This window comes from Carcharhinus amblyrhynchos, chromosome 1, assembly GCF_965287045.1.
Source record: "Carcharhinus amblyrhynchos chromosome 1, sCarAmb.v2.hapA, whole genome shotgun sequence".
NCBI lineage: Eukaryota > Metazoa > Chordata > Chondrichthyes > Carcharhiniformes > Carcharhinidae > Carcharhinus > Carcharhinus amblyrhynchos.
In genome coordinates this window covers 151901232-152045410 of record NC_137324.1, presented here as the reverse complement: position 1 = coordinate 152045410, position 144179 = coordinate 151901232, and positions in this window count along the sequence as shown.

Genomic DNA, 144179 nt, shown 5'->3' with positions numbered 1-144179 from the left:
CACCTGTGCAGCTTAACACATGAGCAGCTGGCAACAGTTGTGAGAAGGCACAGACATGCAGGGTCCAAAATAGCAGATCAAGCCCTGATCAGAGACTTAAGGAGGGAACCTCCAGGCTTGGGGCTTTGGCAAGTGGGCATAGCCACTAACGTGATGAACATCAGAGATAAGAAAGAGGCCAAAATAGGATGAGTGCAGCTATATCAGAGAGTTGCGGGGCTGGAGGAAATTACTGTGGGTGAGGGCCTGGAGGGAGGTGAAAACAAGAATAAGAATTTTAAAATTGCGACTTCACTTGTAGCAGGAAGTCAATGTAGGTCAGCAAGTGAAAGGAAAATGACACTTGATTCAACTTAGGTTTCGCGCAACAGATTTTTAGATGATGTTAAGTTTCTGTAGGATGGAATATGGAATGCTTGCCAGCAATGCTTTAGAATAGTCAAGACGAGAGGTAACAAAGACATAGATCACGCTTTCATCATCTATTGGCCGAAGGCAAGGGAAGAGTAAACATCTGTATGATGATCTTTAAACATCTGTTGAATAATCTTGTTACCGATAGTTTTCTGGCTAAAAGATTGAAGGATTCAAAAGTTCTATTCAGGTAATGAATGAAATGATCATTTTATGCTTCATGAAATACTGTTAAAGCTCAAAAATGAATACCCAGGGAAACAGGCATGGAAGTAGGTCATATTTCTTACTACTGCTAGGTGTACCGAACAGTTTGGTATAGGATTTTTGCAGCATACTTTGTCAATAGTATGTTTCCTGGGATTGGATAACTCGAGGTCAGCTCATGGTTTGTTCCAAAGTTCTGGCGCTCATTAAAATCAACATGGCCGCTTTGGGATGCATTAGATTATTTGCTTTCAGTAACTGCAACAGGGTGGTCTACAGGGGAGAAGGTTTGCTGGAGGAGGAAATTTAACAGTTAGAAAAAGCAACGTGGAAACATTTCCCGGATATTTTTTCGTTAACATTATACGCTCTGCTATTACAGTATGTAAATGTACTTTTCTTTTTGCCCTTTTAAGCGGGAAACCTCCCAGACTACTGTAAAAATATGTTGTGCACTGTGTCAACACTCAACAGTCGACAAAATGAACTGCACTCATTGTGAACTTCAGGAAAGGATAAAGGAATAACACATTGATCTCTTGAGTTGAGCAACTGGAGATAGGCCAGGTGAATGTTAACTCAGAGGGGAAGAGTACCAGGCTTAGTGTTACATACCACTGTAAGCTGAAAAACATCCAAAGCTTTTATTCTAAAGTCAAATAGTGATGATATTTAAAGGTTTTTTTGAAGGTCTGGGCTTCATCTAATGCTGGATCGTTTTTCTCCATGTAGTGGGATAAACATAAGTCAGTGGGTAAGCCATTGCTAAAACTGCACAGCTATCTCTAGTGTTGGCATGCTTTTAAGGAAATGTTTATCTCCTGGAAGAAACCCAGCTATCTAAGTCTGCAAGATAGGAAAAGAAGAGATTTTCTTCCTGACGCTTTGAGTGTACATGAAATAGTCTTTTCTAAATTAAAACAAATGTAATCTTGGAATGAAAGGCAGAAGAGGAAAATTGGGTCGTTCAAGAGATGCCAAAATAGGCAGCAGATTTGATGAAGCATTATACTGTTTGCCTTACTGACCATTGCTGACAGATAAATGCATAAAACCATTAAACTAATAGATGGGATGATCAATTGAACCACAGCTGCCACAGGTATTAGGATACTGCATTAGTATTAGTATACTGCACAGGCTTCACTCACAAGTAGCGTAGAATACTTAAATGTTCATTCGCTGTATGTGATACGTCCATGGCAGTATTGGAGTAAAGGCTGGGCCAACAGTAGAACAAATTTTGGCAGAAACTCAAAAGCTGTGGGGTATATTTTTAATTTGTTGCCTGGATGTGTAATTGCCATGTTCTATCATGTCGGTTGAAATCAGCAAAAATGAGTGAAGGGGCACTCAGTGGAGCACACAACTCCACCACACCGTGTTAACTCAACACTAAAGTGCATTATGATGGTTATGCACTTCTAGCTGATTTTTGTGTCCCATAAAATGTGCCAATGAAACATATAGGAGGTGATTTTTCCAAACATTTCGAAGTGCCAAACGACCGTGACAAAGGGAGAAATCTATGCCCGTTTTTTGGGTGATGTTAAAGTCTAATCTTACCACCCTCTGGCAAAAGAATCTTGACAAACTTGAAATTCACCAGCAGGGGGATTGGGCAGGGACTAAATTGCCTGTAAGCAGGCTGATAGCTCAAAGGGCCAAATGGCCGACTCCTGTTTCTATTTTCCATGTTTTATGTTTCTATGTAAATTACAGCTTGTCATCCTGAAAATGCGCCTCCTACTTCAAGTCTCTGCCTTCTATAGGTAGCCAATTCTCTATCCATGCACGTATAGTACTCCCAATACCATGGAACCTTATCTTATGAAGTAGCCTTTTGTAGGGTACTTTATTGAACTCCAATATTTACTTTGTTATCTGCGGCATGTTTATTAGCCTGAAGCAGTGCTGTGTGTATAACGTGTGGTATGTTTATTAGCCTGAAGCAATATTGTGTGTATAACGTGTGGTATGTTTATTAGCCTGAAGCAGTGCTATGTCTATAACGTGTGGCATGTTTACTAGCCTGAAGCAATATTGTGTGTATAACGTGTGGTATGTTTATTAGCCTGAAGCAGTGCTATGTGTATAACGTGTGGCATGTTTACTAGCCCGAAGCAGTATTGTGTGTATAACGTGTGGTATGTTTATTAGCCCGAAGCAGTATTGTGTGTATAACGTGTGGTATGTTTATTAGCCTGAAGCAGTGTTGTGTGTATACCAAGTGTAATGTTTACTAGCCTGAAGCAGTGCTATGTGTGTAACGTGTGGCATGTTTGCTGACCTGAAGCAGTATTACGTGTATAATGTGTGACATGTTTACTAGGCTGAAGCAATGTTGTGTGTAAAACCTGTTCAGGAGAAAAAAATTCTGTCTCAACATCCAAATTGTAAAATTTGGAAGCATTTCAGTTTGGACAACAGGGGCAGCATTCTTACGTTAACATGTGGATTGGAACAAGGTTTATTCTCCAACTTCTGTAAAATCAGAACCACAAAGCTACCAAAAGATAGGAAGCAGCTGCACAGCAACTGCCCACTGTCCACTGTTTGTCTAACTGTCCACTAACTAACTGTCTGTCTAACTGTCCACCATCTAACTGTCTGTCTAACTGTCACTGTCAACTGTCTAACTGTCTAAATGTCCACTGTCTAAGTAACCATTGTGCACTGTCAACTGGCCAACTGACCATTGTGCACTGCCTAATTGTCCACTGTCCACTGTCTAACTGCCTAAATGTCCACTGTCTAACTAACCATTGTGCACTGTCCACTGTCTAACTGTGCACTGTGCACTATCCACTGTCTAACTGTCCACTGTCTAACTGTCTAAATGTCCACTATCTAATAACCATTGTGCACTGTCCACTGTCTAACTGTCCGCTAACTGTCTAAATGTCCACTGTCTAACTGACCATTGTGCAATGTCCACTGTCTAACTGTGCTCTGTGCACTATCCACTGTCTAACTGTCAGCTGTCTAACTGTGCACTGTCCACTGACTAACTGTCCATTGTGCACTGTCCACTGTCTAACTGTCCATTGTGCACTGTCCACTATCTAACTGTCCATTGTGCACTGTCCACTATCTAACTGTCCATTGTGCACTGTCCACTGTCTAACTGTCCATTGTGCACTGTCCACTGTCTAACTGTGCACTGTCCACTTTCCACTAACTATGCACTGTCCACTGTCCATTGTTGAACTGTGCACTGTCCACTGTCTAACTATCTGTCTAACTGCCCACTGTCTAACTGTCCACTGTCTAACTGTCCACTGTCTAACCATGCACTGTACACTATCTAACTGTGCACTGTTCTCTGTCTAACTGCTCTGTCTGGACAAGGACAAGAACTCCATTTATGATACCAAACCCGACTCACCCTATGCTACAGGCCCGAGCGTTCTGCCTCTCCTGGGCTATCCTGAGCGAGCATCTGCTCACTGCCAGTCAATTTGTGTTTTGCCACGGCCAATTAGCTACTAACCTCATTACAGTCTCGGTCCAAACATGAGGTGCAGTGAGAGTGACTGCTCTTAATATCAAGGCCACATTTGACTGAGTGTGGCATCAAGGAGCCCTAGCAAAACCAGAGTCAACGGGAATCAGGAGGAAAATCCTCCACTGGTTAGAGTCATACTCAGCACAAAGGAAAATGGCTGCAGTTATTGGAGGTCAATCAACTCAATCCAGGAATCAACACAGGAGTTCCTCAGGGTAGTGTCTGAGGCCCAGCCAGCTTCAACTGCTTCATCAGTGACCTACCCTCTAAGATAAGGTCAGAGTGGAGATGTTCGCTAATGAGAGCACAATGTTCAACACCATTTACCACACCTCAGACACTGAAGCAGTCCATGTCCATATATAGCAAGACCTGGGCAATATCCAGGCTTGACCTGAAACCTAGCAAGTAACATTCATTCTGCACAAGTACCAGGCAATGACCATCTACAACAAGAGAATCTAACCATTTCCACTTGACAGTACCAATGCATTAGATGAGGAGTCAGCCATTTGGCCTTTTGCATCTACTCTGCCATTCATTTTGAACATGGCTGATCATCAAATTCAATATTCTGATTCCATACCTTCCCCCCGTATCCCTTGATCCCTATAGCCCCAAGACCTACATCTAATTTCTTCTTGAAATTACAATGTTTTGATCTCAGATACTTTCTGTGATAGTGAATTCCACGGATTCACCACTCTCTGGATGAAGACATTTCTCCTTATCACTTACAGGGTTCAAGTCAGGAGTGTGATGGAATATTCTCCACTCGCCTGGAGGAATACAGCTCTAACAACATTCAAGAAATTTAACATCATCCAGGACAAAGAAGCCCACTTGATTGACACCCCATCCACTACCGTCAATATTCACTCTATCACTCATGCACTGCAGTGGCAGCAGTAGGTACCACCTGCAAATGTGCACTGCAGCAATTCACCAAGATTCTTTCAACAGCACCGTCTAAACCTGTGACTTCTCCTAGGAGGACAAAGGGCAGCAGATGCATGGGAACACATCTACTAGAACCCCCTCCAAGCCACTCACCATTCTGACTTGGAGCTAAATCGCCATTCCCTCTCTGGGCCAAAATCGCGGAACTCTCTTCCATGTACCTACACCACAGGGACTGCAGCGGTTCAAGAAGGCAGCTCACCACCACCTTCTCGAGGGCATTTAGGGATGGGCAATAAATGCTGGCCTAGCCGGCGGCACCATATTCCATGAATGAATACTTTTTTAAAAAAACTCAGATTTCAGCTAACTGAAAATTCATGCTGGGGTTGTGGGTGAGTGGGGTTTCCAACTAACTCAAACACGATCCTTTAAGTGAGGGGGTGGCAGCCTGACAACAATACGTTCTTGCAGCTGAACTCACCTTAAAGCAGCCAACTTGAATAACACACCATCCACTACCTTAAACATTGGAGTAATGGGATAACCATGGGATTGTTTCAGGTGATGGAAGTTAATCCTAACTACAATCTGGGCCTGGCCCATGAGTAATATTATTTCTCCATGAAGGAAGACAATTTAATTCAATTAAAATAATTCCCTTTGTTCGTACTGACAGTTGCTAATTGAATGTTTTGTCAGGACAGTTTCCTTCGTCGTATTTGACTGAATACGTTAACTCTGTTTCTAACTCCACAGATGCTGCCAGACCTGCTGTGTGTTTCCAGCACTGTGGATAAGACTTGATTCCTGCCCTGACTCCTGAAGTGTTGGCGGGAAATAGATCTCTACCAATCCCAGTAGCCCACGGCCATTTAATGTTCCGATGAACGCTGATTGGCTGGGGACGAGAATTCTGTCCCTCACTTGGACAGGGCCTCAGAGAGCTGCTGTTCAATCTCATTGACCGGACTGTTCCAGAATATCCAAGCGTCAAAAGTGTTCAGAACAGGGATTGTAAATAGATCCTGTAGTCTGTTCTGGAATCCAGGATCCGTGGATGCGGCAAGAAGGGGGAGGGAATTCTCACTGTGGGAGGGAAGGTAAGGCCTGACTGGGGTGAGGCCTTGGTGAAGAGACTGGGCAGTGGGGTGAGCACCTGTGGGGAGAGAGAGGGCAGATCTATGGGGTGAGGGGAGGAGGACAATGGAGGTAACCCAGTGCCAGTTTGAAAAATGGGCCCATCTCCTTCATCCAAAGACTATGTAGAGTGTCCTCCCAGGCCTTGCCCTTGCCATGTACCCATCCAACCTGCCTCAAAATTAAGGCTAGGTGGAAAATATCAATTAAGCAGCCAGCAAGTGACCATTTATGGACATCACTAAGATGAGGGCCGCCAGCTTAAGCCTTGCCCAGCCCATGTAAAGCTGCAGACAGGCAGGAGAGAGGATGGCAGGAAGGCCTGCCTTGCCTGCAAATCATTCCAGCAGGGCACTGTAAAATTCAAACCTTTCTGTTTTTATTTCAGACTTCCAGCATCTGCAGTAGAATCATAGAGTATCTACAGTACAGAAAGAGGCCATTTGGCCCATTGAGCCTGCATCGACAACAATCCCACCCAGGCCCTATCCCCATTAATCCCCCTGACAATAAGGAGCAATTGACCATGGCCAATCAACCTAAACAGCACATCTTTGGACTGTGAGAGGAAACCGGAGCACCCGAAGGAAACTGAGGCAGACACAAGGAGAACGTGTAACCTCCACACAGTCACCTCAGGCCGGAACTGAACCCAGGTCATTGGCACTGTGAGGCAGCAGTGCTAACCACCGTGGCACTGTGCCGCCCCAAAGTATTTCACTTTAATGCAGCTTTTCCTCTCCCTCCCCCCGGCTTGGCATCTGAGATGCACCCATGGTGGCGCTGTGGCATGGTAACTTTGTCAATACAATAGTTTTTAAACTCAAGTTTTAGTCAATGGAAATATAAAGAATACTCCCCTAAAAATTGCACAGTGGAAGAAGAGAGAAAGAGTTTTTGTTAGTTAAATAAGACATGTGTAAGAACAAATATTAAATACTCTAATTTTTGATGAAAATTGTATGTGCTCGTTATTAGATGATGCTGATATTGCAGCCATAAATTTTTTTCTTGATATTTGAATACATTTATTAGTGGAACAGTTGTTATTTCAGTGTCTCAGGTGGATGAGCTGAAAACAAATGAAACTTCCTGGCCAGGGCAATAGGAATTCTGCAAGACCTGCTGACAATCGAAGGATTAAAAAGTTATCAAGAACCTCCTTGTAAATGGAACCACCAGTGCATTGTTCCATTGTTCATTATATTGCCTCTCTTTATACAACATGTGCAAAGGTAATTAAGACGAGTAATTTCAATTTCATCATATTAAAAAAGGGCCCTTACGAGAAATCTGGGTGAATTAAAGATGATGCACAAAAGCATCCGATGTAATTTATTTCATTTGGGCACTTGATCCCAGAGACTTGCTTAAACCTGTGTTATTAATGCCAATCTCCCATGAGGAGTCAAGGCCAAGGGCAGTGTTTTTGTCAGCAGGCGTAGAGAACAGGAGGATAATTGAGTCAAGATGGGCGAGGGGACCTGGGATGTGGAAAGACGAGGGGTAGGTGAACGAGAGAGAGAGAGAGAGAGGAGAAAGAGTTTTAGGCCCAGGACACAGGAAGATGGAGCCCAGAGGTGGAGAAGAAGGGACAGCAGTGGGAGGGGGAGGAGAAGAGAGAGGGGACAGTGCACAAAATGGATGCTGGAAAATACTCTGAGTGGGATGGGAGATGACAACGTTCAACAGCCGGAGAAGAGGAGGCGAGACCAGGATCTTCAGCCAGTGATAACAATGTGAATGAAAACTTTAAGCTGCAGGCAGGAAGAATAGATTTTAAAACATGAATCTCTAGAGTATCAATGCCCCACCAGGTGATGGAACAAGGACTGAGTTGTGACTTTCACTCAATATGTGTTAGGAGAAGGAATGGAAGATTGAGGGAATGGAGAATGGAGGATTGAAGAAATTAAGGAACAGAGGATTGGAGAATGGAGGAATGAATGAATAAAGGAATGAAGGAATGAAGAAATAGAGAAATGAAGGAACAGAGAAGTGGAAGAATGAAGGAATGGAAAAATGGAGGAACGGATGAATGTGTAAAAATTAAGAAATGAAAGTATAGAGAAAATGTTATCTTCTACATGGCCCTCTTTCTCTATTGATAGACTCTCAAAGACATTGCCATAACTTGCTGGAATCCTCATTCTCCATGTTAGTAATAGCAGAATGGATGCATGTTAGTAATAGCAGAATCTGGCATCATGAACATGATTTGTATGAATTTGGGACAAGCAGCAGATGATGATGGTCTCATCACATGCAAGGAGAAGGAAATCTCACTTGGGTGGTGAGGCTCCATTGTCCACATTCTCCATCATTCTCTGACACTATGCCATCCAGAAGAACTCCCCCGTTTGTTCCTAAGAAATAGAAAAGGAAATGGAAAGCAGAGATTATAACCCCTTTCAGAAATGTTCTCATCACCATTTCCAAATGGAAGGTCAGTACAGGGCTAATACAAGAAACAATGCACTGTTAGGAAGGCTGAGTGACTCCAGAGGTAGATGTCTGCACCACCATATTTACTGAGGTCAGGGCTGGCAAGGAACAATGTTGTAAATGAAGATGAAGTATTGTTCAAGTATAGAACCAACTAATCTTGACTACTGCTCAATAGTGCGCACGATATAGAATCATAGAATCCTTACAGTGCAGAAGGAGGCCATTCGGTCATCAGGGCTGCACCAACTCTCCGAAAGAGCATGTTACCCAGCTCCTACGCCTGTAACACCACACATTTACCTTGCTAATATCACCACCAGCCTATAGATCTAAGGGAACCTGTCCTGAATGGACGTGGAGTTTATTGGAGTTACGGTTTCCTCACTTTTTCTGAAATACGATCACCCCAAAAAGGAGAAATAAAATGTTTGGCCTTCAACTTTTACAGCAGAGGTACCTGATAGCTCTGCTGATAGGTGAGGTGTGTAACATATAATATTTCGGTACCATAAGTGTTTTAGTAACTGTGGTCCACTGAGATTAAATGACTTGATGGTTTTGACCTTTGCTTAGTTAGTTTCTATGCCTCGCACATTTGAAGGAACTGAGACTAAAGCTGGCTGGCAAGTTGTGAAAAACTACTGTAAGACTTAAACCTTTTATGCAACTTTATGTATTATAAATAACTAAACTTCGGTGTGTCAGTTGTTTCCTGGGAGGACTAATGTATTCATGGGCCAGAATGTTATGCGTCACAGGGAGACACATGCCCAACCCAAAAGCGCAAAAAAATCAGCTGAGAAGATGTTGACGATGCATCCCAAGGTCACCACGCAATCGTGCAATATTTTGGCTGGTAGGCGTGACTGTGAGTCAGATGCATGCTTGACAACAATCAAAAGTCCAGCTAAGCTCGTTAACGGGACAATGAAGTGAAATTTTATAATGCCTTAGTGATTTTTAGTTTGCCACATGGGCAAGATGGGCAGGAGCCATATCTATTTTTGTTATCAAGGGCGGGATAAAAGTAGGCAGGGTGAGTAGGTAAGAGTTAGTCAGTGCTTGGCGTAGAGCTATTCTATAGATTATTGGCAGTTTTCTGGGATTTCTTGTGAGTTTTACACCAAATTTAACATATTCTTAGGATTCTACAGCTTTGTAAGATATTTCAGAGCATTTCAGTCCATTGGGACAGACAGTGCATGTCAGCTCCATCTGCAGTCCAGCAGATGGCTATTGTTTACTTAGCAGGGGGTCGCCTCCTCTGAGGAGGAAGAGAGGGGCCTGAGGGAAAGGAGGCCAGGTGTCTGTTGGCAACATCTCAGGGAGAGACCTTTGGGAGGAGAGACACAGACATGGGCTGTCCAGGGTCAAAAAGGATTGCAAGGTGGAGGGGCCCACAGCCCACAGGAGATGCCATTATCCAGCTGTCAGGGTATACAGGCAACAATCCAGCTACCTCAACATGATAGAGGACCAGTGCTGAAGGAGGGTCTACATCGCCAGGGAAACCATCACTTCCTTAGGCCATATGATTAGGCCAGAGATTGACTCCATCTGTGTGGGTGGACAACCAGTGACTGTGGCTCTGATGGTCATGGTTGCCCTGAACTTTTATGCATCTAGATCTTACCAGGGGGTCAGTGGGTGACCTTTGTGGAGTCTCCCAGTCAGCTGGTGACTGATTGTCTGTTCACGCAGGGAATGACCTTCATCCAATTCAGGATGAACAAAGGCAGCTGGGCTGAACAAGCCAGAGGTTTCACAATTATTGCAGCGTTCCCCAGTATCCCGGGTACATTGACTGCACCATGTGGCCACCAAGGTGGCAACAGACCAGCTGGGCACCTTTGTCTATAAGAAAAGGTATCACACCATGAAAATAAAGATAGTCTGTGACTACAGAACCCACATTCAAGAAATATATGTGAGGCTCCCTGGCAACTCCCATGATGCCCACATACTGTGCCACTCATAGGTGCCAAGGCTGTTCACAGCACCAGCTCACCTTAATAGAAGATTGCTGGGTGACGAAGAGTATCCATTGAAAAGTGGCAGCAGTGACGCACTTGAGGACAGGGGCAGAGGACAATCGCAGTCATGATTTGATTTGATTTATTATTGTCACATGTTAGTATACAGTGAAAAGTATTGTTTCTTGCGCGCTATACAGACAAAGCATGCCATACATAGGGAAGGAAAGGAGAGAGAACAGAATGTAGAGTTACAGTCATAGCTATGGTGTAGAGAAAGATCAACTTAATGTGAAGTAGGTGTATTCAAAAATCTGATTCAGTAAGTTGTGAGACTCAGTGGGCTGTGCTTCAAAGATTTGGATGTCCAAGAAACCTCATTACCATCCTGCAGCTGCATCATGCTGGTATGACAACAACTGTCTTGAGTGGGAGACCTGAAACAGCTACCTTTGATATCCAGACTGAAGTCAAGCAAGGCTATGCAACAGCCATTATAAAATTTATAACCTACCTCATACTGGCTACTTACCTCTGATGTCAGCATTAGTATCATCTAGATGGAAAACCTTTAGCCTGAGTCACCTCTATGCCAAAACTAAACTGGCTGTCATGAACATACATCAACGGGGATGAAGTGGAAATGCTCAGGAGCTTCAGGTTTTTAGATATCCATATTACCAACAATCTGTCCTATTCCCTCCATACCAACACTATCGTTAAGAAAGCCCTCCTTCTACTTTCTAAGGAGGCTGAGGAAATTTGGGATGTTTGCTATGATTTTCACCAATTTTTACAGATGCACCATAGAAAGCATCCTTTCGGGTTGTATCATGGCTTGATATGGCTGCTGCACTGCCCAAGACTGTAAGAAACTACACAGGATAATGTACAAAGCCCAGTCAAATGGGCAGACCAGCCTCCATCTATTGACTCTGTCTACACTTCCCGCTGCCTTGCAAGCAGGCAGCATGATCTAGGATGTCACACACCCCAGACGTTCTCTCTTCCACTTTCTTCCAAGGGGAAATAGATGCAAAAGCTTGTGGTCACATATCAACCAACTCAAGAACAGCTTCTTCCCTGCTGCCATCCGACTTTTGAATGAACATACCGTATATTAACTTGATCTTTCTCTACACTCTAACACTATATTCTGCACCCTCTCCTTTCCTTCTCTTTGAACAGTATGCTTTGTCTGTACAGCGTGCAGTATATTTATACATGTGACAATAATAAATCAAATCAAAAATCAAATTATACAGTTTGCAGATGACTGCAGTGCTGTTGCCAACTTTGCACCAGATTTGCAAGCTGCTCTTGATCGCTTCAATTTTGCATACAAGAAACTCAGCCTGTCATGCCAAGACAAAGCTCACCAGTCAACCTACCCCTGGCCTGCCAAATATTCCACCTCCCACATATTGAAGGAGGGATTCTGGAATATGTCGTGCACTTTCCATAACGCAACAGTCACCTCCCTGAAGACCACCATTGATGAGATGATCCAACACTGATTAACTGTGCTGGTTCAGTCTTCTACAAATAGCGAGTGTTTGATAACAAAGACCCCTGCAAGCCAACAAAAGTCATTGGACGCACTCTTACCGCCCGTTCACGCCACGCACCCACGACAGCAAAGGCAGAGATTTTGGGAACAAGCCAAATTTCCATTCGCTGCAACAGGATGGGAAAATTCTGCTGGTATGAATGGTCAGAAAATTCCAGTCTTTGTGTGTAGAGCAGTTGCTGTCACTATGCTCCTGTACAGAGTGATGCCTGGACTGTGTATCTGCAATACGTAAGAACACAAGAGAAATTCCACAAGCAATGTCTTCACCACACCCTCCAATCTAAATAGAGTTTTGAACTGGAATCCTACTTGAAATCAAATTCCTGCAACATCAACCTTAATGGAAGGGCCACTGTGTGGGTGACAATGGACTCTGCTGTCATATCCTGTTCTCTGAAAAGGCCAGATTTCTACAGGAGGACAAAGGAAACATTTCAAAGTCACTATGAAGCTTTCCTTGAAGTGCAGCAACAGTAATAACTGGGAGGAGTTTGCTACCAATCACTCAGAATGGTGGTAAGTTGGCCATTGATCTCCACTGTGCTTCACAACACAAAGCTTTAAGTGTGAGGCAGAGTGGCGGCAGAGAAGGTAAGAAAAGGAAGAAAATCCTCCACACAGAATCAGTGTGGTGGGATGACCTGCTCCATGTGCCCAAAGGCCTGCGTGTTGTATATCAGCCTGTTCAATCAGATGAAGACCCCGTGGCAAAAATTCGTGACCCTGAGTAAACTCCAACCTTGAATCAAGACATCTGACGAGAAGTGGGAGATCAAAGTATCTACACAGTTAAATCTGAGCCCTGACGTTCAGGTGGGAATAGCTGTGCACAAATGTCTCGGGTCCGGGTTTGATTCCTAGTTTGGGTCACTGTCTGTGCAAAATTTGCATATTCTCCCCATGTCTGCGTGTGTTTTCTTCGGATGTTCCAGTTTCCTCCCACAGTCCGAAAGATTTATTGGTTAGGCGTATTGGCCATGCTAAATTCTCCCTCAGTGTACAAGTGCCGGAGTGTGGTGACTAAGAGATTTTTACAGTAACTTCATTGCAGCATTAATGTAAGCCAACTTGTGACACAAATAAACTATAAAACAAATAACTTATATATATTTCTAAGAACAATTCATTTAGGAGGTTTGGGGAAAAAAAGTCAATGCTATTATTTTTAAATTATTTTTAAAGGATCAACTTAAATTTTTTTATTATTTTTCCCACCTGTGAAGTTCAGGACATTTACTTAAATATGTTGCTCTCCAATGATTGTCGTGTAGCTAATTGTTCAACTTTTATAATTGAAATTTGCTGTCCTGGTCCCTCCATGCTCTCACTACAGTTAAGAAAGCCCACTAACATCTTTACTTTCTCAGGAGGCTAATAAATTCGGCAGGTCCGATATAACTCTCATCAATTTTTACAAAGGCACCATAAAAAGCATCCTTTCTGGATGTATCACAACTTATTATGGTTTCTTGCTCTGACCAAGACCGCAAGTAACTACAAAGTGTTGTGAATGAAGCCCAGTTCATCACAAAAACCAGCCTCCCATCCATTGACTCTGTCTACACTTCCCACTGCCTCAGCAAAGTAGCCAATATAATTAAAGACCCCTCGCACCCCGGACATTCTCTCTTCCTTCTTCTTCTGTTGGGAAAAAGATATAAAAGTCTGAGATCATGTATCAATTAACTCAAGAACAGCTTCTTCCCTGCTGCAATCAGACTTTTGAATGGATCTACCATATATTAAGTTCATCTTTCTCCACACCCTAGCTATGACTGTTACATTACATTCTCCACACTCTCCTTTCCTTCCCCTGTATAAATGATATGTTTTGTCTATATAGAGCACAAGAAACAATACTTTTCACTGCATCTTGATACATGTGATGGTGTGACAATTTTTTTCAATTTGTCTAGCAACAAAGACCACCTTGGAGTTTTCTCCCGAAAGCCTGAAGCCACACAGTGCCTCTGGCAGGATTTCCTCACCACATGTGATTCAGGAGAACTTGTGTCAGGATGTTCCATATCACATGTGGCACAGTGGAGTGTCATTGTGGTTAGCACTGCTGCCTCACAGCGCCAGGGATCCGGGTTCAATTACTGGCTTGGGTCACTGCCTGTGTGGAGTTTGCACATTCTCCCTGTCTCTGCGTGGGTATCCTCTGAGTGCTCCGGTTTTCTCACACAATCCAAAGATGTGGAGGTTGGGTGGATTGGCCATGCTAAAATGCCCCTTAATGTCAGGGGGACTAGCTAGGGTAAACGCATAGGGTTATGGGGACAGGGCCTGGGTGGGGTTGTGGTCAGTGCAGACTCAATGGGCCAAGTGGCCTCTTTCTGCACTGTAGGATTCTACAACTCTATGATTCTACAAAATCAAATATCATAAACTTAAAATGAGGTGTCTAAGACTTACAGTGAGAATAGTTTGAGGTGAAGTGTAAGTTCAGTAGCTGTAAGTAATTAGCAGGCAGCAATTGATGAGCATTTCCTGGGCACATTACTGAAACCTGACCTCGTTCTCAAAGCAAGGATATTCCGGATGATATGAGGAGTTGGAGCTCACTGGTGATCTAAAATAAAAAAAATCTGGAATAAAAATACCACAAGCAGCTAAGGAACGTTGTTGGAAGACCTTTCTCAATTATGTGTTCATAGTCGTTTGGAAAGTATTCCAATGTAGCTCTCCTGACAGACATAATAATACGTAGTTTAATTTGTCACTGTGAAATATAATTGATCGTGTATTTCATAACTGCACTTCATTACACTCAGCTTCTGACCTACCTGGAGGCATTACGTTTACAAAACAAACTGCACCTTTTTGTGCGTAACTCGCTAGATATTCTTTGTGTAACATAATTGGAATTTACTGTTATTTTACTGGTGTATTAGGCTCATAAATGCTGAGCTGGTTTAATGAACAATTTTGACTAAAGTAATTCAATACATTTCAAAACACAAATTCTGATCACTCTAAATAGATATTTAAAGTACAGGGAATGCCTTTTCAAAATTCCTGAAGGAGAACTTCGAGCCAACATAATTTTTTTTTTACAAATGATCTAAGGTAACCTTCCCATCCCGGTCCAGCATTAATATCTACAGTAGTTAGAAAGGAAATTAAAGAGCACTGAATTAATTGTTGGTGCCAAGCTGGCTGGGATGAAAGAGTGCCGATTTCCAAAAATAACAAACTCGGAGAGAATGAAGGCTGTCAGGACTAAAGAAGCAATGCAGCCAAAAAAACGTGGAAAAACAAATGCAACAAAGACTGGAAAAATAGGGCAAGAGTTTCAACAGACCTCGCAAAACAGATTTCTATGGTAACAGCAGGTTTTTATAGGATCGGGTTATCCTGAAAGAGCTGTTATAAGGAAGTGCTGGGCGCTTGAAGCGTACAGAGAAAAGCAAGTGCAGTGAACTCCAGCAGCTTCTGCTTCTTTTGCACTTTGCTGGACGAGGGCAGCCATCGAAATCACTGGCACAAAGCCAACTTGCACACTGCCTCCTAATCTCCAACAACATGTGTATAAGCTGTCAGTACGAGCCCTGCCAGCTGATATAACATGGCTGTTCGAATCCTCTGTGCATCACCAGATCTCTGCAGGTTTCAAAGCAGCACATCTCCCTGTTCTATATAACGTCTGCAAAAACAATTTTCTGTAAAATCTACAGGATGAAGATAAATCAGTGAGGATAGATACTTTTTCTGTTCTCGTCTGGTTTAGTGTCACACTCAAAATGAAACAAATGAGGAGAGGAACCCATTTGAATAATTTTTTTTTTCAGGACTTGCAGGCATTGTGAACAGTGATAATTTAACTGTAATATTAACAGGAATCAAAGTGACCTTCACTCAGAGGTCCACCAGTGGTGTCAGACTACTTCTCTACATAGGAACCAGCCGAGGGAAGCAAGCCTTCCTGTAAGGTTAATATGGAGGAAACATTGTACCCGCAATATTTTCACCTGGCGCTGGGTTGTGTTTCTCACACTGAGTAGTTTACTTTGGACGTCTGTTCACAGCTTGAATCATCTCCAAGCATGAGGGATCAGTTGCCAGTTTCCTTATGCTGTCCCTTTGTGTATTTTTGTTTTAAACTGACTCCAAGCGTTACTGACTGAGGTCCTTCCTAGTCAGGGTCCCCAGGTTAAGTTGGAGCTAAAAATTCAGATGAACTTTACCAAGGAGCAGTGGGAGTGAGAGCTTGGGTTGAGTGTTGAGCGGGCAGTATGTTGATGTGGTCAGTGTTAGAACTGACTGCCAACTGGCTCTTCATACCATAATATCCAACGCAGCTACAGTGTTATTTTACTCTCTTTAACAAAGGAATTAATTTTCAGCGTAGTTGTGTAAGTCACAGGGTTGAGTCTGCTACTCATAAGTCAGGATGGAATAACCATGGGCACAGTCTTCCGACTGTACCAAGGTTCCTGCGATTGACCTGGAAGTAGAAGAATGCCTTATATTAATGTTGACCTTGTGAACAATGAATCTGTCGGTTTAACTATGCATGAACAGTGTTCCTCAGTTCCATACACACCACACACTTTTTTTTTGGCCAAGTCAGCAACTGCACAGTTCTATTTCTTTTTATTTTCTAAAACACAATTTCATAGTTGTTGGTGGAATTAGGTATGCATCTGCCTTGAATTCACAATGTGGTCAGGTTTGCTTACTGTAGTGGATTCCATAAATTAGCTGTCCCATTGCAGGGCTTCACATGACCAGGATGCTCATCAGCAATTCAGCCATAGACGTAAGTGAAGCCCATGCAAATTTTTCTCCATTCATTTCAATAAACCCCATCGATCATTCACCTTGGTGCATCACTTCTTTCTGTGCTACAGTCAATTTACATAGAATCATCATAGAATTATAGAAACCCTACAGTTCAGAAAGAGGCCATTTGGCCCATCCTGATACTAAGGAGCAATTTAGCATGTCTAATCAACTTAACCCACACATCTTTGGACTGTGTGAGGAAACTGGAGCACCTGGAGGAAACCCACGCAGATATTGGGAGATTGCGCAAATTCCACACAGACAGGGACCCAAGGCAGGAATCAAACTTGGGTCCCTGGTACTGTGACTTGCCACCATGCCGCTCATATAACTTGCACATTTAACACATCTTACAATGATTAAAGTTTATTTATTAGTGTCACAAGTAGGCTTACATTAACTCTGCCATGAAGTTACTATGTAAATCCCCTAGTCACCACACTCTGGTGCCTGTTCAGGTGCACTGAGGGAGAATTTAGCATGGCCAATGCACCTAACCAGCATGCCTTTTGGACTGTGGGAGGAAACCATCTAGAGGAAACTCACACAGACACGGGGAGACCATGCAGATTCTGCACAGACAGTCACCCAAGCTGGGAATCGAACCTGTGTCCCTGATGCAGTGAGGCAGCAGTGCTAACCGCTGTGCTATCATGCCACCCTATATCACACCTGGATATTGGCAGATACCTGCATGACACTTGCATTTGATTGGTGCAGATTTGATTCATGAAACAACAAATGAGACTGAATAGATAAACAATATACCAAACAAAAGCAAAGCAAGTAGATAGATTCCCATTGGGAAACTATGACAGATGGTGAAATAGGCGACAACAAATGCATGCAGTTTGAAAGGGAAAACAATCGAATTATTCTGAATATTTTTTGAATTTTTAAAGTTTAGTTTCTCCCTAGGCTAAGAAAGTAAGATCTGTAATATAGTAAAGACACAGCTGTATTATGTGAGTTTGAAAAGTCTCTAATAATTGTGAGCTTGTGCCTCTCTGAGGAACAGTCAGCCTTGAGATCACTCAGGTCCGAGGGCTATCACTTTCACTTTCAGAGAACATAAGATAGTAACTTCCAAGACCCAGAATGCAGTTGTACTTAATTGATAGCCAGACCTCGAACAAGGTGTTGTCAGGCCAGCCACTTCTCCTTCACTGGTTATTACTGAGGATCAACATGAGCTGCTCCTCAGGGAAACCATGGTTAGAAGTGGTGATAATGTTCTCAGTCTCCTCTCTGAATGTACAAACACCACACAGACAGCGACCCAAGGCAGGAATCAAACTCGGGTCCCTGGTACTGTGAGGCAGCAGTACTAACCGCTATGCCACCGTGCCACTTGTATATCTTGCACACTTAATACATCTTACAATGTTTAAAGTTTATTTATTAGTGTCACAAGTAGGCTTACATTAACACTGCAATGAAAGTACTGTGAAAATCCCCTAATTGCCACACTCTGGTGCCTGTCCAGGTACACTGAGGGAGAATTTAGCATGGCCATTGCACCTAACCAGCACGTCTTTTGGACTATGGGAGGAAACCAGAGCATCTGGAGCAAACTCACACAGACACGGGGAGAACATGCAGATTCTGCGCAGACAGAGGAGAAGAAGCCTTATCCATTGGCTGCACATATCCAAACTTCAGAAACCCACTGCCCAGGACATTCCAGTCATTGTTCAGAAAATTGTGGCAATTTTGTCTTCAAAATGCCAGGCTGCCCCTCTGTAGCGTGAAATAGCTCTAAGTTTGAAACTTATAACTTGATTTGAAGACATTAAATTCCTACATTCAAGGGGTAGTTTACTGAGTATATTCCTTGCCATATTTTGTAATTTTAGAGCCAATTTTGGAATGCATTTTAAATATGCACGCCAACTTTAATACTTTTACAAAATACATCATATTATGCAAATAAAGTCAAGATTGAAATTCTAGGTTTTTATTTCAATGCCCTTTGAATAATGGAACTATCCACCCTATGATAAAGTTTAAAGTTTAAAATGAAAGGTTTTTTTCAGTTTCTAAAACATAAAAAAAGTTAACTTTAAACTTAAAAAAAAGTTAACTTTAAACTTAAGAAAAACATTAAACTTTGAACTAATGATGCTCTCCATCATCAGAACCATTCCCTTCCACCTCAGGAAGATCACTCACCTCATCCCTATGTGCATCTGAAACCCCCATTAGGGCAGCATGGTGGCACAGCGGTTAGCACTGCTGCTCCACAGTGCCAAGAACCCAGGTTCAATTCCGATCTTGGGTAACTGTCTGTGTGGAGTTTACATGTTCTCCCCCTGTCTGCACCGGTTTCCTCCCACTGTCCAAAGATGTGCAGGTTAGGTAGGTTGGCCTCTTTGTGTCAGGGGGATTAGCAGGGTAATATGTGGTGTTATGGGAATAGGTCCTGAATGGGAATGTGGTCAGTGCAATCTCGATGGGCCGAATGGTTTCCTTCTGCGCTGTAGGAGTTCTATGATTCTACAATTTCTCTATCCTCAAGACTTAATGATCCCAATACTCCTGGATAGCCTTCACCATCCAACAGCTTGAGCGCGTCCACAATTCTGATGCTGCTTTCTGAACTCACACCAAGCTCTGTTCATCCATTATCCCTGAGCTCATTGCCTTATATTGGCTCCTGGAGCGGTAACACCTTCATTTTAAAATTCTCATCCTTGATTTCAAATCCTTCCATGCCTTCACTAACCCTCAGACCTTCCTCCCTAAACATCTCCAACATTCCCTAAGACAAAGGCAAAATAATGCCGGTGCTGGAATCCGAAACAAAAGCAGGAATTCTGGAAAATCTCAGCATGGTCTGACACCATTGATGGGGAGAGAATAGAGCCAATGTCAGAGCTCTGACATTACGAAGCATGAATCTCAGTCTGCAGGTGCAGCAGGTGACTAAGAAGGCGAATGAATGCTGGCCTTTATCGTGAGGGGGATGGAGTATAAAAGCAGAGAGGTCTTGCTGCAGTTGTACAAGGTATTGGTGAGGCCGCAACTCGAGTACTGTGTACAATTTTGGTTCTCTTATTTAAGAAAGGATATATTAGCTTTGGAGGGGGTACAGAGAAGGTTCACCAGGTTGATTCCGGAGATGAGGGGGTTAGCTTATGAGGAGAGATTGAGTAGACTGGGCCTGCACTCGTTGGAGTATAGAAGGTTGAGGGGAGATCTTATAGAGACATATAAGATAATGAAGGGGCTAGACAGGGTAGAAGCAGAGAGATTATTTCCACTTACAATGGAAACAAGAACTAGGGGGCACAGCCTCATAATAAGGGGGAGTCAATTTAGAACAGAGTTGAGGAGGAACTTCTTCTCCCAGAGGGTAGTGAATCTCTGGAATTCTCTGCCCATTGAAGCAATAGAGGCTAAGTCACAGATAGATAGATTTTTAACCAATAAGAGAATTAAGGGTTATGGGGAGCGGGCAGGTAAGTGGAACTGAACCACTATCAGATCAGCCATGATCTTATTGGATGGTGGAGCAGGCTTGAGGGGCTAGGTGGCCTACTTCTGCTCCTATTTCTTATGTTCTTAGGGGTCTTCCAGACTTGAAATGTTGGCTCTACTCTCTCTCCACAGATGCTGTCAGACCTGCTGAGATTTTCCAGCATTTTTTGTTTTTGTATCATAGCCTCATATCTCCGTAGAACTCTGCCTTACCCTCAGTTGTCAAGATTTCTGTAGCTCCTCCAATTCTGGTTTCCTGCACATCCCCAATATTCCTCATTCCACCATTGATGGCTATGCGTTCGGCTGCCTCAGTGCGTAGCTCTGGAATTCCCTCTATAGATACCTTTACTCCTTAAAACTTACCCCTTCAACCGTACTGTGCCTTAACATGCGGCTCATTGCCAAACCTTGTTGGCGAATACTCCAGTGAAATATCTTTGAACGTTTTTACTTAAAGCCACTAAGTTACTGCTGTTTCTATTAATCCTTTGAATTTACAGACCCAGGGTGGGATTTTCTGGCCGCATTTGCCTGAAAGTTGGAAAATCTCACATAAGATCAATGGACCTTTGTGTGATCCGTGTCCTGCCCACTGCGTTTCACGCGGCGGGGTGGTGGGAAAATTCTGCCCCCAGTTTATTGTTACCTTTCATGGTTTTTGGCCATTTGATCAGAGGAGGAGCCTGATAAGAATGAACTTAAAAATAATGATATTGAGTCAGGTTCAATCACAGGAATGAAAATTCCATTCCGGGCAAATCTTTGTAGGAGGCTTTGTACTGAATGTAAACAAAACCATTTTGTGGATTGTATATGCTAATTCAGCTTGAGACAACGGATCATGTTTCCTGTGAATAATCCAGAAAAAAAAATGACTTTGATATTCTGCAAGGATTCTTCCATTCACTCACTGCGACTGCGGTGGGAAACTGACAGATCCCGCAGCAAAATGGAGTAAATGACCGGTATTTTATGTAAATTTTATCGTAACATCTCGCCCTAGGCCGACGGAGAACTCCTTGCCCGCCTTGATTCCAAGGTGGGCACGGTGGTAAAATTCCAGCCAATATCCAAATACCAGATTTCTCAACGCTCCTTCCAGACTGCCACCAAAGTTACCAAGGAAGTTCAGGAGAAGCCTTGTGGCAATTCCATAATATCCATAGAATTCCTGCAGGGCAGAAGGAGGTCATTCAGCCTACCGAGACTGCACCAACTCTCCCAAAGAGCATTTCAGGACATTTATGGCATGCTCAATCTTTTAATTTGAGAACAACAATAGATTGTTATCTGCAACCTTCACCCAGAGCAGTATTAACTCAGTTAATCTGCATCTTGTGCCAAAGCAAAACGCTGGAAGCTGGAATCAGAGCAGAAGATGCTGGAAATATTCAGCAGATTGGGCAGTATTTACAGAGAGAGGGAAACAGAGCGATGTCAAGGACCTTTCATCAGAACGAGGAGAAGTTAGAGAGGTATGTTAATTCGATGTTATAGGTCATTGTCATCAGATCTGCTGACAAGGATAGCACTGTAAATCTAGTGAACCATCTACCTTGCAGAGGCCTAAAGCCAACTCTCCAACACGCCCTCTGACTTCACCGGTCCATGACCTTACAACTAAACATCAAATCAATTTCTACAAGACTGTCATGGACCTCATCTCTGAAGATCTTCCCTTTCTGAATCTAACAGCCCCCCAAAACTTCTTCTACCAGCAGATTGGCAATCCACTGGGAGACAGATTGAGCGACTTAAGTAGTCAAGTCAGGACCTCATCCTGTCTTCCAGGCATTATTGGGCCAATGAGCCCGACTGACTCTCAACGGTCTTCACTGGGGGGAGAAGGGCGTTTTATGGTGCTTAGTAGCCCACAGAAGGGCCCCCGTGATAATATTTGATTCTACAACAACAGCACCACCTGCCACCAGTGACTCCCATACTGATCACTGGGACCTGCGTGCCTAGTGGCCCCAGCATTCCCCAACCTCACTTCCCCCTCTTTAGGGTCACCCAGTTATTGAGGTAACCTCTTGATTAGTAGTGACTTTTAAGGGCCGTCTTGACAAGTACATGAATGAGATGGGAATAGAGGGATATGGTCGCCAGAAGTGTAGGGGATTTTAGTTAAGTCAGGCAGCATGGTTGGTGCAGGCTTGGAGGGCCAAAGGGCCTGTTCCTGTGCTGTAATTTTCTTTGATCTTTGTTCTTTCGATGATGCTGCTGCTGAGGTTGCTGAACTTCCAGCTCTCTGATCAGGCTATTCTTAATTGGATGTGACCCTGGCGGTCACCATTTAATTGGCCGACACCCAGCAAGTGCCTCCCAGGGACCCGCTGCTGGTCAAAGCTTGATCATCTCCCATTTTCAGACCCAGTAAAGGACTTCAGCTGATCCAGTAAAAATTAGTCCTCTATTTCTCTCTCCACAGATGCTGCTTTGCCTTCTGAGTAATTCTAGCATTTTATCTTTTGATTCACACCCCCACTAGTCAAACTCCGAAAAATGAATTTTGGTAAAGGATTGAAGGCTGTTTTGGTCACTCTAATCAGAAAGGAAATCAAGGCCAGAAGCACAAATTTGCAAAATTCTGTGAAGGACCTCGCCAGAGAGAATTCTTTCACTTTAAATTCATTTTTCCGAGATCCTGTTCTTTGGAAATACTGAGCAAAGTCATCAGGAATGTCTGAGTTTTGATTCCATGGTTTGGAAATTCCATGCTCTTCCTGAACTCCTGTCCACACTTCCGCCGTCATTTAAAACTGGCACACTGGTCTGAAGTCTGGAGACTGTGGCAGTTGCATGATTAGGGCTGGGATACCTTCCAAGGACGAGTGGAGTCCTCCAGAAACCAAAATGGGCCCAAGCATTTTTTTGTTAAATCCTTGGCTAATACTGGAGCCAGTCTGACAAGAGATGGTAACCAATCCCCAGGATTCAGAATCAATTACCTTACTCTAATAAAAAATTAAGGCCCTGTGTCTGGTCTGGCAGAGTTTCTGTCAAGATTTCTTTTTATTCTTTCATGGGATGTGGGCGTCAGTGGGAACATTTGTTGCCCATCCTTAATTGCCCTTGAGAAGATGGGGGTGGGTTGCTTTATTGAATTACTGCAGTCCATTGGGTTTTTGCAGTGATTTTGAATATCTGAACGGATCATTAGACCATTTTCAGAAGGCAGTTAAGAGCCAACCTCATCGATGTTGGTCTGGAATCACATGTAGGTCAAAGTAAACAAAGATAGCAAACTTTCTGAAAGGGCGTTAAGCGAATTAATTAATTGTATGGTCACTATTGCTAACAATCGATTCCAGATTTTTGTAATTAAGTTCATATTCCACAAGCTGCCCTGGATGGATTTGAACCTATGTCCTCTAAGCATGAGCCTAGCCCTCTGGACTACAAGCCCAGTGACATCCCCACTAGACTATCATCTCTGGCACTGATTGGGGTAAAAGCAAGCAAACGTTTGATCATGGCTACCCTGACTAGAATTTCAAGATGTAGAGATGCCGGCGTTGGACTGACAAAGGGACAAACCCCGAAAGCTTGCGAGTTTACGATCAAATAAATCGGTTGGACTTAAACCTGGTGTTGTCAGACTTCTTACTAGAATTTCAAGGGCCAGTGGCATCTCAGTGGAGCCAGGGCCAGGCCTTGCGCCAACTCCCTTGCACTGGCACACCTACTGTCAGTGCTCCTTCAACTGGAGGAAACTTCAAACTCTCTACAAAATGTCACAGAAGTGCCTTTGCATATTTAAGTATATACGTACGCAAAATATCTTTTATTCTTGGAGAAACAAAAGCATTTCCACAATATTAGCTGGGAAGTAGCTGTTATTTTTGGTCTCCATTAATGGTAATATCCAATTGATAAATTTGTGCCCAACTGTGAGAGAAAGGTAAGTGGACATTCCTACGTGCTAAATACTAGATCATAATTAAGCTGCAAAGTAATTCAGAGAGTCCATGCAGAGGAAGCTATTTAGCATGAAGTTGATAGAGCAGCAGGAATCTCACATTCATCCTGGGGAACCGTCAGCGCTCAATGTGGCCGATCACCACACTGGAGGAATCTGGAAACTCAATGGTCAACCCAAACAAGAACAATTAGCACATGGCCCATCAATGAACTCTGCGTCTTTTCTGCTAAGGGCAGGGTGAACGCAAACTTCCAGCAGCCCCTCTACTGACCATTGGTTAGGCTGCCTGACAACTGGAAAAAATGAGTGGAGAGTGCATGCTGGGAACAAGGGAATTAAGGGTTATGGGGAGCAGGCAGGTAAGTGGAACTGACAACGGGCAGAGAATTCCAGAGATTCACCACCCTTTGAGTGAAGAAGTTCCTCCTCAACTCCGTTCTAAACCGCCTCCCCTTTATCTTGAGGCTGTGCCCCCTAGTCCTACTGTCTTTTTTGAGCGGGAAGAGTCTTTCCACCTCTATCCTATCCATCCCATTCATCATCTTATATGTCTCAATGAGATCTCCCCTCATTCTTCTAAACTCTAACGAGTACAAGCCTAGTTTATTCAGCCTCTCCTCATAGCTCAATCCCCTCAACTCCGGTATCAGCCTAGTAAACTTCCTCTGCACTCCCTCCAGGGCCAAAATATCCTTGCGCAGGTGCGGCGCCCAAAACTGCACACAGTACTCCAGCTGCGGCCTCACCAATGCCCTATACAGCCGCAGCAAGACCTCCCTACTTTTATATTCAATCCCCCTCGCTATGAAGGCCAGCATCCCATTCGCCTTCCTGACCACCTGCTGCACCTGCAAGCTGGGTTTTTGCGACTCATGCACAAGGACCCCGAGGTCCCTCTGCACCATCGCCTGCTGCAGTTTTTTGCCACGTAAGTAATAGTCCTTCCTACCATTCTTCCTACCAAAGTGGACCACCTCACACTTGCCAACATTAAATTCCATTTGCCATTTCCTGGCCCATTCGCCCAGCCTATCTAGATCCTTCTGCAGACTCTCCACACCCTCCGCACTCGCTAAATATTTTTAAGAAGCGGGTTGATGGGTTCTTGATAAGAGAGGGGATTAAGGGTTATGGAGAGAGGGCGGGAATGTGGAACTGAGCCACGACAGATCAGCCATGATCTTATTGAATGGCGGGGCAGGCTCGAAGGGCTAGATGGCCTACTCCTGCTCCTATTTCTTATGTTCTTATGTTCTTATTTCAGCCATGATCTTATTGAATGGCGGGTCAGGCTCAAGGGGCTAGGTGGCCTACTCCTGCTCCTATTTCTTAGGTTCTCAAGTTTCACCTGTTTGAAACTGATATTTGGTCCTACAAAGAACTTAAGACTGCAATATTCAACTTCTCATTTCTTTTTAGTGGACATGCAGTATGTGTATTTTTATGCCCATCTAAAAATTGCATGAGGTGGGCCTTGGGGTAGCTAAGGTATTCACCCAATGCTGACGGGCCAGCATTGTGGCACAGTGGCTAACACTGCTGCTTCGCAGGTTTGATTCCCGGCTTAGGTGACTGTGTGGAGTCTGCACGCACTCTCCATATCTGCGTGTGTTTCTTCCAGGTGCTCCGATTTCCTCCCACAGTCTGAAAGATGTGCTGGTTAGGTGCATTGGCCGTGCTAAATTCTCCCTCAGTGTACTTGAACAGGCGCCGGAGTATGGCAACATGGGGATTTTCACAGTAACTTCATTGCAATGTTAATGTAAGCCTACTCGTGACACTAATAAATAAATAAAGGAATAAAATATTCAACTGCCAGCTATTGACTTTCAGGTGAATAACAGGCGGTCTTAAATGAAAATTGCCCCCCATTGCGTGTTAATATTTGCCAGTCACATGCAAAGTGTGCTTTAAGCTTGGGGGTTCACTTTAGAACCTTCTTCTGTCCTTATGTTTCAAATGGGAGCAGAAACCTTTCCGTGGTACTCATTGCCAACAATCAAAGGGGGTGGGGAATTCCACTGTTTTTCCTTCAGCTATTCCTCTCTTAGAGGTAATGCCTCCACTGATCCTCCTTTAGAGATATCTGGCAGAGATATTATTTACATGTGTGTCAGTCTGATCTGAATACCAAATGTGCCCAGGACTCCAATCCACTATAGCGTAACACGAAGCACCTTCCAGCCATAGTCACCCTTCAAGGTGGTGTAACAAAGAGTTTGACAGGTGCTTTATGCCTGCCTTCTAAACAATATTTCTATAAATATGTTCACAGTTAATGCAAGGTCATGTAAGGAAGAAGTGAACTTTTATTTCTGGGGGAAAAGTAAGTACATTTCATTGTTTGTGTCTCTTGAGGATTACTTATTCTCCTGAGTGAATTCCAGACTCATTCTCGGCCATTGCTCTTCACCAGGTTGCAAACTATATTCAATTGTGTATCCTTCTAAATGGTTCAAATTAAAAGTCAACTCTTCAGTGTTTCAACAGTTTTACTGCCACAGGCTTAATAGATATTTACAGCTCGACTCCCTTGTGTCAGGATGGCTGGAGGGGTGAATGCTTTTTAACTGCAACAAGGCTCTATTCTGAAGGGTTTGACGTTGAGGAGGTGATTTGGACAACATCAGGAAGTAACTGAATTTTATGAAGGCTCTTAGGATGTCCAGATATTAAACAGAGATTCAAACTCTCTGTCCTAGCTGCAACACCTGGGACTGATTGCTTGGTATCGCATCAGAATAAAGCAGCACCAGATGTAGGGGAACATTTTCTGCAGTAGTAGACAAGTTTATTAGAAACCTGAGAAACTGTTATTCTGCATTAAACCGTGAGTCCTTAATTGTGGGTTATGCAGAATACAAAGACATTAAAACTCAAAGGCTGGGAGACCGAAATATATATCCAGGTGAGACAGCAACGACAGGATTTGGCTAATAAAATTAAGATACAAATTTGCATATTTTTCTTTTTAATAGTATGCTCCTTAGTAATATGGGTAGCTTTCAATTTGCAGCAATCTTTATGTTTCATGTGAGTAGCTTGATTATATACAGGTTGAAAAATGCCCAGTTACTGAGCAGCATCAGCAAAATGATTTGTTCCAGAAGCGATAGAGGGCAGTAGGGTGGCACAGTGGTTATTGCTGCTGCCTCATAGCACCAGGAATCTGGGTTCAATTCCCGGCTCGGGTGATTCTCTGTGAGGAGTTTGCACATCCTCTTTGTGTCTGCGTGGGTTTCTTCCGGGTGCTCTGGTTTCCTCCCATGCTCCAAAGATGTATGAGTTACATTAATTGTCAATAACATAGACAATACACATCTCTTTAACCCATGCTTAATGCTATCTCCACTCACATTGTCTGCACCTTTAAGACTTGATTAGTTGTAAAGACTCGCATTCTAGTCAGTATTCTGTAAACTGAGTGTGTGTCTTTATATGCCCTGTTTGTGATCAGAACTCCCCACTCATCTGTCGAAGGAGCAAAGTCCCGAAAGCTAGTGGCGTTTGTTACCAGATAAACCTGTTGGGCTTTAACCTGGTGATGTGAGACTTCTTATTGTTTTTACGTTAATTGGCTATGGTAATTGCTCCTTAGCATCAAGGGGATTAGCAAGGTAAATAAGTGAGGTTATGGGGAGAGGGCCTGGGTGGGATTGCGATAGGTGCAGACTTGATGGGCCGAATGGCCTCTTTCTGCACTGTAGGGATTCTATGATTCTAATTGCCAATCATTCTTAATTGACTCTGTTATCTGTTAGATGACTAATATGATTAGGATCACTATATTTTAGGAAATATTGCATTGATCTTTGAAAGACAGTGCATTGACCATGCTAAATTCTCCCACCGTTTACCCGAACAAGCGTCATCGGAGTGTGGCAACCAGGGGATTTTCACAGTAACTTTATTGCAGTATTGACGTAAGCCTACTTTGACACTTAAAAAACTTTGTGGGAGAATATGAGCAGGATGTGTGTGTGTGTGTGTGTGTGTGTGTGTGTGTGTGTGTGTGTGTGTGTGTGTGTGTGTGTGTGTGTGTGTGTGTGTGTGTGTGTGTGTGTGTCCACCACCTTCATGGCACATTTTCTGGCAGCAGAGGTGGCCCACCATTGACTGCCAGCAGGATCTTCCAGTCCTGCCAATGCCTATGGTGTTTTGTGTAGCTTATACCTTCCGTCACCATGGAACCCACTGTGGAATGCTGGGGGGTGGGTGGGAGTCACCGTCAGCAGAAGCGAGAAGGACCTGCAAATGTTTATCCTCAAAAATATTTGAATCTCATCAAAATGAGATTAATGAGGCCAAAGACCGAGTTCATGAAATCAGGGATCAGACAATCACACAATTCAATGCGCACAACGCAAAAGTACTAATCAGAATTTCTTATGTTTCAACAGCAGTTAACTGTTTTAGATAATCTCCTGTGAAGTTCTCTCCTTGTCCCTGAAGACAATGAATAAATGGAGAATGTCCTTTTCACATCTGCTGTGCTGTCAGGCAGCCAGATGTATCATTTGGCCACTACAGCAAATTTGGACAATGAATCTTGCCGAGCTCCAACTGTTCAACGGGGCTGAATACAGCTGGAAGTGATTGTGAAGCACACAAATACCAGAGACGGTGGCCCTTTAAGCAGTTACTTAACCTGCAAGATGTGAATTTTGTCGAACAAGACAGCAAAACAAGAATAGCTGGATGATTAGCGTAATATCACAACATCGTGCTTCCCAAAAGACAAAATGGAACAAGAGTAATGGAGATTTCCTGAAAAGGCAAAGGCCTTCTCCACATTCTGAACATGACACAATAGACCTGCTGAAGACACAACTTACTGCGTTCAAATGTCACCGAGTGCTATACCCAACGAAGGCATGTCCTTTTCATCTCTTCTGATGGAGACTCCGCTTGTATGGAAGCTTTGGGAATTGTCTTTTATCTTTTAAACATGCACACTCACAAAGTAGTGACAAATTAGCTACCATAGCTGCCAAGGGTCAGGTGACCTTTGCAATTCCAAAACAGACAACTGAAGTTTCTGGAACATTCTGAATTGAATTATCCTGGGAGGGGGTCTCCCACTGGAATGGACACACTAAGACAAATGCTATTTGTGGAATTTACACTTGCTATTGTTTGGCGATTTACCCAAAATGAAAGATCAGCTTCCATGCATGGAATTTTCCATTTATGAGATAAAATGCAGTGGCGGGCCGTTTTGGGCAGTTTTGGCGGTGGGCACACAGCTGGCCTGATTGGCGGGAATTCACTTGGATATAATTATACCCCGCCAAGTATTGGACCAGGTTTCCTGGTAGATCAAGAGCAGATTCATTTGCCCACCATCAGCTGGTGGGGTCAAATGTCCTGACATTATATTAACTGCCAGTCTAACACAGACATCTCACTCTCTCCACTCCATCTATCTTTAGGAGACCATCGCAGAAATCTGATAACAGAAGAACAAGGCTGACAGCCTCCAGAAGAAGACAATACCCATTTCATCTACCAGGCACTTGAGACCTTGTTCGGAGGAGGTAACCCTAACCCTAATGCTAATGCAGCCATGTCCTGTAGCCAAGAGATGACTCTAGGAAGAACACCAATCTCTCACTTCTGACCTGGGAAGCCACAGCAGAGCTGGCCACTACACCCAAAACACTATCCAATGCAGGAAAAGAATGAATGATCACACCCACTCTGCCAGGGGAAACCATCCTTCAACTTCGTCCAATATCAAACACTCATTATGCATCATGTATTTTAACAGCTATTCTCTTCAGGGATCCCACACACCCATTAGTGGGGGACACATATCAACACTTGTTCTCTCAGAGACTTTCATATCATCACCATCCCTTCCATCATGTTGCTCACACTCTATCCTCTGGCCCTTCTGGGGAGGACTCACCACACACAAGTTACATGCACCTTATCCAACCTCTGCTCCATCCCTTCTCATCGCATGCCTTTCTTTCATTTTCATACATGCCCAGCTGGTGCACAGCAGGCATGAAAGATGGCAGACCCTGGGAGGGATGGCCGATATCATTGCCCTCATATTCAAGGAGGCTGCAGTTCAATGAGGTTGCAGCTGAGCTGGCTGGGGAGAACAGGGAACACTCCTGTGAGGAAGGGAAGATCAGCACCCCTTAACAACCTAGTACAATTCACAGCTCCATTACTTCAACAATTCCTGACAATTACAGTGAGTCACAGGAAGTCTCTTATTGCTCATGTTGTCTATTGTCTAGGCACCAGCAGATCATGATCCACAAAACAGAGCCAAGCAGCAGTCTGAACCCCTGCGTCTCAAAGCACCATCATAGCACACTCCCTCCACCAACACAGGCACACACACCGCGATGGGGCACAGCTCTAGATTAGACTACGGCTCACCTTCTGGGGAACAACTCACTCACTCATGCCTGTGGCAATCAGAGGCAGGGACAACCCAGGTCTCTAGCACTGGAACGCTGCTGGAGCCCAGCCACCTGCTCAGTTGCAGTGTTAATGTAAGTCTACATGTGACTAGTAAATTAACTTTAACAAAGCACCTACAAAAAGGAATAACTTTGCCTATACATGTTAATTAAAGTCTGGATATTTCAATTTTGTGGCTTGTAATGTTCCTGGTATTTAATGAGGGTTGTTATAGCAGGAAAAGAGTCCTAGGGGAGAACTAATCAAGTGAGAGTGGAGATCTTGGTTTCCAATTTGGGATTCAGAGTGAGGAATTCAGTTGACAGCATGTCAGTGACAAGATGACCATCTATTTACCATGAATTTGCATACCTTGAATACTTATTAAGTGGGAACTTTTTTTTGCAACTGAAGTCCTACTTTCAAGATTAAGTCAGCAGTGCAGGGGAAACACTGGACTCCTGTTTCCCGACTGTGCACCAGGCCGGATTGATCATTCTTTGATTCTGAGGTGAGGTTTTATCTTTGTCTAACTCAGCGACCCAGGGGAGTAGAATAGGAGGAACTGGACGTATCAACAAGGAAGCGACAGATAGAGGGTGGTCGGCCAGGAGAAGCGACTGAAAGAAGCCGGGGTTCCACCTTGTAGGGCAGGGTCTGTCGGTGCAGTGATGTGATCTTGTTATCTGTGTGTGTGTTCATCTGTGTGTGTGTCTCAGTTTGTGTCAGTGTGTGTGTGCCTGTGTATGTGTCTATGTGTATGTGTGTTTGTGTGAGTCTTTGTATGTGTGTGTGTGTTTGTCTGTATGTGTACATATGTGTGTGTATCATGTGTGTGTGTGTGCATGTGTGTATGTTTATATGTGTTATGTGTGTGTCTCTGTTAGTCTGTGTGTGTGCTTCAGTGTGTGTATCTATGTGTGTGTCTTTGTGTTTACCTTTGTCTCTGTGTATATGTGTGTCTCTCTGTTTGCCTGTCTGTGTGCGTGTATTATGTGTGTCTCTGTTTGCCTGTATGTGTGTGTGTGTGTGTGTCCATCAGCATAGCTGCTAAGAATGTTTGAGCTCGCAGGAGGTTGTTTTGAGTGGAGGGCATTGTGGGATGGGAAGTGCTCTGGGTGTGGCCCATGGAGGGTCATGCACTTCCATTAGTCAAGTGCAGCTGCTCTAGGCTGGTCATGTGAACAGAAGGACTTATATGATTGTCTACCTTCTTCACACACTCACTTTGTGGATTCACAAAGGGCCAATACACGGAATATTTTCACAGCCTTGGGCACAGGAGGACAGGTTTTATCAGAGGAAGGTTGTGGCTGGACAACAACATTGGCCACAATGTCACCAATCAGGACTAACAGAGGTAGGAGAGGATAAGAAGGAAGATAACAAGGGCCATCATTGTCACCAAAGAGCATTGGCACATCAAAGTGTGCACCAACTACCTCCAGATGTCTGAGACACAATGCTATGGGGGCTAAGGCTCTCCTAGGAGGTGGCCTGTGACTTGTGTGCCCTGCAGCCGCCATGGATTTGGAAGGAAGTACATACCAAGCACCCTCAAGGTGACTGCGACCCTAAACCTCTATGCCATTTGCTCATTCCAGGCCTCCACGGAGGGTGTGTGCGAGATTTCCCAGGCTGTAACACATAGCCGCATGTGGGAGGTGACTCATGACCTGTTCAGGAGGTCCAACGAGTTCATCAGGTTCTCACCAGATGCTGATTCATGCTGCAAGACTCTCTGCACTCCCACAAGTACAGAGTGTAATCGCGAACACTTACACGGCCCTGGGAGCTCTCTAAGAACAGTCTGTCACTCAGAAAGGGGTTCACCCCCTTAACATTCAAGTTGCCTGTGACCATTAGAAAAGAATGATGCAGGTCTGTGATTCTTTGCTAGAGGGCTTGAATGACTCATTCATTTTACAGAACTCCCAGCTGTCAAGGCTATTTGAGGTCACTGGTCAAGTGTAGGGCTGGATCCTGGGTGATTAGAGTTATTCCCTGAGGACATGGCTCTTGGCACCAGTTCATCATTCCCACACCCCCACAGAGCAATGTTATAATGAAGCACAGGCTTTGACCTTGGGTAATCTTAGAGCAAACCATAGGATTGCTAAAAATGAGCTTCCGCTGACTTGGGGCACTGCAGTATGCATCGCAGAGTATATCCAAGATTGTCATCATCTGCTCTGCATCGGACAATGTTGCAATGCAAAGGGGAGAGGAATTGCCATGCAATGTTAGGGAGGAGCTTCAGACCTCCTCGGATAACAGTGATGGAAAGAAAGGAGGCAGACAGAAGTATCACTTCAACTCTCCAAGATGCCAGTGCCATAGAGAGATGTGTCACAGCCAAACTCATTTTCAGTCATTTGGCCCAGGAAGGGGCACCTACATGATCATTGGTACCTCGCTTGCAAACCTTTGCCTGCTCTGATTGTTCACCCATCTCCATCCTGGATTACCTCACTACTTACATCCAATGTCACCTAGAAGGCCAAGGGGAGCAGACCTTTATCACGTGATACAAAGGGTACAGGCTCCCCACTGGCAAGTAAACCACAGAAGCTATTATAATCCATCTATTGTTCCCACTCGTATGTAACCTTGGCCAATCTCTTTGGCTCATCATTTATAGGAAAGCCATAGATGCCATATGTCAGTTGTATTACCTTGAAAATACAAATCACACCATAACGTATGATTGTCCAGTGACCTCTACCTTGCCACCTACACAAGTGAGGTACCCCTCAGTAATCTTCATTCAGCAATACCAGTCGTGAAGCATGTCAGTGCAATGTTTCCCCCTGAAGAAGGACATTCCAAATGTACATAATGCACACAATAGCAAGTGAGCAAACATAATGTGATATGTCTCAACACCAGAAGCAGCAGACACTAAACAGTGAAGGACAAGGTGTGTGTCTTTACCCTTATGGAGGAGATGGAGTCAGCTGAGGACTAGACAGTGACAGAGTTGAAACAACAGAATATGATGGTATGCTCATATCTAATCCTCCTCCTTTCATTCCACTTCCTCATCATCCTAAAATCTCTTCTGATGAAGGAGCTGCACATGATGGAAGCATGCTTTACCCTTCTTCTACCCTATACTCCACAGCGAGGGGTGGAGGAGTGAGAAGTCTTGATCACACATTAACAGCCACTGGCTCAGATACTGCATGGAATTTGTAGGGCAATGTGGTGAGATACTGGGCCAGGAAGTAGCAGCATAGGTGGAAGCTTGCTGGCAGGCAACATTGCACACAAGTTTGGCCATTTAGGATATTGATAGGGAGGGGTACAGAAGAAAGCTGCTAGTGCAATGGGATGCTTGGTGCATTGGAAGGCCTGTGAGAAAGCAACATCAAGGAACACAGAACCCAACATGGTATGGGGGTTTTGAGCAGAGTTCAGAGCCCATTCTTTCCAGCTGGGAATTGGTCATCACCCCGTTAGCAAACATGTGGGCACAACATTGACGCTGCATCTGATGGCCAATGTCACCACTTTGCATCCTAGGCAAAAGCCACCTAGCAGCTGGATGCAAAGGAGCTCAGACTGCTGTAGATATCGGTCTTCAAGGGCAGTCTGCTGCCACCTATACGGAGATGGAGATAGACCCAAAGCTGTAGAGATCATCCTCGAAGGTCACCTGCAGGCTCCCCTACTGAAAGTCAGCAGCCTTCTACCAGACATGCTGCTAGTACTGTGTAGAAAGGTAAAGGCATATATAAAGCAGATACTATGGGAATTTGCAAGAGTGATTAGTTGCTGTTTACATTCAGTATGGCATGATTTCATTTAGCTTGCAATGTTTATTTTTAATCTGTGACTAAGAGGAAGCTATGATGGTCAGGAACAAGGTCATTGCAACTGTTGATGAATGAAGAATTGGGAGTGCATTGACTGATATCGCAGACAGCTGAGCAGTGCACAGCAACCCTTGTGAGGAAGGAGCTGTCTAAATTCCCTTCTCCCTTCCGCTCCCTCTTACCCCTCGTCCTGTTGCACCTCCTCCATATCCCCTCAACTGATGGCTGTGTTAAAAGGGCTGTGTCCTCACAATGACCACCACAACTCATTCTGGTTATACCACAGCTTGGTATAGCTCCTGCTCTGCCCAAGACCGCAAGAAACTACAAAAGGTTGTGAATGTAGCCCAATTCATCATGCAAACCAGCCTCCCACCCACTCTGTCTACACTTCCTGCTCACTCGGCAAAGTAACCAGCATAATCAAGGACCCCATGCACCCTGGACATTCTCTCTTTCATCAAGAAAAAGATACAAATGTCTGAGGTCATGTACCAACCGACACAAGAACAGCTTCTTCCCTGCTGCCATCAGACTTTTGAATGGACCTACCTTGCATTAAGTTGATCTTTCTCTACACCCTAGATACGACTGTAACACTACGTTCTGCACTTTCTCATTTCCTTCTCTATGAACGGTATGCTTTGTCTGGAAAGTGCGGAAGAAATAATACTTTTCACTATACTAATACATGTGACAATAATAAATCAAAATAAATCAAATCAAACTCTTAACATCTGCTCTGCCCAGTACCGCGGAGCTCCTCTAGATCATTCCAGGCAGCCAACGTGTTGTTTCAGCACATTTGGTGTGGCAGCATGGCAATCATTGTAAGCATGGCACCGACACGTGGGAGTACCAGACATACCAGTCATGTGGTCATCAGATAGCCTTTGTTGCCTAGCAGTCACCATTTGCATTGGTCGTTCTTCAAATGAAAGCAGCACTGTGGACTGAGACAGTATGAAGATATCACGACTGGGTGTCATGGGAAGGGAAACTCCAACTTCTGAAATATCCTGGCCTTCTTCAGAATAGAGCAGTATTCAGAGCAAAACACAGCCCATTTCCCACAATTTATACCCTGTTATTGCATGCATTTTTATCAGTATAATTAAAACCCTTCCTCTGGGCTACCTTTCAACATGCACTCAACTTTAGAAACCACAGAATGCACACAATGCCATGGATTCAAACCAGTTCACCCTCTCTGCTGGTTACAGATGGTAAACCGATGAGCTCCATGCAGGGATTCCGGAATAACCCTGTCAATTGGAAACTGTTTCCTCTGAGTCATCCATCAAAGGGACTACAGAGAAGCATTGATTTCACTGTCATTCACAGAGCAAGCCCATGTTAGGCCCACAACTGCTAATCGAAAAGTCACCGTCCTGGTTCTTTATTCAGGAAGACAACTTGAAACTATTAGTGCAACAAAAAGCATGAACATACTCGTCACCTCTCATCAGCTTGAAATACCTGTGTCATTTTTAACTGGAACTTAATTATTCAATCATTCATCCAGCCTACAGGGTCTCCGCAATGCTTCTGCATTCAATCTCAGTAGCATATTAAAATAACCTTTTTGTTTCAAAAGGAACCAGTCACGTAAACATTGTCCTTTAGATACACCTTTGGGCAAACACAAAGATTTACAGCACCGAAGGGGGCCCTCAGCCCAACTTGGCTGCAATCAGATTGAAACTCAAATTGAATATGGAACCCATATGTAGAAGAAATAATAAAAATGAAAGAATATATGAGAAAATAAGAGAAAAAAAACATAGAGAAGGATAGGGAATACAAAGAGGGCCAGCAAGGAGTCAATTTTGAATCAATGTTAAAATGAACAGCAAAGTATGCTGCAAATGCATTGATAATAAGAGAATTATCAGATGTGAGGTGGAACCCCTGCACGGGGAGGACAGTACGATCAGGGGATCAAGGGAAGCTAGCAGAATTTTTTTACAAGGACAGAAGATTGAGACGTTTCTATAAAGAGCAATCTATTGCCATTTTGACACCTCAGCTGAAAAATACTTCTGCCTTTATCTCCGCATAAACTCAAGTAACATGACATTTATCAATCCCTCTCACTTAGTAAAGTTTATGTATTAGGCACAAGTAAGGCTTACATTAACACTGCAAGGAAGTTACTGTAAAATCCCCCTAGTTGCCACACTCCAGTGCTTGTTTGGGTCAATGCACCTAACAAACACGCCTTTCAGAATGTGAGAGGAAACAGGAGCACCTGGAGGAAACCCATGTAGATACGGGGAGAATGTGCCAACACCACACAGATAATGATTCATAATGCTCCAGCCATAACGTACCTCCCCTAGCAGACTAAGTTTAACTGGTGTAGCATCTCATGAGCTGGATTCTTCTGCTGTGATATGCATCCCCTCAAGTGCATCATTGCATGCTGCAGTTATATTAATTAACATGCAGCATAACGCTGACATGCTGCCTGCAAAGGAAGCAATTGGCTTGGGCTGACCCTACTTTGCATTCCTTGCAGCCTTTTCTAGAGCTGTCAGACTTAGTCCCACTGCCTTTACCCATTCACCCTTCATGATTTAAGTAATCACCACTAAGTCTCTACTAAGCCTGCTGGAGAAAGCCCAATATCTTAAGTCTCTCCTAGGTTCACTAGGCTGATACTGGAGATGAGGGGGTTGGACTATGAAGAGAGACTAAATAGACTGGGTCTATACTCGTTGGAGTTTAGAAGGATGAGGGGGGGATCTTATAGAGACGTATAAGATAATGAAGGGGATAGATAGGGTAGAGGTAGAGAAATTCTTCCCGCTTAGAAAGGACAGCAGGACTAGAGGACACAGCCTCAAGATAAGGCGGGGGGGGGGCTGCTGTTTAGACCGAAGTTGAGGAGAAACTTCTTCACTCAAAGGGTGGTGAGTCTCTGGAATTCTCTGCCCATTGAAGTGGTGGAGGCTACCTCGCTGAATATATTTAGGTCATGGGTAGATAGGTTTCTGATAGACAAGGGAATTAAGGATTATGGGGAGAAAGCGGGAAAGTGGAACTGATCCACCTCAGATCAGCCATGATCTTATTGAATGGCAGGGCAGGCTCGAGGGGCTAGATGGCCTACTCCTGCTCCTATTTCTTATGTTCTTATGTTCAAACAATAGTCTCTCATTGCTGGTACCTTCCGAGTGAATCTAGGCTGCACATCCCTATAGTTGTTATATGTTTCCTTTATGGAACTACCAAAAGCTGCACAAAATATTTGATTTGATTTGATTTAGTTTAATTTATTACTGTCACTTATTAGGATGCAGTGAAAAGTATTGTTTCATGCATGTTATACAGATCGAGCACACTGTTCACAGAGTATGTAGGGGAGAAGGACAGGAGAGGGTGCAGAATGTAATGTTACAGTCATATTAAGATCAACTTAATATAAAGTAGATCCATTCAAAAGTCTGATGGCAGCAGGGAAGAAGCTGTTCTTGACACATGATCTCAGACTTTTGTATCTTTTTCCCAACGGAAGAAGATGGAAGAGAATATGTCCGGGGTGCTGGGGGTCCTTGATTATGCTGGCTGCTTTTCCGAGGCAGTGGGAAATGTAGACGGAGTCAATGGATGGGAGGCTGGTTTGCATGATGGACCGGGCTTCATTCACAACCCTTTGCAGTTTCATGTGATCTTGGATAGAGCAGAAGCCATACCAAGCTGTGATACAATCAGAAAGAATGCTTTCTATGGTGCATCTATAAAAGCTGGTGAGATTCTAACTACGGTTTAACCATTGCTTTGTACAAATCTGTAATTACTCTGCTGTTGGGCAAAGTTGGGCTCATTTAACATGGAATATTCTCCTGCATTTATCAATCTGCACTTAGATTTTCAGAGAATGATGTATGTGAGCTTATGGGTCTCTTCATTCATCCATATCCTTCAGCATCTTTCCTAAGGATAGACCAGTGTAATGGTGTCTGAATTCATTAGTATTGGCTGAGGTTTTCTTGGGGCCAATACATCCAGCGTATTTTTCCCATTGCATCTTCATGAATTACTAGCTGATCTCCCATTGCATTGACATCAGCAGAGAAGAAATATTTCTTTCTGTTTTTCTACAATACACAGACCTTTTTTTGTTTAAAGTCACTTTATTTACATTAGAAACTGCTGTTTTCTGTGTTGTTTTATTCACACTGTACTAAAGGGAATCATCTTCCTTTTCCTAATCATAACTTATGTCTCTGAATCTGGAGTCAGGAATGTGGTTGAATGAACTCCTAATGCTCCATAGGTTTCCATGTGAATTTTAAGCTCCTTTGTTAGGCGGCATATCTTTCAAACAGGAGATTTTCAAGCCACGGGAACATTCATATTTATTGATATTTGCATCAAAATTCTTGAATATAGTGCGTATCTCCCATACAAAGTTGGCTTAAATACCCGTGTTTTGGTTTTGATTGAAACCAATCTCTAACACAACGTGTTTTCTTCTAATATTAATACTTTTAATGAAATAATTTAAATAAATTAATAATTTGACTCATTTGAATTAGTGTCTTTCTGGCCTGGTTCCATTATTTAATTTCCAGCAGTATTTGAGATTGAATCTTTCTACCCTGTTTGCTGTCCTAAGCACCGTTGTGGGATCATCTCTCAATGGCCGCCTTTCCGGGTTGAAATATCCATCTCTTCAGGATTTTATTTCACATTTGGTCTTGATCTCAGAGATCAGCTTCCTGCCTCTTCTTTGCATCGCTTCCACAGCTTGGGTGTTTTGACTTGTGTCTTGATAGTCTGAAGTCTGGGCCTGATGTTCAAAATGGTTTCTGGAACTTTAGCCTAGGGTTTGAGCACCACTTTTCCCAACTTGTTAATTATTCTTTGACTGTGTCAGAGATTTCCAATCTCTCATTTTTTTTTTGGTAGGGCATGGAGGGAATGGCAGCAAGGTCCTCTTTGGATATTCATGGCTTTATTTCAAAGAAGCAGTACTTCTGCGTGGAGCCTTGAAGGTGTGTAGCAGTCATCTGCCTAAGGACAGGCCCTCCCATTTCTCCACACCTCACCATAGAATTCTGACAGTGCAGAAGGAGGCCATTCCACCCATCAAGTCTGCGCTGACAACAATCCCATCCAGGCCCTATACCCGTAACCCCACGTATTTATCCTGGTAATGCTCAGACACAAAGGGGCAATTTATCGTGGCCTATCAGCCTAACCTGCACACCTTTGGAAGGTAGGAGGAAATCAGAACCTCTGTAGAAACCCACACAGACACGGAGAGAACATGTAAACTCAACACAGACAGTCATCCAAGGCCAGAATTGAACCTGGGTCCCTGGAGCTGTGAGGCAGCAGTGCTAACCACTGTGCCCACCTTGCTTCCCGCACCTTGTGCATCCTTCTGCAGCTGCTCAAAGGAGCTTCCCATTTTCAATTTCGACTTGCCTAATCTCACCATTCTTTTTTTTCCATCTTTGTCCACATCCCTCCAATCTTCCTTCCAATCACTTCCTTTGGAAGAATGGCAGCATGGTGGCACAGTGGTTAACACTGCTGCCTCACAGTGCCAGGGACCCAGGTTCAAATCTGGCCTGCACATTCTCCCCGTGCCTGCATAGGATATGGCCAGTCCAACACTTCTGCCTTGTTTGATGATATTCGCTTACAATCTTTTCTCCTCCACCATCTTGAGACCCTCTTCATTGCTTGTCTTCTCTCTAACTGACCCTTCCTGTTCTTCTCCGGAATCATATTTCACAACTTTACCCCCTTTGGATGTGAATTTTTTCAAGGTCCCAGGTCAAAGATGCCCCAACCTTTTTTTTGCGGAGTGGCTGTCGGAACATCCCAAATCAACGTTTGCGCTGAGTTAACAATATTTTTAAGCTGGGGGCTTCTGGCACAGATTCAAAAGACACGCAATCACAAGAACTCCCTGCGTCAACAGTCATCCTCCAACCGCACAGCTCCGGTAAAAGCCATAAAGCCCTTGTAATGCATTGAGAACTGCTGCTATATGTCTCAGACAAGAGAAGCAGTTCAGAGTGTAATCAATCATTAACTATTCACAACAGAGCCATTCAGGCTAGTTCCCTGTCTCTCCACGAGGACCAGGAAGTCAAAAACTGTAAGTTAAATCTGCCAAACTCTGTTTATGCAAATAGAAACATGAAGCAAGGCTTAGAGTTTCCATATCCCAGGGGGAATATGTGCCATCATCCAAAATGTTGGAAACCACGGCTCTGTGATTTAGATTGGGAATGTTCCCAGTTTCAGTGTATTACAGTTCAGTGATCTTTGACTCAAGCCAGTTACATCGGGCTTTTGATGACCAGGCATTCTTATCGTCAGAGGGTAGATATCTTCCTCTGCTGATCCCTTCCATTGTGATACTTTGGTGCTGGATGCCAGCTATTAGCCGGCAGAATTGATTCCTTGTCAGTTACATTACTGGAACAGCAACCAACAACTTCATAGCAGATTTATAAACCTACATTTAAAAAAAAATCAGCTCCCTGCAGTTTGTAGTGTTTACAGTTATATTTATTTATCTCACTTACATTAACACTGCAATGAAATTACTGTGAAAATCCCCCAGTTGCCACACTCCGGTGCCTGTTTGGGTACACTAAGGCAGAATCTAGAATGGTCGATGCAGCTAACCAGTACATTTTTCGGACTGCGATAGGGAACCAGAGCATTGAGAGGAAACCCACGTAGACACGAGAAGAATGTGATCCAAGCTGGGAATCAAACCGGGGTCCCTGGAGCTGTGAGGCAGCAGTGCTAACCACTGTGCCAGCCTGCCACCCCCATTTATGAATACAGTCGATAGTGAGTGGAAACCCACACCTGCACTCATTTCAAGTAAAGCCGTTTGTTTTCACCTTGCAATCTCATCAAATCGTGGAGACGAGAAAGGAGAAACCAGCACTGTGCAAAGAGTTTTCACTTGCTCTTCAAAAATGAACTTTTATTCCCAGAGTTTGCAGGTGACTCTGTTAGGTGCCATATGTACTTCAAGGAATTCGCAGGGGTTCGAACATGGTGTGCTGGACCCACCTCATAATGCACCTCTTCCATCTATACAAAACTCTGGGGGGGGCGATTCTCCCAAAAGTGCTGAATTGGCGGGAAAGCTGTTCTAGATAACGACAGTTCTGACAGTTCAGATTCTCATCTGAATCTCCGCACCCTGTGCACTGCAGAGGTCCCAGTCAGGAATCTCATTAAAAACCTTGGGGTGGGGAAGGCCTATTCATGCTGGAGTTTGAGGGTTCTGGAGCTCTGCGCATGCACTGTGGTCCCAAACTGTCAAACTCCCATTTGCTGGCCAGCCTGATCACCCTCCAGCCCGGGACTCCCACAATGCTGCCCCTCCAGCCCCTCCACGATCTGATCGTGGCCCCCACAACAATTCTCGGGCCAGCCCTAACTGCCCTCCCCCACCCTGGAGCACCCTGATACCCAAGCCCCACCCCACCAGCAGTGGCGATCTCCCCACCCCCCTCACCCCGGCTGACCCCTCACCCCGGAGGCAGCCCCCCCACCTGACGGACCAGTCTCCTCAACCCACCTCAGTCTCTGCCCTCCCTCCATCCTAGACCGATCCCAATACCGAGTGGCAGAGGGACGCCCCCCACCCCCACCAATCTCACCCAGGCCCTTCCCACAATAGATCCCACCCCCTTAGCACTGCCCGATGCCCAATGGGCAGTGCCAAGTGCTCCCTGGGCATGGGCACTTTGCCCCTTGGGCTGTACCAAGGGCAGGGCTCCCTCTGCCAGGGTGCCCATGCCCAGGGGGCACCACCACCCAACCCCCTGGGGGGCCCCGATTCCCTCCCTTCATTCCGGCGGGGTCTCCCTCTAGATCCCCGTACATGGGAACTAGTCTGAGCCCCGGCAGCATGAAGTACTGCTGGCAGGGTGGGAGATTCGATCAGGACCTGTAAGGTCCCGATTGTTAGCAAATATACAGATATAAAATAGATTAAAAACATATTTAAATTACTTCTCTGCCTTCCAGCCAATTTCCAGCGTGGTCCGGCCGGTGACCGTTCGCCAGCTCTGGGAGATGCGTGTGCTTTCCCCCCACGTGTGCAATCCCAATACAAAGTGGCGGGCGCGGATGGGAGAATCGCGGCCTCCATGCTGGCTCTCATATTTCACCAACCCATCCTCCAGTCCTGACAAACCCAACACTGTTCCAAGTGACCAGACCCCCTAGTTTTGTCACAGTAACTTTATTGCAATGTTAACGTAAGCCTACTTGTGATACTAATAAATAAACTTCAATAAAACCTAAACTTGTTTGAGAACCTCTTGACTATTTCATTTTATATTCTATTTGTTCCGTTTTGTTTGTGCAATAATTATTTTGTTTATTTTTATTTATTAGTGTCACAAGCAGGCTTCCATTAACACTGCAATGAAATTACTGTGAGAATCCCCTGGTTGGCACACTCTGGTGCCTGTTCAGGCACACTGAAGGAGAATTTAGCATGGTCAATGAACCTAACCAGCACGTCTTTCAGATAATTGACTGCGTTGAGTATTGAATTTACTGAAGTGACTAGATCTCTTTCAAATTCACCCTTAGCAATTTCCCTAGCCTGCAATCACTGTCACTGTCCATCACAATCACTGTCCATCTTCCTTCACAAATACAGTGCTTTGTATTTGTTTCTATTGATGATCATCTGCCCTTTTATTCTGTTTAACTCAGTTTGCAGTTCTCTCCACAGATTTAGCTTGCCCGTTTAGTTTGGTCTCATCTGCAAGTTTGCGATGTTTGTAAATTATTACCATTACAATCATAAGGCTAATTTCACTGACTCCGATCACCCCCTCCGCCACTCCCACTTCCACCCCCAACCCTGTCACAACTCCTGTGACAAGAATCATACACCTGTTACAGTTAATTTCAATTAATTTCTTGCCCATCTAGCAGCTCAAATCCCGAATCTTTAATAGCTTAAATCTCAGCCTTTCATATTGAATTTTCTCAAATGGTTTTTTTGGAAGTCTAAGGTGGTAGAGGAAAACAGTACAAGAATATTATTTCCTTCAATTTGTTTTAAGCGAAAGTGTAACAATTATAAAATCTGCAGCAGGAGATTTTGTTCAGAACTGAAGGCATTGCCGGGTTTCTTAACTTTTTTTTAGTCAGATATAACTTTGATGCTGTTGTTTTGCTGTGAGATATGATTTATTTTAAAAAGAGGGAAGGGATTGTGAACCTTTCCTTGTAGGCCTCAGAAGAACCTTAAGTTGATTTACCTTATGTTCCAGAAGGAAAAAAACAATAAAACGGGGAAATAAGAATACTGGCCCTAACTGATTTTGTAAACTTCAAAATGGGACACCATTAAAATGGGGAAGTAAGAGTTGGATTTTCTTTCTGAGGTGATATTCCGGATCTCTGGGCGCGATCTCACTGCCTGTTCACACCGCACTTCCATCTGCAGCGAGGTCAGAAAATTTGGCAGCCAGTCAAATCTCTGTTGACTGTAGTGGGATGGAAAAATGCCACCAGCATGAACAGTGGGCTGTGGGTTAATGTGAAGGGTGGGTTGAGATTAATGAAGGTGGGATTCAGTTGGATCATCAGTATAAGATTTTGACTTGAACTACTCACCTAACTTTGCTGAGAGATGAAGATTCAAATCATCCCTTTTTTATTATTTGTGTCTCTCCTGCACCATCAGAAAAGATAGGTCAGGTAATAATAAAATCCAATTCAAATCACAAACTCTCTCAGATAAGCATCAGGCAGTTCATACATACACACTGTTTTTAATTCTTTCGTGGGATAAGGGTGTCGCTGGCCTGGCCAGTGTTTGTTGCCCATCCCTAACTACCCTTGAACTGAGTTGCTGGCTAGGCCATTTCATGAGTCAACCACATTGCTGTGGATCTGGAGTCACATGTGGACCAGACTGAGTAAAGACGACAGATTTCCTTCCCTGAGAGATACTGGTGACCCAGGTGGGCTTTTATAACAGCGGCTGGTAGAATTTACACTCGATAAAACATCTGGAATTTGAAGCCTAATGATAACAACTGTTGTTAAAAACCCATCTGGTTCACTAATTCCCTTTAGGCAAGGAAATGTACACTCCTGCCCAGTCTGGCCTACATGTGAAGCTGGGATGTTTGCAGATGGCTGCACAATGTTCAACACCATTCGCTATTCTTTGGATACTGAAGCAGTCCATGTCCAAATGCAGCAAGACTTGAAAAATATCCAGGCTTGGGCTGACAAGTGGCAAGAAATATTCATACTATACAAGTGCCAGATGAAAAAAAAAGAACAAAAACAGCCCGGGAAACAGGCCCTTCGGCCCAACGAGCCTGTGCCGCCGTTCTAACATTTTAACATTTACCAGTCCCCCCTCCACCCATGACCCTTATCTATGATTATGGCATTCCACATTGAGGGAAACTAATTTAGGGACAATTTATTCTCCAATCAGCCTAATAGCACATCTTTGGGGATGATGACTATTTCCAAAAAGAGGATCTATCCATTGCCTCTTGAAATTCAATGGCTGAATCTCCCACTGTCAACATCCTGGGGGTTACCATTGACCAGAAACCGAACTGGATAGCCATATAAATACTATGGTTAGCAGAGTAGGTCAAAAGCTAGGAATCCGGTGGCGAGTGACTCACCTCTTGACTCCACTATCTGCGAGACAGGAGGGTAATGGAATACTGTCCACTAGCCTGGGTGAGTGCAGCTCCAACAACACTCAAGAAGCTTGACACCATCCAAGACAAAGCAGCCCACTTGATTGCTGCCCTTTTCATAATCATTGAACTCCTCCACCACTGATGAACAGTGGCAGCCATGTCTACCATCTACAACATGCACTGCAGGAACTCACCCAGCTTCCTTAAGCAGCAATTTCCAAACCCACAACCGTTACCATCTAGAATGACAAGAGCAGCAGAAAGCTGGGAACACCACCAGCTGGACGTTCTCCTCCACATCACTCACCATCCGGATTTGAAAGTATACTGCCATTCCTTCACTTTCATTAGGTTAAAATCCTAGAACTCTTTCTTTAACAGCACTGTGGGTCCACCTACACTTCAGGGACTGCAGTAGTTCAAAAAGGTAGCTCAGCACCACCTCCTGAAAGACAACTAGTGATGGGCGATAAATGTTGGCCTAGCCAGCAAGCCCATATCCCATAAATGAATAGAAATAACTCTACAAGTGACTTCAGTGTTGTTTGATTTGGGAGGGGAAAAGTCACACTATTCATCAAAGCCTGCTGGAAGTATTCATCTAGAGACATCAACTAGGTATGGCATGGTGCGCAACCAGAATATATCTGTCATTGAAAAGCAACCCATGCCTATTATTATTGAGCGTATTCATTGAATCATGAAATCTCTATAGTGCAGAAGCAGGCCATTCAGCCCATCAAACTTGCACCAACAACAATTCCATCCCAGGCCCTATCCCTCTAACCCCACATCTTTACCCTGTTAATCCCCCTGACACCAAGGGGCTATTTATCATGGCCAATCAACCTAACCGGTACGTCTTTGAAGTGTGGGAGGAAACCAGAGCACCCGGAGAAAACCGACACAGACACAGGGAGAATGTGCAAATTCCACACAGACAGTGACCCGAGGCCAGAATTGAACCTGGGCCCCTGGCACTGTGAGGCAGTGGTGCTAACCGCTGTGCCACTCTGCCACCCTGATCCTGATGGGTGAAGTCTCAGAAGGTGCTCAATGCCCAGCGAGCCACAAGCCAGAAAGAAGCCAACACTCTCAGGAGGGAAGGAAAGAAAATTGGCTTAAAAAGTATTTTGAAAAGCACTCATTCCAGGAAAAGGGTACAATGACCTTCTCAGAAAGGTATCTCGCAAGTACTCTGAGTGCCTGTGAGGGTCTCCGTGCTTTCCAAATTCACCAGCTCATACTTCATGTGAACAAACTAAATGGTTGTCCTGCTGTTAGTCACCGCAGTCACTCAATACCTGACTGAAGACTCTGTCACGGCATGCTTTACATAATGATGCTGATTGGCCATCGTGACATGGATGACATCTAACACTCTGTAAATAATGCATGAAACCTTGTACTGAATAAACTTTTAAGAGCTGCGTATGTATTCACATATTGTATTGCCATTAATCACATTTGATTGTTTAGGTAATAAATCTTTTTTTTTAAATTTAAAGTTTATTTACAAAGACTCGTGTCATTTATTTCCAGCATGGAACCTTTACAGCAATTTTTACTATATGTTATGACTTTAAACACAGCCTTGTTGATCGATTATACTCCTAACACTCCAACATTGTTCTAAGTAAGCTACTGTTGAAAAGAATCAGTATGCTTATGACTCACATGCTGAAGTTTAACTTTCGTTCATTGCAGGTCTACCAATATTTGAAATTCAGCAATAATTTTGCTATTGCTCACCATCCTTGACAAAGCAGAATGCCGCAGTTTTCTTTTAACAATGCCTTTCAATATTTTGAAGGTAATTTTTCTTCTTTAATAATAACACATTTGCAGCTACTGAAATTTATTCACTTTTACATCGCTCAGGCTTCATTATTTCTGTACTGAGATCCCAGTACCAGAGAAAAAAATTGGATGGAGAGTTATTTTAGAAATATCATTAATTATAGGGTAGAAATCCTTTCATTTCTTCATTCCTCCAAACTATTTGGTTCCACTCTCACTAACTGTAGTAATCTTCAATAAACTGGACTCATTTCATCCCGTCTCATCAGCCTTCTCTATAGATTTCATCTCCTGCTTCACTCCTTTAGAAGTGAAAGAAATTACTTAATGCTTCCGGTCTTTTTTCCCCTCTTTAATTCTTTTTTTTAAGTTTTTTTTGCTCTTTCTTTTCGTCTTTCTTATTTTAAATTCTGGTTTGGCCAGAAACTCTCAGTACCAGACTACATTCAGTTCTCAGTCCAATGATGGACACATAGAAACTTGTAGGCCATCACCAAATTCAATAAATATCCTGACCCCAACTTCCCCCCTCCCATCCCTTGATCCCTTTATCTCCAGAGCTATATCGAATTTATTCTTGAAATCACACAACGTTTTGGCCTCAACTGCATTCTGTGGTAGCGACTTCCACACATTCACCACCCTCTGGGTGAAGAGTTGAATGCCAGATGAGAAATGTCATTTGACTAAGAATAGCAGCGAGGAGTCTTAGCTCAACTCACACCAACATAAAGCAAAGGAAGTCCCTCAGCGGTTGATTGTTCTTGTCAGAGCTCGAACACTTGAGTCCCAGGGCATTGCCGAAGGAGGTCTTTTGCGGCTCAACTATGTTCAATTGCCTATGGATGACCTTTCCTCCAAACGAACTTAAGAATAGAGCTATTTTCTGAAGATTCCATGTTATTCAATTAAGAACATAAGAAATAGGAGCAGGAGTAGGCCATCCAGCCCTTCGAGCCTGCCCCGCCATTCAATAAGATCATGGCTGATCTGTCGCTGCTCAGTTCCACTTTCCCGCCCTCTCCCCATAACCCTTAATCCCCTCTCCTATCAAAAACCCATCAACCCGCGTCTTAAAAATATTTAGCGAGGCAGCCTCCACCACTTCAACGGGCAGAGAATTCCAGAGATTCACCACCCTTTGAGTGAAGAAGTTCCTCCTCAACTCCGTTCTAAACCGCCCCCCTTTTATCTTGAGGCTGTGCCCCCTAGTCCTATTGTCTTTTTTGAGCGGGAAGAGTCTTTCCACCTCTATCCTATCCATCCCATTCATCATCTTATACGTCTCAATGAGATCTCCTCTCATTCTTCTAAACTCTAACGAGTACAAGCCCAGTTTATTCAGCCTCTCCTCATAGCTCAACCCCCTCAACTCCGGTATCAGCCTAGTAAACCTCCTCTGCACTCCCTCCAAGGCCAAAATATCTTTGCGTAGGTGCGGCGCCCAAAAATGCACACAGTACTCCAGTTGCGGCCTCACCAATGCCCTATACAGCTGCAGCAAGACCTCCCTACTTTTATATTCAATCCCCTTCGCTATGAAGGCCAGCATCCCATTCGCCTTCCTGACCACCTGCTGCACCTGCAAGCTGGGTTTTTGTGACTCATGCACAAGGACCCCGAGGTCCCTCTGCACCGTCGCCTGCTGCAGTTTTTCACCCCGTAAGTAATAGTCCTTCCTACCATTCTTCCTACCAAAGTGGACCACCTCACACTTGCCAACATTAAATTCCATTTGCCATTTCCTGGCCCATTCGCCCAGCCTATCTAGATCCTTCTGCAGACTCTCCACACCCTCCGCACAATTTGCCGTTCCCCCAATCTTGGTGTCATCAGCAAATTTCGACACCCTACACTCGGTTCCCTCCTCCAGATCATCTATATAAATGGTAAAAAGCTGAGGCCCCAGCATTGACCCCTGGGGCACTCCACTAGTCACCATCCGCCAATCCGAATAGCATATTCCATATACAATTCACTCAATTTGGCCAGCCTATAGTCGAACCTAAGATAACATCCAAGTTTAGATTTACCAGTGACACGTGTGACCAGTAATGGCCATCTTAAGCAAGCAAATGCCCAGCCATCTCCTCCTGACCACGAACAGCACTGTCATAATTTATCCCCTCCATCATCAATATGTTGGGGATTGCCATTGACAAGAAGCTTAACTGAGCCAGTCATGCCAACAGTTTGGCCACAGATGAAGGGCAGAAGCTGAATGTGCTGCAATAAGAAGCTGACCTTCTGACCTTCTCAGCCACTGTAACATCCACAAAGTTTGAGTCAGGGGTGTCACAGCATGTTTATCAGTCACTGCATGATTGCAGTCACAGCAACACTTGAAACAGCGGCATGGTGGCTAACACTCCTCCAGGGACCTGGGTTCGATTCCCGGCTTGGGTCACTGTCTGAGTGGAGTCTGCATCTTCTCCGTGTCTGCATGGGTTTCTTACAGGCGCTCGGGTTTTCTCCCACCGTCCAAAGATGTGTGAGTTCGGGGTATTGGCCATGCTAAATTACCCGCTAGTGTCTCAGGATGTGTAGGTTAGAGGGATTAGCGGATTACCTTATTATATCTAATAGTTCACATTTCCTTTTAACTAGAATTATTAAATCATCCCTCCCCTTCATGAAGACAGAAACAAAATGTTCATTGAGAAGCCTGCCCACATCTGAATCAACCCACAAGGTACCATCTACACCTCTGATAGGCCCAACATTTTGTTGAGTTATTCTCTTGTTCTTAGTGTATTAGTAAAACAAATTAAGATTTTCTATGATTTTGCCTGCCAATATTTTTTAATATCCTCCCTTTGCTTTCCTAGTTTCCATTTTTAACTTCTGTACTTTCCATACTTGTCGAGGTTTTCTGCAATATTAAGTTTTTTGCGACTGTTATAAGCTTCCTTTTTTTGCTTTATGCTTCTGGATAACCAGGGGCTCTAGATTTGGCCGTGCCACCCTTTTTCTCTGTGGAGATAAGTTTACACTTTCCTTCTAAAAGCTGAATGCAGTCCACTCTCATCAGTTCCTCTCTCAGATTTATGAAATATGTTTTCCACCAATTTAGAACATTTGTTCCTGTTCTATCTTTGTCCTTTTCCACAATGATGCTGAATCTAATTATGTTACAGTCACTATCTCCAAAATGCTCCCCCACTGCTCAATCATCTACTTGCCCAGCTTCATTGTCTGAGACTAAACCTAGAAGTGTATCCCCTCTCGTCAGGCATGTTATTTGCTGACAAAAAAAGTCCTCCTTACTGCAGTTCAAGAATTTTGCGCCCTCTGTGCCCTTCACACTGCTTGTACCCTGATGGATATAAGAGTAGTTGATGTCCCCAGTAAGTACTCCTCTGTTGTTTTACACTCATATATTTGCTTTTCCATCTCCCTCTAACTATCTGAGGGCCTAGAGTACAATTCCAGCAGAGTGGCAGCCCCTTTTCTAAATTTCTGAGATCAACCTATTAGGCCTCACTCCATGCTTCATTTAGTATATCCGTCTCTCCTCACAGCTGTAATTGATTCTTAAATCAATAATGCTGTACCCCCACCTTTTTTTAGTACCCTCCCTAAACTGCCTGTAAACTCTGTGTCCAGGAATGTTAAGCTGCCATTTTTGTCTCTCATTAAGCCATATTCGGTTATAGCGATGCTATCATGCTGCCTCTGAACTCTTAGCCCATCAGTTTTATTGACGATACTCCTTGCATTTACCTCTAAACCTTTTCACATTCCTGTGCTGCACATGTTTTAACCTGTGCTACTTCTGTCTTTCAGTCACTCACTAATTCTCCAACTCATGTTCCCCGCTCTGAATTTTCCCTTACATGCCAACACCATGCCCACCAACTTAGTTCAAACCCCTTCCAGAATGCAGATAGAATGCATTGCAGAAACTCATAAGGCTATCTCCAATGCTTTCCTCTGGAATTTGTACAGTTGAGAACAAGAGCAGAATATTGTGGAAACATCATTATTCAGTTATCTTGACTCAATGTTATTGCAAACAGCTTAATAACCGACGTCACCTTCCTGGAATTCCCTATCTAATACCTTCAAAGACAATTACTACAAGAACTGCATGTTTCAGAATATTAAGCAACAGGAAAGAAAGATGGTCTTGCCAACTTCAAACTACATTCCAAGAATATGAAATATACAAAGAACAAAGAACAAAGAACAACCCAGCACGGGAAACAGGCCCTTCGGCCCAACGAGCCCGTGCCGCCGCATCACCCTACACCTATTCTACCCTGCATGTCTACGAATGGGACCCCTAACTTAGCCAGATTCAGGGGAGAATAGTGTCAATTTGGTAAAACCAATCAGCCTAAGAGCACATCTTTGGGGTGTGGGAGGAAACCGGAGCGCCTGGAGGAAACCCACGCATCCACAGGGAGAATGCACAAACTCCCACAGACACAGGCCCAAATCCATGTGTCTGCACAGCTGGCAGTGCTAGTCACTGAGCTGTTGCGGCGCCCGTCTACCGGTCCAGGATCAAGCACACACACCGACACGAAGTACTAGGCCACTCCCGGAACTTCCAAGAGTAGCCCACGCACGACCCACCGTGTGCATGCCCTTTGTTTGACACGAGGTGGACCTCCACCTGCGGAATAAAAAGACAAAAACGTTAATCTTACAAGCCTGCTTTTCCAGTGTCTCCCGAGGTTCTAACCTTATTTAATAGCCCCTACCATAACCCTCCATCCTCGTTTCACTCATGTGTCTATCTAACTGAACCTTAAATGAGTCCAACGTTCCTGCCTCCACCACCCTACTCGGTAGTGCGTTCCATACCCCCACAACTCTCTGCGTAAAGAATCTTCCTCTCATTTCCAAATTATACCTCTCCCCCCTCACCCTTAAATCATGACCTCTCGTGTTTGTACCCAGTCTAGGGAGCAGTCTCTCACTATTAACTCTATCTATTCCCTTCAGTATCTTATATACCTCTATCATGTCCCTCCTCAATCTCCGTCTTTCCAAGGAGAAAAGTCCCAGTTTCTCCAACCTTTCCTCGTAACCCAGCCCCTCCATGCCAGGCAACATCCTGGTAAACCTCCTCTGCACCCTTTCCAGAGACTCCGCGTCCTTCCGGTAGTAAGGTGACCAGAACTGGACGCAGTACTCCAAATGCGGTCTAACCAACGTTCTGTACAACTGAAGCATTAGACGGCAGCTTTTATACTCTATACCCCTTCCTATAAAGGCTAACATTCCATACGCCTTCCTAACAACCTTCTCCACTTGTGACGCAACCTTCATGGATTTGTGAACCTGCACTCCCAGGTCCCTCTGTATGTCCATACTCCTAATCTGTCTACCTTTTATCACATAGCTCCTCTCTGCATTATTCCTTCCAAAATGCATCACCTCGCATTTGTCAGGATTAAATTCCATCTGCCACCTATCTGCCCAATGCACCAACCTATCTATATCCTGTTGTATCACCTGACAATCCAGTTCAGTACCCGCCAACCCTGCCATCTTGGTGTCATCAGCAAACTTGCTGATCACACCACCTACACTCTCTTCCAAGTCATTTATGTATACTACAAAGAGGAGAGGTCCCAGTACTGAGCCCTGCGGCACACCACTGGTCACTGGCCTCCAGCCCGACAAGGTCCCCTCCACAACTACCCTCTGTCTCCTATTACCCAGCCAGTTCTCAATCCACCTAACTACCTGGCCTCGTATCCCATGCGCCTTAACCTTTTCTACCAGCCTACCATGAGGGACTTTGTCAAACACCTTACTGAAATCCATATAGATGACATCAACGGCTCTCCCATCCTCAACCGTTTTTGTCACCTCCTCAAAGAATTCCACCAGATTCGTAAGGCAAGGCCTCCCTCTAACAAAGCCATGTTGCGTATCCCTAATCAGATCGCAACGCTCCAAATGCTCATACATCCTACCCCTAAGTATTTTTTCCATTAATTTCCCTACCACCGATGTCAAACTCACCGGTCTATAATTTCCAGGGTTATCCCTACTACCTTTTTTGAACAGCGGTACCACATTTGCTACCCTCCAGTCCTCTGGGACCTCACCTGTGTCCAAAGAAGAGACAAAGATTTGCGCCAGAGGCCCAGCAATTTCATCTTTCACCTCCCTAAGCAGCCTGGGATAAATACCATCAGGCCCCGGAGCTTTATCCGTCCTTACGCTACCTAAAAGCCCTAGCACTTCCTCCCTCGTAATAGATATCTCTTGCAACTGATCCTCAGCTCCCTCCAAGAGACCATACGATTCCGAACCCCTCTCCTTCGTGAATACCGACGCAAAGTATTCATTCAGGAGCTCCCCCATTCCCTCCGACTCAATACATAACTCTCCACTCTTGTCCCTAAGAGGACCAATTTTCCCTCTAACTACTCTCTTGCCTCTAATATAGGAATAAAATGCCTTTGGATTTTCCTTAATCCTACCAGCCAAAGCCATTTCATGCCCTCTCTTCGCCCTTCTAATTCCCCTTTTTAGCTCCCTCCTACTCTCTCTATATTCCTCCAGCGCACTCTCCATACCCAGTCGTTTCGACCTAACATACGCCTCCCTCTTCTTTCTGACCAAGTCTTCGATACCCCCTGTAATCCACGGCTCTCTAATCCTATCTTTCCCATCCTTCCGCTTAACCGGAACATACCTCCCCTGCAACCATTTCATTTTGCCCTTAAAAGCCTCCCACTTGCCAACCGTGGACTTTCCAGCTAACAGTCCCTCCCAATCAGTGTCCTGCAGCTCCCTCCTAATCCTGCTATAGCTCGCCTTTCTCCAGTTCAGCACACTCCCGTTCGGCCGGCACTCGTCCCTTTCCATTTTTATCCTAAAGTAGATGGACTTGTGGTCACTGTTAGCCACATGTTCGCCTACCTCTATCTCACCCACCTGCCCTGGCTCATTACCCAACACTAAATCCAGTATAGCCCCTCCCCTAGTCGGGCTAGTTACATACTGCTCCAGCGACCCTTCCAAAACACATTTCACAAACTCCTCTCCCTCCGTACCCCCAGCTCTAGGCCCCCTCCAATTCACTCCTGGAAGATTGAAGTCACCCACTACAACCACTCTATTCTTCCTGCACCTGTCCAAAATGCCCCTGCAAATACCTTCCTCCACCGACCTCGGGCTGTTGGGTGGCCTATAGTACACCCCTAGCAATGTGATCTCTCCCTTTTTATTCCTCAACTCCACCCACAGTGACTCAATCCCTATCTCCTCCATATTGTCCTCCCTCTGCACTAGTGTGATGTTTTCCTTTACTAACAGTGCCACCCCTCCACCTCTCTTCAACCCTCCTCTGTCACACCTAAAACACCTGTACCCAGGAACATTCAGCTGCCAGTCCTGCCCTTCCCGTAACCACGTCTCCGTTACAGCCACCACATCTAACTGCCTCACGAACATCAAGGCCCTAAGCTCATCCGTTTTCCCTGCCACACTCCTAGCATTGAAACAGACACAGTTCAACCCACGAGTGTCCCTCGGAACCTCCTTCTCCCTGACAATTTTCCTTTCACCCGACTCTCTCCCAGCCACCTCCCCACCCCCCCTCCCTATTAGTTTAAACCATTCCTGAACACCCCAGCTAACCTCCCCGCTAAGACATTAGTTCCCCTCCCGTTCAAATTCTCCCCACCCCTCCTGTACAGTTGCCCTTCTCTCCTAAACACCTCCCAGTGATCCACAAAAGTAAAGCCCTCCACCCTACACCAATCCCTCAACCATGCATTCAACTGCATGATCTCGTCATTCTTTGCCCTGCTAATACTGGGCAGCAATCCAGAGAGTGCCACCCTGGAGGTCCTGCTCTTTAGTTTGGACCCCAACTCCCTAAATTGCCTACGGACCTCTACCCTACTCCTCCTTCCTATATCCCCCTCCCCTACGTGTACTATGACCTCTGCCTGGGTCCCCTCCCCTTTCAAAATTCCCTCTACCCTGTCTGTTACATCCTTTACCCCTGCTCCAGGGAGGCAGACCACCATCCTGGAGTCGCGCCTCTGTCCACAGAACCTCCTATCAATCCCTCGGACCCTCCCATCCCCTACCACTATCACTTTGCCAGCCCCCTTCTGTCCCTCTAAGTCAGTCTCCCCTTCCTGCCTATATTTCTGCGCCCCTGCCGACGAACCTTGGGGGGCCTCCGGGGAGGCCGGGGGACCCTGACTACTCTTCTTCTTCCTCTTTCTCCTCCTAACAGTCGTCCACCCTTCCTGCTCTTCAGCCCTTGGGACCTCTTCCTGCTCGTGGTTCCTAGCCATCAACTCCTCGTTTTCCCTGACTAGAAACGCATCCTCCAAATGCCCCTCGAGTTGCCTGACCCGGGCCCTCAAGCGCTGCAGTTCTAAACATTTACTGCAGATGTGGACCTTGGGGACATGTGACACCACCAAGAACTCCCACATGTGGCACCGGACGCAACTTACATTCCTCCCTATATTCCCTGCCATGTCCCAACCTCCTGTATGTGGCAAAAGGTAGAAATCTGTCACTCACCTTCTCTAAGCCTGCACTCGCCTAAGCCCAGCGATCCAAAGCCCTTCTCACTCAGTTCCCACTCACTCCGCTGCCCACTCCTGACGCTGCCCGCTGTACGCTGCTAACCCTTTTTTATACCCCCCCGCTCCCCCTTAACGACAATCCCCTGGCCTAACTTCCGGCACGGAAGTAAACTACACTCACAAGCCCCAAGAACCGGAAGTACAGGAAAAAAGTGGTTTTCAATTCAAATCAGTCACTCACCACAGCCACAGCCACCAGGTTCAATGCTCCAGAGAACAATAAAAGCTGACTCCTCCAACTCTCATGGGCCTCCAGTGACATTGGTTACGGACTGCCTGAAATCTGGATCACGGTTTGGATGTTTAGTTACTCAGATGAAGCTGTGCTTAACCTGGCCCTCATTGAAGGATGTGGGGAAGTATCTAAATGAACAGCCTCCTGAGGAAGGTGCTAGATGCTTGCAAGTTTCTGGTTCCAAGTCAGAAAAACATACTCTGTAATGGCTGTCCATATTCCTTGTTTTCGGTTAATTTTGTTGCATTTGAAAGGTGCTATTTTCTAGTTTAACTGAAGGAGTGAGACAAACGCAAGATGCAAAGTTTTCATACAGGTGAAGTATTTACCTCCTCATTTCTTTTTAATCATGTTTACTTTATTATTTCTTGTGTTTTGTTGTATTCTTTCAACCAGGCTTCTCCTCATGAGTGTTTGTTAGAGAGGAAGAGCACCTTTATCGGTGTTTCAGAACACTTCACAGTTAGTTCCAGATTCTCGAAGTACAGACACTATTATAGGGAACGAGAACAGTTAATTTGTACACACAGCACCATATAGGGCAATGAGATAAATGCCAAGATAATGATCTTTTTAGTGACAGCCAAAACAGCAGGTGATCACCTCTACTCTTTTTCAGATAGTGCCCTGGCTCTTTTCCACTTGCAAGAGCAGGTGGAAACTTGGTTTACTGCCTTATCCAAAACTCCGCTGATCTGATAGTGCAGCATTCACTCAGTTGTGCAGTGAAGCGCACAGACAATTTGCTCGATTCTTTAGATTAGTGCTTCTGAAATATACTTCCCTTTTGGTTAGTTACTGGAGTTACCAGAGAATGGTGCTGCAGGAATGGCAGAGCAACTGGCAAGCAGTGATCGGTGGGGTACCACAGGGATCTGTGCTGGGACCACAACTGTTCACATTAATGATTTGGAAGAGGAAATTGTATGTATTATCTCTAAATGTGCAGATTATACAAAGTTGGGTGGGAGGGTGAGCTGTGAGGATGATGCAGAGATGCTTCAGTGTAATTTGGCCAGGCTAAGTGAATTTGCATGCATGGCAGATGCAGTTTAATGTGGATAAATGTGAGGTTATCCAGTTTGGCAGCAAAAATAGGAAGGCAGATTATTATTTGAATGGGTGTAAATTGAGAGAGGTGGGCAGCGTGGTAGCACAGTGGTTAGTACTGCTGCCTCACAGCACCAGGGATCCCGGTTCGATTCCCAGCTTGTCACTGTGTGGAGTCTGCACGTTCTCCCTGTGTCTGCATGGGTTTCCTCTGGGTGCTTTGATTTCCTTCCACAATCCGAAAGACGTGCTGGTTAGGCTCATTGGCTACGGCAAATTCTCCTGCAGCGCTTCCAAACTTGCGCTGGAGTGTACTCACTAGGGGATTTTCACAATAACTTCATTGCAGTGTTAATGTAAGCCTACTTGCGACATTAATTAACAAATTGGATACTCAGTGAGACCTGAGACACTGAAAGTAAGCATGTAGGTACAGCAGTGCCTATATGCTTACCTACAGTAAAGAAGGCAAATGCAATGTCGGCCTTCATAATGAGAGGGTTTGATTATGGGAGCAGATATGGTTTACTGCAATTGTACAGGGTGTCGGTGAGGCCACACCTGGAGTATTGTGTGCAGTTTTGGTCTCCTTATCTGAAGAAGGATGTCTTTGCTATAGAGGAAGTGCAGTGATGGTTTAATTCCTGGGATAGCAGGTCTGTCACATGAGGAAAGATTAAGCTGGTTAGGATTAGATTTATTGAAATTTCAAAGAGTAAGAGGAGATCTCATAGAAACTTATAAAATACTAACAGAGTAGATTCAGAAAGAATGTTCCTGATGGTGGGGAAGTCCAAAACTAGGGATCATAGTGTGAGGATAAGGGGTAAACCTTTTAGAACTGAGGTGAGGAGAAATTTCTTCACTCAGAGAGTTATGAATCTGTGAAATTCATTACTACAGCAAATAGTTGAGGCTAAACATTCTGTGATTTCAAGAAGAAATTAGATACAGCTCTTGGGGCTAAAGGAGTCAAGGGATATGGGGGAAGGGGGGCAATCAGGATATTGAATTTGATGATCAGCCATGATCAATATGAATGATGGAGCAGGCTCGAAGGGCTGAATGGCCTTCTCATGCTTCTAGTTTCTATGTTTCTATGATCTGTTCATACAAAGGTTGATACAGCTACAAAGGGACATAGTGCCAGTGTCTCTGGGTGCCCAGGGAGATGGAACAGAGTGGGTGAGCTTCGTGCAATGCCCTCTGTTAAGTTGGGACCAGACTCCATAATTCTCCACGATCAGTAAGAGGAGTTTGTCCGGTAGGCCAGCCAGTGCACTCAATAGCTCGGTGTACATGCCCAATCAGCACTCTCCTGTTCACCACCCCATTCAGATTCTAACTAAGCTATCTAGGGTCCCTTGCTGCAACACAGGACACAAGGTTACATGCAAGGGAGGAAGAGGAAGAGGAAAAGGAATCTGGGTTGTATGCAACTTACTTGAGATGTCTCCAATAAATGAAGGATTGGCAGGTGCTCATTTCTATGGTCTAGCCCGACCATGCTGTCGCTAATGATCCGCATCCCCTCCTCTCCCACAAGCTGCAGTGCCCGCTCCTCAAAGGGGGTAAGGACCCAGATCTCAGGCACACCACCCCCTGTCTTCATCCTCTCCCAGCGATTATGGGTATTCTTTTCCTGTGGGGATAGAAGGAGCCATGTAAAATCTGATGGCATGAGTCCTGCAAGGTTTCAGGGACTGGCTCTCAGAGGGCCAGGGCTGTGATTCTCTTGGGGAGGGGGGTGTGAAGAAGGTGCTTGGGGGTCAGTGGCTGGAAGCTTGCAGGGTGCTGGGGTGGGGGGAATCTGGCGGTCATTAGGGAGAAGATGCGAGATGAGGTGAAAGGCTCACCCTTGCTGCCCGGATTAGGTCATTCGGTTTTTTGTGGCACTGGTTCTTGGTTCTCCTGGCCAGTGCCCTGGCACTAACACCTGCTGCCACCGCCTCCCGGGCTGCGTTTCCATCTTTTCCTTTGGGACGGCATCCTGCTGGGGGGAAAGAGGGTGTCCTGCCTTGTTTTCACCGACTCCAGCAACCTGGCCAGATCAGCATCAGAAAAACAAGGAGCTGTCTTCCTGGAGGCCGTTTCTTCCTGCCCTGCCTGCCTGACTGTCCATCCTTGGGGTTTTTATGGGGCTCTGCCCTGTTAGGGTGGATCAGCTGCAGGCAGTTTGGGTGATTCACATGCCCATTCGAGCCATCCAGTGAGTTTGAAGCAGTTTGCCTTGTTACCATAGTGGGGAAAGCAAGTCAGCACTTGTAGGTGTGCTGATGGTGGTGGGAGGTGGGGAGTAGGGTGAAATTTGTGCCTCTGTGATGATTGGGGGCACTAAAGAGAGAGGGGGGGGGGTCATGTCATTCAGCCATTGGGGCCAAGGGGGGGTGATGAGGGGGCCATGTGCAAGGGGATTCCAGGGTTGGGGGAGAGAAGGGGGTCAGTAGTGTTGGGGGGGAGGGGGGGAAGGCTGTATTTGGCCCATGGTGAGGTGGGGGGGGGGGAGAGGGTCTATCAGGAGAGCTGCTTTCTTGCCTGGTTTTCTTGCACACGCGCAGTTTGTGGCTCTGATCTGAGCTGCTGGCTGTCTGGTGAGTTAAACTCCAACCACTGCCTCTCGCGATTAGAACCAATCTAGCCCATATTTTCAAAGACTGTGCATAAGATTAGGAGCAAAAACTCGCCTAAAAAAACAGATCAAGAGCTCTGCCATTTTTACGCTTGTTGGACATTTAGAAAAAGAATCACTTACCTTTATGGCCTCACCAGGAGATGTCCTCTCCAGCAAGGAAAACACCTACTCCCCATGAACAGGGAATAGTGATATCTAGTAGAACTGGAGGCCCTTGAGATCCCCGGGGAGGCCGAGGGCAAGGGGTGCGCCAGCCTGGCACCTTGGCACTGCACACCGGGCAGTGGGGTGGGGCATATGGGGAGGGGCTGAAGGGGCATGGAATATGGGGGCAAGGTCAGAATGGTGTAGGGAATATGATGATGGGTCATCTGGGGTGAGGCCTGGAGGGGGCGGGTCCAGGCCCTGATGGCCCCATTGGAGAGTGAGAAGGGCCCGCTGCACACTCTGCTTGCGATTGGTAGGGGGAGTGAGGGGTGGGCCACTGTCACTTTGTCTATGATCAGTGGGAGGAAGTCTTGATCGATCTGGGGAGGTTGGCAGGGGCAACATTTTCCAGTAGTGTGGGGCTCGCTATTAACTGTGGGCCCCCATGGGTGCTGTCTTGAGGCTGCTCGCAACAGCTCTCTCTCTGTCTGTCAGGCCTCTGCTGTTGGAATTGTGCATGTGCAGACACAGAGGTCTTCACATGCATAATAGCTCCCTCTGCTGCCTGAACCAACTGGCAGGCTGAAATAACCCCAACCACTGTCTCTAGTAGCTAGAAATGGCATAGTCCATTTTTTAAAGCACTGTGCATTAGATTGAGTAAAAGCTCACTCAAAAACAGATCTGCCATTCTCCCATTTTCAGGCAAGCTGGACACTTAGAATTTTCCTCATAAAGTTCTGTCCGCAATCTTTTGGCCTCAATTGTTCTCTGTGGTTGTGAATTCCACCACTCTCTGGGTGAAGAAATTTCTCCTCATCTCAATTTGAATGGCTTACCCGCACCGCCCCCCCCCAACATCCTTCAACTATAACCCCTGGCTGTGGATACCCCCAACATCAGGAACATTCTTCCTACATCTACCCTCTCTAGTCCTGATAGACTTTTATGTTTTAATGACACCTTGCATCATTCTTCTGAACTCCAGCGAATACAATCTTAACCGACTCAATCATTCTTCATACGTCATTATTGCTACCCCAGGAATCAGTTCCCTGCACTCCCTCTATAGCAAGAACATCCTTCCTCAGATAAGGAGTCCAAAACTGCACACAATATTCCAGATGTGGCCTCAGCAAGGCCCTGTATAATTGCAGCGAGACATCCTTGCTCCTGTATTCAAATCCTCTCGATAGGAAGGCCAACATACCATTTGCCTTCATTACTACATACTGCACCTGCATGCTTACCTTCGGTGGCTAGTATATGAGGACACCCAGGCCTTGTGCAATGCCAATATGTGACAGATTGAGTGTTGTCTTCAGTGTTTTGCTGTAGTTCTCTTTCCTCTGCCTTGTGTGGCTATGGTTGGGCAGGATGCAGTTCTTAGTTGTCTGAAAACCGAAAACTGTGAAGGAGAAGATCATTGTGATGAAAGAGTGGGAAACACAAGATACGTGGTCATCCCATTAAGAATATGCACATCATGCCAGAAAGGGTGAATTGGAAGTTAGAAAGGATCATAAGGCAGTAACATGCTGTCATTTAAAAGACAAATTCACATTAGCCACATGTTGAGACCAGTTTTTCCACATTACATTCTATTAGCTTAATCCAACTGCTTTAAATAAATCCCCTATCATTTATCTAGCGTAGAAATCCAGACACTTCCAGTACAGAAGGAGAACATGTCGAGAAAAGAAAGGCAAGGAAGATTTCATATCTGTAAGTCCCATAACCAGAGTTAATGGATAATCAGCCAAGTACCATGGAATGTGTATGATACTCTGCATAAAATGTTGCTCTCTCTGGCCCACCCAGGTGGTAGTATACATCCAGACATAAATCAGGAAAAGCTCCTTCCTTATCTTCCTGAGTTTTCACTTCTCTCTGATCTACAAATTCTTAAAATGCTAAAGTAACATTAGCTAACCTTGCTTTATTCTGTTGTCCCTCCTACTATTTTTAAGCCGACATTGTTTTGTATATAAAAAGAATGAGAGGGGATCTGAAAGAAACATGTAAAATTCTGAAGGGAATAGATAAGATAGAAACAGAGAGGTTGTTTCCACTGATGGGTGAAACTAGAACCAGGGGACATAGCCTCAAAAGAAGGGGGAGCAAATTTAGGACTGAGTTGAAGAGGAACTTCTTCCCCCAAAGGGTTGTGAACCTGTGTAATTCCCTGCCCAATGAAACAGTTGAGGCTACCTTTTTGAATGTTTTTAAGGCAAATATAGATTTTTGAACAGTGAAGGAATTAAGTGTTATGGTGAGCGGGTGGGTAAGTGGAGATAGTCAACAAAAAGATCAGTCATGATCTTATTAAATGGTGGAGCAGGCTCGAAGGGTCAGATAGCCTGCTCCTGCTCCTAGTTCTTATATTCTTATATTAGATCTCTACTTATAGGTTTTTTAGTTTATATCAATCCAAAAGGAAAAAATTCAAATTGGATGTTTGTGTTTGCTGTACGTTATAAATTAAGATGCTAAAATATTTCCATCTGTACAGAAAAAGAAGGTGAGTTGTCTATAGTGCATTCAAAAAAAATGCCAGTAAGTGCCGGATATCAACTCCCATATTTCTTTAGCAGTGTCAAGTTGACTGTGCAAAGAAGAGAGACAAAAGAGTTTTGAATCCAGTAACAGTATTAAGCATTTCAATATGAGATTCAGTTTGTGGTCTTATTCAAAAGAGCTTGATACAATTTAATTTGGCCCTTGTTATGCGATCGAGGGAAGCCTTTCAATGACTCACCCAAATCTGAGGTGCCTTGGTAGAAGTAAAAAGCCACAGTCTGCAGTGTTCGCCTGTCTGAGATTCCACGATTAACTGCTGAATCTGGAGAAAGTCAGGAGGGAAAAGGCAAATGCCAAATTCTCATGATCAGCAGTAACTGTTGAAATTTATTTATCCTTTAGTGGTCCTAAATGAATTAAAATAGCCCAAAAACAATTGGGAATTTAGAACCAGAAGTGCTGTCTAGTTCTGTTGAGGATGTTATAAAATTCCAGATTACACGCACAATCTTTTGGTTCCTTTCATTGTTTCTTTCATTTTAGATTTTGTTCACTTTCTTAGTTCTCAATATTTAGTTTTTTTTTAATCTTTTACCTGGAAACAATTTCAAAATTTGATCTAGATATTCTAATTGTGTTATTTTATCACTGATGTTAACCAGTTTGTACCAAACAGATTAATGTTGACCTTAAAGTAATGCTGATTAAGAAATCTAGGCTGTAATGTGCTCAGATGTGATGTTGCAAATCATGTTGCAGCTTTATCAACCTTGGTTAGGCCGCATTTGCCATATTGCGTGCAATTCTGGTCACCGCATGACCAGAAGGACGTAGAAGCATTGGAGATAGTACAAAGAAGGTTCACCAGGATGTTGCCTGATCTTGAGGGTGTTGACTATAAGGAGAGGTTGAATAAACTAGGATTGCTTTCACTGGAAAGACAGAGGCTGAGGAGGGACCTCAAAGAGGTCTACAAAATTATGAGGGGCATAGACAGAGTGGATAGTCAGAGGCTTTTTTCCCAGGGTGGAAGTGTCAATTGCAAGGTGGCACAGGTTCAAGGTGAGAGGGGGAAAGTTGAAGGGGAATGTGCGGGGCAAGTTTTACATGCAGAGTTGTGGGTGCCAGGGGAGATGGTGGAAGCAAGCATATTAGCAATATTTAAGAGGTATCTGGATGGGTACGTAAATAGGGAGGGAATAGAGGGATACAGTCTGAGTAAGGGCAGAAGGATTTTTTTAGTTTTGTTAGGACATCGTGGTTGGAGGGTCAAAGGGTGTGCTCCTGTGCTGTACTGTTCTTTGTTCTTTAGATGCCATTCCACTGTCCGGTTGACCTTCTAAAATGAACAGCTCAACACCTTTGCTCAGAGATTGGGCAGTGATATATTTTGACCTTATTAGGATGGTGGAACTCATCCTCTTCATTCTGAGAAGCTTGCTGCCATTTTATGGATTGGTGGCAGGTGGAATTTCATCTTCCCTTGGACAGAAGTCCTGCATTGGAGAGCTGTCGACCAATTTAATTATCTGGTAATTCTCCAGGCCTTCCAGGCACAGCACTGCAGTGGCCAGAAGAGACATACCTGGGGGTAAGTATCAGGACATGGAGGCCAGGTAAGTGGCAGGGCTCCAAGGGAAGGGCAGGAAAGGCATTCTTGGGCAGGGATAGCACAGGGGAGGTCACCAGGGGTGATTGGGTTATTGAGGGATAGGCTGGAGAGGAGGAAGTTCTGGAGGTGACCATCCACTCATACTTGGTTCTACATGACACTGGCATTCAAACAAACCAGTCCAGAACGTGCCTGAAACAATGTGGTTTGCAGAAGTCGGGACTTATCGGAATACCTGGGAGTTTGGGATGGAGGCTGCCAGCAACCCTGGAACAACACAGCGATGGCTGTGAGGAGCATCTACAGGTGGATCTTCCAGATTCAGTGTCATCGAGGAGGTTCAGTTTCTAGTCTCGGAATGAAGCAGGAGATCTATCTGCTTTCTCAGTGGGCCCATCTTCTTGCATCAATGGTGGGTCAGTGATGTTAGGCACTTCTTCAATATGACAAATATGCATGGTAGTGGGACACATGCCACCATGCCTTCCTTGCCTCCACAGTGGGAGAGCATCTCTGTTCTCACCCCTGCCACAGGACTTAGTCATGATGTGGATGTGCCGGCGTTGGACTGGGGCAAACACAGTAAAAAGTCTGACAACACCAGGTTTTAGTCCAACCGATTTATTTGATAGTAAACGCACAAGCTTTCGAGGTTTCCCTCGAGGGAAACCTTGAAAGCTTGTGCGTTTACTATCAAATAAATCGATTGGACTAAAACCCTCGAGGGAAACCTCGAAAGCTTGTGCGTTTACTATCAAATAAATCGGTTGGACTAAAACCTGGTGTTGTCAGACTTTTTACAGGACTTAGTCCCAGATGGGAGAATTCTGCTGTATGTTTTGAGTTTGAACACCGGAAGAGACATGTTGTTTGACACGATTGCTAATCTTTGGGACTTACAGCCTACATACCCAGTGTCAAACTGGCAGTGAAATTCATTTCTCACATTATTCATTTGTGTGATAGCCAAAACATTGTTTTGGTTCAACGTCAGCATCCGATTGGTGGCAAATACCAGCCAGGTTGCTACTGCATGGTGACGGCGTGAAGCAGCCAGCTTTACTTGCTACTCAGCCTCTAATAATCAGAGTGAACTTGCCAACAAATCTGTATTCTCTTCTCACACTGCATAAAGTTGTTGTTCTTTTCCCTGACATTGGTATTCCTGCAATTGTCCTGATGAGTGCAAGACAAAGAGCTTCGAAACAATGGGGGTGATTCTCCCGGCCTGCTGTACTGCTTGAATAGTGCAGTAGACATCAGTGGGGCGGTCTGTAACGGGGCTTGCGATTGGCGTACGGGTGATTGTGAGTCTACCAGGCAATGTTTTTCAATGTATCCAGCCCCATGCAGGAAATCGGGCACTGGACAGTGCCAGAACTCTCCATTCACCTGACGAAGAGGCTGTTCCCTCGAAAGCTTGTGAGAATATTATCAAATAAATAGGTTGGACTAAAACCTGGTGTTGTCAGACTTTTTACAGTGCCAAAGAGGCAGGGCTAGAGGGGGCATGGCCTACTGGGGGTGAGGCGACCAGTGGTTGGGTTGGGTAGGCCAGCAATCAGGGAGGGGGGTGGTTGGGGAGGATGGCAAGAAATCGGGGGGGGTGAGGGGGGGGAGGATGGCAAGAAATCGGGGGGGGTGGCGGGGGAGCGGTGGACAGCATGCACCAATCTCCCCACTGACAAATTGGTGCATGCACAATGGCCCATTCAATGCACTGATGCCAGCCTCATTCAGTGGGATGAGGCTGTGTCCTGCACTTATTGGGGTCCATCCCCCTGAGGCACTCTGTGGAGTACAGAGTGCCCAAGATTCATGACACTAAGTACACCCAAAACAATTGGTGGGATAGTCTCCAAAGATGTGCAGGTTCAGTTTGTTGGCCATGCTAACTTGCCCCATAGTGTCCCAGGATGCATAAATTAGGGGATTAATGGGGCAAATAAGTGGCTAGTGGGAATAGGGCCTTGGTGGGATTGTCATCGGTGCAAACATGATGGGCCAAATGGCCTCCTTCTGGACAGTAGGGTCTCTATGATTCCATGAAAATCTCCCATTTTCCCACCTATTAGGCACTTAGTTATTTTTTGGGAGCGTTGCGCCCAATTTGTTTTTAGCAACACTAATCTGTACTACCGAACGGCTAAATATCCTTATCTTTTCTTTTTTTTAATCCTTATTGAACATCATCTCAGGTGTTTCCCTTCCACAGAGCCTGGATATAAATGGGATTAGTTAAAAATCTTCAGATATCTTCTTCATCCTACCAGATAAATGCTTAAGTAATCCGTGTTCAATGTTTGGAACTCCTGCAGAAGCAGTCATTGTTCTTCAGTTGAGACCTACTAGACACAAAATTGTAAAGAATATCATACTTAACCCAGCACTATATTTCTCTAACCTGTGGATTAGTTTAGTTGATTTGCAAGTTTTGTGCCACCAACCATTTAGTTATTTGTTCAGCAACTCAATCTATACAAAAGCATGTTTTACTTCGTACAAAACGGATTAGGCTTCTAAAATATTGTCTGTGGGACTGTATTCAGTGGAATTAATATGCTAAACATTTTAAAACAGAATAAATGGGGAACATTTAATACTTGGATCAGGATTTCAGATTTAATTATTATGCTTGGATCAGAAATTCTATACATTGACGTTGAATGAGAAGTGGTTTGTTACATTAGAATCCTAACGTTGGATCAGAATTATGCTTGGATGGCTTGTATGTTTATCTGGTATTGATTGTATTTGCCCAGGGATATGAACGAGTGCTGTGCTCTCTAGATTGCCCGACTTGTTTGATGATTTGGCCATGCTTTTTGAGAGAAAAAAAGTTTGAATGAAAGGTGGTAACCATGGCAATTGCACTGATTATACATTTAGAATCTTCCCCAAAATATTCAGCGGCATAAATGCAGCTGTGGGTCTTGAAACCATTATTGATAACAGCCTTGGAATGTCCATCAAAATATTGCTGCTTCAAGGGCTTCTTGCACTTTTGTTCAGTGCTTTGGACAAGTTTATTTAAAAATTCCAAAAAAAAAATTCCAAATCCGTTTTGTCCATTTCAGCTGGTCTTTGACCATCGTAAGCACAAATATAACATAATCTGAGGTGTTTTATTGGTTTTGTGAAGGAAGCCCATTAAAGTTGATGAAAAATACTGCCACACCAATTATGCCAAACATACATCCCAGACTTCTCACTTTACTCTGTGGTTTTATAAATCACCAGGACACAGAGTTGCCCCATGTGGTAGCGCTTTCCTCCAGATGTTTTGTTATGAAGTGTACTTACTAATTTCTTTATTAGATATTTTTATTTAGTGATGGAGTTTTTATGCTTTGCATTGTGATGGATGGCTTGTTCAAAAGTCAGTTCCAATTTCACAAGTCAGTGCCGATGTTGGTTGTAAGGGGAGTTCATTCTAAATTTTGGTGAGGGGCAAATACTGAAATCCCTGGAGCAAAATTGGGTGGATATTTAACAGGCAGTCAATCCACGACCACCAGCCTGTCATCCCTGCCAAAATTAAAACTTATCCTTCCCAGAATATCATAGAAGACATGATGCTACTTAGATCCTGAATATCAGTGGCACTGTCCCACACCTTCTCCCCATGTCTGCGTGGGTTTCCTCAGATGCTGTGGTTTCCTCCCACAGTCCAAAGATATGCAAGTTAGGTGGATTGGCCATGCTGAATTGCCCCTTGGAGTCCCAAAATGTGTAGGTTATTGGGGTAAATAGGTAGAGTTACGGGGCTAGCTTAAGATGCTCTATTGGAGAACTGGTGCAGACTCGATAGGCCAAAAGGTCTCCTTCTACACTGTAGGGATTCTATGATTCTACATGCTATTTAACGGTGCATTTTTACACTAATCTCACTGAGTATCCTTCCAATTGGAATCAAATGTCATCATCTTGCAAATTAGCCTTTACTTAATATCTCTGAATGCAATCAGCTGCTCACATTGTATGGGCAGTTTTGTGCATGCAATTGAAAACTGGAAAAATAATGGGCAGAATTTCCCTGGCTTATCGGCCCAAGGTTCGTATGATCCCCCCCCAGGCCAACGAAGAATGCTGCTCTCCAAGCCTTGCCCGCCCCCGAATCGGCGTGGCTGTGCCAGTAAAATTCTGGCCACTGAGTCTCACCTCATCAGGATTCTCCATTGGATTCAGTATCCAGGTCCTGGCGGAGAAAGAACAATGAGGTGGCAGGTAGTTTAGACTGTGGTACTGTGGCCCCTTTAAAGGGCATTTCCTGAGGGACAATGTGTTTGGGTTAGACCCTATGGAATGTTGAGGCAGTAAGATGAGCGATTCAAGTGCAAGGCCACATATTCTGGGTCGGCGAAGGATTCCCAGTTGTGACCACGGAGGAGTAGTGTACAGTTGCATAGTTATCCTGTCAGACTCTATTTGTAGGTATAATTATTCGTTTGTTGGTAACAAAGCCTTTCATTCTTAAGCCTCATCGAATCGCCTTTGATTTATTATAGGGACATCTCGAGGACTTTGTGGCATATAATAATTTGCATTAACCACTTCACTATTTGGCACTAAACTATTTTATGACGTATTGAACATATTAGTTAAACATTGATTGGAAATTCATTTAGAGCTGCTACTACTGCAATGCCATTATCAATTACATTGGAAATTTTGTTTTGAAACTCAGGTTTTGACCACATTTCCGGTGATGTTGCAGCAGAAGAATGAGAGCCCCTCAGAGGAAGTTAGCAATAGTATAATAATAAAAGCAAAATGAAAACATATATTTTATATTAGCAACAATCTGCTTGGTCATAGGAGTTACTAGTGTCCATTGAACCCTAGCAAGAATACAAAGCTTCAGAGAGAGAGGAAGGCAGAAGAGCTTATTTAAAGTTTATTTATTAGTGTTACACTGTAAAAAGTTACCGTGAAAATCCCCAAGTCGCCACACTCCAGCACCTGTTTGTGTACACAGAGGGAGAATTTAACATGGCCCATGCATCTAACAGCACATCTTTTGGATTTGTGGGAAGAAACCGGAGTACCCGGAGGAAATCCATGCAGACACAGGGAGAAGTGCAGACTCCACACAGACAGTGACCCAAGCCGGGAATTGAACCTGGATCACTGGCGCTGTGAGGCAGCAGAGCTAACCACTGTACCACTGTGCTGCCCTATGATTCCATTAATAATTACTTCATGTGCTTCAACGACACCAAGCACCCTTACAACTCATTGGTCTTCAAGTATGAGGACAGAATTCATCAGGCTGTCCTGAAGTCTACTAACATTTTATTACTATTAATATCTCTTCACATTGTATAATAACTTTTTGACTTTTCCTGTTAAACAAGGAAGTATAAAGCAATTTAAAGTAACAATGAACTATTCAGCTGAACTTTATTTTTATTCATTTGTGGGACATGAGCATTACTGGCTGGGCCAGCATTTATTGCCCATTCCCAGTTGCCTGAGAGCAGTTGAGAGTTAATCACATTGCTCTGGAGTTACGTATAGACCAGACCAGGTAAGGACAGCAGATTTCCTTCCCTAAAGGGCATTAGTGAAGCAGCAACAAATAACCTGAATTAAAGACATGTTGCTACAAACTGAATTTTTTGATAAGTGTGGCAAAATAGTTAGTTCTAGAAAGGAAAATGTCTGAGCGCACACCAGCTTTATTGGTGCAAGTGAAACTGAAGCTTGGCAGAATGGCAATTATGTGGAACGAAGGTGAAACAATCAATATCTCTGCTTGTTAGGTCAACAAGGAAAGAGTATATTGCCCGGGGCTAGTAAGTATATGCTTTCCCCGTGATGACGATAGGCAGGAAGAGCGAGCACTCATAATCACCTCTCTGGATTTCTACAGGTAAAGGATGCTATTGACTGCATACGCAGGGCAACCTGATACAGTGATATTCATACCAGCAATGCACAGCCAATGTGTAACCGCAAGAAGGGATTCAGGCAAGTATGAACTGTCATGATGCCTTCGGACTGCAATCCTCAAAAATCTGAAAATATTTTCTTCCACGAAGCAGATTTAAGGGTTCACTTGTTAGGACCAGGGATACCCATTTCAAACTTGGCTCAAGGAACCTGGGAGGAATGCCACCAATGAGACATTGAAATGCTACAGCAAGCATCACATGACCATCCATTGGTTCAAAAACCCCAAGCATTGGATCATTGAAGATTTGATTCAGATAGATTTGTCTAGATATGACTGGAGGAGCCCTCCTGTAAGCGTCAGTAAGTATCTCTAGAATAAGAGTGGTGTGTTACCTTTTGCACAATACTCTGCAGCAGAGAGGCTTGTAGGTGGAGGAGGGGAAAGGGACCATCGAATATCTCTGGTTGAGGAACAACTCATAGGAGGAAGAACAGGAGGAGGAACATGAAGATGAGACACTCTTTGTCAGAACAGCCAATTACAATGCCACCTAGGATGCCAGGAATGTCCTAATATTACAAAGTAACACCATAAATATGGAGGTTATGTGGCACAATGGGCAGCTTCCCTTGTCCCTCTTTCAGGTTTAACCTTCCCCCCGTTTTTGCACCACCCCAGTCTCTAAAGAAGCAGGAAGATTGTGACCAGCATCCCTGCAATTTAGGCCCTTACTTCCCTCAGCAACCTAGGAAGGATCCCATAAAGGCGATTTATATACTTTAAGTGCTGACTTCTTAGCAATATCTATTTTTTTTTTATCCAGTATCCTGGCAACCTGCTTATTTACCATAGCTTTGAAAAAGTCATTCGCGTTGTTAAACATCAAAGTACTTATCTGAACCACAAACATGCCTATTGACTCTGCCATTTGATTTAATTTTGGTTTCAAACTGACCCCCACTGTTCCTCTGGCAACACTTCCATGACAAATACAGCCATAGAAGACCAGATTCCTCTTTATGTTAGCCACAAATTTATTTATACACTGGCTCTTAGCTCTTCTTACTTATTTTTCCCATTCACTTTCTATACTTTTTCCATTCAAAGAACATGGAAAATATTTGGTTTTCCCTGTCAGATAGCTGAATTCCTTGGATCAGCAAAACCCCTAAAAATGCTATCATTAAAGACTAAATTCCATTTATATAGTGTATTTTATGACCACCAGACATCTCAAAGCGCTTTACAGCCAATGAACTCCTTCTGAAGTGTGAATACTGCTGTAAAATAGGAAATATTCTCATTTAAAATGCAGAATTTTCCCATATTTTGTCAGTTTCAGACCTTGACTGAACTGGCGTGTATCTCTCCAGATGCACCACCGAGTTTTCAGACCGAATCTTCAGCCACTACAACTAAACAAACAGGGATGTGGTTTAAGCCATCCATCTAGTGGGGTGGGCCTGGCAGAGACTTAAACCTTCTCCCAGCAGCACTGTTATCCTCCACCTCCACCAGCCCTCCCCCCACCCCACCGTGATGCAGGTTTCCTCACCCCCAGACTTTAGTTCACGGCCATTCTGAAAAGCTGGCCCAATTCCATGAAAATTGCGGAGAACTAGGGTATGCCTCCCCCTGCAATGGAACTGGCCAGGTCGGGATTACAGAGTGTGGGCTTATGACCCACACCAGTTCACATCCTTGACCCACACTAGTCAAAATTGGGGGCCTGAATGGGGACACGAATTTCAAAATCAGACCATCCAACAAGTTCTGCAGGGTCTTCCTGATTCTGTGAAAATCCGTCCCAAAATTCCCATTATGTTATTTCTTTCATTTCTATTGCCCTAATATTGTCAACCAAAGATCTTCCTGGTATAAAGGCAGATGTAATATGATAATATGTGTTTGTCTGCACTGCACTGCACTACATGAATTGCAAGCTCTTGCTAAAGAAAGCTTTGGAATAGTGAGCTTGGCCACGTGTTACTTATAGTGCTGGTGGCCTAAGAACTTTGTAATACCAGAAATTACCAGCTTTAAGTTCATGTGTTCCACCCACAGTAACTAAATTCATTTGTACATTTCAGTTTATGGCTATGTTAAACCTATAATTACAGCATGGAACCAAAGAAGAAGAGAATTTCCTCTGTGCACTAAATGTAGTGAAATTCTATACCCATTCTTCAAAACAGGTTTAAAATATCATTATACCTAATGTATAAGGAACATATCCTCCCATAGTGTTACAAGAAGATTTATGTAAATGTTATTTTTTTGCCTGGCATTGTCAACATACCAACATTCAGAAAGCAGGGCGCCATGATTCTTAAAGCTAATCATTTATATCTGTGAGGTTTTGTCTGGCAGTCTGAACCGAAAATATATTAAATGTGGTTTACTTCAGCCTTAATCATGTCTTAACACAATATTGTGAAGGGCACAGACCTATCCTTCACAGTCACAAGAAATAAGTTCCTCTGAGCTTACAGTACAGAAACAGGCCAGTCAGTCCATCTTGTCTGTGTCAACCGTAATGCTCCACACAAGCTGCCATGCACACTTTTCAACAAACTTTATCAACATATCCTTTTATTCCAATCTTCCTTTCACATTTATTTAGTCTTTTATTTTACTTTCTTTCGAAGTATATAAAATCATAGAAGCGTAGAATTCCTACAGTGCAGATGGAGGCCATTTGGCCCATCCAACCTGCATTGACTCCCTTACCCAGGCCCTATCCCTGGAACCCCATGGGTGGGATTTTCCAGCTGCACTCATCCCACCTGCTACGATTCCCGTGGTGAGCAGAATGGGAAAATTCTGCCCCACATACTTATCTTTCTAGTCCCCCTAACATCTTAGGACAATAGGGCGCAATTTAGCATGGCCAATTCACCTAACCCCCACATCTTTGGACTGTGAGGAGAAACCAGAGCACCCAGAGGAAACCCATGCAGACATAAGGAGAACATGCAGACTCCACACAGTCACCCAAGGCTGGAACCAAACCTGGGTCTCTGGTGCTGTGAGGCAGCAGTGCTAACCACTGTGCCAACATGCTGCCCCTTGCACAGCACTGGCAAGGCCAGCCTTTATTGCCCATGCCCAGTTGCCCTTGAGCCACCTTCTTGAACCATCTGCAGTTCACGTGGAAGATAGTTTTTGGTAGTAGCTTTGATACAATTGTGTGACTTACTTGGCCATTTTAGCGGGGGGGGGGCGTTGAGACATTGCTGGGGGTTTGGAATATTTTCTATATGCTGCTCTTGGTATAGACAGCAGCTTTTCTTCTCAAAAGGTTTTTGTGGGCCGATTTAGTTTATTGTAACAACCCAGTTATTTCATGTTACCATTTCCAACTTTTTTTCTTTTTCAATTCAGGATTTGTTTAATTGGCTGAAATTAAATTCCTCAACTGCCATAGAGGAGTTTGAACTCCAATTTCCAGATTATTAATCCAGGTTTCTAGTCCAGTAATGTAACACTGCTGCACCAATATAGACACACAAGTTTTTTGGAGTATTCTTACCTCTAAACCCAATCAGGTGTGTACAAATTCAGAGCAGAATGAGACCTGTATTTTACCCTTGATGTGTGCCTGAAGTCAGCAGGGACCCGCTCGGATATAAAACTCACTCACGTCTGAGACTGGGTTCATGTGATATGACGCAAGATGATCAATTATAACAACTGGCTATGCATCTACAGGTTGGGTTCGCACTGAGCGGGAGTGGAATGCATCAGGTCCTGGGTCCAATGGGGACTCAGTGGGGGGAGGGTTTAAAACCAGAGGGGCAGCTCTCTGAAGACTTCCAGGAGTTGTGAAGAGGGCTGAGGGAGCTATAGCCCTCCATTAGAAAATGTCCCTAATGCCAGGCAGTGTTATCATCTCCTGGTGGTTATAGAAGGTGGGTAGACAAGGCATCTCTCTATTCCACTGATGGATAGTTGATGTCCACATCCGGGGGTTAGTGTCAAATGGCACCTTCTTATGCCAAGGGATGGTAAGAGAAGGCTGCTTCTCCTGACCAAGAAGGCCTGGTCAGATGTTGCCACCCAGGTTGTTGGGCACATTGTAGTGTGCCCCACATGGCTTCACTGCCACAACATGTACAATGATCTTCTGTAGATGGCAAGGGTCAGTGCAGAGATGGCATGGACCTGTGAGCAGACCTGTAATCAGGTGTCCGTTTCCTATGCAACTTTGTACTCACACAGTGGTGGACTTCTTGCAGTGCAGAGGAAGGAGGACCTCCTCATGGGCCTGCTTCTAGGCCTGGCCAAACTGACTATTAAAGGTCTAAGCAGTGTGCAGTCAAGGGGGGTCACCCCCCTTGACTGTATCCCCCTCCTCCATGGCTATGTTTACCGCTGAGTGTTTCTGGATAGGGAGCATGGATTGTCCGCTGGGACAATTGAAGCTATCCATGCTCCAGGGGGACTGGGATGTTTTATCAAGCCTTTTAATCACATTTTGTTTTGATGTTTTAGGTTTTCTTTGATATTCTGTTTACTCTGAACCATTTATGGGATTGCCTTTTAATTTATCCCTCCATTTGTGGATTGATTCGGTTAACCAGAAAGGAGCACAGCGATGAACTCACAACAACAAAGTGCTACCGCCCTGAGGACCTTTTACTCAGCCCTTGGATGAGGAAATGCAAAAAATACATTTAGCGCCCACCCATTTTTGCCAAGCTGAAAATCACGAGGGAAGCAGAAAAACCGCTGCCTGTTGGCTTGTTAGTGGCCTTAATCAGCCCTTTAATTTGCACACACACCCACTGACTACAAAATTGCACATGTGAGCAATGTTGTCAGGAAACTCGACATTTGATGAAATTTTGCGTTCGACCTGTTCAATTGCACACCCAATCCCAAAAATAAAATTCTGGCCCACCTGTAGTATAAGGATGTTTGGGACTGAAAGGGTTAATGGGACTGATGAAACAGAAGCAGGCACATTATGATGGAGGGAGGTGCACAGGAACGGTTGAGTGTACTGGTGAAACTGGCAGAAGTCAGCGTGAAGGTTGCACCTACCCACGACTGTATCCTAAACATATGTATATAATTTAGGTGCAATTAATAAACAGTTATTACAAGCCTCTAGGCCTCTCCATGAGCCAACATACAATCTAACAACACCATCCACTCATATATGTGAGGAGATTGGCAATGCTGCTACGATGTGAATCCTCAGGCCCTATGCATTTAGCCAGATGTGAAGGTCAGTGCATTCAATCATCAGGTGAAAGAGGGGTTTATCACAGCATTACTGACCATTCATTATTTCCACAGTCAGTAATTATTCTTCTTGTGCTTGATAGCCTTTACAATGATCCACAGATAAATTTCAACTCTAGTGTTAATGTTTAAATCTTCCAGTCGGATTTGTAAATGGATGATTTGTAGTGACAGTTAAGGATAACAGCAGGAGGCAGAATTTATATGAGAGTGAGAAAGAAATCACTACAAGTTTCAGATAAACACCCACCAGGGATTGTCCAACACGTGAACTGCAGGATGATGTCGATAGTGCATTGATTCAGTTTCAATTTATTTCCAACTGGCATAGATTAAGTTTCTGATCATCTCAGCAGCTCGACTGTATGAGAGGATCCTCAGAATGCTGATGCCAAGGAGGTTACACACCGACTTCAGCACCTCTTGTAGGTTGAGATCAGTTATATGGTTACCCAGTTAATGATGGTCTGATTTCAAACGATTTGTACAGTTGCTCTCTTACCTCGCCAACTGTTGGGCCTGTCAAACGTTGTTAGACAACAAGCATGAAGGGAACTGAAATCTCAGCAGGGCTTGTGAATGATGTAACAGATGTGAGGGGTTGATCAAACCCTCAGAATTTCGTGATGTGGCAGGAAGCAGGAAGCATATATTGAGATCAGACGTTCACCCCTGTGTTTCAGTAACAAGTAATTAGTGAACTCAGTGCTGTGTGAATCTTTTATGGAAATGAATCAGATCAAACGTTTTGACACTGACACAATGTGACTTAATCCAGGATAATTAACGATTGAAGGAAACATAGGCATTGTTTTCAGCCACACTCGCGATACGTCTGGACAGAAGTTATATGATATGAAACCAGGTTTGCCTTTCACAATGATGGAATAATTTCTTCGAATTACCAATATGAAGTTAACTGGAATTGTTCAAACTAAACTTACTGTTTGTGAATGTGAGTTAAACTTTTAAAGATAGCAGTCATAGAACATAGAACATAGAACACTACAGCACAAACAGGCCCTTCGACCCACAAGTTGCGCTGACCACATCACCTACCAACCTACAGACCTATCTATAACCCTCAATCTCATTAAACCCCACATACTCATCCAGAAGTCTTTTAAAAGACCCCAGCGAGTTCGCCTCCACCACCACTGACGGCAGCCGATTCCATTCACTCACCACCCTCTGAGTGAAAAACTTACCCCTAACATCACTTCTGAACCTCCCTCCCCGCACCTTAAATCTGTGTCCTCTCGTAGCGACCATTTCAAACCGGGGAAATAGCCTCTGAGAGTCCACCCTATCTATTCCTCTCAACATTTTGTAAACTTCTATCAGGTCGCCTCTCAACCTTCGTCTCTCCAGGGAAAAGAGTCCCAGCTCCCTCAACCTAACTTCATAAGGCATGCCTCCCAGTCCAGGCAACATCCTTGTAAATCTCCTCTGCACCCTTTCAATAGCTTCTACATCTTTCCTATAGTGAGGCGACCAGAACTGCGCACAATACTGCAAATGAGGCCTGACAAGGGTCTTATAAAGTTCCAGCATTACCTCCCGACTCCTAAACTCAATCCCTCGATTAATGAAGGCCAGTACACCATACGCCTTCTTGACCACCTCCTCCACCTGCGAGGCCGATTTAAGAGTCCTGTGGACCCGGACCCCAAGATCCTTCTGCTCCTCAACACTACTCAGACTTCTGCCCTTAATAGTGTACTCGTTCATCCTGTTGGTTCTGCCAAAATGGACGACAACACATTTATCCGCGTTGAAGTCCATCTGCCACTTCTCCGCCCAGTCCTGCATCCTATCTATGTCCTGCTGCAACTTTTGCCATCCTTCCAGATCATCCACAACACCACCGACCTTCGTGTCATCAGCGAACTTACTTACCGATCCCTCCACTTCCTCATCCAGGTCATTTATGAAAATGACAAACAACAAGGGTCCCAGAACAGATCCTTGAGGCACTCCGCTGGTGACTGACCTCCATTCAGAAAAAGCCCCATCCACAACCACTCTCTGCCTTCTGCAGGCAAGCCAGTTCTGGATCCACAAGGCCAAAGGCCCTTGGATCCCATGCCCTCTCACCTTCTCAAGAAGTCTTGCATGGGGGACCTTATCAAACGCCTTGCTGAAGTCCATGTACACTACGTCCACGGCACTTCCTTCGTCAATGTGTTCAGTCACATTATCGAAGAACTCAACTAGGCTTGTAAGGCACGACCTGCCCTTGACAAATCCATGCTGACTATTCCTGATCATGTCAAACCTCTCCAAATGTTCGTAAATCTTGTCCCTCAGAAGCCTCTCCATCAGCTTACCAACCACTGAGGTCAGACTCACCGGTCGGTAATTTCCCGGGCTATCTCTGTTCCCTTTCTTAAAAATAGGAACTACATCCGCAATCCTCCAATCCTCTGGAACCTCTCCCGTCTCCATTGACGACGCAAAGATCATCGCCAGGGGCTTTGCAATCTCTTCCCTCGCCTCCCACAGTATCCTGGGGTACATCCCATCTGGTCCCGGCGACTTATCTACCTTGATAGAATTCAAAAGTTCCAACACATCCTCCTCCTTAATATTCACGTACTCAATCCTTTCCATCTGCTGCAAATCCATAACAAAATCTCCCAGATCGGCTTCCACCGTGAATACTGAGGCGAAGTACTCGTTAAGCACCTCCGCCATTTCTTCTGGTTCCACACAAACCTTTCCCCCCTCACCTTTTATCGGTCCTATCCCTTCTCTTCTTATCCTTTTACCTTTCACATATTTATAGAAGGCCTTGGGATTCTCCTTAATCTTACTCGCCAAGGTCTTCTCATGACCCCTTCTGGCTCTCCTAATTTCCCTTTTAAGTTCCCTCCTACAGTCCTTATACTCCTCAAGATCTTTAACATCTCCTAATTCCCTGAACCTCTTGTACACCTTCCTTTTCTTCCTGACTAGGTTCAACACATCCTTTGTGCACCACGGTTCCCTCGACCCACCAAAACCCCCTCGTCTCATCGGAACGTTGTCATTCAGAGCTCCAGACACACATTCCTTGAATATCTGCCACCTTCCTTCGGTACTTTTCCCTAAGAACGCCTCCTTCCAGTTTATTTGTCCAAGTAACTTCCTGACTTCTTCGTATCTCCCCTTACCCCAGACAAACACCTTCCTAGCCTGCCTGATCCTATCTCGTTCCAACGCAATTGTGAAGGAGATAGAATTATGGTCACCATATCCAAGATGCTCTCCTACCGAAAGATCCATCACCTGCCCTGGTTCATTCGCCAGTACCAGGTCAAGTACAGCCTCTCCCCTCGTAGGCTTGTCCACATACTGCGTCAGGAAACCCTCCTGAACACACCTAACAAACTCCTCCCCATCTATACCCCTTACCCTAGGGATATTCCAGTCGATGTTTGGGAAATTGAAGTCTCCCATCACGACAACTCTGTTATTAAAACATCTCTCCAGAATCTGTTTCCCTATTTGCACTTCAACTTCCCTGTCACTATTGGGCGGCCTATAGATTACACCCAGCAAAGTTTTTGACCCTTTGCTGTTCCTAACTTCCACCCACAGAGATTCTGTAGACAATCCCTCCACGACATCCTCTTTCTCTGTAGCCATGACACTATCCCTGATCAACAGTGCCACGCCACCACCCCTTCTGCCACCCTCCCTGTCCTTCCTGAAGCACCTGAAGCCTGGCACCTGAAGTACCCAGTCCTGTCCCTGAGACATCCAAGTCTCCGTAATGGCCACCACATCACAATCCCAAACAGCTATCCACGCCCTAAGCTCATCTACCTTATTCACTATACTCCTTGCATTAAAATATATACACTTCAGCCCCTCAGTCTGGGCATTTCCCATCTCCACCACCTGTCTAACCTCCCTCGCATACTGCCTGCGGTCCTCCCCTACCTGGGAGAGAACCTCCTCCGTCCCAGTTTCCCCAACACAGTTCCCTCCCCCCATCCTTTCTAGTTTAAAGTCCCCCCGGTAGCCTTAGCCAGTCTTCCCGCCAAGATACTAGTCCCCCTGGTATTTAAGTGCCACCCGTCCCTACTATAGAGGTCCCACCTACCCCTAAAGAGGTCCCAGTGATCTAGGAACCGAAATCCCTGCCCTCTACACCAGTCCCTCAGCCACGCATTCACCCTCCACCTCATTTCATTTCTTCCCTCATTCTCCCTTGGCACAGGCAGCAATCCTGAGATTACTACCTTCGCTTTTCTCTTCCTCAGCTGCCTACCCAGTTCCCTATAGTCCTTTTTCACAAGTGCCTCCCTCTTCTTACCTACATCAGTAGTACCTATATGTACTACTACCTCCGGTTCCTCACCCTCCCCTTTCAGGATGTCTGGGACCCGCCCAGAGACATCCTGGATCCCAGCCCCAGGGAGACAAACCACCATCCGCGACTCCCTTCTACGTCCACAAAAACGCCTGTCTGCGCCCCTCACTGTGGAGTCCCCTATTAATACTACCTTTCTGCTTCCCTTTTTGATTTTTTGGCTCACTGGCTCAGCTCCAGAGAGCTGGCCATCGCTTCCTCCCTCAGATGAGCTGTCCCCCCCAGTAGTACTCAGGCCGGAGTACTTATTTTGAAGGGGGACATCCACCGGAGTGCTCCCCATCACCCGTGTTTTCCCCTTCCTAATGGTAACCCAAGTGCCCTCATCCCGTTGCCCTGGTGTGACTACCTGCTGGTAGCTCCTTTCTATAACGTCCTCACTCTCCCTAACTAGCCGAAGGTCCTCGAGCTGCATTTGCAGCTCCTTAACCTGGTTTCGTAGGGCATGATCGATTCAGCTCATTAACTTTACCTTGTAAACTGTTGTTAAAAATAAATTGTCCAATGTTTTGTGACACTCAGTTTCACCTCAAAACAATGCTGCACTAGTGGCCCATAACTTCCTGGTTCCCCATTTGGAGGGGATGTGCTGGGAATCCTTCTAGGAAGTTCCCATGGAAGGGTTAAAGGTAGCAGCAGGAGCTGCTAACTTCGTCTGGACAATTGTGCTGGGCTAGAAACAATCCGACAGAATCAATTTAAATCACTAACTTCAGATGGTTTTGCCCGTTTTACCCTAATAGTTACTCTGAAAGAGTTAGAAAGGAAAAAAGAACAATTCTAACTCCAGATTAGCTATTTAAACACCACAGCAACCCCCAACACCCGACCCAATCTGGAAGGGCGCGAGGCTGACTTAAATACTCATTAAGTAATTTAAATATAATTAGTGACTGCTGGACACAATTGTTCAGGCTCACTTCCCCTTACCTGCTCGCCAGTGAAGATCACATATAGTCCACACCAACAGGGACCAGATATGATGGTCTCACTGGTGGGACTGGAGCCCATTGAGGCCCCTGAGGTGGTCAGGGACAGGTACAGGTAGTACCCTTTCAACAATGTCAGCCTGGACCCCTTGGCAGTGCCAAGGGGTGGTATCTGAAGGGGGAAGGGCCAGGACCATGGGCAGGGACTTGATGAGGAGACGGAGAGGGAGATTCATGAGGGATATTCTGCATTGGGAGGAAAGCTTAGGATCAACCGGGGTGACAAACAGGTGCAGGGGGGATATGGGGCAGCAATCAGCTGGGGGATTAGGGATGGCGATCAGCCGGTAGGAGCTGTCGGGGGGATCGGAGGCAGCGATCATCCTGGGCAGTGGTTAGGAGAGTTGGAGTTGGCCAGGGCAATGATCTAGAGGTTGGGAAGGCAATGTCCAGAGGGGTGATGGGAGGGGGGCCAATGTCTGGAGGGGTGGGGGAGTGCTAGATCTTCTAGGCACTGTGTATACTTGCACAGAGTTCACTGGGAACTCAGGGCACATGCTCAATTGTGCCTGTAAAGCTCAACAGCCAGCTTCCTAAACTAATTAGGCTCCACTCACTCCTCCTACTAGAGAGAATCACATTTAGACTCACTTTTTCTAGGTGCTGTACGATTGCATCTGGGAGCTCACCCAAACAATACATGTCTTTCACACTCGATAAGCACTTCGAATTTTTTTGATAAGTTTGCCCCCTCTATTTTGCTCAAACATTCTGGATTTTTCAATGTTAGGTCACGAACTGATATGACAGGAGTAGTTTCTGATATTAAGCTGCATCGTGTTGTCAGACTGATTTTTAGGCACTATGATTCGTGTGAGAACAAGACATGCTGGTAAATCTGAAATTGCTGGCCTTCAGTTTTCACAACGTAGAATACCTGTGACATTCTGAATTGTAATTGCACTCCAGGACTTACAATTAGTGAACCCATCATAGGCTGAATGCCTCACAGCAGTAGGTTCTTTCCATAGCCTTCCACATCTGTGAATTTTAGAATTGATGTGGATATGCCAGCGTTGGACTGGGGTAAACACAGTAAAAAGTCTGACAACACCAGGTTTAAGTCCAACCGATTTATTTGATAGTAAACTCACAAGCTTTCGAGGTTTCCCTCTTCTTCAGGTGAATGGAAAGTTCTGGCCTTAGACAGAGCATATAAAGCACAGTCAGTTTACAGGTTACTGATTAGAATGCAAATCTTTACACCTAACCTGCTGTTCAAGTCCTAAAGTGGCCGACAATGTGAGTGGAAGGAGCACTGATCACAAGTTAAAGAGATGTGTATTGTCTCCAGACAGTACAGTAAGTGAGGTTTTGCAAACCCAGACAAGTCATGGGGGTTACAGATAGTGCGACATGAACCCAAGATCCCTGTTGAGACCGTCCTCATGTGTGCGGAATTTGGCTAACAGTCTCTGCTTAGCGACTCTGCAGAGTCGCTGAGGCAGCCTTGGAGAATGCTTACCCGAAGGTCAGAGGCTGAATGCCCGTGACCACTGAAGTGTTCGCCAACAGGAAGGGAACAGTCTTGCCTGGTGATTGTCGAGCGATGTTCATTCATCCATTGTTGTAGCGTCTGCATGGTCTACCCAATGTACCATGCTTCGGGACATCCTTTCTTGCAATGTATCAGGTAGACAATGTTGGCCGAGTTGCAAGAGTATTTACCGTGTACCTGGTGGATGGTATTCTCACGTGTGATGATGGTATCCATGTCGATGATCCGGCATGTCTTGCAGAGGTTGCTGTGGCAGGGTTGTGTGGTATTGTGGTCACTGTTCTCCTGAAGACTGGGTAGTTTGCTGTGAACAATGGTCTGTTTGAGGTTGTGTGGTTGTCTGAAGGCAAGAAGTGGGGGTGTGGGGATAGCCCTGGCGAGATGTTCGTCTTCATCAATGATACGCTGAAGACTCTGGAGAAGATGTCATAGCTTCTCCGCTCCGGGGAAATACTGGACGACGAAGGGTACTCTGTCCACCGTGTCCCGTGTTTATCTTCTGAGGAGATCGGAGCAGTTTTTTGCTGTGGCGCATCGGAATTGTTGATCTATGAGTCGAGCGCCATATCCTGTTCTTATGAGGGCATCTTTCAGCGTCTGGAGGTGTCTGTCACGATCCTCCTCATCCGAGCAAATCCTGTGTATACGGAGGGCTTGTCCATAGGGGATGGCTTCTTTAACATGTTCAGGGTGGAAGCTGAAGAAGTGGAGCATTGTGAGATTGTCTGTGGGCTTGTGGTACAGTGAGGTGCTGAGGTGACCGTCCTTGATGGAGATGCGTGTGTCCAAGAATGCAACTGATTCTGGGGAATAGTCAAAGAACAACACAGCACGGGAAACAGGCCCTTCGGCCCAATGAGCCCGCGCTGCCATCTTAACAAAGCATTTTCCTACACCTACCTTGCCCCATGTGTATGTGAATGGTACCCCTATTGTAACCAGATTCAGGGGAGAATAATGTAGGGACAATTTGTTACACCAATCAGCCTAAGAGCACATCTTTGGGGTGTGGGAGTAAACCGGAGCACCTGGAGGAAACCCACACAACCACAGGGAGAATGCGCAAACTCCCACAGACACCGGCCCAAATCCATGTATCTGCACAGCTAGCAGTGATAGTCACTGAGCTGTTGTGGTGCCCATCTGCTGGTCCAGGTTTAAGCACACACAACGACGCGAAGTACTAGGCCACTCTCGAAACATCCAAGAGCAGCCTATGCACGATCCACCGTGTGCATGCCCCTCGTTAGACAACAAGGCGGACCGACACCTGCGGATTAAAAGAGACAAAACATTAACACCATGGTGAGTCGGATGGTGGGGTGGAATTTGTTGATATCATCACATAGTTGTTTCAGTCATTGTTCACCATGAGTCCAAAGGAAGAAAATGTCATCGATGTATCTAGTGTATAGCATCAGTTGAAGATTCTGTGCAGTGACATGGATACCATCATCACACGTGAGAATACCATCCACCAGGTACACAGTAAATACTCTTGCAACTCGGCCAATGTTGTCTACATGATACGTTGGACTTAAACCTGGTGTTGTCAGACTTTTTACTGAAATTTAGAATTCACAGAGGTTGTATTTTGACACTTGCTCCTGTGTTAATCTTGGCTGATAACAAATCTCCAACAACTTTCTTAGGACAGATAATTTGTATCTTGGCAAACACTTGGTGTGATAGCATCTATATTTTCAACGAGATTAATAGTGTGAATCATGTGTTCACCACTCTTTGTCTTATCATGCACATCATCATTCTCTGGTTTGTCAGTCACCTTATGTATGTTTCTAATGGGAAAGCAAATGATTATTCTTATTGCTCAAAGCAATAGCACAGTGGTTAGCGCTGCTGCCTCACTGCGCCAGGGACCCGGGTTCAATTCTGGCCTCAGGTCACTGCCCGTGTGGAGTTTATGCATTCTCCCCATGTCCATGTGGATTTTCTCTGGGTGCTCCAGTTTCCTCCCACACTCCAAAAATGTGCGGGTTAGGTGGATTGGCCATGCTAAACTGCTCCTTAGTGTCTAAAGATGTGTAGATGAGGGGCATTAGTGGGGTAAATATGTGGAATTACAGGGGTAGGGAGGGGAGTGCGCCTAGGTAGAATGCTCTGTCAGAGAGTCGGTGAAGACTCGATGAGCCTAATGGCCTCCTTCTGCAATGCAGGGATTCTAAAGGCAACCATCATGTGTAGCCTGCTTGGATCGGTGGACAGCTCCTTGCCACCTCAGCTTCTGCTCTACTGCACTGCCGCTGCCAATGGCCCTTTCTGCTACATGCCTTGCAGAATTGATGAAAAGCTGGGTATTTCTTGGTGCCTGCAGAAGGCTGCACCTTCCACATTTCTTTCAAAGTTTGGATGTTCTAGTGAATGCATCAGCCATTCAGGTTGTTCGTAAAGTCTGGTAATCTTTGTAGACCTGCAAGGATCGCTTCCTTTAGTAACTCTTCAATGCTATATCTTCTCTTTTTTTTTTCGCAGATCACCCGTCCAAGACAGTGTATGTGATCACCAGCTCAACAATTCTGTCTGCTAGTTCTGTATTTGAAAAGTCACAGCATGTAGCCCCTCCCCCACTTTCTCTGCAGCTCCAAATAAAGTGTTTATGGATTTTGGAGGCTGTTGCAAAAGTGACATGAACTCTAGTCTTTGAATCATAGAATCCCTACAGTACAGAAGGAGGCCATTCAGCCCATTGAGTCTGCACTGACCACAATCCCACCAAGGCCATATTCCCATCACCCCACATATTTATCCTGTTAATCCCCTTATACTAGGTTCAATTTAGCATGGCCAATCAACCTAACCTGCACATCTTTGGACTGTGGGAGGAAACCGGAGCACCCAGAGGAAACCCATGCAGACACGGGGAGATTGTGCAAACTCCACACAGTCACCCGAAGCTGGAATTGAACCCGGGTCCCTAGCGCAGTGAGGCAGCAGTGCTGCCCTGTTAGTTGATGAATACAAAAGCTTAAGCTTATTCTGAACCTGTTTTGTAATGTAGTCCATATTTGTTTGGAATCCTTTAGCTCTTCTGCTATTAATCCTGATATGTTCAGCCTGTGTAGACCTTCATTCCCAATTGCTAGCTGAATTTTTATGGTTTGCTTGTTTAGTTCTGACATAACCGAGTCAAGATTCCAGAGTTCTGTATGTTGTTTTGACATCTGGGATTTGGATGGTAGGTCAGCTGTATTCTAATTCAAAATGGGGAATTAGTTTTCCCGACATTCTGACAATATCCCTTTGACATTCCTGCTAGCTGAGATGGGTGTCACTGGAGGTGCACTATTCCAAAGCTCCAGCCATGAAGACAACTTGTGGTGGTTTCACACCAAGGACTTTACTGTCTATTCAACTCATTATTCAGCAACTCTGAAGCCACCCATTATAATTGTAACATGCATATGAACAAACATAGATACAAACGTATGAATTAGGAGCAAGAGTAGGCCACTCAGCCCCTCGAGCCTGCTCCATGATTCAATGTGACCATAGCTGATCTGATTGTAACTTCAACCCCACATTTCTGCCTATCCCCTGATAACCTTCCACCAACTTATTACTCAAGAATCTGTATCGCATTGCCTTAAAAATAAGTCTCTGCTCCCACTTCCTTTCGTGGAAGAGAATTCCAGACTCACAATCCCCTGAGAGAAAACTGTTTTCCTCACCTCTGTTTTAAATGAGCAAACCCTTATTTTTAAACAGCGAACCCTAGTTCTAGATTCTCTGAGAAGAGGAATACTCTCCACATCCACCCATCAGGATTTTAAAGGTTTCGATCAAGTCACCTCTTACTCTGCTAAACCTTAGTGGATACGGAGGGCCCGATTCTCCTGTCGCCACCTGCAAATCTTCCGGCGGGTCCGGTCAGGGGAATCATGGCATCGGCCTTTTTCCAGGATTTGCGCATGCACCGGGAATGCATGTGCACCTCCCAGAGCCGGAGAACAGTTGGAGTCCACACCACACTGGGAAGAGAGGTAAGTCATTTGAATCTTTTTTTAATATGTTTTCCATGTGATTATCAGGAACATGCCACACCTGATTGAATATAACCCCCCCCCACCGACCCAGGACCCTCACAGTGGTACCCCTCCGGCCCCACCCCCCCACCTCCCAATACAACCAAGAGCACTTCATTCTGGCGGCATTTAGAATAGCTCCCCACATTTGGGAAACTAGCAGGAGACCACGCCAGAATGAAGAGGGGGCAATCGGGGCCCCCGGGGGGTCAGGCAGCAGGGGGCTGGTGCACCCTGGACATGGGTATCCTGGCAATATCAGTCTGTACCCCCGGCACTGCCCAAGGGGCAAATTGCCCATGACCAGAGGGTACCTTGGCATTGCTGACCGGCATCAGGCAGTGCCAAGAGGGTGGGGCCTATTGTGGGTGAGGCCTATGGGCAATCAGTGGGGTGGGGGTTCACTGCCATTCTGCATTAGGATCAGTCTGGGCTGGAGGGACAGCAGCGATTGGGGCGGGCTGGGTGGGGAGGGGTGGTGGTCTGCCTAGGGTGGTCTGCTTCCTCTGGGGAGAGGCTGGAGGGGCAGCACTGTGAGTGTCCTGGGCTGGCCAGTGATTGAGCTGGCCAGCAAACGGACAGACTGACAGACTGGGACCACTGCACATATGCAAACTGCTGGAGCTTTCAGATTCCGGCATGAATAGGCTCGCGCCACCCTCCCCCCCCACCCCCCCCACCCTCCACCACCACCACCCCCCTCAGTTTTTAATGAGATTCACAATTAGGACCTCTACATTGCACAGAATGCAGAGATTCAGCTCTGAATCTGCACTGAGAAAACAGTTGTGATCTAGAAGTTTTCCTGTCATTTCAACACTTTTAGGAGAATCGCCCCCTTAATCTCTCCAACCTTTGCTCATAAGACAGTCAATACCATTTCAGGTATTCATCCAGTAAACCTTCTCTGAACGCTTCTAACTCATTTACAAATAAGGAGACAAATGCTGTACACAATACTCCAAATATAGTCTCACCAATGTCCTGTAGAAATGAACTATAACCTCTCTACTTTTGTGATCAATTCCCCTCACAATAAACATTAACTTTCTATTAGAAACATAGAAAAACAGGAGCAGGAGTAGGCCATTCTGTACCTCAAGCCTGCTCTGCCATTATGATCTTGGCTGATCATCCAATTCAGTAACCTGCTCCTACTTTCTCCACCATAGCCCTTCATCCCTTTACCCTTAGAGCTATTTTTAATTCCTTGTTGCCTCAACTACTTTCTGTGCTAATGAATTCCACAGGCTCACCACTCTCTGGGTGATGAAATTTCTCCTCATTTCAGTTGGAAAGAGTTTATCTCCTACCCTTCAATCCGTTTTGTCTGGACTCCGCCACCATTGGGAACAGCCTTCCTGCATTCACCCTGCCTAGTCCTGTTAGAATTTTATAAAGTTTCTATGAGATCCCCTCTCATTCTTCTAAACTCCAGTGAATATAAACTCAGCTGACTCAGTCTCTCTTCATGTGTCAACCCCACCATCCTAGGAATCAGTCTGTACTTCCTCCATATCAACACCCTTCCTTAGATAAGGAGACCAAAACTGCACACAGTTTCAGGTGTTGTGTCAACAAGGCCCTATATAATTGCAGCAAGACATGTCTGTTCCTGTACTCAAACCCTCTCACTTTGAAGGCCAACATACCATTTGCTACTTTACCACCTGCTGCACCTGCATGCTGATTTTCAGTGGTGTGTGTGCAAGGAACCCCAAGTCTCATTGCTTTCCTAATTACTTGCTTTACCTGCACACTGTTCTTTTGTGATTCATGCACTGAGAAATTTAGATCCCTCAAAGCCCTGCAATCTCTCAACATTTAGATGATAAACTTCATTTTTATTCTTCCTGCCAAAATGGAGATTTTCACATGTGCCCACGTTATACTCCATTTGCCAGAGTTTACCTTTCTCTGGCCTGGTTTTTATCAGAATTTTTTTGATTGATTCTCCCACACTTGCTATCCATCCGGCCCACACCCTGATCACTCATCTTTTCCTCTTGATATGCTATCCTATTCACAGAATTGACAGGCTTTGTACTGCAATCTCGCCACAAGGGTTCCATCTGTTAACCAGCTTTTTACTCAGAAAGTATCTCAGTGCTTTAACTCCAAAATTCTTCTTCACAATAACAATATTGTATTCTCAACCTTGTCTCATGCTACGCCTTCAGTTGCAGTTTGACCAAAACATTGAGGGTTGCCCATAAGGGATTTGGTAAACACACTATTGGTGCAGTATTAGGACTAGGCACGTGAAAACAGTTATACGTAGCTGTAAAGCTTGAAGGCATCAGAGTTGTATCTGTGTGCTCTGCTCGAAACGAAAAGTGAGACTGGAGTGAATGGCACAATCCTCTTCTAGGGGTGGCATAATGGTTAGCACTGCTGCCTCACAGCCCCAGGGTCCCAAGTTCAATTCCAGCCTTGGGTCACTGTCAGTGTGGAGTTTGCATGTTCTCTCCGTGTCTGTGTGGGTTTCCTTCAGGTGCTCCAGTTTCCTCCCACACTCCAAAGATGCCTGGGTTAGATTAATTGGCCATGCTAAATTGCCCCTTGGAGTCAGGGGAGTTAGCAAGGTAGATATGTGGGGTTACAGGGATGGAGCCTGGGTAGGATTGTTGTCTGTGCAAGCTCGATGAGCTGAATGGCCTCCTTCTGCATCGTAGGGATTCTATGATTCTAGTGATTTCAAGGCTCTTCAAGGCATATTACAACACAGGGCTTCAGCTGTCCCTGAAGTGCTAAGAAAACATTAGTAGGACTGCAAGCAGGCCCAAGACAAAGGTCACTGGATTTCAGATGCGTATTCCAGCAATTACTCAAGGAAGGATATGTTTGCGTTGGAAGTGGTTCAGAGAAGGTTCACTTGGCTGATACCTGGGGTGAAGGGATTTTCTTAAGAAGAAAAGTTTCATTTGATTTATTATTGTCACATGTTTTAGTATACAGTGAAAAGTGTTGTTTCTTGCATGCTGTACAGACAAAGCATACCGTTCATAGAGAAGGAAAAGAGAGAGTGCAGAATGTAGTGTTACAGTCATAGTTGGGGTGTAAAGAAAGATCAACTTAGCGTGAGGTAAGTCCATTCAAAAGTCTGATTGCAGCAGGGAAGAAGCTGTTCTTGAGTCTGTTCCTATGTCACCTCAAACTTTTGTATCTCTTTCCCAACGGAAGAAGGTAGAAGAGAGAACATCCAGGGTGTGTGGGGTACTTAATTATGCTGGCTGTTTTTCTGGAGCAGCGAGAAGCACAGACAGAGTCAATGGATGGAAGTTGGTTTGTGTGATAAATTGGGCTCTTTGTGGTTTCTTGCAGTCTTGTGCAGAGCAGGAGCCATACCAAGCTGTGGTACAACCAGAAAGAATGTTTTCTATGGTGCATCTGTAAAAGTTGGTAAGAGTTGTAGCTGATGTGCCAAATTTCCTTAGTCTTCTGAGAAAGTAGTGGCAATAGAGTTGGCATGAGGGTACCAGGACAAGTTATTGGTGATCCAGACACCTAGAAACTTGAATCGCTTGACCATTTCTACTTGAGCCAATTGGGTCTACACTCATTGGAATTTAAACACGTGATCTAATTGCAACAGATGCTGAGGTGATAATAGGATTGAAACTGTTTCTCTGTTTCTCCCCTTCTGTTTCCAGCCCCCTGTTTCTCCACCTCTGTTTCTTCCCCTCTGATTCACCCCCTCTGTTTCTCCATTTCTGTTTCTCCCCCTCCGTTTCTCCCCCTCTGTTTCTCCTTTTCTGTTTTTCCTCCTCTGATTCTCCCCCTCTGTTTCTCCCCCTCTGTTTCTCCCATCTCTGATTCTCTCATTGGGGAACCTAAAATTGAAGGGCATAATTTAAAAAAAGTGGTCTCCCATTTAAGGCTGCGATGAGAAGAACTTCCTTAGAGTTGTTAGTCTTTGGAATTATTTTTCACAGAAAGCAATAGAGGCCACGGTGGACAGACATTTCTTTAACATGGACACAAGAGGGTGCAGGCAAGAAAGTGGAGTTAAGGCCAGTGTCAGATCAGCCGTGATCATTTGAGTGGGAGAATGGGAGTGACCGAGTGGGCTACTTTTCCTCTTTCTTCCTCATATGTTCAGTTTTTCTCTTTTATCTCTCTCATTTAATCCCAAATGTATTTCTGTATCTATATTTTGCTTCCTATATATCATTTGAGTCGATTTGTATTTCCTGTATTATACTAACTGGCTTTAACGGCTTCTTTCAGAAAGGATTCTTTAATCTGTCTAGATGAAAAGTCACTGTCTTGCCCTGTTCACAAATGCCGCATGGAGGACACGACACTGGCTCAGACACCAGACTCAAGCAAGTCTGCCCTCGAAAGCCTACAAATATATCGTGGGTGGTTGTCAATGAGGTGAATGCCACGTGCTTTTCCTTCACCAGAATCACAGAGTTGCAATGTGCGGAAAGAGGCCATTTGGCCCATTGTGTTTGTACCAGTTCTGTAAACAAGCATCAGGACTTAGTGGAAGTCCCTTGCCTTTTCCCAATACCCCTGCAGATAGTACAAATAGTGGGGAAGATAGTAGCACACTCCAGAAGGCATTGATACAAAGACAGAAGCACGGTGAATAAACATGTTGTATTTAACACAGAAAAATGTAAAATGGTGGATTTTGGAAGGAAGAATGAGGGGAGGCATTATAAAGTAAATGTTACCATTTTAAAGTGAGTGCAAGAACAGAAAGACTATAGGTGGGATTTTCCACCACCTCCCCCTTCCTCTGTGTGTGGCGTATTATTTGAAGCCATGATGTGGAGATGCCAGCATTGGACTGGGTTGGGCACAGTAAGAAGTCTCACAACACCAGGTTAAAATCCAACAGGTTTATTTGGAATCAGGAGCTTTCGGAGCACTGCTTCTTCACCAGGTGAGTGGAGACGTAGGTTTCACAAACATGGCATATATGGACAGACACAATTGCAAGATAATGGTTGGAATCACATTCCTGCACATTGTTTCTTTTCAACTCATCATCTAATACCCTCTTGAATTGAATCTGCTACCACCACACTCCCTGGCAGTGCATTACAGATCCAAACTACTCAAGTGAAAAAAGATTTTTCTCACATCATATTTGCTGATTTTGCAAACCACTTTATAGCTGTGCCCTCCCATTCTTAATCCTTTTATGAGTGAGAACAGTTTCTCTCTTTCTGCTCTGTCCAGGCCCCCCATGACTTTGAACACTTCTATCAAATCTCTTCTCAGCCTTCTCCTCTCCAAGGAAAACAGTCACAACCTTTCCAATCTACCCCTGTAGCTGAAGTTTCTCATCTGTGAAGCCGTTCTTATAAACTTCTTCTGCACTCTTTCCAATGCATTCACATCCTTCCTACAGTGTGGTGTCCAGAAACTGTGCAGAGTATTCCAGTTGAGGTCTAACCAGCGTCTTGTATAAATTCAGCATAACCTCTTTGCTCTTTTACTCTATGCCGGGCAATGGCTTTATTACAGAGAAAAGGAAACATTAAAAATTATAAATCTATCAAGAAAAAAGTCAACTGAAGTCAGTGAGCCACTTAGAATATACTTTTTTCCATTCATTTTTAGCACTTCAGGGCTTAATCCCAGGCTGGGACACACAGCTGAGTTGGGTGTTGGAAGGTTGCCGACAAGACCAGACCAAAGTTCAGGACAGAAACACAGGAATTTGCATCCCACCAAATATCTGAAATTGGCCCCAAGACAATGGCCTTGTAGGGACAGATATAAAGCTCAGTTTTCACAAAGTAATCCTTTGTCTTTGGCTGGGAACCAATGCATCTGAGTCCTGGCAGGGTTCAGGGTCGCTCTGTTTCTGTAAGATTACAACATATATCCACCAACGCAGCTGAAGAACTTCATATCACAGGCTGAGATAATATGCAGATGATTCCAGTAGAACCTGATGCACTATTGACAAAATTATTTTGACACATGATGCAATTACCATAAGGAACTTGCCAGTGCAACTTTTGAAAAGTGATCTCTGTCACACAGAATCATAAAACCTTACAGCCTAGGAGGCCATTCAATTTACTGTGTATGTGTTAGCTCTTTGGAAGAGTGATCAAATTGACCCAACTGCCCCACTCTATCATCATAGCCCCACAATTTCCTCTCCTCAGATATCTGTCCAATTCCCTTTTTAAAGTTACTTGTGAATTTGCCTCTTCCACTCTGCCACGCTATTCATTCGTTGTGTGAAAGAAATATTTTCATCTCCTTTTTAGCTCTTTTATCAGTTATCTGAAATCTGTGTCTTTTGGTTACTGAGCCAACAGCCACTGGAAACAGTTTCTCTTTATTTATTCTATGAAAACCTTCCAGGGTTTTGAATGCTTCTATTAATACCACCTCCCCCACAATCTTCTCTGCCCTAAGGAGAACAAATAGGCCTTCATCTCAGGTTCCAGTCCAGTAAATTTTCTCTGCACCTTCTCCAAGGCTATGACATCCTTCTTAGATGATGGTGCTCTGAATATTACATAATGACGCTGCTAAGACCTAACCAGTGATTTTAAAACCACACCATTGTGTCCCTCAGGGGACAACTATGGGACCATGGCTTTTCTAATATATGAAATTGAGTATTCAGGGCATAATTTCCAAATTTGCAGATAGTACAAATAGTGGGGAAGATAGTAGCACACTTCAGAGGGCATTGATAAATGGACAAAAGCATGGTGAATAAAATTTAACACAGAAAAATGTAAAATGGTGGATTTTGGAAGGAAGAATGAGGGGAGGCATTATAAAGTAAATGTTACCATTTTAAAGTGAGTGCAAGAACAGAAAGCTCATAGATGGGATTTTCCACCACCTCCCCCTCCCTCCGTGTGTGCCATATTAGAACAAACAACAAAGAAAGAACAAAGAACAACCCAACACGGGAAACAGGCCCTTCGGCCCAACGAGCCCGCACCACCATTTCAACAAAGCATTTTCCTACACCTACCCTGCCCCGTGTGTATGTGAATGGTACCCCTAATGTAGCCAGATCCAGGGGAGAATAGTGTAGGGTCAATTTGGTACACCAATCAGCCTAAGAGCACATCTTTGGGTTGTGGAAGGAAACCTGAGCACCCGGAGGAAACCCACGCAACCACAGGGAGAATGCGCAAACTCCCACAGACACAGGCCCAAATCCATGTATCTACACAGCAAACAGTGATAGTCACTGAGCTGTTGTGGTGCCCATCTGCTGGTCCAAGATTAAGCACCCACAACGACACAAAGTACTAGGCCACTCTCGAAACCTTCAAGAGCAGCCCACGCACGACCCACCGTGTGCATGCCCCTCATTTGACAACAAGGCGGACCGACACCTGTGGATTAAAAGAGACAAAACATTAACATGTAATATTACATTTCCAGTGTCATTCCAAGGCTCTGACCCTTTTTAATACCGTCTTATATAACCCTCCATCCCTGTTTCACTCATGTGCCTATCTAAGTAAACCTTAAACAAGTCCAACATGCCTGCCTCCACCACCCTACTTGGTAGTGCATTTCATATCCCCACGACCCTCTGCGTGAAAAACCTTCCTCTAGTATCCAAATTATACTTCTCCCCCCTCACCCTTAGATCGTGACCTCTCGTAATAGTTGTCCCCAGTCTAGGGAAAAGCCTGCCACTGTTGACTCTATCTATTCCCTTCATTATTTTATACACTTCTATCAGATCCCCCCTTAATCTCTGTCTTTCTAAGGCGAAGAGCCCCAGTTTTTCAAATCTTTCCTCGTAACTCAGTCTTTCCATACCAGGCAGCATCCTGGTAAACCTCCTCTGCACTCTCTCCAGGGTCTCCACGTCCTTCCGGTAGTAAGGTGACCAGAACTGGACGCAGTACTCCAAATGCGGTCTAACCAATGTTCTGTACAACTGAATCATTAGACGACAGCTCTTATACTCTATACCCCTTCCTATAAAGGCTAGCATTCCATAAGCTTTCTTCACAACCTTCTCTACCTGTGTTGACACCTTCAGAGACTTGTGCACTTGCACTCCCAGGTCCCTCTGTATTTCTATACTCTTAATTGGTCTACCTTTTATCATGTAACTCCTCCCTGTATTATTCCTTCCAAAATGCATCATCTCGCATTTGTCAGGATTAAATTCCATCTGCCAACTATCTGCCCAGTATACCAACCTATCTATATCTTGCTGTGTCACCTGACATTCTGCCTCAGTATCCGCCAAACCTGCCATCTTGGTGTCATCTGCAAACTTGCTGATCACACCACGTACGCCCTCTTCCAAGTCGTTTATATATATTACAAAGAGAAGAGGTCCCAGTACTGAGCTCTGCGGCACACCGCTGGTGACTGACCTCCAGCCAGAAAAGGACCCTTCCACTACTACTCTCTGTCTCCTGTTGCCCAGCCAGTTTTCGATCCACCTAGCTACCTGTCCTTGTATCCCATGTGCCTTAACCTTTTCTACCAGCCTACCATGAGGGACTTTGTCAAACACCTTACTGAAATCCATATAGATTCATCCATCGTCAAGCCATGATGTGGAGATGCAGACATTAGACTGGGGTGGGCACAGTAAGAAGTCTCACAACATCAGGTTAAAATCCAACAGGTTTATTTGGAATCAAGAACTTTCGGAGCACTTCTCCTTCACCAGGTGAGTGGAGAGATAGATTTCACAAACATGGCATATATGGACAGACACAATTGCAAGATAATGGTTGGAATTGCTTTCCAACCACTATCTTGCTATTGTGCCTTTGTCTATATATGCCGTGTTTGTGAAACCTACCTCTCCATTCAGCTGATGAAGGAACACCAGTCCAAAAGCTCGTGATTCCAAATAAACCTTTTGGACTTTAACCTGGTGTTGCGATATTATTTGAATACGAACCCCGCACGGGGGAACTGGGAAGCAATGCCTGCTTTGCAGCCAGCACATCCCCTTAGTGCATGGGTCAATGCAAAAAGACAAGGCCTCATCCACCCCAAACATCTACTCTCCCCCACCCATCGATAGCAACAGTGACCCTGAGCCCCGGCCCCGAGTGGTACTTGTGTGCATCCCCAGTGTTTTCCTGGGCACCCCTTGCATGTTGGACTGCCCGAGAAGTAATGACCACTTGAACGCTGATCTCTGATATCCTCCTCAGAGGGTGACTGTGCCAGGTTCCTGTTTACATAGAGCTGTTGTAAATGGTGTAAGCGTGACATCATGCCGGCGACAGCTGAGTATTCGGTGCGGGCTCAATGTCCTGCATGAGTGCTCGCGAGTAATAAGCTGATATATTCACATCAGATTCTTGCCCTGCCCCATTCTGTTCCACATCACTCCGCTGGCGAGGTTAGCTCAAAATTGGAAAATGCGATCTCGCCAGCGAGAATCATGCTTTTCCAAACTCTCTGCAATTTGACCCACTCCTGCCATTCCTGCGGTTGGCGAATGAAGGCTCAAGATCACGCCCAATGTATCAAAAAAAGGTTGCAGCTATTTTCCCATGCTCAGGTGTACGTGTAACAATGTTTGTTATGGTAAAGCGAATGCTGAATTCTAGAGTCATGTTCGAATTATGAGACTGCAGTATTACAAAACCATGGTGCAGGGCTGTACGACCCAAATTGGACTTCATACTGTAGGTAGTATAAGTGTGAGTGCATTCTTAAACTGTGACACAACGCTATTCAGGTTGCTCTATAGAATGTCCGCGCGCATTATTAACTTAAAGCTAATGGCACCAAATCCCACAGTGCAATCCATCCCTAATCTATATGGATCTAGCAGATAGAAATTGTGTTCTTCTTGCCACCCCTCCACCAACTCTTTCCCCCCAAGGATTGCTTAAATTGGTGCCCAAGTAAGCAGGCTATTATAGGATAACTCTATATTTAACTCATTTTCCTGCTTACAGTGCAGGCCACTTCATTCCTTCCTCCCCTAATCACGAGAAGCCCTCCTTCACCATTTACTATGCTGCCAGGGTAACACCCCATCACTGATATCCCCAGACTGCCCTTGCAGCCTGAACTTGCAGGTTTCCCCTTCCTAGCTCTGTTGAACTTGCCTAACAGTGTTTTCTGCTGGATTCAGGCCTGAATATTAAAATGAGGCCCATGAATTAACATCTATCCAGGTTTCAACATGCAGTCTTATTGCTGGCAAGTATCCTTCACACTGACCAAGCCCAGCTATGTTAGAATCAAGGCCCTCTTTCTCTTTCTAGTCCTGGAAACCTGATAAATGTCTGAAACCTATATGGCTTTATAAAGAGTTAATTTTTTTTGCGGAGTGAAGAAGTTATTGGCAGAGAGAGAACCATAATTATTCACTATCGCTGAGTCAAAATCCTGGAATTCCCTCCCTAACAGCACTGTGAGTGTACCTGCACCACATGGACTGGTGTGGTTCAAGAAGTCAGCCAGCTCAACACCACCTTCTCAAGGGCAGCTAAGGATGGACAATAAATGCTGGCCTAGACAGTGATACCCACACACCATAAATGAATTTTTAAAAAGGCAATAAAGGATATGTTTCATCTGAATTCAATAAAAAATAATTGGAATTATGAGTCTACTGCTGACCATTAAATCATTGCCAATTGTCAGAAAAATCCATCTGGTTCACTAACGTCCCTTAGGGAAGGAGATCTGCTGTCCTTACTTGGTCTGGCCTTCATGTGACTCCAGAGCCACAGCGATGTGGTTGACTCTCAACTGCCCTCAGGCAACTAGGGATGGGCACGAAATGTTGGCCAGCTGGCAATGCCATATCTGACAAATGAATAAAGAAAAAAAAAATGGAAGTGATTAATTTGACCAAGAAGAGTGAAATGAAGGACTAAGTGTGCAGTGATGTTGGTTTCTACTGGTTGTTTTATGACCTCTAATGTTCTGAAGTAACTGTAAGCTCCTAGCTTAAGCTCTCATGAATGTTGATATCAACACAATTCAACATCTCACTGCATTCTTGATCCTGGGCTGAATGTGACAGAATAGTTAAAATCAAAATACTGCGGGTGCTCGAAATCTGAAATGAAGACAGAAAAACGCTGGATAATTGCCAGTTGTGACAGAATAATTGTTATGAACTGATAATCTCCATTGGCTGCTGAACAGTACATGATTCTGTTTGAAAAGTTCACATTCTTGCGCTGTACAATTAGCCAAGGTACCCGCAGTAGCAGCAGCGACAGTAACCCCCGCTTCGCAAAACCTGTGAGAAAACAGAATGAAAAGCCACTTACGATTAAAACGTAAACCTATCATGAAAAGTTGAAAGGGTTTAAAAGTATTTGGGAGTATTGTTTTTCTCCAATTCTACTAAAGGAAAGAAGTGAAGTGAAAACAATTGCCATGACGTGTTCATTCATGCTGAAAACAAGTGCCAGCATAGCATTCTGATAATTAGCACATAGCTGTCCGTTATTATAAGGAGCAAATATTCAAATAATTGGTCATGCTGGGCTGGCTTTGTTATAAAGCAAGCCTCGGTCGTAAATTGCAATAATGATTTGTACTCAGTGAGTGTAATAATTGGCTCTCATACACAAAAAACTCTTGGGTTGGGTTTTTATAGATGGCAAGGATACAAATTGATTACCTGTGTAAAAGACCCAATCCCGAACCTACAATGATTTGCTGAATGGTTTCAGAATTAACACTTTTATCCGTACGCACTAAAGACATTATCCTATGGAAGATTTAAGGAGAAAAACAGAGCTGTACAGAGGGGCTCATGTTGCTTCAACTTCTATCCTTGTATTTTCCGTTTATCCCAATGTTACTCTGAAAAAGTTCCAAGATGCATTTCTTAACTTTTTGCCTCAAGTTGGATATTACACAGAGGCAGTATAAATGTTAATGCTATTTCCTGTATCAGATAAATTGCAGCTATGTTTTTTTTTACAGGAAACAGCTTCAGTGCTGAAAATGAATGCTGGTTCCTTCATCACCCATGGCAGCTTGTCATTTTCTGAAATACCAGCCCCTCTTCACAACGGGCAAATCACTTACAGAATGCGGGAGTTGAGACTAAACCAGATACCACAATAAACATGATAGAATAATTGCAATGACATCCTAGAAGGGTTACAGCAAAGAAGGAGGCATTTGGCCCTTCTTGCCCAACGCTGACTCTCTTTAAGAGCAACTCAGCAAATCTCACCCCTCTGTCCTTCCTCATAGTTCTGACAGTTCCATCTTTTCAGGAATTTATCTCTTAAAAAAGCCTTGATTGAGTCTGCCTCCCTCACACTCTCAAGCAGTGAATTCAGATCTTGACCACTCACTGCTTAAAAACTGATTTCTCGTGTCATCATTCATTCTTTTTTCAAGTTTAAAGTGTATTTGTTAGTGTTTTAAGCAGGCTTACATTAACACTGCAATAAAGTTACTGTAAAATTCCCCTTATCGCCACACTCCAGCGCCTATTCAGGTACACTGAGGGAGAATTTGGCGTGGTTGATACATCTAACTAGCATGTCTTTCAGACTGTGGGAGGAGACTGGAGCACCCCGAGACAATCCACGCAGACACGAGGGGGACGTTCACACTCCACACAAACCGTGACCCAAGCTGGGAATTAAACCCAGGTCTCTGGCACTGTGAGGCAGCCGTGCTGACCACTATGCCACCGTGTTCCCCATTCCAATCACTTTGATTGAGTGCTTTCAGGTTCTCAACCCTTCGAACAACAGAACAGTTTCTCTCTAGCTATTCTATCAAATTTCCTCTCAATTATGTCTTCTTAAAGGGGAACAGCTTCTCCAATCTATCCACTTAATTAAATTTCCTTACCCCTGGAATAGTCCTTGTAAATCTTCTCTGCACTTTCTTGAAAGCCTTCACAACCTTTCGAGAGTGTGGTGCTCAGAACTGGATATAATAATGCAACACTCCAGTTGTGGCCAAATTAATGTTTTATAAAATTTTATCATAATTTCCTTACTTTACTATAATATGGACAGGACTTTTGCTGAGTTAAGGTGATTTGGGAGACTTTTAAGATGGTGGGTGCAGCCGAGTTGTGCAATTCTCAACATGTTTCTGGGATTTCCAACTTTCAGACGTGCCCTTTAAGAGTACAGACTCATGAGCTAGACCCTGCACTCCTGACCTGGCCAGCTCTTTTACAGGATTTGGCCTATCCCAGTCACCCAGTGATGATTCCTGGCACCTCAGCGGTGTCATGAACCATAATCGGCATGAGGGAATCCTTTTGAAAAGGAAGATCCAAAAGGCCCTCCTCGTGACTTCAATGTCAAGGTATGCCTCTCACCCACTCCTTATGAACCCTCATATCTTTCATGCCCAGGGATGACACTTCAATGCCCATTCACCCACTATATACTGTATGGAATCAATTAACCCCCTAGTGAAAAGAGGATATGTAGAAACAAAAGCTTTGAAAAACCAAGGCCTGAATTTTTTGCTCATTGGGTGCATGCAGCCAGCAGGCCTGGAAGTGAGCACAAAACGTACGTCTGGCCAAGGTCGACCCTGGACATTGACTTGGTGTTGCCTGGCCAATTATCAGGTAGCTAGCATGAACCATGCACTGGGAAAGGTTCAGTGCTGCCAGGGAGTGAAGGAAAATATACTTTGGCATGTGAAACATAGGGTGAGGGTGTATGAGGTGGCATGGATAGGTCATTGGGATTGTGTGGAGAATGAAGGTTAGGGAAGGGCTTTATATTTTTCATTACATTTGGGACAATACCCCACAGCACCAATGCAGCTCACTTCAGTACACAACAGGCCCCGTGGCTGCCTCCAAACTCTTTCCTGCAGCCTGCACCTTCCCACACACAATGAAAACCTCATCTTTCCTGGCAGTTTCTGCTGAGGCTGGCGGACTGGGCCGGGTATTTTCCATACTCACTCTACCCACCTTGATGTTGACATCTCTGGGTTAAGACCCAGACCAGAAACTCCAGGGTGTTTTGTGAAGACAGCCTAGATCCTTTGATTTTGTTTTCACTGCAGGTATGGTTCAAGTGACCCACTAGGAGGCCTTCATCAAACAAAGTTTATTTAAGAATGCAGTTCAAATATAATAGAAAGGTTTAGCATAACTTTTACCCAGTACGAGAATTACACACGACACAGGATAAACTTTAACAGCTAGCTATCTATGTTGTTCCAAACCAAACACCATCTCATAGACATGCACCCCTCTTCAGGCTTGGTACAAAAAATAAGCAAGTATGCTCACGTGATGCTGGGTTTTGCAACTTTTTAACATCTGCAATGAACTGCTGCTTTGAATGGTGGATGAAATCTCTGAGGCTTCCCAGTCCTGGAACTTTCCAAAAAGCCTCCGGAGAGAGAGACAGGGACACTGTCTGTTTCCACCCACTTCTAACAGCAACTCACAGACAACAGAATTTCCAATTCCAGATCCTGCTTTCTCCATTAAGTCCGAACAGCAACTGAACCAAAACTAAAACTCCAGAGGAAGGTTGTTTCTCTCTACTTCAAGCCATTACTGAGAAGCGAAACTAAACTTTTCTGTGAAGCATCCCTGTCCCTAGCCACATGACATAAATTGTCACTCAAACTCAAACTTAAATGGAATACCCTCCATTTGCCTTGGTGAGTGCAGCTCCAACAACACTCAAGAAGCTCAACATCATGTAGGACAAAGCAGCCCACTTGATTGCTGCTCTTTCCATAAATATTCAATCCTTCTACCTCTAACAAACAGCAGCAGACATGTCTACCATGCACAAGATGCAGTGCACAAACTCACTAAGACTCCTTAGACAGCAACTTCCAAACCCTCAATCACTACCATTTAAAGGACAAGATGCCTCGGAATAACACCACCTCGAAGTTCCCCTCCAAGTCACTCAACATCCTAACTTCAAAATCCTAGAATTCTCTCCCTAACAGCATTGTGGTTGTACCTACACCACATGGACTGCAGAAGTTGAAGAAGGCAATTCACCACCACCTTCTGAAGGGCAACTAGGGATCGTCAATAAATCCTGGCCAGCCAGTGACTCCCATGTCCCATAAGTGAATAATTTTAAAAAGTCCCTAAATCTTTAATTATCAAGTCCAGAATCCTGTCTATCTTGTAAAGCACATTCTCAATCTGTCTAGGTCCTTTTGAAGTCTGTCATTGTCCTCCTTACAGTTCACAACACTGCAAATTTCGAGTCATTTGCAAATTTTCAAATTGTTCCATGTACACCCAAATTTGGGTCATTAATATATATCAAGAAAAACCATGGTCCTAGTACTGGCCTCTTGGAACTCTCCTGCATACCCTCCTCCAATGAAAAGAATGCTCTCCAGTACTCTCCGTTTCCTGTCACTCAGCTAATTTCATATCCATGCTGTCCTCCTACCCTTTATTCCATAAGTTTAACTTTGCTGGTGAGCCTATTATGTGGCACTTTATCTTTCGGAAGTCCACACACACCATATCATGTCAACCACATTGCCCTCTTCAACTGTCTTTATTACCTCATCTTGAAGTTGAATTCTTCGAGCGTATTTGGAATAGTTTGAGAATAATTATTATTGGAACCAACAAGGAAACATGTTATCGTAGGCTAGGTAATGTGTAATGGGACAGGATTAATTAATGACCTCATATTAAGGGATTATCTAGGTAAGAGTGATCATAACATGGTAAAATTTCATGTTTAGTTTGACAGTGGGAAGTGTGGGTTTAAAACCAGTGTCTTAAACTTAAGTATATCAATTACAGGGGTATGGAATTGACTGATGCGGACCAGGAAAATTGTCAAATAGATGTGACTGTAGAGAAGCCATGTCAGACATTTAAGGAGACAATTGATAACTCTCAACAAAGACATATTCCAATGAGAAAGAAAGACTCTATGAGAAGGATATACTATCATGGCTAACTAAGGAAGTTAAGGATGGTATCAGATTGAAAGCAAAAGCTTTGAATGCTGCAAAGATTAGTGGTGGGCCAGGATGTTGGGGAATGCTTTGAAATTTGCAAAGGGTAAATAAAAGAATAGTAAAGAAAAACATTGGAGTACAAGGAAAAAACAAGCAATAAATATAAAACAGGCAATAAAAGCCTCTACAAACAAGCAAAAAGGAAAAAAACTAACTAACGTAGGCATTTGTCCTTCAAAGAATGAGACTGGGGAATGCAGAATGGCAGAACATGTATATTATATCTGTCTCCACAGAAAAAGACTCAATAGCCACCAAGAATATTAGAATATTAACAGGCAAAAGAGAGGGAGGTACTTAAAATGGGCATGACAAGTAGAGAATATGTATTGGAAATCTAATGGAACTAATGGCTGTTAAAAACCATTGGCCTGATGGCTGGCATCTGAGGGTCTCAAAAGAAGTGACTGCGGAAATAGTGGATGCATTGGGTGTAATCCTTAAATGTCCTCACAGATTGGAAAACCACCAATGCAACATCTCTATTCAAGAAAGGACGGAATTAGAGACAGGAAAATCAATTATCAGTTAACCTAATATCTGTCATTACAAAAGTATGAGAATCTATTATTGAGGAAGTCGTAGCAGGGCATTTAGAAAATCATAGCACAATCAGGCAGAGACAACATGATTTAGGGAGAGAGAAATGGGCTAGGCAAATTTATTAGAGCTCTTTGAAGATATAGTGAGTGGGCTGGATAAAGGGATCAAATAGATGTACTGTGTTTACATTTGCAAAAGGCCATTGATAAGGTGACATATAAGGTTACTGCAAAAGATAGGAGCTCATGGTGTTGGGGTTAAAACAGTAAGAAGTCTTACAACATCAGGTTAAAGTCCAACAGGTTTATTTGGTAGCAAACACCACTAGCTTTCAAAGTGCTCCGAAAGCTAGTGGTTTCTGCTTCCAAATAAGCCTGTTAGACTTTAACCTGGTGTTGTAAGACTTCTTAATGTGTTTACCCCAGTCCAGCATCTCCACATCATGACTACCATCGACACCGCAAACTGTTGGGGTTAAAAAGCATGGATAGAATCATAGAATCCCTACAATGAAGGAGGCTATTTAGCCCATTGAGTCTGCACTGATCCACCATTTCTTTCTTACTCAGGCCCTATCCCTGTAACCCCACATATTTACCTGTAAGGGACAATTTATCATGGCCAATCCACCTAACCTGCACATTTTTGGACTGTGGGAGGAAACCGAAACACCTGAAGAAAACTCATGCAGACACGAGGAGAACGTGCAAACTCCACACAGTTACCCAAGGTCAGAATTGAACCTGGGTTCCTGGCACTGCAAGGCAGCAGTAGTACAGGATAGGAGGTTGTCAACAAACAGGAAACAGAGATTTGGGATAAATGGTTCATTTTTCAGTTGGCAAACCATAACAAATGGAATGGCAGAGAGATCAATGCTGGGGCCTCAACTATTGATGATTTGTATCAGTGATTTGAATAAAGGAACACACTGTACTGTAACGAAATTTGTTGGTGATTCGAAGGCAGGAAGGTACAAGAGATTGTAAAGTGGTATAGATGGTTTAAGTGGGTAGGCTAAAATGTGGTAGATGGGGTATAATGGGCAGGATTTTATGGCCCCACTCAAGTGAGACTGGAAATTCTTGTCAAAGGTCAGTAGACATTTCCATTGTCTGCCCCTCGCCTGCTCCGATTCTGTGGTGATGAGGCGGTAGAATTCTGGCGAATGTGGGAAAGGAGGGTTCTTCACTTTGGCAGGAAAAGAAAGAAACAGAATATTATTTGAAAGGCAGAGAGACTCCAAATGCTGTGGTGTAGAGAAATCTTCATCAGCGAATCACAAAAAGCAAGCAATTAAATTTGCATGGTAAATAGAGTGTTTGCATTTATTGCAAAGGTGTTGAAGTATAAAAGTAGGGAAGTCTTACCACAATAGTGCAGGGCATTGGTGAGAGTAATGAGAGATAGTCTGACTAAATCATGCACTATTCTGAGTGGGCTTGATGGAGTAGGTGCTGAGAGTATGTTTCCCTCATGGGGGAATCTGGAACCCAGAGCACAGTTTAAAAATAAGAGGTCTGCCATTTAAGACAGAGCTGAGGAGAAATTTCTGTCTCAGAGGTGCAGGCTTAGGCCTTATTCTGGCAACAGGCTGCATTGGAAAAGCAACCACCAATCAATATGGCTTTTTCTTCAAAAAAACATGAACTATGTAGGAAGTTTTGTTGATATATGACCAATTCATTTTTTGCTTATTGTTGCTGTAGATGACACAGAAGTAGCAAGCAAAGAACAAAGAACAGTATGGCCAAGGAACAGGTCCTTAGACTTGGAATTCTCTACCACAGAGACTATTGGAGGCTATTGAGTATATTAATGGTTGAGTTAGACCGATATTTGATTAGAATCAAGGGCATAGGTGTGCAAAGGGCAAGCAGGAATGTGGAGTTACAGCCACAGTCAAATCTGGCCATGAAGTTATTAAAATGTAGAAGAAAGCTTGATGGGCCAAATGGCGTATACCTACTCCTGTTTCTTATGTTCTAATGCATTAAATGACCACATTGCTAAATAAATATCTGGCCCCTTTAGTCCATTATATAGATATAATGATCAGCACTGTTTTGTTATAAGCACCAACTTGTCCTGCCAAGTTCCTTTGTGTCATTTTAACACTGATATTAATCCAGAAACCCATTGATGTTTGTGCTGAAATCTAAGCAGTTTTAATGGTTTAAACGAGAACATTGCTAATCATTATTCAAAATCTATGCCGTACTTTTCTTGATTCATAGATTAGAGAATGAAATACTTTTTTTTTCATTTGAACGTGGGAGGCTGAGGGGTAGCCTGATAGAGGTTTACAAAATTATTCGAGGCTTGGATTGAATGGATAGTCAGAGACTTTCTCCCAGGGTAGAAATGTCAATTACTAGGGGACACAGTTTTAAGATAAAGGGGGGGAAATTTAAAGAAGAAGTGAGAGGCAAGTATTTGACACAGAGAATGGGCTGTCAATGGAGGTGGTAGAAGCAGATGCAATGCAATGTTTAAGAGGCATCTTGACAGATACATGAATAGGCAGGAAATAGAGGGATACAGACCACATAGAGGCAAAAGATCTTTAGTTTAGAAAAGTGTCATGTGTCGGCACAGGCTTGGTGGGCCGAAGGGCCTGTTCCTATGCTCTATTGTTCTTTGTTCTTTGCTGTTACTTCTGTGTCATCTATAGCAGCTATGAATTAATGAATTGGTCACGTATGAACTAAACTTCTCACACAGTTTTTTTTTAAGAAAAAGCCATATTGATTGTGGAGATCAATCATTGGTGATGTTGCTTTTTCAACGCAGCCAGAATAAGGCCTAAACCTGCGCCTCTACCTATGCTTGGAATAACCTCAGTGGCAAAGAATATGTGCAATGTAACAACAACATAGGCTGAGAACAGACCCAGGATGGGAAATGCTAAGTGCTGCAGGTATGTATAAGAACAAGCAACAACAGTGATGACATTTCTCTGACGATTGTTGACATCAGTCGAAAACCACATTGACCCAACTTGTTCACGGTAAACTATAGAAAAAGGAGAGCCACACCTTCAACACCAGCAGTTTGTAATCATTTGCCCAATAAAAGACCATGGTACCACAGTGGTTAGCACTGCTACCTCACAACTTCAGAGACCTGGCTTCAATTCTGACCTCGGGTAAGTCTGCACATTGTCTGCATGGGTTTCCTCCGGGTGCTCAGGCTTCTTTCCACAATCTGAAAGACATGCTGATTAGGTGCATTGGCCATGCTAAATTCTCCCTCAGTGTACTCAAACACGCACCGGACTGTGGCAACTGGGGGATTTTCACAGTAACTTCATTGCAGTGTTAATGTGAGCCTACTTGTGATACTGATAAATACACTTTAAACTGTGTGTTTATCCCACTTAAGATTTTTTTAAGATTTCTCATATCTGCCACACTTGTCTTGCAATGAATTCTTATACTTCACTGAAACGTCACAGGCAAAAGGAGGCCATTTTGCCCATCAAATCTGCACCGATAACAATCCCACTTGGGCTACGTAACCCCATCTATATACCCAGCTAATCCCTCTACTCTATCATCCCAGAACACTAAGGGGCAATTTAGCATCGCCCATGCACTTCACCTGCACATCTTTGGATGAAACTGGAGCACCCAGAGGAAACCCATGCAGACACGGGGAGAACATACAAACTCCACCCAGACCCAAGCCAGGAATTGAACCCAGATCCTTTGAAGTGTGAGGTAGCAGTGCTAACCACTGTGCAACCGATGGATCAGCATCAATATACATTTCCCACGTGTTCTATATTGATCCATCTCAACATTACCTACGAAGAGTCTAACACAGACTGTGAATTGTGACTGTGAATCGAGTGACAGTGAACGCTTAATGGTGAATATCTTGTTGAATTATAGCAAACTCACACATGGAAAATAGGAGTTCCAGAAAATGGTGATCAGGTTGTGATAGCATTATCAAACTCTGTTTCATAAACTACCTAGAGTTCAACACAGAACAATGATAATTGAGACAGAAAGGCTATGAGGTTGGAGAATTGTATAACAACTTCCCCTTTGTGGTTCAATTTTGTGCTTGGCTGTCCGTAAATCAAGGGATGCAGTGCTTTGAACCCAGGTAACAGAATAGAGATGAATAGAAACTCATCCAAGCTAAACAATCTGACATGTACTTGACTCAGGAACATTTGACTGGAATCTTGAACTGCGGCATCTTTGGTTTCCTGCAGCAGAACATGAGTCATAGACAATTTCAATTCACAAAGGGTAGGGAATTTCATTCCTCCCCATCCACCAGGAGTGGTATAGGTGCAGTGTATCGAGGTAAGACTCAAACTCTGGATTGTGAATTAGCAAAGATTTATGAAGAGAACAACTATATACATTACAGTGCAAGAAAAATGGTCTTAAATTCCATAGACCCAAAGCTCTGACCGCAGGAACAAGTCCAAGTAAGTTTGAGTGAGTCCCCAGTTCAAGTGGATGAGTGGGTTACATGACCCTCTCAGGGAAATGCCCCTTAAAGGGCTATGATAGCACATCCATCCCTCTTTAAGAATCGAACTACATTCACAACAGATAAATAACTATTTAAAAAACAACTCATAATTGATAGGGTATCAATCAGTCCATTACAAGTCCAGTCTGTCTGAGGATTTCGAACCTCACTGGGAGCGATGAAGTTCTTGGGTATGCCCCTCCCTTCCTGGAACAATCTCCTCCCACTCCCCATGGGATGGACTGCTTGTGCCAGTGCCTTCTTCACTTGCTGACGCTGCTAAGGTACTTTCTCTTGCAGGGGAATGCATTTCACCCCCACTCACATCAAACTGCACTATCATTACTTGACCGCTTCTGAAGCAACACTCGCTTGTCTCTCTCTTACCTGATCCACATGTTCCCGCATTCTGTTTCCTTCAACGTTGATGACATACAACACCCGGCCCAGTCTTTTCCACAACTTCTCCTGGGATCCACATTGGACCTCTCCCACAGATCCTGGTGAAAACCAAGTTGCCAACCTGAGAACTCTTTCCGGTTTACTTGAATCGTGAAATGCCTGCTTTACGTCCCCGCCAGGTGTGTGAGAGGGAGCCTACCCATCAAATATTCAGTGGGGGGACACTCACAAGGTGGCATGAGGAATTGTCTGGAAAGCCATCTGAAACCTCAAAATATTTACTTGCAGGAGTCCGGGGGCTGCCTTTCCATCAGTGCTTCGAAGGCCTAGACCACTTTCCCTGCTAATCCATTGCACACAGAGTGATAAGATGCTGATTTAATGTGCCAAACCCCATTTGACTATAAAAACAATGAAACTCCTCACTGGTAAAAATTTAGCCATTATCTGACACCAGGATTTCAGGCAGTCTGTGATTGGCAAACGTCTACTGCCAATTCTCTATCATTGCCATCAAGGCTGTGGATCTCATCACGTACATCCATCTATTTTGAATGGGAGACAGCAATGGTAAGCAGCATGGCACCTAGAAAGGGTCCCGCAAAATCAATGTGGATCCACGCCCACAGGCGACCGGGCTACTCTCAAAGACGTAACTGTGCTGATGGGGGTAGCTGCTCCTACAGCTGGCATAGGTCACATTGCACAACTACATTCTCAATATCCTTGTCCAGACCTGACGACCACCAGATGTAGCAGGGTATCTTCATCTTGGTTATGCCAGTGTAGGCTGCATGTAACTCCTGTAACAGCACCTCCCTGACTGGGAAAGGGCGGGGGGGGGGGGGGGGATGTGGGGGCAACCATTCTCGTTCCCCTGAATAACACTCCAACCTCTACTATCAACTACTCTTTTCAACTTTCAACTATTCAGACTTGTAATTCTTCCAAGGACCATTCTTTGTACCTTTGCCAGGATTGCGTCCCTTTGGGTTCATGACCAGATTTGCCGGGCAGAAATTGGTAGGAATTCCAAAATTGTGGATGTGGCTCTTCTCAATCAACATACACCAAGCCCTTAAATCTATATGTTTCTTGATGATGCTCTCCCCCACACTGGTAACACTCTTCTACTCTCTGGGTCTCTTCTATTCCTTTGTTCTTGCACTTAGTCACTACTTCTACTTGTGCAGTCCATCATTCACATCTTTAATGCCAAAATCATTAGGTGCCCCTCCCGTAAGCCTATTCATCTCACAATGCTGCATGCACTGTGGTTCCAAAGCACCCTGCGATGCACTCTCCATAGCCTGTGCAATCTCCATGGCTTTGGCCAACGTAATATCCATTTCAGCAGATTTTTCTGTATGGTCAAATTGTTCACCCCACAGACTAGTCTGTCTCTGTGCATATCTTGGAGTGTGGTTCCAAAATTGCACTGTTCAGCCAGCTGTCTCAAACTGGCCAAAAGCTCTGCAATTGACTCTCCTGAGTTCTAGCAAGTTGAGTTAAATTAATACTGTTGCATGATAACTGAGATTTGGGATGAAGGTGCTCCTTTGCTAACATCACCAGCTGCTCTAAACGTTTAGTATCAAGGGCCCCTGGAGAGGTTAAACACTGGGTCAAGTTGTCCATTTGGACTCCATTCCAAACTGTGATCAGTACATTCTATGTTTCTCCCCCTCCCTCTATTCCTTTAGCTCTAAGTATATTTTAAGCCACTCAATGTTTGACCCCAGTGCTCCACATTGGAATCAAAAGCTTCAGATTTCTTGGTAAAGGTTTGCTTAACTCACCTTTTGCTGTTGCAGCCTAAGTCCATTAGAAGCCTCGTCTTGTATTGTAGTTGCCGTGGAGGTCTTCATTTACTCTTGTCGCCAAGGTAAGGCTTGAACTTCAGTCACTGAACTGACAAAGGTTTATTAACAGAACAGTTATACACGTTACAGAGCAAGGGAAAGGTCCTAAATTTCACAGGCCCAAAACTCCAACTACTGGAACAAGTCCAGGCAAGCCTGAATGAGCCCCCATCTCAGATCCTGATTGGACTGTGGGTCACATGATTCTTTCAGGGACATGACCTGTACAGGGCTACAAAATAGGAAATTTTGAAAATAAGGCAATCTGCTTTTCTGCCCATTCCCAAGGGAATCTTGTAGATTGTAAAGTGCAGGAGGAGGCCATTTTTCTCATTGAGTCTGCACCAACAGAATATCTTACCCAGGTCATCTCCCTCATCCAACCTCCGCAACCCATGCATTTGCCATGGCTAATCTCCTAAACCTACACAGTTCAGGGCACTAAGGGGCAATTTTGCCCTGATCAATCCACCTAACCGGCACATTTTGGAGTCTGGGAAGAAACCGGAGCACCTGGAGGAAACCCATGTAGACATGGGGAGAATGTGCAAACAATAAAGTAAATCAAGTCAAATCAAATCAAATCAGCCAGTCACCTAAGGCTGGAGCCCTGGTGCTGTGAGGCAGCAGTACTAACCACTGTGCCATTAATCGGGATCCTCAGCGTGCTTTCGTCCAGAGCCAAGTTAGGAAGTTACTGGCTTTAGACATGTCAGCAGTTTTCAGGAAAGAATTGGATGCAAGAAATACTTTCTTTTGTAAGGCCAGTGGGAGCCTATTTAGGAATGTCAAGGAGTCCCAGGCCTAGACATCCTCCATCCTCAGAGACCTTCTCAAAACACCCTCTATATTCACATATTGCTGTTGAGTTTATCTTTTGTGCTGGCTTGTAAGCTCCAGCTGCCTATGCTTCCAAAGCCATCCACTGGAAGAAAAGGAAAAAGACAATGAAGATGAAGCAGCACCTGCTCAACGATTAACTCTGTGCTTAGTTTGGAGACTAGAATAGAGACAGGATGTATGTGCAGAGTCCCCGGCACAACTGTCCTACTACTAAGGCAGGTAGTAAATATAGCACAGATCCCAGCTCCATAGTGAGCAAGGTTGGACATGGTCTTTGTTGCAAAAGGACTCAAATGAGAAGTTTAATAGATCAGGCTTTAGGAAAAGGTGCACATGTATACCCACCTAAACCCTTGAAGAATGGTGAAAGGATAAAGAAAGCCCGAATTCCAGTGACGAGGAGTATAGAAGATGCTGCAGCAACTTGGCGCAGAATGTTCGCAGAGCTCAAGACCATAATTTCCAACATGGAACTATGGTCACGTCCATGAACATATCTTTGGAACCCAGAATAATACAGCCTTTAATAGCCAATGTCTCAGTTTCCATTACAGCTAACACAGGTAGCTTCCCCTAAAGTTTTGAATGTTATAGTGGAAACTCAAGGTGCTGCCTTGTAAGTTCACATGGCTGTCATCATGGCTCTGGGTGCCAGTGTTCGAAGGTCTCCTTGGTCAACACTGCAGTGGAGTAATGTGCTCTTCAATAGATCACTAGGACTGCAGAAGCACTGCTCTGGTACAGTGCAAGTGACTTCATGGGATACAAATGTGCTGTCCCCTCTTAGAATGAGGGGATTTGTGCCCACAACCTTGTCATTCTTAAGGTGTCCTTGCTGTCGCCTGTCAACCAGGCCAGAATATCACTGTCCAGGCCACGATTAAGAATAATCAGCCTTTCTAGGTCCGGAACTACACAGGATCATCCTCCAATTCCATTTATTGTTTTGTCAGTTGAACGGCAGCAACCTTCAACCATGATGCTGCAAGCACTGGGCTAGCATCTACTACTAACACTGGGGGCGGCAAAGACAAATTGATGAGTTACTGGGGGAATTAAGACATTAAGGACTCTTAGTTTGTTTGAGTATGATTATGTCATGGTTTATTTCATAAATGTGGTTTGGAACATGCATTTTCTTATCTATTTCATTTCTGTGCTGACCGAGATGTGGTCACTGATAGAGGAAAGGTCAGCACTTGGGAGTGTTAGTGAATACAAAATTGTGGTAGGAGTTACTGCTTTCAACATGAATTACTTGTTGGTGTGGAACCTGGGCAGAGTGGGGCGACATTGCCTGAACTGTATTCCCTCCCTGCTCCTCACTTTTCTCTTCTGGTTCTCCCTCTCCTGTTACACTTCCTCTTCCTCAATCCTCTCCTTTTTCTCCTCCTCCTCGTGTTCCTGCTCTTCAGCATCTTACCCATTGTGTTGACAAAGCTTGTTCTCTTATAATGGCCAGCATGCAGTCTACTGCCACAACACATTTAACTGCGCACTACAGAGCAATCCAGTTTGAAGCATTCTTTGAGGTTTGTTATTGCTGTTCGTTATTGTTTCAAGATCCTGGAACTGTTGGGGAGAGTTTAAGCTTATCAGGGGATCAAAACCTGGGTGGGGGAGGCAGCGGTGGGAGAGCTGAAATTAGTAGGAAATAAGGCTGGTAACAAGGATATAGAAAAATAACATGTGAAACTAGAGGGCAGGTGAAACAAAGGTGAGCATCAACTAAGTTTAACTTACATGATAGTGTCAAGAAGACTAAGTTAAGGACTCTGCCTGAATGCATGCAGCATTCACAACAGGTCCATTACTTCAAGGCACAACTAGAAGTAAATGGGTGTAATCTAATTTTCATTACAGAGAAGTGGCTACAGTGTGACAAATACTGGGAACTGAATATTCCAGGGGATCCAACATTTATGAAGTGCAGGTAAAAAGGAGAAGGAGGTAGTGTTGCATTACTAATAAACGTTGGAATCAGTACATGACTAAGGTGATGATCTCCGATCAGAAGAAGAAAATGTGGAATTGGCCTGGGTGGAACTAAGAAACAGCAAAGAGCAGCAAACATTGGGAGGAGTTGTTAATAAGCCATCAACTAGAGGCATTTTGTGACACTATTAACCAGGAGATGAGAGAAGCATGTAGCATTTTAATACTGTAACCATGGGCAATTTCAATCTGCACATAGACTGAGTAAATCTACTGAGCTGTGGAAGACAAGTTTCTGGAATTAGTTAGGGGTGGCTTTCTAGAACAATATGTTGAGGAACCAACTACAGAACAGGCTATTTTAAATTCAGCATCATTTAATGAGAAAGGACTAATTAAATAATCAAGTTGCAAAATCATTTTTGGGATGAGTGACCAAAATATTATGCAATTTAACCTACTGTTTGAAAGTGAGGTAGTTCAATCTGAAGCCAAAGTGTTAAATTTGAACAAAGAAAATTACGAGGGGCAAGTTGGCTGAAGTGGATTGGGAAAATACATTAAAGGGGATGACAATACATATGCAATGGATAGTCTTTGAAGAATTATCATGTAGTTTACAGTAACTATACATTCCTTCAAGGCATAAAAATTCAAATAAAAAGTCAGTCAACCGAGGCCGAGAAAGCAAGTTAAGGATTGTATAAGATGAAAAGAAATGAAATGTAAAGTTGCCAAAAATAGTAATTAACCTGAGGAGCATTTTAGAATATAGCAAATGAATACCAAGAAACTGATAAAGAAGGGAGAAGAAAATATGAATATAAACTAGCAAATAATATGAAGACTGCAAAAGTTTCTATGGATACAGGATGTTTGGCTAAGTGTTTGATAAATTTTTTATAAATGATCTGGATGAGGGTATAGTTGGGTGGATTAGTAAATTTGCTGATGACACCAAAGTCAGAGGTGTGGTAGATAGTGAGGAAGGGTGTCTTAGTCTACAGGGAGACTTGGTCAAGTTGCAGAGCTGGGCTGAGAGGTGGAGGATGGAGTTTAATGCGGAAAAGTGTGAGGTAATTCACTTTGGCAGGAATAATGGATGTGTAGAGTATAGGGCTAACGGTAGGACTCTGAATAGTGTGGATGAACAGAGGGATCTAGGTGTATGTGTACATAGATCCCTGAAAGTTGGGAATCAAGTAGATAGGGTTGTTAGGAAGGCATACGGTGTCTTGGCGTTTATTGGTAGGGGGATTGAATTTAAGAGCCGCAGCGTCATGTTGCAACTGTACAAAACTCTGGTGCGTCCGCACTTGGAGTATTGTGTGCAGTTCTGGTCCCCACATTATAGGAAGTATGTGGAGGCTTTGGAGAGGGTGCAGAGGAGGTTTACCAGGATGTTGCCTGGTATGGAGGGGAGGTCCTATGAGGAGAGACTGAGGGACTTGAGGTTGTTTTCATTAGAAAGAAGGCGGCTGCAAGGGGACCTTATTGAAACATATAAGATGATTAGAGGTTTGGATCGGGTGGACAGTGATAGCCTTTTTCCTCGGATGGAGAAAGCTAGCACGAGGGGGCATAGCTTTAAATTAAGGGGTGGTAGTTATAGGACGGATGTCAGGGGTAGGTTCTTTACCCAGAGGGTTGTGAGGGATTGGAATGCCCTGCCTGCTGCAGTTGTGGATGCGCCTAGTTTGGGGGCGTTTAAGAGATCCGTGGATAGGTTTATGGATGGAAAGGGTTTGGTTTAGGTTAGAGGGTCATTGTTTTTTAACTGGTCGGCGCAACATCGTGGGCCGAAGGGCCTGTTCTGCGCTGTAATGTTCTATGTTCTAAAACAAATGTGGGTCCATTACAGCAGAGTCAGCAGAATTCACAACGGGGAATAGAGAAGGGGCAAAAAGACTAAATGATTACTTTCTATCTGTCTTCACTGTCTTCAAATACAAGAAATCTCCCAGAATGAGGGATACAAGGATTTAGTGAGAACGAGGAATTGAAGGAAATTCATATTAGGAAGATAGTTTTATTGGAGAAATTAATAAGATGGAAGGTTAATACATCCTCGGGATCTAATATTCTACATCCAAAAATATAGAAAGAGCTAGCTATGGATATCAAATTTGTGATCGTCTTAAAATTTCTCTACATTCTGGAACAGTTCCTGCAGATTGGAAAATAGAAAATGTCACACCACTATTTAAAAGGGGAGCGACAGGGAAAACAGGGAACGACAAACTTGTTAGCCTCACATCAGTGATAAGTAAAATAATAGAATCTACTCAAAAGGTGATAAATGGACCCATGGATAATAATGATCTGATTGGATATAGTTAACTTGGATTTACGAACAGAAAATTATGTTTGATGAGCCTGTTTGAGGATGTTTTTTGAACAGAATTGATGAGGGGGAGTTGGTGGACATAGTATACTTGGATTTTCAGAATGCTTTTGCTGAAGACCACCAAAGGAGGTTAAATAGTAATGTTAAGGCTCGCAGGTTAGAAGGTAATGCACTGCCATGGATTATGGATTAGTTAACAGGCAAAAAACAAAGAGTGGGAATAAGCAGATCATTTTTCTGTTGGCAGGAAATTGGTGTGTTATCATAGGGATCAGTTCTTGAGCTCCAGCTGTTCACAATATATATCAATGATCTGGATGTGAGGACCAGATGTCATATTTCCAACTTTGTGGATGACACAAAGCTAAGTGGGAATGTATGTACTGAGACAGAAACAAAGTGACTTCAAGAAGATTTGGACGGATTTAGTTGGCAGGACTTCCCACACCATCCGTCGCGTGTTTCACAGCGGCAGAGATGACCCACCATTGACTGGGATCTTCTGATCCTGCCATTGTCAATGACGTTTCCCATTGAATGCAACCCTTGATGCCAGAAAGCTCATAGTGAGAGTGCACCATCAAGAGAACCAGAAACTCCTGCCAACGTGAATGGCCAGAAAATTCCGGCCAGTAAGTGGACAAGAACATGACAAATGGAATATAATGTGGAAAAATGTGAGGAAATTCACTTTGGTAGAATGTGCAGAGCATTTCTTAGAAAGAGTGGATGTACAAGGGTGGTGTGGTGGCATTGTGGTTGGCACTGCTACCTCACAGCTCCAGGGGCTCAGGTTTGATCCCAGCTTTGGGTGACTGTATGTGTTGATTGTGCACATTAACCTGCGCGGGTTTTTGTGGGTGCTCTGATTTCTCCCTACAGTCCAAAGACGTGCCAATTAGATGAATTGGCCACAGTAAGGCCACGGTATGTCTGTGTATAAGTGTGAATGTGTGTCCTGTGATGGACTGGTACCCGTCCTGGGTGTATCCTGCTCAGCACCCAGTGTCTGTCAGGACCCCGAATAAGAATAAGCAGTTCAGTGAAAGTGAAGGAAAGTGTAGATGTACAAAAGGACTTGGATGTCCTCATCACTAAGTCATTGATGGCTGACGTGGAGGTGCAGTAAGCAGCTATGACAAAGGGTTATCTGGACTCAAAACGTCAGCTCTTTTCTCTCCTTACAGATGCTGCCAGATCTGCTGAGATTATCCAGCATTTTCTCTTTGGGCTAAGAATGCTAATGGTAGGTTATCTATGTTATCCCTTTATTGCAAGAGGATTTGTGAATGGGAGTAGCAAAGCCATGCTTCAATAGTACAGAATCTTGGTTCGATAACACATAGGGAATGGCCTGCAGTGTTGGAAGGATGTCACTGCCATTGAGGGAGTACAACAAAGTTTTATTAGACTAGTTTCCAGGATTGCAAGATGTGGTTCAAAGAGAGATTGAGAAAACTCTAGAGTGTTGAAGCATGAGAGGTGATCTCACTGAAACCTGAACAGGATAGATGCAGGTAAGTAATGTTTCCACTGGTTGGGGGGCCTAGAACCTGGGGCACACTTTCAAACTAAAGGGCAAGCCACTTAGGTCCGAGGCGAGGAAAATTATTTTAAATCAGGAGTTGTAGATCGTTGGATTTCTCTGTCCAGGACTGCTGTCAAAGGTATGTTTCAAGCATGGTACATTGGGGAGACCATGCAGACGCTACGACAACGGATGAATGAACATCGCTCGACAGTCACCAGGCAAGACTGTTCCCTTCCTGTTGGCATACACTTCAGTGGTCACGGGCATTCAGCCTCTGACCTTCGGGTAAGCATTCTCCAAGGCGGCCTTCACGACACACGACAGCGCAGAGTCGCTGAACAGAGACTGATAGCCAAGTTCCGCACACATGAGGACGGTCTCAACAGGGATCTTGGGTTCATGTCGCACTATCTGTAACCCCCGTGACTTGCCTGGGTTTGCAAAACCTCACTTACTGTACTGTCTGGAGACAATACACATCTCTTTAAACTGTGATCAGTGCTCCTTCCACTCACATTATCAGCCACTTCAGGTCTTGAACAGCAGGTTAGGTGTAAGGATTCGCATTCTAATCAGTAATCTCTAAACTGTCTGTGCTTTATATGCTCTGTCTGAGGCCAGAACTCTCCATTCACCTGACGAAGGGGCTAACCCCGAAAGCTTGTGAGTATATTATCAAATAAATAGGTTGGACTAAAACCTGGTGTTGTCAGACTTTTTACTGTGTTCAAGCTGAGACTCAGTAAAAAGTCTGACAACACCAGGTTTTAGTCCAACGCCGGCATACCCACATCAAGCTGAGACTGACAGCTTTGTAAATGATTCCTTCATGTTGTTGAACATTTGTCCAGCTTTAGATTTAAGAGAAGGCATTGACTGGAACAAACCATTAAAAAATGACAGCATTGGATTCACATTGATCATTGACTGATGTCATTATCTGTTGGCTCTGCAGGCTGTCTGTGGCCATTAGATACATGCAAGCTACTATAACAAGATGGCATTTGGCACACATCCATCAGAAGTGTGTGCATGCACCTAGGACTCAGCCTTTGACCTTTGGCAGGCCGACAACACAGAGAAAATAGACACAATGAAGTTCAACTTTTCCCTGTGCCTCATGTTATAACATGACATTACATGGCAAGACCACTTACATGATTAAATGAGTAATTTCAACGTTTTGAAGATATGGATTTCTGCTCTATGTTTATTCTTCAATACACTGAATCATGGAATCCCTACAGCGCAGAAGAAGGCCATTTAGTCCATCAAGCCTGCACCGACAACAATCCCACCCAGGCCCCATCCATGTAACCCTTTGGTATTTACCCAGCTAATCCCCTGAACACTATGACCTGAATTTTGCAACCACACCCACCATAGAAATCAAAGTGGGCAAAGGGCGGACCATGGAAAGGTCAGTTGACCTCAGGCGAGACTTTACAGTTTTGGGATGAGGGAGACCATAAAATCCTACCCTACGGGTCAATTTAGCATGGCCAATCAACCTTTCCCGCACATCTTTGGAGTGTGGGAGGAAACCAGATCACTCAGAGGAAACCAACACAAATATGCAAACTCCACACAGACAGTGACCCAAGGCCGGAATTGAACCCAGGTCTCTGGTGCTGTGAGACAGCAGTGCTAACCACTGTGCCACCGTGCTGCCCTTTGAAGTACAGCATATTCCGAATAGCACAGCGTATAAAGGAATGCCACTTCTAAGTTCTTCTGCCACCTTCAGCACAACAGATAGCTATTGCTGGTCAGACACACATATACACAGAAAAAATGATAACCCTCTGGATTTCCAGATGCTGCATTAATTGTGCTAATGATCCGATCATTCACTGTTCTCAGATCATTAAATTTAATGGAAATAAAAAAAGATTGTAAACTTAGTTGTGAAATATATCCTTCCACGAATCAATGTAAAAGCTAGGAAACTTACAATTGAATTTTCTGGAACAGGAATTCTGTTTAGCAAGCAACTTTAAGTTTAAATCAGCTCAATGAGTAATAGCAATAACATTTAAAACCATGGAACAATTTAAAAGCTTTGTGGTTTTTGTTTAACTCCTTGTCTCTCTTTCTCTTCCTCTGTACAGAATCCCTGAAGGTTTATTCTAAAACCTCAAACTGAACTCAATTTTTTTTGCTTTTCCTTTATTAACTTCTCGTATTTGATCAGATCCTTCATTTCAGTTCTTGATTTCTCTTTCCTCAGTCGAGGACATGTTCACACCTGAATAGTGAATGTTCACATGCCATACTACCGAGGGAATCACGGTGAGTGCAGTTCTGCCCTCATTTGTATCTGTGATTGGCCTGTATTCCAACTCGGGCTACTGGATAGCGAGCTCCCTGGCTAGCTTTTCTTCCTCCTGATCTCAGTTTGCCAATTTTAGCACCTTTGTACTATCCAACTGAGATCACTTAAGGCAGAGTGGAGATTGAAGCCAAGACCTGTCTCGACTGTCAGACCATATGGAGCTCTAATCTTCATTTTTATATGCATCAGTAACATTCCTTGGTGATGATACAGCCAGTCTTAGACAGATTCAAGTCTTGATTAACAAGACTTTCATGCCTCTTATTTTCTTTAGTTTTCTTCTTTGCACAATTCTTACTCGTCTTTGACCCATCTGCCATTTTACTTAATTATGTGTTTAATTACTTCTCTAATTAGTGATTTCTTCTGTATTTTTTATATTTTCTCATAGCTTGCTTTCCTTTGTTTTCACAAGAAGACGCGACACCTTGAATGTGAGGTATATGTTGTCACAGAGATACAGAAGGCAGCAAAATGATGCTGATTGATCGCGATGCACATTTAATACTAGTTTTGGTTTACTAAGGAAATATATTTCTGAATCCTAACATACTGAACTGAGATCAAATTTAACCATTTTCTGAACATCTAAAATATGCAAAATAAATTCATCAGTTGTTCGAGCATGAATTAGCAATATTTTAACAATGTAATATTTGCAATCTAAATATACCATTAGAATTTTTTTACCACATAAAGATTTGAGGTTGCATCTCACCATCATGCAATGTGTGCGAGAAGTGGCGTTGCAATCCCTCAACCTTTGTTGATATTTTTCCTTAGATTTTGAATAAGACTTTCTAAAGAAAATTGTTGACGGCTTGGAAAGTCTTAAAAATAAAACTTTATGCTCATTTCCAATATTGGCTTGAACCTCAGTACAATCTGCTATGTATAGGGAAACCTATGTGGAGCTGACCACTTGGCAATTGTAATATACAAAGACTTGATAATCAGCTGTTTCAACTGCAATTTTTGAATTAATAATGTGTGCTTGGGTTTTCAAAGATTCATGGAACTCAGCAGGAAAATTTGGGCGAGAAGACGGCAGGATTGAAGATGGCTGAACAAGTCTGAGACAGGATCTTCAAATCTGGAAGCAGAATTTGTGGATTTCTCCTGGGAGAAGGAAATTTGACAAGGAAATGTTCACTGAATGGTCGGACACAAGGCAGTTCTGTGGAACAAAGGGATCGTGACATGTTTGTCCTTAAATCTCTGAAGACAGAAGGGCATGTTAGTGGGGTGGTGAACAAAACATATGGGACATTTGCCTTTACCAATCGAGGCATAGATTATAAAAGCACTGAAGACATGTTGGAGTTGTAAAAACCTTTGGTGAGGCCACAGCTGAAGTACTGTGCACAGTTCTGATTGCCACATTATAGAAAGGATGTGATTGCACCAGAGGGGGTGCAGAGGAGGTTCATCAGGATGTTGCCTGGAATGGAACATTTAAGTTATGAAGAGAGGTTTAATAGACTTGAGGTGTTTTCGTTGAAGCAGAGAAGACTGAGGGGCGACCTGATCAAGGTGTACAAGATTATGAGGGGATTGACAGAGTGGATAAGGAGCAACTGTTCCCCATAGTCAAAGGGTTAGTCGTCAGTGGCCATAATTTCAAGGTGAGGGGCAAGATGTTTGGGGGAATGCAAAGGATAAACATTTTTACCCAAGACTGGCAATGGTCTGGAATGCCCTGCCTGGGAGGGTGGTAGTAGCAGGTTGCCTCGCATCCTTTAACAAGTACCTAGATGAGCACTTGGTGCATCATAAGATTCAAGCCCATGGGACAAGTGCTAGAATTAGGTGGGAGGTCACGTGTCAGTGCAGACTCAATGGGCCGAAGGGCCTCTTCTGCACTGTATGATTTTGTGGTTCCGTGACATAAATGTTAGCCACTGAAGATATGGCTGGTGACACTATTAGGAGTCCAAACATTCATGCCTGGGAAAGTTACAGTTGAAACTATCTGACCACCAGAGCTGTCATTGAGCAAGCAATTGGGATGCAATAGTTTAGGTGCCTCCCAAGATCTCCAGTATGCCCCATCCTGGGTGTCAAGAATGGTAGCTGTTTGATGCACCTTGCACAATGTGGCACAGCAGTGAGGACTAGAGCTTCAGGAGGATGGCAGTGCTGAGAGCGCACAGTCTCTTCCTTAGAGGAGGAAGATCAGGATCAACATGAGGAGCAGAGAGAACATGATGTGGGAGGTCTTCAGCAGCCACACACGTAGCTCTCCAGGGAGGCCCACAATAGCCTGATTCCAGTCACTCAGCCAGTGCAAAAATCTAGCAGCCAACTCTGAAACTACTTGCCAGCCCCTGCAAAGTTCAGCACAATGCAATCAACAAAGAAATATTTTACAAACACATTGCTCATCTCTAACTCTTATCTTACCATTCTTCACAAAGCTGAAGGCCACTTACCAGGCAATGGGTGAAAATGGGCAAATGTAATAAGCATAGCTTTTATCATATAGAAAAAGCTGGACAGAAAATTAATAATCTAATTCCTGTGTTAAACATCCACATATGTGTCCTTCACAGCTACAATTCATAACTCTTTATTTTCGACTACTATATGATACAACCCTTATCGCTTCAACAGAGGTAGAAGCGTGGTGCTCAGATCCCTGCTCAGATTATTTCCTCAGAGTTTTTGCGAGGCTTAGGGATAAGACAGCATAGAATATTGGCTCCTTCAACTATCGCAGGTTAAAAAGTTAAAATTCAGTCCAATGCCAGTAGAATGCATTCCCGAATGAGGCTAAATGGGGAACTCAATTAATAATATCACGCTGACAATTATTCTGGATTTGATTTAACATCAGTACCCTACCCACTGCACCAATTATAATCTTAAGGAGTCTTGCATTATCTATTGTTGTGATTTCACCAATTTGAGATTGCCAAATGAGTGTCAATTGGATTGAAGTTGGAGGATATGCATGAATCTATGCCCAGCAGAGTTGGCTTGAGATCTTCCCCAATCTGTTCACGAAGGAACCAACCATGGCTGCCAAATAGAAAACACTTTTGCCCCATCTGACTGGATTGAAACCAACTTTCCAAGGATGAAAAGACCCCACTGTGACACCAGGTTGCCTGAGGGCTCATGCCAGATGCAGAAATGAGTCTAAACAGTGAATTTCTTCTGCATTAAAAGGGTGGCTGACTCAAGTGTTACTTCATCTCATGCCTTATTACCAAATATGGGATTAACTAGACTGTGCTTCAGGGATCACTCTGTTCATTGTCAGAGGCACGGAGTACAGTTTAAATTTATTTGTGCTATCCCTCGTAACTAAATACTTACAGACACTATTTATGGCGTGAGTTGACTAGACCTTCCCCAAGGAAACATCTAATCACAGTATTTTCTACTTCGCGATAGTCTAGCCTTATGATACTCGTAAGGCTGAGTAATTAGATGCAGGTTGCACGGCGTATAGGAATTATTTATTGGCAAGGCACGTTATTCTTAGAGAACACAAAAGGGATAGAATATTATTTCTCTTGAGTCATTTTTAGAAGAAAATATTTTAGGTTGGACTTAGTTTCAAGTATGACACACGCTGTCAGCCATAATTATTCTTCATTGTGTATCAGCACAAGCTGGATTTTAACTTTTTGACCTTCTGGAAGTGAAGGAGCCAACATTCCATGTTGTCTTATCCCTGAGCCTTGCAAATAACATAGCTGCACCGGTACATATTTCCTGTATTGACCTATTGTCTTTCATTATCCTGCAAGAAACATGTGGCCAATGTCTCGAATGCACAACAGTCTATTTTGCATTTTTATTGAAATATTCATTACTACCATTAGAAATATATTGGATTCAAGTATATTTGTGATGACTCATTAAAATCTGTACACATTTTCAGTGAGAAGTATAAGCTGCGAAGATTTAACTCATCATTAAATCAATGCGATGCTAAAAAGAAATAGTTTCTTCAACAGGTATTTATTCCCCTTTTGTGGGGAGAATGCACTAAGAAGCAAGTGATACAATAACCCGATTACGTTCATCAGGTCAAGAAAATATAACTGTTGCTTAGAAGCAGAGTTACCTAGAAGCTGAAGTTTAATATAAGATGATATCGCTTTGAGAAAGTTGAGATGAAATCATGGACCTCTCGAGTGAAGTTTGAATGCGAGTGCACTGCAGCAACTTTCCAAGGCCCCTACGGCGGCACCTTCCAAACCAGTGACCATTACCACTTAGAAGGACGAGGGCAGCAGGAGCATGGCGACACCACCAGCTGCATGTTCCTCTCAAATATCACACACCATCTGACTCAGAATTACATTGATATTTCTTAAATGTCACTTGTGCCAAAATCCTGGAACTCCCTCATGGACAGCAATGTGGAACATAGGAGCCTGGGAGTAGGAGAAGGCCATTCAGCTCATCGGGCCTGCTTTGCCATTTAATATGGTCATGGCTGATTATCCATGCCAATGGCCAGAATTTTACATCATTAGCTGTAACATAATATTGCTAACGCATGCACTTGGCACCATTACATGCGTTAGCATATTGGTGGTTCAGGTGCCTGTAGTAATCAGAGGTGTACTGCAGTATCATCCAGAACATGTGTTGCTTAAAGTCAATACCTATTGTAGTTTGCGGGACCTGGCTCTGACAAGAGGGGAGGCTGAGGATTGCAAGGCCACTCCAGATGGCATAAAGTTCAACTTCAGACAGAGGGTGGAAGTTTGGTGACGTTCAGTGAGGGGAGGCAGGGATGTGCTGCTGTGCCTTTTTCACTCTTATTAAGTGGTTTCTGCTCTGCCAGAGAGAGGAAGTGATATGTTGGTGAGTATCTGATGAATACCTGTTAAGGGGTCAAGGTCTGTCTTCCAAAGGTTCAAAATAGTACCGGAGTTTGTGGTAATATTAATAAATATACAAAATAAAAAATACTGAATAAAATAACTAAGTACTTAATTCAAGCTGAAAAGTAAAGCAGGAAGATGATGTGTCATGGCTGCAGCATGTAGGCCTTTGTGGATACCGGTGTCATCCAGGGCAAACACATCTGCAATAAGTGTTTATGGCTCGAGGACTTTAGGCTCTTATCCATTGAGCTAGAGGTTGAGCTGCAGGCACTGCAACACTTCAGCGAGGGAAAGGGTCATCTGGATACTGTTTCAGGAGGTGGTCATACCCCTTAGGATAGGATCTTCTGGTATGGGAGGTGGTCAAGGACAGGAGAGTGTGATTGCAGCAGATGCAGGCAAGTGGACCCAGAAGGCAAGAGTGTAGTACTGTCAGCCTCTGCAATTATCCTACAGGTTTGAGGTTCTGTCATCTTGTTTGGATGCACGTGGGGGCTGCAGAATTGTCTGACCATGGCATTTTGGTATAGGAAGCTATTCAAGTAGGGGGAGCACAAAAGAATGTAGTGGAAGTGGGGAAGATTGATATTGTTCTCTGTGGCAAAGAGCGAGAGTCCAAACAGGTATGTTGCTTGCTCGGTGCCAAGATTCGGGACATCATAGAATCCCTACAGTGCAGAAGGAGTCCATTCCATTCATCAAGCCTGCACTGACAACAATCCCACCCAGGCCCTATCCCATAATGCCACTTATTTACCCTGCTAATCCCCCTGACGCTAAGGGGCAAACACAGTAAAAAGTCTGACAACACCAGGTTTTAGTCCAACCGATTTATTTGATAGTAAACTCACAAGCTTTCAAGGGGATTCCCTCTTCTTCAGGTGAATGGAAAGTTCTGGCCTCAGACAGAGCATATAAAGCACAGACAGTTTACAGATTACTGATTAGAATGCAAATCTTTACACCTAACCTGCTGTTCAAGTCCTAAAGTAGCTGACAATGTGAGTGGAAGGAGCACTGATGACAGGTTAAAGAGATGTGTATTGTCTCTAGACAATACAGTAAGTGAGGTTTGGCAAACCCAGGCAAGTCACGGGGGTTACAGATAGTGCGACATGAACCCAAGATCCCTGTTGAGACCGTCTTCATGTGTGCGGAACTTGGCTATCAGTCTCTGCTCAGCGACTCTGCGCTGTCGTGTGTCGTGAAGGCCGCCTTGGAGAATGCTTACCTGAAGGTCAGAGGCTGAATGCCTGTGACCACTTTCATTCTCCAAGGCGGCCTTCACAACACACGACAGCGCAGGGTCGCTGAGCAGAGACTGATAGCCAAGTTCCGCACGCATGAGGACGGTCTCAACAGGAATCTTGGGTTCATGTCGCACCATCTGTAAGCCCCGTGATTTGCCTGGGTTTGCAAAACCTCACTCACTGTACTGTCTGGAGACAATACACATCTCTTTAACCTGTCATCAGTGCTCCTTCCACTCATATTGTCGGCCACTTTAGGACTTGAACAGCAGGTTAGGTGTAAAGATTTGCATTCTAATCAGTAATCTCTAAACTGTCTGTGCTTTATATGCTCTGTCTGAGGCCAGAACTTTCCATTCACCTGAAGAAGAGGGAATCCCCTCGAAAGCTAGTGAGTTTACTATCAAATAAATCGGTTGGACTTAAACCTGGTGTTGTCAGGCTTTTTACTGTGTTTACCCTAGTCCAACGCCGGCATATCCACATCACGACTAAGGGGCAATTCAGCATCACCAATCAATCTAACTCACACTTTTGGACTGTGGGTGGAAACCAGAGCACTCGGAGGAAACCCACACAGACACGGGAAGAACATACAAACTCAGATTGTAACCCAAGGCTGGAATTAAAGCCGGGTCCATGGCACTGTGAGGCAGCAGTTCAGGGCTGGAGAGAAACTTGTAATGGGAGAAGGAGGATCCAGTGATGGTGGTCCATGTAAGTACCAATGATACAGGCAGGATAAGGAAGGAGATTCTACATTGTCAGTTTGAGGAGCCAGACACCAAATTTGGAAGTAGAACCACAAAGGTAACAATTTCCAGAATATTACTTGAGCCAGATGCAGATTGGCACATGACAAATAAATTAGGGAAATAAATGTGTGGCTCAAAGACTGGTGTGGGAAAGTGGTTCGAGTTCATGGGGCATTAGAACCAATGCCAGGAAAGTGGGATTTGTGCTTTTGGCATGATCTACACCTGAACTGTGCAGGACTGACGTTCTAGCAAGTTACTGCAATAACCTACAAAATGTTGTGAATGAAGCCCACTCCATCATGCAAACCAGCCTCCCATCCACTGACAGTCATCATTTCCAGCTGCCTCGGAAAAGCAGCCAGCATAATCAAGGACGATTGAATGGACCTACCTCGCATTAAGTTGATCTTTTTCTACACCCTAGCTATGATTGTAACAATGCACTCTCTCCTTTCCTTCTCTATGAATGATATCATTTGTCTGTATTGCGTGCAAGAGACAATACTTTTCGCTGTACACTAATACATGTGATAATAAGAAACCAAATCAAAATCAAAAGTCTGAGGACAAGTACCAACTGACTCAAGAACAGCTTCTTCCCTGTTGCCATCAGACATTTGAATGGACTTACCTCGCGGTGAGCTGATCTTCCTCTACACCCTAGTTGTGACTGTAACACTACATTGTGCACTCTCTCGTTTCCTTCCCTTTGTATGGTATGCTTTGTCTGTACAGCTCGCATGAAACAATACTTTTCACTGCATGCTAATGCATGTGTCAATAATAAATCAAATCAAAGCTGCATAACTAAGGAAGGAGAGAAAGTTCTAAACTAAATAGCGGGGACAAGGGATCAAATTTGGGAAAAAGTGGTATACTGAAGAGTAGAGACAAGGGAAGAGAGATAGGTACTCTACAGATGGTGACAGGATGGGACAGAGAGTGCAAATCCAAGAGTAAATCAGCAGTTAAGGCTAGATACTATAAAAATAAAAAAGGCCAAAACCTAAGGCTGTATCTGAATGCACAAAGCAAACTGATAGTGCAAATAGGAATTAATAAGTACAATCTGATAACTATTATAGCTATGAGTATATGGGGTTTTATGGGATTGGGGGTTATAGATAGGTGTTGATGTGATCGGCGCAACTCGTGGGCTGAAGGGCCTGTTTGTGCTGTAGTGTTCTATGTTCTATGTTCTATGACTACAGGATGATATATATTGGAATCTGATATTGAAGGGTCTGTGAAATTTAGGAAGGACAGGAAGAGGATATGTCAAGATGAGAAACGATAAAGGCATTACCCCATGACACTGCCCTGGCATTTCCCTGTGGCACTGCACCTGGCCTTGCCTCTTGGTACTGTTCCCAACACTATGGACAGTAGCAGAGGGCAATACCAAGGGGGATAGCCAGGAGGCAATGCCCAGAGTGGAGTTTCCATTGGGAATGTTCATAATGTTCATGGGTTCTTTTGCGGGGGGAGGATCTTATTTTTCAGTTTAGTTCAGTTAGATTGAGGCACCACAGAGTTACGGGGCCCGGGGCTGGTTAGGATTGTTGTCAGTGCAGGCTCAATGGGCCGAATGGCCTTCCTCTATATTGTAGGGATTCTATGATTCTATGATCCCAATTTACCTCTATTTGTGCCTTAAAATCATTCCCCTTTTTGTGCATGCTGTGTGCTTTCATGTAGAATGCCCTGAAATTAGTCTTTTTGACACTACTATGCATTTTTGCCTTTGTTTCGCCTGCCTTCTAATTTCACTCGCCACTCTTCAATATCGTGTTACCAGCTTTAATTCCTTCCAATTTTAACTACCTCTCAGGTTCCCATCCCACTGATGAACTAGTTTAAACCCTCCTCAACAACACCAGCAAATCTCCCTGTGAGGATATTAATCTCGGTCCTGTTAAGGTGTAACCCATCCAGCTTGTACCCATCCCAAAGCCTCAGAAACCTGATGCCCTCCCCTTCACATCAATTCTCCAGCCATGTATTTAATTGTTCAATCCTCCTGTTCCTGTGCTCACAAGCACATGCACCTGGGAGTAATCTGAAGTCACTGTTCTTGAGGTCCTGCTCTTTAACTTCCTGCCTAACTCCTCAAAATTTGCTTTCAAGACCTCATCGCTCTACTCGCCAATGTGGAACATGACCTCTGGTTGTTCACCCTACTCCCGAGGGTTCACCCTACACCCTACCCTATCCTGCAGCCATTTCATGACATCTTTAATCCTGGCACCTGGGAGCCAGCACACCATCATGTTTGCTGCTGCAGAAGTCTGATCCCCTGACAATGGGATCCCCTGTCACTATTGTTCTTCCACTTCTCTTCCTCTCCTCCCGTGCAGCTGATCCATCTATGGTGCCACAGACTTGGCTCTGACTGCACACCCCTGAGGAACCGTCACTCTCACCGATGGCCAAAACGGTAAACCGATTAGCAAGCACGATAGGCTTAAAATTCCTGCTCTACCTGCCTGGATCTCTTCGACTGCTTGGTGACCACTCATTCCCTTTCTGCCTGCATATTCATAAACTGCAGTGTAACCACCTCCCTAAACATGCCATCTGTATAATCTTCTGCCTCACAGATGCACAGCAAGCTACCACTTGAGTCCCACAGCCCAGAGCTTATCTGCTTTGCCTGGTGATACTTACTGTAGATGTGCTGGTCTAGGTCACATTGTGCCTCCATGACTTCCCACATATTGCAGGATATACATTCCATTTGATTGAGCTGCTTTTCTAAACTCTAACTTTAAAAACTATTTATTACAGTTAGAGTAAATGGAATAGCTTACCAGTTACTCACCAATCAGCTTCTTTCCTTGTAGCAGCGTAAGAGCCAGATACTGGAGGTACAAGAAAGGTAGAAAAAGAAATAGAACAAAGCACTTCCTTCCCTTCTTCACTAAACTCCTTCGCTCACCAAACTCCAGCTTAAGCACACTAACGCACCCAAAGCCAGACTCTAGTGCAGACTAGCTGTGGATATCCCTACACCACATGGACTGCAGTCATTCAAGAGGATGGCAAATACACTGATGCATAGGAAATGCAAGGATGGAGATGCTGACATATTGGGCAAGTAGAGATATAGGCATTAACATCTCAGAGGTGGAGGAACAGGGAAACTAAGAGAGTGGAGCGCATGAGGCATTGATATACTGGAGATGGAGGGATGTTTAGTGAATTGGGAATATGGGGAGAAAGGTGATTAACTGTCCTGAGGAAAAATGGGTTAGAATAAGAATGAGCCCTAATTGCAATGCTATGGATTTGTAAACAGGAAGAAGTAAGCAAAGAATGGCATATCAGGAGCTTCTAACCACCAGGAAGAAAGCTTAAAGCAGTACTGTTTATAGTTATACTGATAGAATAAGAAAACATTGAAACTATTGCTATTTTAGTCAGGTCTCAATGGAGTGAAGTGTGTGCTGTAATAAAATGAAGATTGCACGCAGTCATATGTCTTACACTCCAGCAGGGCATCTGACGGTTGATGGGAGTGAGATGCCGTGGGTAACAATACTCTAGTTCGGCATATGGAACTTAATTCTGATCATAAACAGATGGCGTGATATGTTTTATATTCTGAGTGCTTTCGAATGAACACAAGGGAAATCGGCCTGAATGGTTGTCGGACAGTGATAATTCCAACTGGATATGAATCTATAAAGTTATCTTACAATTTCATGCTTGCTGCTGGAAAGTGGAAACTTTAAACATTACACTGAAGAACTACATGAGCTGCGTAGGCAAATGAGTTTAAAGGTTATCTGCATAGTTTAGCAATTTAGTGTACTCTGAAAACTCTGACCTACAGCAATATGTTCTTCAGCTGGATATCAAAATGAGAACATGTTCAATATACATCCTCACTATCCAAAACTGTAACAACAATGAACATATGTTAAAACCATATACTAACAAGTGAAGAGGGCACTCAGTACAGCACATATCTCCAGCATGCTGTGTTTATTCAACATTATGACAAGCGCACTGCTCTGCCTTGAGGCTTTTCTTTGCCTAGCTGTTGCTTTGTTACTACAAAGCTAAAAAAAAATGTTTTTTCATTAAGTGTTCCCATTTTACCAAAGAAATTTCAGGCCAATCCATACCTAACAACCTGCTGTGAAAACACTGCTCACATTTTGTTAGCTGTGGCAAACTCCACCACAGCAGCTGAGACAGTCCACAACATCCTAAAACAATGAAACAACATTCAAAATCAAACAACTCATACATTCTAAAAATAAATCAGCTTGTTAATGGATCCTTTAAAAGATTCCAAGGTGCAGATCTGCATCTTTGCCAAAAACCAATCAGTTCTACTGAATGAAAGCAAATTACTGCGGATGCTGCAATCTGAAACCAAAAGATAATATGTTGGATACTCTCGGAAGAATATATAGTTCTTGCAGAGCAGGTGTACCAGAATAACATCTGGACTCTAAGGGTTAAATTATTCTTGGATCATCTGGGCCTGAAACATCAGCTCTTTTCTCCCTTTACAGATGATGCCAGACCTGCTGAGATTTTCCAGCATTTTCGCTTTTGGTACCAATCAGTTCTACCTTGGGCCATACTTTAGCTGTGTATCTTTGCTGAAATTCGTCCATATATCTTTGAGCAGGGTGACCAACCCTCAGGGAATAAATTAAGTAATATTGAATATGCTGATGGACCTGTAAGAGTGGCGGGCATAACCGCGTGACCTCACAACCCACTGCGATCTTGAAAAGTGCTTCAATTTTTCACTCTGATGTGAATGGACTTTCTTACCAGGAGTTGAGGGGGTGAGGTGGGGGTTGGTGGGTTGGGGGGAGGGGGGAGCTCAGTGGAATCATTCAGGTGTAGATAGTTGCAAAAGCGCAGTGCTGCAAAAAAGAGATGAACTGAAAAGGTGCTGCACTTATTAGAGGAGAGATGCAGGGAGCTGTGTAAGGAAGGGCTGTGTATGTCATTGCACTTTCTCAGCACCACATTGATATCTGGGGAGTGTGGGTAATTCTTCTGGTTCTCCCTCACTCAACCAACACTGTCTACTCAACTTAACTTCCTGCTGGTTGTCTTCCTGCTGGTTAATGGAAAGAAAACGTCCCTCTTGCTGCTGATTTCTTCCACCAATAGCTGGAATTCAGTTTGAGAAATAAATGAGGAGGATGCTAGCAGCTTCCTGTGTGCCTGCCATTGAGAGAAACCATGAGCCTGCAGTTCCCTGCAGACAAAGCAGCTGTCCTGCTTTGAGGCATAGGCTGCTGTTAAAAGATGTGAACAATATGCAACATTGACACAGCCTCCCTTTGGCGAGTTGGCAATGAACAGGGTGAACACAGGAATATCAGGAGAAGTATGAACCACTTAGCCCCTTGAACCTGTCGTATCTTTTGATGAGATCATGCACACACCTTCATATACCCACCTCTGCGTTCTGTCCCTTGATAACTTTGGAGATCAAATATTTATGAACCTCAATGTTAAATTTTACAATTGATCTAGCATTAATTGTCATTTGTGGATAGGAATTCCAGACTTCAGCCACACTCATGTGTAAAAGTGCTTCCTGAAAGATCTGGCTCTAATGTTTTGATTCTGCCCTCAGTCCTACAACTTCCAACCAGCAGAGGTAGCTTCTTTCTATCTACCCAATGTGTTTCCACTATTGTCTTGAAAACTTCAAACTACCAATCAAACCATCAAATCCCTACAGTACAGAAGGGGGCCATTCAGCCCATCAAGTCTGCATTAGCTCTCCAAAAGAGAATCTTATCCAGGCCTACGCAGTCCCCCCTCCCCGCCCCATAACTCCACGCATTTACCATGGCAAATCCACCTAACCTACACATCTTTAGACACTAAGGGGCAAATTAGCATCTTTGGAGTGTGGGAGGAACCGGAGAACCTAGAAGAAACACAGACACGGGGAGAACGTGCAAACTCCACAGAGATGGTCACCCAAGGCCAGAATCGAACCTGGATCCCTGGCACAGTGAGGCAGCAGTGCTAACCATTGTGCCACCATGCTGCCCCTCCAGTAACTTTCTAAATTCCAAGGAATTCAACCCTAGATTGTGTAATCTTATTTCATAATTTAACCCCTAGTGTCCAGGTGTTATTCCTCCAAGTCTCATATATTCTTTGTCAGGTATATTGCCCAGAATTGCTCATAATAATCCAGATTTAAGTATGGTTTTGTCTTGCATGACTTCTACCAACTTGTATTCTGGTCCTCGAGACTGAAAAACAGCATTCCAGCATGAGTAGCTGGTCTATTCTAGTTAAGTGAGGCAAACACTGTCAATTTGGGTCTTTTGGCAGCGATTCTCCACTCACAACTGGGATTAAACTGATTTCTATCCCATAATGCTGCCGTATGGGGTGAGCAGGAAATCCATTTTTAAAACCAATGTTAAACAAAATTCATTGATAGTTTTAATATCTTTTTTTTAATTAGAACAGTGATAAAATCCTACAAAAGATTACACAATTTGTAAATTGAGCTGCATGTTACCCATTCTCAACTATTTCCAAGTCATACATGGCCTAAGACAACAACATGGTGGCAGGAATATTAGGTATGTTGCCCAGAACTGCTCATATGGTGGCAGGAAGCACACACAGACACACACACACACACACACACACACACACACACACACACACACAGACACACACACACACACTTAAAACAGAAGAATCCTACTGGATAAAGATAAACATGAGCTTTATCCTACTAAAACTGAGTGTTGTAGGTCCTTCGTGTATGTAAATAAGGGTCATAAATACTTTGTCGAGGTTCTTAGTCTAAGATTGTTGAGCTCTTAGGCAACCAATTGTGACCTGTGCTCAGGGAAGGCAACCCTAAGACATATCTGTGATGTTAATGGCAATTATTAAGCTAGATGTGGAGCTGGAGAGAGCAAGGTCACCTGTATTAAACATTTCTCCTGATCACTGCAGCAATAGGAGCCAACCCACGACACTGCCCTAAGATCTATATATGTGAGTTTCAGGCTCCTCAACTGCTGAGCTTCCCCTCCCCCTTAACCTAAGCTATAGGCTGCCCAACCTCTGAAAATCCTGGCTCACCAATCTCCAACCACTCCAAGCCCCAAGATCCTGCTATGGGTTGAAGCGCATCCCTTCTGCAGTCACCAAATTCTTCTCCCCTTGTTTAAGGAACCAGGAACCCTGATCCACCCACACCCATATTCCCCCCCGAGATCTAAGTTCCATCCTAGATCTGTAATCTTGTCCAAGAACCACAAGCCTCGGAGGGGCATGATTGTTCACCGACACTCCAGACCACCACCATGGTTACATCCTGCAGGACTATTCTCATGGGAGTGAGATCCAAGGCCCAATACATGGACCTCCTTTTCCCTACCATTCGTGTGCAGGGTATACATTATGTGCGCAAAGAGCACCAAAAATGGCTGCCCCGAGAATTGCTTTTGAAGTGATTACCAAAAAGTGACAATGTTGATCAATAATTCCAGGAACAATCTCAAATCATTGACAATGTGAATTGGGCTGTGTAATAAGTTGAGCGGACTCAATGAGGATTAAGCAACAAAAATCTTTATTGCCAATGGATAAATAAGTATTTACATTAAAAGGGTCAGACAGAATAACTATACAACTACACAACATGCCTCCTTTGTTCCAACTGAGGTTCCTCCCTAACCCAGGATACGCGCCCTTGTACTCGATTGGCTCAGCGTCCAACCTTGACACTCCATAAGTTTCAGCCTAATCACGTGGCCTCCAGGGAATGTTCCCTTAAAAGGGCCATGCTACCACAGGCTGAAGGCAGTCAATTAAAGAGGAATAATTCTCCCTCTCCCACACGCCTCTGCAATATGTTAGAAGTGAATTAGTCTGTTTTTTGAGGTACATATTTGGCGCAAAGATTTACTGCTCTATTGCCAACTAGCACAAAGATCAAACAACAAAACAACATGTTTGACAGGAATGTTTGCCTTCTTTTATTTGTGCTGCACATATGCAATGAAATATTAACAGCAATGTGGGAGTTATTAACAATTATACATTGGAGGTAATGTGGCCAAGTCTCGCCTCCATGTTTCGTGGGTGTCTGGTGCTGATACCTGAACGAGCAACTGAGAAGTGGGCCGTTTTCAATGTTTGTCTTTATTTCATGTTGTTAAGCACATCTAGGCCGTGATTATCCCATCCCTAAAAGATTAGCACAGCGGACCAGGAGATTGTCACATTAGCCGATTCGCGGGGTTTGCATTCGTGCTCCACTAGCTTCTCCCAGGGTGGGATTTCCAGCGGCATCTGCTCCGCACCAGAAATTGGCGGGGAGCTGTGGAAATAATTTAAATACATTTTAAATGTGATTAGCAGGCCCAGGTTGAAGTCTCTGGGCCTGTTAGCCTCTCCATCCTGCCGCTAAGTGGTTCATCCAGCGGGGTTTAGAGTTGCTCTTCACTAACAGGGAGCTAGTGGCCTGACCTCAATGGAGTGAAGGTGGGGCAATCAGGACCCGTAGAAAGTGGGGCAGTGGAGGAGTGGTGCCCTGTGACCATTGGCACCCTGACAGTGCCAGCCTGTGCCCCTGGCACTACCAAGGTACAAATGCCTGGGGGGGGCACCTTGACATTGCTCATCAGCCATGGGACATTGCCAAAGGGGTGGGCATATGATGAGATCAAGAGGGCCGGGCTTGATTGGCAGCAGAGCCTAGGGGGCAATCAGTTGGGTTAGGGTAGTCCCGCTGTCACTCTGCATAGGGATCAGTAGGGGAAGGAGAAAGTGTTGGGGGAGGAGTCAGCAAGGGGAGTAGTCAGCCTGCTTGGGGGGGGAGCTGACACTGCGGGGGAGCCGTCGAGACTGTTGGGGGGAGATTACTGTTAGGGGAGGAGGGAAATCCATGGGGGGGGGCCCTGGAGATTGGAGCGGGCTGGGGAAGGGGGTCGGGGGGCCACTGATCAGGCCATGGGAGGAGTGGAGAACTGGCATTGCAGGGATCATGAGCTGGCCAGCAATCGGGGACCAGCAGTGCGGGACCACTACACATGCACCGATCTCGGCACTGACAGATCGGGGCATGCACAGTGGCTCGGTCAGCGTGCTGACTTCAGCCTCTCCAGTGGGGATAGGCAGCACCCTATAGTTTTTAATAAGATTCACGCTGGTGGCCTCTGCAGTGCACAGAATGTGGGAGATTCTTCACTGAACTCCCACTGAAAAAAAAATGTGAATTACTCCGGTTTTCACACGAATTTGACACTTTGAATTTTGGGGGGAGAATCCTGGTCCTGATCTCTGCTGTGTTAAAGTTCTGCTGTGGATTAGTGAATATATTTGTGGCCTCAGATTCCCCGGTGGTCCGTGGGTGGAATAATGAGCCAAGGCATTCATTTCCTTACCAGGGCTGTGCATCTGCAGCAAACATTTCTTAACTCGTTTCGGGAGCTTCTACCCCATGTAATGTGCACTCTACATCTTTTTGTCTTGTACTCTGGGAACCGATCTGTGTGAAAAGTGGCTGAATAAATGAAATCATAACATTCCTCATACAGGGAGAAAAAAAGCTGGTTTCTATAGATATACATGTCAAAAAATGTTCCTGTGGCTTCGCTCCATTGTGGACAAATCTCCTACTTTTTCAGTAAGAGGAACATTACAGCTCACAATTATGCAAAATTGGCTCCAGTACAATATTCGGGATGTTAATTTGGATGTTTTAGGTGGGATATGAATTTAAATGAATCTAAACACTAATCCCTAGATATGTTATTCAAATATTCAATGCTGAACTGTCACGGATGTGTTGATCATGTAGATCAAATGGATTCTGGATAGTCAGAAGCTTTTTCCCAGGGTGGAAGAGTCAATTACTAGGGGGCTCAGGTTTAAGGTGCGAGAGGCAAGGTTTAAAGGAGATGTACGAGGCAAGTTTTTTTACACAGAGGGTGGTGGGTGCCTGGAACCCGCTGCGGGGGGAGGTAGCAGAAGCAGATACGATAGAGACTTTTAAAGGGTATCTGGGCAAATATATGAATAGGATGGGAATAGAGGAATCTGGTCTCTGGAAGGGTAGGGGGTATTAGTTCAGTTGGGCAGCATGGTCGGGACAGGCTTGGAGGGCCGAAGGGCCTGTTCCTGTGCTGTAATTTTCTTTGATTTTTGTTCCTTGTTCTTTGATTGGTTCAAGGTCTATTGAACCCTTTGCTTCTGGTCTGTGCATTGGTCTTCAAAACTTTTCAGTCCAAGCGTCCACAAAATATTTCAGCCCCATCACAATGTAAAGGCAGCACATTTAGGCATTTTGTTTGAAAGTACACTTTCCAAAACCACCAGGCCTCACTGCTGACACTGAGCCCACAGGAATCATAATGATTTGGCTTCTTTCCTTCCTGCTGACTCTTCAGCCTCCAATTCTACAATCCCTGGTGCTCGAGCAAGTAAGCTCAAGGGATACCTTTTATTGGGCTTTGGGCCTCATTCACATGTACCCGGGACAGGCGAGCGAGGGACACCTTATTTCAGGCTGCCGCATCGACAGTGACAGCCTTCATTTAGCTTGCTATAGATGGAAGGGAGGGCAAACTGGGAGAGGGAGGGCAACTGAGAAAGGGAGAGCTGGACTGAGAAAGGGTAGATCAGCCCATTGGGACGGGAGGTGATCTGGAGGATGACGGAAGTCCCAGTCTGGGGTGTGGCGATTAGATGTATTGGGGTGGTCATGAATGGTGGCGGGCAGATATCCAAGATTTAATGTAGAGCCAGGAGAAGCATACATGTTCCTTTTGGCTCCATTATTCAAGTAAGACTTATTCATAAACTTTACTGAAAGTAATCCAGTCATCAGATTCGCTGTGCCAAACCAGGCTGCTCTGAGCAGAAGTTTAAGATTATTTATTAGTGCCACAATTAGGCTTACATCAATACTGCAATAACGTTACTGTGAAAATCCTCTAGTCACTGCACTCTGGGCCTGTTCAGGTACACAGAGGGAGAATTTAGCATGGCCCATGCACCTAAGCAGCATGTCTTACAGACAGTGGGAGGAAACCAGAAACCCACACAGACACAAGGAGAATGCGCAAACTCCACACAGACAGTGACCCAAGCTGGGAATTGGGCCTGGGTCCCTGGTGCTGTGAGGGAGCAGTGCTAATCACTGTGCTACCGTGTTGCCCTGTGCAGAAGTGATGGGCTGGCTATGTTTAGCGAAAACAAGTCTAGCTATGGCCTCATCAGTGGTCCATCCAGGGAGGCTGTCACCAAAAATTGTAATTGAAACCGATAGTCACACACAGACCTGGGGCTGCGAGGAGTACTAGTGCTTTCCTGACAGAATAGGTAGCTTGAAGCCCACTGATGATCCTGCCAGAGGTCTTCACTTGTGAGCTGTGTGGGGATGGGGGGTTGGTCTCTGCAATTTGCCAGCCCACTTTAAATACAGTCTAAGGTGGAATTTCAAGCCACTGTTTCAACACAGTGATTGTTCCTTCCCCTCAATTTGCCAGCACTATTCACTTTCGCTTGTTATCATTACAACTTAAGTACTTTTCATATTGCTACTTGTACTAATTCCATTCTGTGCCAATTTGGTAAATACTCCAGACAAAGTTAAGAGAGAGAATAAATGCCAATGACTTCTGCAGAAGTTCTCCTACTTTCCCACTGTAATTTTGGCGGAAACTCAGAGGAATAACACAAGGTCTTACACTGTTTCTGTGATCTTCTGCCTTAGATATGACAGAGATTTGGGATACATTACACAGAAACCATACAATAAATTGTTTTTATTTGCCAAGAGTTCCAACAACAGCAGTACTAATTTGACCTTAAGAGCCTCTTTCAGTGAAATGTTCTATTCAAGGGATCATGAGCTGCAATTTCCAGGAATTACGTTTAATTTTTTTAAAATCATCCCCGTTAAAATTCAAAAACATATCAGCCATTAAATATGCCAAGAAAAAAGTGTAAAGTAGTCCGCTAACAAAAGTTTCCTTAACATTACAAATTAGTGTAATAATTCCAGTTCACCAGTTAGGTAAATAACTGCAACATTTATTTACATATAATAATAATACAGAGGCTTGCAGCCTCAAGGCTGCCAGTCAGTTCCAAGAAGGTTCTGGAACAGAAACCCAAGATGACTAGAGTGATCCCCTACTCTACTCCCTGATTGGCTCCCCAGATCATGTGACCCTTACTCTGCAGATCCTTATAGGGACAATCACCATATTCTTCCCCCACTAAGTCCTTTTATACAAATGTCAATATTCAATTGACACAGTCCAAAATAATTAAACATTTAGTACATTAATTTAGTCAATTATAAATTATTTCTGAATCTTCATGGAGTGGTGGTGAATCTGTGGAACTCATTGCCACAGAGGATTATGGAGGCCAGGTCATTGAGTGTCTTTAAGACTGAGATAGATTGGTTCTTGATTAATATGGGGATCAAGGTTTACAGGAGAAGGCAGGAGAATGGGGATGAGAATCATATTAGCAATGATTGAATGGTGGAGCAGACTTGATGGGCTGAATAGCCTAATTCTGCTCTTACGTCTTATGGTCTTATAGCATAATTCCCCTATCTGGGACAATTCCACAGGATTGCTGTCAGCCAAGACCACAATGACAGGCATTCAGTTCTACCTGTTTCCAAGGAGGCATTGGTTGTGCCTGCCACAGGACAACCAGGTACTTCAGTATTTGGATAGTTGACCATACTTCCAGATGGCAATATAGCTCCTGATGGCCGCATTGGCTGCTGGGGCAACTCTGCATCTCTCAGATACAGTCTACGTATTTCCGAATGATCCTTTCTTCTACGTCCACTTGATAAGATATGGTTCAAGTTTTGGATGCAACAACTCCAGGGACCCAACTTGACCGACTTTTAAAATTCCTCGCATACCTGGCTTCACCCACTGAAAATAGCCATGTTGACCGACGTGAATCGTGGTTTGTCTGCTGACTGTTTTGGCTGGCCTCTGCCCCCCCTGGCAAATTTGGCTCATGACATGAGGCGCGAACTCATTCTGAGATGGTGGTTCATTAACAACCCTGCTGGCAGGACTCCCATTGTTGCATGTGGAGTGGTCCGATAGCCCAGAAAGAGAAAGAACAAAGAACATCAGCAGATGTGTTGCGCTCACCAGAGAGTGACCCAGAAGCCTCACCACTAACTGGACCCACTGATGTGTCAATATCTGGGATGGTGAAGCACAAGGTGGAAGCTGACACCAAAACAGTGCCACCTTTTGGAAGTCCCTTCACCAATACCCTCCGAGGATTCACCTGGAGCAGAATGGATGGGAGTCGCAGTAAGAACCACGATACCAGATGGCCCTGGAACTGTGTCCAGTTCTGTCCCTGCAGTACAGGATACAAGGGAAGGAAAAGAATCCGGGAAGTGATTCACGTTTCTTCACTGAACATAGAGCAAAGCACAAAGAAGATTACATCACAGGAACAAACCTTTCGGCCCTCCAAGCCTGCAGCAGCCAGGCTGCCTATCTGAATAGTAACCCGCTACCCTTCCGGGGACCGTATGCCTCTAATCCCATCCCATTCACAAATCTGTATAGACGCCCCTTAAGGATCACTATTGCATCTGTCTCCAGGACCTCCCCTGGCAGTGAGTTCTAGGCACGTATCATCCTCTCTGTGCAAATAAACATGTCTCGTATGTCTCTTTTAAACCTTGCCCCTTGCACCCAAAACCTATGCCCCCAGTGTTTGCATCAAACTGAGTGGAGGATTGACACACGCTCACATAACTTCAGCCCAACCATGCTGTCGCTGACAGCCCGCATCTCCCCTTCTCCGAATAGCTCCAGCGCCTGCTCTTCAAAGGGGGTGAGGACCAGAGTTCAGTCTCTCATAGTTGTTGTGCTCAGTCTTTTCCTGTGGGGACAGAAGAAGCCATGAAAGAAATGATGGCGTGGCTCCTGCAGAGTATCAGGTGGTGGCCCTTGGAGAACAAGCACAGTGGGGCTCTTGGGGATGGGGGCAAGGGGAAGGGCAGTGGAGGGTAGAGTAGGAAGGAGGTGCTTGGGTTTCAGGGGCTGGAAGCATGGGGGGTGGGAGGATCTGGGGGAGATTCAGGGTAAGATGCTAGATGGACTTAAGTTTGCTGCCCGGAAGACGTCATTAACCTACTTGCGGCACTGCTTCCCCATTCTGGGAGCCAGTGCCATTGCACCGACGGAAGCGGCAACTGCCTCCCAAGCCACAATGCCTCAGCCCCCCGGGTCTGCATTCTGTTGGAGGGAGGAGGGTGTCCCTGCTCGCTTCTGCCATATCCAGCAGCCTAATAAGGTTGCCTTCAGTAAATCTGGAGACCGGTTGTTTTGTCATTTTTTCCCTGCACTGCCTGTCTGTCCATTCTTGGGTTTTTAATGGAGCTGCCCCTCATTCGGGCAGATCAGCTGCAGGCAGTTTGACAAAGCATTCCAGCAAGTTCCATGCAGTTAGCTTGTTAGCATCGAGGGGAAGGCAAGTGAGCACTTACAGGTGTGCTGCTGGGGAGGGGGAGGTGGATTAGTGCCTCAATGATGATTGGGAAAGGGAGACAGAGGGAGGTGCACACAGCTACCAGAGTCAGGGGGAGATGGTGGCCTTGTGCAGGAGGGTCCGGGGTGATGGGGAGGGGGAATGGCTCTCCCTGAGATCAGTCTGGGGGAAGGGGGGAATGCTGCCACTCTGCCTGAGATCAGTGGGGGGGGGGGGTGGGGGGTGGGGGGGGGGGAATGTGGGGGGGAAAGGTGGGGGGAAGGGCAGTCCCTGCTGGAGTGAAAGGGAAAGGAAGACCATGAAGTTCAGGAGATTGAAGGTAAAAGGCTGACCCCTGGGCATTGTCTGCTTGGCAGTCCCAGTCTGACCCCTGCCACAATCCGGGAGCAATTTGGCAATGCCCAAGGGGCACCTTGGCACTGTGGATCAGGTGTTGGGCAGTGCCAAGGTGGTGGGGCTAGAGGAGATGGGGCATATGAGATTGGCAGGGCCTCTGGGCGGCATGGTAGCACAGTGGTTAGCACTGCTGCTTCACAGCTCCAGGGTCCTGGGTTCAATTCCCGGCTCGGGTCACTGCCTGTGTAGAGTTTGCACATTCTCCTCGTGTCTGCGTGGGTTTCCTCCAGGTACTCCGGTTTCCTCCCACAGTCCGAAGATGTGCGGGTTAGGTTGATTGGCCATGCTGAGAAATTGCCCCTTAGTGTCTAGGGATGTGTAGGTTAGAGGGATTAGTGGTTATGATATGGAGGTAGGGCCTGGATGGGATTGTGTTCAGTGCAGACTCGATGGGCCGAAGGGCCTCTTTCTGCACTGTAGGGTTCTATGATTCTAGTAGGGGTGGGGGGCCTCATTGCCACTCTACACTTTGGGTCACTGACAGAGGGTGGGTAGACAGTGATCAAGGCTGACCATCAGCGTGGAGAGGGAGGTCAGCTTGCAGAGGGGGTCAGGGATGAGGGGATGGGGTTCTGGACTATGGAGGGGATTGTGGGCAGTTGGGAAGGTCGGTTTTAGGGAGATCAGGGCTCCCTAAAAGGGGGGGAAGATCTCGGGGGTATGGATCAGGGCTGGCCTGGACATGTTTGGGAGGCCAGCATTTGGAGAGTGGGGGGGCCGGGGTGGGGGGCAGTGTTGGTTGCACAGTCAGCGATGCGAGTTTTCTGTGCAGGCCTGTGATCGGGCTGGCCTGCTTTCGGGAGGCTGGCAGTTTGGGCTTATGAACGTGATTCACACTGGGGCACTCTGTGATGTACAGAGTGTGGGAGATTCATTTTGAAAATCCAGCTGAAAAAAACAATGGGACTTACTCCAACTTTTACACAAATGCAGTTTTTTTTGGGAGAATTCCACCTATTGTGTTCAACCCTCCACAGAGGCATCAAAAGGACCTATTCATCTGATTAGGGCCATATCTGTAAACACTCATCTGTTTCTCAACTTGAACTGAATTTCAACCTGGCTTTATATTTATAATCCTGGGGACCGCTTATGTGCTTTTTATCCAATGTAATGATTCTGATTCACCAGTTAGGTAAATAACAACGGCAGTGTTTATTTATATATAACTATCCTACAGAAGCTTGTAACCTCAAGGCTGTCAGTCAGCTCCTGAGAAGGTTGTGGAACAGCTCACCAGGCTGATCCCCAACCCTGCTTCCCAATCGATTCCCTGTATCATGTGACCCTTACTCTGCAGATCGATCCTTAAAGGGACAATGGCCACATTCGTGGTCTGGGCAGTTGAACATCACTCATCCTTTCTCACTTCTTGCTAACATATGTCCTTTGTATATTTAGAACAAAGGAACGTAGGAATTAGGAGCAGAAGTAGACAAATTCAGCCCTTCAAGCCTATAATCATTTAATCATTTAATCAGATCATGGCTGATCTCTCACTGGTCTCAAATCCACCTCCCCACTTGTTCCCCATATCCATTTACCCCGAAATTTGGTTACAAAATCAGACTGGAAGCTCAGAATTAGTGTCCTTTGCTTTCAGTTCTTGCCCACAACCAATGAAAAGGGATTTCAGACTATTTGTAAAACATAAAATGAGATACTGATTTGCAAACACTATGCAGTACCAGTCATGACCAATTAAACCCACTTCCTTATCTCCACATTCACTCTTTCACAGGTAGACTGCAGCAGTTCAATGTGACATTCTGCCATGTCTTGCCAGGAAAGGACATGTTTCTCTGGGAACACTGTGAAGTTCCACTGCTTTTTTGCTGTCTAAGCCCAACGTAAAAGGTCTCAGAAGCAATGGGTGTTCTCCCTGTCTTGTGCTGTAATTTCAATGGCAATCAATGGGTGGGATTTTATGGTCTTGTTCATCCCAAAACCATAAAATCCCGTCCAAGGTCACCGGACATTCCCATTGCCCGTCCTTCACCTGCTTCAATTCCTATGACAGACGGAGGTAAAATTATGACTAATATCCCTTTAATTCTACAGGCTTTAATTTTGCGTGAAAGGAATAGTATGTGGGATCACATCTAAAACTGTGAATTTCCTCTTTATATGTAAAATATTGATTGCATTTTATAACCAGATTCAGATCACCAAGCACTAAGCTTAGCTGCAGTGCATGTATAATTTTGGCTTAAGTTAGAAGATAGTAATTGTTACTGCCAATACTTATGAATGAACTTAACATGTGTTGCAATCTTCTTTCTGTCTGCCATCTCCTCTTCAGACGGAGAACTGTAATTTCTGCACAACTCTTGTTTTAAAACCAAATTCCAACCTGTCTGAATCATCTAAACTTTTTAAAACTGTGTTGATAAATGCTGAAGGAGAGTCGCAAGATCTGCCGATTTGGGTTGTAATTAGAGATGATCCCTATCTGCTTTGGATTCAGTTGGATCATCCATTGCGCCCACAGCATTTCTACACATGGAGAACTTAGGCCAAATGAAATAAAATGCCTGGAACATCTGCAACACGCAAAGAAAATAATTGTGGTTTCATACAAATGTTTTCTGAAGTATATGATATAAAGCATTTTCCATTGTTTTATCCAAGAGCACGTGCCTACATAAATAATCCAATGGCAGTGTCATTTAGGTGCTTTGATTGAGTTTTATTGTGTAAATCTTGATTATCACAACATTGCTGGGAATTAACATATTGAACATATTTGCAAAATGTGCTTCTGAAAATGTATGTTTCTGAAACATCATGTCTTGTTTTGCTAAAGTGGTGTACAATCTTGGCCACATATATATTTAATATATAAATTAAGGCGGGTTACAGAATCTGCACTGTGCCAACCAGAGGGATGGTATTTTGTGGCAACTGGATACAAAATATGGCATAAGAAGCCAAGAAAACATTTTCCAATATATATAATTCTCTGCATTCATGGCTGTTGCATAATACATAATTACGACCCATATTTGACACACATCACTTAAGTTATTATCCTCGCATACTCCAATACTGTGGAACAAGAGATGAAGGGATAGTGGCTGTGAATTTATCATTCTTCCCACTCTGTTCACACTCAAAAGTAAAGCAATTGCAGACTGAAACTACAAAGCCAATATCTTCTGTTCGGAGATCATTGGCTTGAGCCTCATGAATATATTCAACTTGCTGTTAGGTAATGTGGATATGGTACCAGTAACATTCTATGACTTTAACACCAGATCAAAGTCATTTCCTATTCTGACCGATCCTCAACCATGGGCAATGCAAGTACCACTTCAAACACTGTTAAGCGATTCTGAGCCTCAACTATCAGGTAGAACTTTATCATGTTTTGGGAGAACTTGTTTTCTTGAACTTGGATTTTCTTTTAACCTTAAAGATGTGGTATAATTGTCTAGCACATACAAGGTTAATGTGAAACTAAGTATGGTACCATCCACACAGTGATGTAAAAAGGTACATGACCCAGAGTTAAGGTCAGAATGATGTTGAGCTGAGATATACTAAGATCTACACATGGAGCTATCTCTGTACCCTTTACTGTATACATTCATGTAATCACAAGTAGTTAATAAAGACTTGCTGTTAGCATACAAATGATTGCAAAGCCTTCTTTAACAGATACATTCTACAACCAACACCATCCTCACAAAAGGATTTGGAAGTGTTTAGATTTTGAATGATGGTGTTGTTTCTTGTTGAGGGCCCTTCTGGAAATGGCACAAGGAGAAGAAGAGCGAAGTGAAGGAATGAAGAAAGCCGTGGTTGGAAGATAAGGAATAGATAGAATTACCCTTGGAGAAATCCTACTGAGTTTAAAAGCCCACCTGAATTCTCAAATGAACTGTGCATCAGAAGGTTTTGAATCTCCAGGGGGAAAGAAACAGTGTTCCATCATATCCTCTAAACAAGGCTTAGCAGTCTACTTCCACAGCATCGACTGCTGCCGTCATGTTCGTGTTCATGGCAGTCCTTCAGCATGAGGAGGGGGAAGCTCTTCTAACTTCAACAACAAAGACAAGGGAGGGGACCAACAGTTTTCTGCCATCTGAGATGCTTGGCAACATCTGATATTGGGAGAGAACTTCTGCTAAATATTCTGAGTTTCAGTTCATTACGAGTCAATTCTGACATTTGCCCTATTCCATCCACCCTGGAATCAACAACATGTGCCTAAATAACAAAACTGATATTTATCAGATCCAACATTGCAGCACACCAGCTACAACACTCTCA